This window comes from Gallinula chloropus (assembly GCF_964237585.1).
Source record: "Gallinula chloropus genome assembly, chromosome: 21".
NCBI lineage: Eukaryota > Metazoa > Chordata > Aves > Gruiformes > Rallidae > Gallinula > Gallinula chloropus.
The window spans coordinates 5,229,008-5,365,939 of NC_140106.1; the positions used below are offsets into that span (position 1 = coordinate 5,229,008).

Consider the following 136,932-nt stretch of genomic DNA (forward strand, 5'->3'; position numbering starts at 1 on the left):
GGTTTCCATTCATTCAAAGACTAGACGTTTCTGGACTGGTCTTGCAACACGTGGCTGGCTGTGCTGGATGTCCATTAAGGCCAGGGTGAATGTGGGTGGGGTGGGGGGGTCCTGCTCTGATGTTGGTTCCAGCTCTCAGCGGTGCCGGCTTCCATTGTCTGGCTGTCGAGCAGCGAGGTGTAGCTGCTGGTTTTGGACCGGCCAGCCTTGCGCCTGTGGAGACAGGAGGATTCTGAGGATGTGTCACAGCTGCTGTGTTTTTGGGGTACAGGGTGGGCTTCAATGCCATCCACATTGTGGGACACAGGCACTCAGCTGCATGTGGAGCTGTGGGCACACAGGGCTCTGTGCAGAAAACTGGGTGTCAGGAACCCTCTGGCTCATCTGGGGCTCTGCTCGCCTGCCGCTGGCTCGTCCCCTCTCAGAGACGAACGGGAGTTGGGGTGCAGCTGGGACAGCCTGGCTCCTCTCTTTCTCTGCCCAACCTCTAAGTGCTTCATGGCTAATAGCAGCCATGGCACACAGAGGTTTGGAGACCAACCGCCCCCCACCTGCTCCCCATCAACTCACTTTCGCCTCGTCCTCCATAGAGAGATGGCCCAACACAACAGCATCCCAAACAGGATGGAGCCCAGGATGGCTGCAGCGCCTTCTATACAGTATGTTTGGATATTTCCTGCACTCATTGCACGTGCACTTCTTCCTTCCACACCTGGAGGAACAATTTACAACGTGAGCATATCCAGTGCACCACAGATAATCTCCCAAGTGTCCAGGAAATGTTCTGACTTTTTTAGCCTCACTGAAGCAGTGAAAATGCTGGGGCTGCCATGTCCTCTCGGTTTCAGAAGCAGCAGAGGAAACGCTGCAAGCCTCCCCTTCTCCTCTCAGGTTTCCTTTAAGCTTAAGTTCCTTAAGCTCCACCACTTGAACGCCCCTGTTTTAGGACTTGCTTCCCTTATGGCTCCTGCAAGACAGCCCAGTACCTGGATTCAGTGGGAAACGTTCATCTCTGCCGGCACGCCAGGCTTCCCCAGGCTTGGGCAGCACTGCCAAGGGTCAGAGAAAGGTAAAGCCTCAGCGTGGCTCCGGCACAGAGGGTGCAGGGGGACGGGGCAGGTTCCCTCTGAGCCGTGCCCGCTCTGGCAGGGCATCCCTTTGGGCCTGAGTGCACGGGAGGGAGCCGCTCGCCTCTCTTGTGCCCGGGACTGCTCCTGGCAAGCTCTGGGATGCTCCTGGCTCCTTTCGGAACAGGCTCCCTGCACTCACAGGCTGGCTGATGACGCCGTGAGCAGCAGCGGCACCGGGGGAAGAGGCAGCACACACACAGGTCTTTGACTTGTGACTCTGGACGACCAAAGCACAGCAATTACCTGGCATGACGCCTGACTGACTTGTCCTCTTATTGTCCTCAGAGCCTGGCACTGGCTGGCTCTGTCCTTCCTGAACCACCTCCTTCTCCACAGCCCCACCGTCCATCTCTTTAGAAAGAAAGTGAGACAGTTGAATGAGATGTACCTGTTCCTAATGAGGAGCGTGGTCTCTTCAGGGCTTCAGGGCTTGTGCAGAAGAGCCTGCTGGCCCCTGAGAGCCTGCCCTGGTGCTGCCCCATCTGCTCCCCGGGGCTGTGTGCTGTTCCAGCCTGTCCCATGGGGACTGGGGTTCACTCAAGGAGAGCACAGCAGGGCTAGATGTGGAAGGCTGTTTTCCTGACAGGACATCTCCTGAGGACGGCCGTCTCTGAGGCTGAAAGCCAGCACTCAGCCGGGCAGCCTGAGAGCCATGGCCCTGGGCACGGGGCTGTGACAATCCCAGGGCTTGGAGAAGTGCTCCCCTGGGCTATTCCTGGCCCCTGCAGTGCCGCTCCAGCCCGGGCAGCCTGGAAAATGCCCGTGGCAGCAGCCACGAACCCTGTGCCACCCCATGGGGCGTCTGCCAACTCCTCCCTGCGGAGCTGATCACAGCTCACCCAGACCCACTCTTCACCCAGCCTGGCACAGCCCTTCCTCACCACGAGCTCAGCCCCACTGTCACCCAGAGGGGCAGAGGGTCCTGCTCCATGTTGCCATTGCTGGCCGCTGCCCTTGCCTACCGACTACCTAATTTCAAAGTTGGACGTGGAGCAGCTCCAACACCCTGGGGTTGCAGGGACACCAACAGAACGATAAGGAGGCAGGATGTTGCCATGGCCCTTCCTGCCTGAATAATGCTTGTAATGCTGCCGCTGCTTGCAGCTGCTGCTAGCACTACTGTTCCCAACTGCACAGCTCACCCTATCGTACTGTTCACCCAGCCTGGTCCAGCCCTTCCCCAGCACGAGCTCAGCCCCACTGCCAGCCAGAGGGGTAGAGGGTTCTGCTCCATGCTGCCATTGCTGGCCGCTGCCCTTGCCTATCGACTACCTAATTTCAAATTACCTACAAGCAGGAAACGTGAGGAGATCCAGTCGCCCTGAATCCTCCATCCTGACGCTCCGGTGGCTCTGCTCAGGGAACACAACTCACACAGGGAACAAGTTGAGACAGATGCGGATCTTTTGGGATGGTTACCGGCGGGTGCCGGGTGGAAACCATTGCATGAATTTGCCCTGTACAGTCAGCGTCAGTGACTCCTGTGTGTACAGAAATGCCATTACTAGCACTGCTGGATTTTCCTATCAACAAAGCACTCAGTCTGCCTATTGGTCTCCAGGCATCAGGGGGAACTTTGTTAACATCCCAGTTCAGGATGGTTACTGTGTCAGTGGTGGATACATCCATGCCGGCAGATCAGTTGGTCTTCCCTGGTTTCCATTCATTCAAAGGCTGGACGGTGCTGGACTGGTCTTGAAACACGTGGCTGGCTGTGCTGGATGGCCATAAAGGCCAGAGTGAATGTGGGTGGGGTGAGGGGGTCCTGCTCTGATGTTGGTTCCAGCTCTCAGCGGCGCTGGGGTCCGTTGTCTGGCTGTTGAGCAGCGAGGTGTAGCTGCTGGTTTTGGACCGGCCAGCCTTGCGCCTGTGGAGACAGGAGGATTCTGAGGATGTGTCCCAGCTGCGGTGTTGGGGGGTACAGGGTGGGCTGTGGACACAGAGGGCTCTGTGAAGAAAACGGAGTTCTCAGCACACTCTGGCTCATCTGGGGCTCTGCTCGCCTGCCACTGGCTCGTCCCCTCATGGAGACGAAGGGGAGTTGGGGTGCAGCTGGGACAGCCTGGCTCCTCTCTTTCTCTGCCCGACCTCTAAGTGCTTCATGGCTAATAGCAGCCATGGCACACAGAGGTTTGGAGACCAACCGCCCCCCACCTGCTCCCCATCAACTCACTTTCGCCTCGTCCTCCATAGAGAGATGGCCCAACACAATAGCATCCCAAACAGTATGGAGCCCAGGATGGCTTCAGCGCCTTCTATACAGTATGTTTGGATATTTCCTGCACTCATTGCACGTGCACTTCTTCCTTCCACACGTGGAGACACAATTCTGGACGTGAGCATGTCCTGTATGTGATAGATGAGCCTTGTAGAAAATCGGAATACCACCACCCATCCTGGCTGATTATTTTAATTATTGTATGTATCTGGGAGCAAGTAATTAGACCATGTCAAGAACCCTTGTTAGGTGGGAGGATTCAAAGGTCCTTAAAGTTAATGTTAACAGAAAAATCCCTAAGATCACGATCTGAGGTGGTGTTACAGAACAGGAGAGGTTTAGATCTCCTGTTTTTAAAACAAGGGGGACTTTGTGTAGCCTTAGGAGAAGAATGCTGTATTTATGCAGATCATACCGGCATTGTTAGAGATAGTGTGGGGAAACTTAGGGAAGGGTTGGAAAAGAGATGACGAGAAAGAGATTCTCAACAAGGCTGGTATGAACCATGGTTTAACTCTACCCTGCAGTGCCACTCCAGCCCGTGCAGCCTGGAATATGCCCGTGGCAGCAGCCACGACCCCTGTGCCACCCCATGGGGCGCCTGGGCCGGGAGCAGCTCCAACACCCTGGGGTTGCAGGGGCACCAAGAGAAGGATAAGGAGGCAGGAGGGAGCCATGGCCCTTCCTGCCTGAATAATGTTTTTAATGGTGGAAGATCCTATGCCCTGCACGTCGGCAGATCCCATGCCCAGGGTCCTGACTGCTGACCCCAAAATGTCTCTGGCTGTACTGGACGGGCCTTGAGGCCGGGCAGCTTTTCAAGCTACAAGTGGCAATGGCTGCTGCAGTTGCCTCGGCTCTCAAGAGGATCTGGGATCGGTTGTCCGTCTGTCCCGCTGCAAGGTGCAGCTGGCGGTGTGGGACCAGGCTCCTGAAGCTGCACCCAGGGGCCTGCAGAGACAGGAGGCTGCCGAGGCCCTGCCATGGCTGCAGTGCTGGGTGCTGCAGGATGTTCTTCCACACCGTCTGCAATGTGGGACACAGGCACTTGGCTGCATGTGGAGATGTGTCCCCTGTTTGGATAGCCACAGGTCCTTCTTGTCTGTCAAACCACCCCAGAGGGATGCAGGCTCTCACCCAGGGCCCTTCTGCAGGCCTCTCCCAAGGGCTGCTCTCTGCCCTCGTCACCCAGAAAGGCCCAGACCTGCTCTCATGGCCGCACGGCTGGTGATTGCCCAGCTCTCTGGTCTGACCAGGTCTCTCTTTGAGGTCTAAAAGACTCATTTTAGGGGTCCAAGGCCTCATGGAAAAGTTCCAAGCTGCACTTTTAAGGTGACAGGACTCCCCTCCTTAGGAGCCCAGACCATCCACTTGAAGGCCTCAAGCCTGCTTGAGAAGGCCCCCCCACTGCCTCCACGTGAGAGTACAGAGCCTCCTTCTCTGGCTCCAGAGTGTCGCTTTTAGGAACCATAGCCCAATTGTGGAGGTTCAGCACAGAGTTTTCTGTGCCCAAAGCCAGGTTTTAGCAGCCAAATTCCTCACGCAGGGAAAAAGGCCTCATTTGTCCAGGCGAGAGTCTGTGGCGAAGCTGGGAGTGTGGTTCACCTGCCAAAACAAGGAGCTAATTCACACCCCAGCTCCCTGAAAGTGCTGCCAGCAGCCAAGCACAGCCCCAGCCTGGCCCCAAATCCAGCCCCAGACCCAGCCCACCCTGCCCCACACTTTCCGATGATGTCGGCCAGACACAGAGGGAAAAGAGAATCAGCAAAGGGACAGCAGGGATCCTCCCCCAGAGCCGAGGAAAACCGGCGCACATGGAAACCAGCAGGCAGAATGGGAAGCTGGGCTGTAAAGTGGTGCCCTTGACCACCTGCTGAGGCACCAGATTATGTTCCAGCAGTGCAATTACGTGTCCAGTTACAGACACGGCCTCCCAGGTAGCCACGATCTCTGCAAAGCCAGGGAAAGAGGCATCAGACGCACAGCTCCTCGGCAAGCTCCTTACCCAGGGTGGCAAATGCCAGCAGCTAAACCAGTCCAGAAAATCACCATGGTCACAGTCATTGAGGAAACCACCAAAATACCGCCCCAGCATGCCAGTGCTCCTGAGGGGAGGGAGACTGAGGCCTCCCCATCCTGCCCCTCGCCTCATGGACCTTTTACTGGGCATCAGGGCTGGCTCTGCCCAGCACTGACAGCCACCAGCACAGCCAGGAGCAGCTCTCTTAAATGCCACTGCTGTGTCTCCTGGTGCAGGCAGGTTCTGAGGCACTGCAGAGAGGCCGGGCGCCACCGGCATGGGGAACGCTTGTCCTGAACCCTGGGGCTTCTCTTGGGAGCTGCTCTGGCGTGGGAGCATTGCAGCAGCAAAGGCTCCAAAGCCACCTTCTTTTTGCTGTCTAAAGGCTCTGTTTCAGTGGCAAAGTGTCATTTTCAAACTCCAGAGAGGCCTTCTTGGTGTCACAATCCTCATTTTGCAGCTCCACAATGTCACTTTGATTGCCCAGGACATCATTTCTACAGTCTCAACTGCATCTTGAGTTTCCAAACACACCTTTTTGTGGACCAAACTCTTGGGTTCAGGCTCCCTATTTATGGAGGCCGATCCCATGCCCTGCACATTGGCAGATCCCATGCCCAGGGTCCAGACTGCTGACCCCATGGGCATTCATGTCCCTGCGTGCCCCAAGATGCTGTTTGGCCCAGACCTGGGGATCTCCTGGGTTTGCTGCCGTCATGAGCCAGACAGCTGAGCTCTGATCTGCATTTATTGCTGAGCTGTTCTATGGAAATAAATGTTGAAGCCTCAGCTGTTGGTCAGGAGTCTGTCGTCACACCCCAAACCTGTCCCCTGTTTGGGCTGCCTCAGGCCCTTACAGGAGGACGGGGCGATGGGATTGGGGGTGGTCTCCCTTCATCTCAGGGCTGGATGGTGCTGGGCCAGTCCTGCAAAATGTCTCTGGCTGCATTAGATGGGCATTGGGGCTGGGCAGCTTTTCAAGGTTTATCGGCGGGAGTTGTGCCCCTGGTGTTCCGGGGCTGCCAGGCTGACTTTCCAGTTACAGTTCTGGACCAAAGCTTCATTTGGGCAAGGAGGGGCAAGAGGCTGCTGAGGGGACTGGAAGACAAATGTTGTGAGGGGCGTCTGAGGGAAGCCGGGCTGTTTAGTCTGGAGAAGAGGAGGAGGCTCAGGGGAGACCTAATGGCTCTCTACAACTCCCTGAAGGGAGACTGTAGAGAGGGGGGGTCGGTTGAACTTGTCTCCCTTGTGAGAAGCAATAGGACAAGAAGAGATGGCCTCAGTTGTGCCAGGGGAGGTGTAGCTTGGACGTGAGAAAGAATTTCTTCCAACAGAGGGTTTTCAGGCCTTGGAAGGGGCTGCCCCGGGAGGTGGTCGAGTCACCAGCCCTGGGGGTATTTAAAATACATGCAGAAGCAGTGCTTAGGGACATGGTTCTGCGATGGCTTTGGCAGGCCAGCTAGATGTTGGGACTTGATGCTGTGACAGGTCCCTGCTGCAAAGACAGCTGAAGGATTCTGTGATTCTATGATGCCTTGTGGCCATCGAGGAGGCAACAGGTTCCCCCCATTTACAGGGCCCAAAGCCTGGTTTCTAGCACCTGTGTCATGATGGGGGGGTCCCATGCCCATCTGCCTGCCTGGTGACCCTGTGAGCATGCGTGGCCCTGCGTGCCCCAAGGTGCAGTTTGGCCCAGGGAACTCCTGGGATTGCTGCTGTCACAATCAAGAAAGTTGTGCTCTGATCTGTATGTGTCTATACACATTTATTTGGGGTGGGGAGATGGTTTCCATTCATTCAAAGACTAGACGTTTCTGGACTGGTCTTGCAACACGTGGCTGGCTGTGCTGGATGTCCATTAAGGCCAGGGTGAATGTGGGTGGGGTGGGGGGGTCCTGCTCTGATGTTGGTTCCAGCTCTCAGCGGTGCTGGCTTCCATTGTCTGGCTGTCGAGCAGCGAGGTGTAGCTGCTGGTTTTGGACCGGCCAGCCTTGCGCCTGTGGAGACAGGAGGATTCTGAGGATGTGTCACAGCTGCGGTGTTTTTGGGGTACAGGGTGGGCTTCAATGCCATCCACATTGTGGGACACAGGCACTCAGCTGCATGTGGAGCTGTGGGCACACAGGGCTCTGTGCAGAAAACTGGGTGTCAGGAACCCTCTGGCTCATCTGGGGCTCTGCTCGCCTGCCGCTGGCTCGTCCCCTCTTAGAGACGAAGGGGAGTTGGGGTGCAGCTGGGACATCCTGGCTCCTCTCTTTCTCTGCCTGACCTCTAAGTGCTTCATGGCTAATAGCAGCCATGGCACACAGAGGTTTGGAGACCAACCGTCCCCACCTGCTGCCCATCAACTCACTTTCCCCTCGTCCTCCATAGAGAGATGGCCCAACACAACAGCATCCCAAACAGGATGGAGCCCAGGATGGCTGCAGCGCCTTCTATACAGTATGTTTGGATATTTCCTGCACTCATTGCACGTGCACTTCTTCCTTCCACACCTGGAGGAACAATTCACAACGTGAGCATGTCCTGTGCACCACAGATAACCTCCCAAGTGTCCAGGAAATGTTCTGACTTTTTTAGCCTCACTGAAGCAGTGAAAATGCTGGGGCTGCCATGTCCTCTCGGTTTCAGAAGCAGCAGAGGAAACGCTGCAAGCCTCCCCTTCTCCTCTCAGGTTTCCTTTAAGCTTAAGTTCCTTAAGCTCCACCACTTGAAAGTCCCTGTTTTAGGACTTACTTCCCTTATGGCCCCTGCAAGCAGCCCAGTACCTGGATTCAGTGGGAATTGTTAATCTCTTCGGGCACGTCAGGCTTCCCCGGGCTTGGGCAGCACTGCCAAGGGTCAGAGAAAGGTAAAGCCTCAGCGTGGCTCCGGCACAGAGGGTGCAGGGGGATGGGGCAGGTGCCCTCTGAGCCGTGCCCGCTCTGGCAGGGCATCCCTTTGGGCCTGAGTGCACGGGAGGGAGCCGCTCGCCTCTCTTGTGCCCAGGACTCCTCCCGGCAAGTTCTGGGATGCTCCTGGCTCCTTTCGGAACAGGCTCCCTGCACTCACAGGCTGGCTGATGACGCCGTGAGCAGCAGCGGCACCGGGGGAAGAGGCAGCACACTCAGAGGGCTTTGACTTATGACTCTGGATGACCAAAGCACAGCAATTACCGGGCATGACGCCTGACTGACTTGTCCTCTTATTGTCCTCAGAGCCTGGCACTGGCTGGCTCTGTCCTTCCTGAACCACCTCCTTCTCCACAGCCCCACCGTCCATCTCTTTAGAAAGAAAGTGAGACAGTTGAATGAGATGTACCTGTTCCTCCTGAGAAACGTGGTCTCTTCAGGGCTTCACGGATTGTGCAGAAGAGCCTGCTGGCCTCTGAGAGCCTGCCCTGGTGCTGCCCCATCTGCTCCCCGGGGCTGTGGGCTGTTCCAGCCTGTCCCATGGGGACTGGGGTTCACTCAAGGAGAGCACAGCAGGGCTAGATGTGGAAGGCTCCTGTTTTCCTGACAGGACATCTCCTGAGGACAGCCGTCTCTGAGGCTGAAAGGCAGCACTCAGCCGGGCAGCCTGAGAGCCATGGCCCTGTGCACGGGGCTGTGACAATCCCAGGGCTTGGAGAAGTGCTCCCCTGGGCTATTCCTGGCCCCTGCAGTGCCGCTCCAGCCCGGGCAGCCTGGAAAATGCCTGTGGCAGCAGCCACGAACCCTGTGCCACCCCATGGGGCGTCTGCGACCTCCTGTCTGCGGAGCTGATCACAGCTCACCCAGACCCACTGTTCACCCAGCCTGGCACAGCCCTTCCTCACCACGAGCTCAGCCCCACTGCCAGCCAGAGGGGCAGAGGATTCTGCTCCATGCTGCCATTGCTGGCGGCTGCCCTTGCCTACCGCCTACCTAATTTCAAAGTTGGACGTGGAGCAGCTCCAATACCCTGGGGTTGCAGGGACACCAACAGAAGGATAAGGAGGCAGGAGGGAGCCATGGCCCTTCCTGCCTGAATAATGCTTGTAATGCTGCTGCTGCTTGCAGCTGCTGCTAGCACTACTGTTCCCAACTGCACAGCTCACCCTATCCTACTGTTCACCCAGCCTGGTCCAGCCCTTCCCCAGCACGAGCTCAGCCCCACTGCCAGCCAGAGGGGTAGAGGGTTCTGCTCCATGCTGCCATTGCTGGCCGCTGCCCTTGCCTACCGACTACCTAATTTAAAATTACCTACAAGCAGGAAATGTGAGGAGATTCAGTCGCCCCGAATCCTCCATCCTGACGCTCCGGTGTCTCTGCTCAGGGAACACAACTCACACAGGGAACAAGTTGAGACAGATGCGGATCTTTTGGGATGATTACTGGCGGGTGCCGGGTGGAAACCATTGCATGAATTTGTCCTGTACAGTCAGCGTCAGTGACTCCTGTGTGTACAGAAATGCCATTACTAGCACTGCTGGATTTTCCTATCAACAAAGCACTCAGTCTGCCAATTGGTCTCCAGGCATCAGGGGGAACTTTGTTAACATCCCAGTTCAGGATGGTTACTGTATCGGTGGTGGATACATCCATGCCGGCAGATCAGCTGGTCTTCCCTGGTTTCCATTCATTCAAAGGCTGGACAGTGCTGGACTGGTCTTGAAACACGTGGCTGGCTGTGCTGGATGGCCATAAAGACCAGAGTGAATGTGGGTGGGGTGAGGGGGTCCTGCTCTGATGTTGGTTCCAGCTCTCAGCGGCGCCGGGATCCGTTGTCTGGCTGTCGAGCAGCGAGGTGTAGCTGCTGGTTTTGACCGGCCAGCCTTGCGCCTGTGGAGACAGAAGGATTCTGAGGACGTGTCCAAGCTGCGGTGTTGGGGGGGTACAGGGTGGGCTGTGGACACAGAGGGCTCTGTGCAGAAAACGGGGTTCTCAGCACACTCTGGCTCATCTGGGGCTCTGCTCGCCTGCCGCTGGCTCGTCCCCTCTCAGAGACGAAGGGGAGTTGGGGTGCAGCTGGGACAGCCTGGCTCCTCTCTTTCTCTGCCCGACCTCTAAGTTCTTCATGGCTAATAGCAGCCATGACACACAGAGGTTTGGAAACCAACTGTCCCCCACCTGCTCCCCATCAACTCACTTTCGCCTCGTCCTCCATAGAGAGATGGCCCAACACTATAGCATCCCAAACAGGATGGAGCCCAGGATGGCCGCAGCGCCTTCTATACAGTATGTTTGGATATTTCCTGCACTCATTGCATGTGCACTTCTTCCTTCCACACGTGGAGACACAATTCTGGACGTGAGCATGTCCTGTATGTGATAGATGAGCCTTGTAGAAAATCGGAATACCACCACCCATCCTGGCTGATTATTTTAATTATTGTATGTATCTGGGAGCAAGTAATTAGACCATGTCAAGGACCCGTGTTAGGTGGGAGGATTCAAAGGTCCTTAAAGTTAATGTTAACAGAAAAATCCCTAAGATCACGATCTGAGGTGGTGTTACAGAACAGGAGAGGTTTAGATCTCCTGTTTTTAAAACAAGGGGGACTTTGTGTAGCCTTCGGAGAAGAATGCTGTATTTATGCAGATCATACCGGCATTGTTAGAGATACTGTGGGGAAACCTAGGGAAGGGTTGGAAAAGAGATGACGAGAAAGAGAATCTCAACAAGGCTGGTATGAACCATGGTTTAACTCTTCCCTGCAGTGCCACTCCAGCCCGTGCAGCCTGGAAAAAGCCCGTGGCAGCACCCACGACCCCTGTGCCACCCCATGGGGCGCCTGGGCCTGGAGCAGCTCCAACACCCTGGGGTTGCAGGGCCACCAACAGAAGGATAAGGAGGCAGGAGAGAGCCATGGCCCTTCCTGCCTGAATAATGCTTGTAATGCTGCTGCTGCTTGCAGCTGCTGCTAGCACTACTGTGCTGTTACCCACTGCACAGCTCACAGAACCCCACTATTCACCCTGCCTGGCCCAGCCCTTCCCCACCACGAGCTCAGCCCCACTGCCAGCCAGAGGGGAAAAGGGTTCTGCTCCATGCTGCCATTGCTCGCTGCTGCCCTTGCCTACCGCCTACCTAATTTCAAAGATGGACTTGGAGCAGCTCCAACCCTCTGGGCATGCAGGGCCACCAACAGAAGGATAAGGAGGCAAGAGGTTGCGATGGCCCTTTCTGCCTGAATAATGCTTGTAATGCTGCTGCTGCTTGCTGCTGCTGATAGATGAAATGGGCTTGTGCAAAGATGGGGATCACTCAGGGACACAGTGAGGAAGACTATCAGCGACCCCCAAAGGACCCCACTCAACAGAACTACGCCTGTACAGGGGACATTTACATATGATAATCTTTTCCAAGAAATAACATGAATACGCTAATCATTACCCTCCCCTCTTTGTATTGAAAACACTAATCAGAGTTAAGCAATGATTTTTAAAGAATAAGAATATCGATAAAGTGAAGCAATCAAAAGCCAATCACTGCAAAGGTCACGCTAAGAAGCGAGCATTTTTGCACAATGATTTCACTAACAACTGTATAAATATGTTGTGCTTTGTACCTTTGGGGGAACACATCCTTGGTGGATCTATCCCCTGTGTTCCCCAGCACTGGAATAAAAGAAATGCCTGCTTATGTGCTTTGTCTAGATAAGTTCTTCGCGATTGCGACCACTAACACCTCCATTTCCCACACTACCCTACCTCTGAGTGCTTCATGGCTAATAGCAGCCACGGAATACAGAGGTTTGGACACCACCTGCCCCCCATCAACCCACTTGTGCCTCTACCTCCACAGACAGGTGGCAAAACACAAGGCCATCCCAAAACATACGGAGCCTGAGATGGCTGCAGCGCCTTCTATGCGGATTGAAATCTTTGGGATCCACAGGGTTTGTGTTTCTCCTGCCACCCGCACCCGGAGGAACAATTCTGTACATGAACGTCCAGAATTGAGGCCAGGGTGGAGGTGGGAGGGCTGGGCAGCCCCTGGTCTGGTGGGGACAGTTCTGACCCGGGTGCTCGGGGTTGCTGGGCCACTTTTCAATGTACTAGTGACAACGGCTGCCAGAGTCGGCTCCCTCTCTAGAGGAGGTCTCCCTCCTGAGGGGAGGGAGACTGAGGCTTCCCCGTTCTGCCCCTCGCCTCATGGACCTTTCCTGGGCATCAGGGCTGGCTCTGCCCAGCACTGAGAGCCACCAGCACAGCCAGGAGCAGCTCTCTCAAATGCCACTGCACTGTCTCCTTGTGCAGGCAGGTCCTGAGGCACTGCAGAGAGTCCGGGTGGCAATGACATGGGGAACGCTTGTCCTGAACCCTGGGGATTCTTTTGGGAGCTGCTCTGGCATGGGAGCATTGCAGCAGCAAAGGCTCCAAAGCCACCTTCTTTTTGCTGTCTAAAGGCTCTGTTTCAGTGGCAAAGTGTCATTTTCAAACTCCAGAGAGGCTTTCTTGGTGTCCCAATCCTCATTTTCTAGCTCCATAATGTCATTTTGGTTGCCCAGCGCATCATTTTTACAGTTTCAACTGCACCTTGAGTTTCCAATCCCACCTCTTTCTGGCCTAAACAGCATCTGTCCTTAGGAGGCCGATCCCATGCCCTGCACATCAACAGATCCCATGCCCAGGGTCCTGACTGCTGACCCCATGGGCATTCATGTCCCTGCGTGCCCCAAGATGCTGTTTGGCCCAGATCTGGGGAACTGCTGATCTTGGTGCCGTCATATTCCAGACAGTTGTGCTCTGATCTGCATTTATTGCTGAGCTGTTCTATGGAAATAAATGTTGAAGCCTGCAGCTGTTGGTCAGGAGTCTGTTGTCACACCCCAAACCTGTCCCCTGTTTGGGCTGCCTCAGGCCCTTGTGGGAGGATGGGGCGATGGGATTGGGGGTGGTCTCCCTTCATCTCAGGGCTGGATGGTGCTGGGCCAGTCCTGCAAAATGTCTCTGGCTGTACTGGACGGGCCTTGAGGCCGGGCAGCTTTTCAAGCTACAAGTGACAATAGCTGCTGCAGTTGCCTCGGCTCTCAAGAGGAGCTGGGATCGGTCGTCCGTCTGTCCCGCTGCAAGGTGCAGCTGGCGGTGTGGGACCAGGCTCCTGAAGCTGCACCCAGGGGCCTGCAGAGACAGGAGGCTGCCGAGGCCCTGCCATGGCTGCAGTGCTGGGTGCTGCAGGATGTTCTTCCACACCGTCTGCAATGTGGGACACAGGCACTTGGCTGCACGTGGAGTTGTGTCCCCTGTTTGGAGGGCCACAGGTCCTTCTTGCCTGTCAAACCACCCCAGAGGGATGCAGGCTCTCACCCAGGGCCCTTCTGCAGGCCTCTCCCAAGGGCTGCTCTCTGCCCTCGTCACCCAGAAAGGCCCAGCCTTGGACCTGCTCCCATGGCCACACGGCTGGTGATTGCCCAGCTCTCTGGTCTGACCAGGTCTCTCTTTGAGGTCTAACAGTCACTTTTGGGGATCAGATGCCTCATGGAAAAGTTCCAAGCTGCACTTTTAAGGTGACAGGACTCCCCTCCTTAGGAGCCTAGACCATCCCCTAGAAGGCCTCAAGCCTGCTTTTGAAGGCCCCCCCACTGCCTCCACGTGAGAATACAGAGCCTCCTTCTCTGGCTCCAGAGTGTCACTTTTAGGAACCATAGCCCAATTGTGAAGATTCAGCACAGAGTTTTGTGTGCCCAAAGCCTGGTTTTAGGGTGCAAACCTCTCACGCAGGGAAAAAGGCCTCATTTGTCCAGGCGAGAGTCTGTGGCGAAGCTGGGAGTGTGGTTCACCTGCCAAAACAAGGAGCTAATTCGCACCCCAGCTCCCTGAAAGTGCTGCCAGCAGCCAGGCACAGCCTCAGCCTGGCCCCAAATCCAGCCCCAGGTCCAGCCCACACTCCCCCACACTTTCCGATGATGTCGGCCAGACACAGAGAGGAAAGAGAGTCAGCAAAGGGACAGCAGGGATCCTCCCCCAGAGCCGAGGAAAACCGGCGCACATGGAAACCAGCAGGCAGAATGGGAAGCTGGGCTGTAAAGTGGTGCCCTTGACCACCTGCTGAGGGACCAGATTATGTTCCAGCAGTGCAATTATGTGTCCAGTTACAGACACGGCCTCCCAGGTAGCCACGATCTCTGCAAAGCCAGGGAAAGAGGCATCAGACGCACAGCTCCTCGGCAAGCTCCTTACCCAGGGTGGCAAATGCCAGCAGCTAAACCACTCCAGAAAATCACCACGGTCACAGTCATTGAGGAAACCACCAAAATACCGCCCCAGCATGCCAGTGCTCCTGAGGGGAGGGAGACTGAGGCATCCCCATCCTGCCCCTTGCCTCATGGACCTTTCCTGGGCATCAGGGCTGGCTCTGCCCAGCACTGAGAGTCACAGGCACAGCCAGGAGCAGCTCTCTTAAATGCCACTGCTGTGTCTCCTGGTGCAGGCAGGTTCTGAGGCACTGCAGAGAGGCCGGGCGCCACCGGCATGGGGAACGCTTGTCCTGAACCCTGGGGCTTCTCTTGGGAGCTGCTCTGGCGTGGGAGCATTGCAGCAGCAAAGGCTCCAAAGCCACCTTCTTTTTGCTGTCTAAAGGCTCTGTTTCAGTGGCAAAGTGTCATTTTCAAACTCCAGAGAGGCCTTCTTGGTGTCACAATCCTCATTTTGCAGCTCCACAATGTCACTTTGATTGCCCAGGACATCATTTCTACAGTCTCAACTGCATTTTGAGTTTCCAAACACACCTTTTTGTGGACCAAACTCTTGGGTTCAGGCTCCCTATTTATGGAGGCCGATCCCATGCCCTGCACATCAACAGATCCCAAGCTCAGGGTCCTGAATACTGACACTGTGGGCGTTCATGTCCCTGTGTGCCCCGAGATGCTGTTTGGCCCAGACCTGGGGATCTCCTGGGTTTGCTGCCGTCATGAGCCAGACAGCTGAGCTCTGATCTGCATTTATTGCTGAGCTGTTCTATGGAAATAAATGTTGAAGCCTCAGCTGTTGGTCAGGAGTCTGTCGTCACAACCCAAACCTGTCCCTTGTTTGGGCTGCCTCAGGCCCTTGCAGGAGGATGGGGCGATGGGATTGGGGGTGGTCTCCCTTCATCTCAGGGCTGGATGGTGCTGGGCCAGTCCTGCAAAATGTCTCTGGCTGCATTAGATGGGCATTGGGGCTGGGCAGCTTTTCAAGGGTTATTGGCGGGAGTTGTGCCCCTGGTGTTCCAGGGCTGCCAGGCTGACTTTCCAGTTACAGTTCTGGACCAAAGCTTCATTTGGGCAAGGAGGGGCAAGAGGCTGCTGAGGGGACTGGAAGACAAATGTTGTGAGGGGCGTCTGAGGGAAGCCAGGCTGTTTAGTCTGGAGAAGAGGAGGAGGCTCAGGGGAGACCTAATGGCTCTCTACAACTCCCTGAAGGGAGACTGTAGAGAGGGGGGGTCGGTTGACCTTGTCTCCCTAGTGAGAAGCAATAGGACAAGAGGAGATGGCCTCAGTTGTGCCAGGGGAGGTGTAGCTTGGATGTGAGAAAGAATTTCTTCCAATAGAAGGTTTTCAGGCCTTGGAAGGTGCTGACCCGGGAGGTGGTCGAGTCACCAGCCCTGGGGGTATTTAAAATACATGGAGAAGCAGTGCTTAGGGACATGGTTCTGCGATGGCTTTGGCAGGCCAGCTAGATGGTGGGACTTGATGCTGTGAGAGGTCCCTGCTGCAAAGACAGCTGAAGGATTCTGTGATTCTATGATGCCTTGTGGCCATCGAGGAAGCAACAGGTTCTCCCCATTTAAAGGGCCCAAAGCATGGTTTCTAGCACCTGTGTCATGATGGGGGGGTTCCATGCCCATGTGCCTGCCTGCTGACCCTGTGAGCATCCATGGCCCTGCGTGCCCCAAGGTGCAGTTTGGCCCAGGGAATTCCTGGGTTTGCTGCTGTCATGATCAAGAAAGTTGTGCTCTGATCTGTATTCCTCTCTACACATTTATTCGGGGAGGTGAGGTGGTTTCCATTCATTCAAAGGCTGGACGGTGCTGGACTGGTCTTGAAACACGTGGCTGGCTGTGCTGGATGGCCATTAAGGCCAGGGTGAATGAGGGTGGGGTGAGGGGGTCCTGGTCGGATGTTGGTTCCAGCTCTCAGCGGCGCCGGGATCCGTTGTCTGGCTGTCGAGCAGCGAGGTGTAGCTGCTGGTTTTGACCGGCCAGCCTTGCGCCTGTGGAGACAGGAGGATTCTGAGGACGTGTCCCAGCTGCGGTGTTGGGGGGTACAGGGTGGGCTGTGGACACAGAGGGCTCTGTGCAGAAAATGGGGTTCTCAGCACACTCCAGCTGATCTGGGGCTCTGCTCGCCTGCCGCTGGCTCGTCCCCTCGCAGAGACGAAGGGGAGTTGGGGTGCAGCTGGGACAGCCTGGCTCCTCTCTTTCTCTGCCTGACCTCTAAGTCCTTCATGGCTAATAGCAGCCATGGCACACAGAGGTTTGGAGACCAACCACCCCCCACCTGCTCCCCATCAACTCACTTTCTCCTCGTCCTCCATAGAGAGATGGCCCAACACAACAGCATCCCAAACAGGATGGAGCCCAGGATGGCCGCAGCACCTTCTATACAGTATATCTGTATATTTCCTGCACTCATTGCATGTGCACTTCTTCCTTCCACACCTGGAGGAACAAATCACAACGTGAGCATGTCCTGTGCACCACAGATAACCTCCCAAGTGTCCAGGAAATGTTCTGACTTTTTTAGCCTCACTGAAGCAGTGAAAATCCTGGGGCTGCAATGTCCTCAGTTTCAGAAGCAGCAGAGGAAACGCTGCAAGCCTCCCCTTCTCCTCTCAGGTTTCCTTTAAGCTTAAGTTCCTTAAGCTCCACCACTTGAACGCCCCTGTTTTAGGACTTGCTTCCCTTATGGCTCCTGCAAGACAGCCCAGTACCTGGATTCAGTGGGAAACGTTCATCTCTTCGGGCACGCCAGGCTTCCCCGGTCTTGGGCAGCACTGCCAAGGGTCAGAGAAAGGTAAAGCCTCAGCGTGGCTCCGGCACAGAGGGTGCAGGGGGACGGGGCAGGTTCCCTCTGAGCCGTGCCCGCTCTGGCAGGGCATCCCTTTGGGCCTGAGTGCACGGGAGGGAGCCGCTCGCCTCTCTTGTGCCCAGGACTCCTCCCGGCAAGTTCTGGGATGCTCCTGGCTCCTTTCGGAACAGGCTCCCTGCACTCACAGGCTGGCTGATGATGCGATGAGCAGCAGCGGCACAGGCGGAAGAGACGGCACACTCAGAGGGCTTTGACTTGTGACACTGAACGACCAAAGCACAGCAATTACCTGGCATGACGCCTGACTGACTTGTCCTCTTATTGTCCTCAGAGCCTGGCACTGGCTGGCTCTGTCCTTCCTGAACCACCTCCTCCTCCACAGCCCCACCGTCCATCTCTTTAGAAACAAAGTGAGACAGTTGAATGAGATGTCCGCGTTCCTCCTGAGGAGCGTGGTCTCTTCAGGGCTTCAGGGCTTGTGCAGAAGAGCCTGCTGGCCTCTGAGAGCCTGCCCTGGTGCTGCCCCATCTGCTCCCCGGGGCTGTGGGCTGTTCCAGCCTGTCCCATGGGGACTGGGGTTCACTCAAGGAGAGCACAGCAGGGCTAGATGTGGAAGGCTGTTTTCCTGACAGGACATCTCCTGAGGACAGCCGTCTCTGAGGCTGAAAGCCGGCACTGAGCCGTGCAGCCTGAGAGCCATGGCCCTGTGCACGGGGCTGTGACAATCCCAGGGCTTGGAGAAGTGCTCCCCTGGGCTATTCCTGGCCCCTGCAGTGCCGCTCCAGCCCGGGCAGCCTGGAAAATGCCCGTGGCAGCAGCCACGAACCCTGTGCCACCCCATGGGGCGCCTGGACCTGGAGCAGCTCCACACCCTGGGGTTGCAGGGCCACCAACAGAAGGATAAGGAGGCAGGAGGGAGCCATGGCCCTTCCTGCCTGAATAATACTTGTAATGCTGCTGCTGCTTGCAGCTGCTGCTAGCACTACTGTGCTGTTCCCCACTGCACAGCTCACCCAATCCCACTGTTCACCCAGCCTGGCACAGCCTTTCCCCACCACGAGCTCAGCCCCACTGTCAACCAGAGGGGCAAAGGGTTCTGCTCCATGCTGCCATTGCTGGCTGCTGCCCTTGCCTACCGCCTACCTAATTTCAAAGATGGACCTGGAGCAGCTCCAACACCCTGGGGTTGCAGGGCCACCAGCAGAAGGATAAGGAGGCAGGAGGTTGCCATGGCCCTTCCTGCCTGAATAATGCTTGTAATGCTGCCGATGCTTGCTGCTGCTACCACTACTGTTACATCAGCTATGAGAATATACAGCATGTTAAGGCTTTTAGGGACAAGATAGTGTGTGTCTTTATCACTATGGAAAGTCTCTGTGAACTCAGAATTAAAACAGTGGGTGCTGGTTATGGACCTTGAGGCAAAACAATAAGTATATGAGGAAACTGGCTGTGGATATGAAAGATCAGCCGAAGATGGAATGAGCTTGTGCAAAGATGGGGATCACTCAGGGACACAGTGAGGAAGACTATCAGCGATCCCCAAAGGACCCCACTCAACAGAACTACGCCTGTACAGGGGACATTTACATATGATAATCATTTCCAGGAAATAACATGAATATGCTAATCATTACCCTCCCCTCTTTGTATTGAAAACACTAATCAGAGTTAAGCAATGATTTTTAAAGAATAAGAATATCGATAAAGTGAAGCAATCAAAAGCCAATCACTGCAAAGGTCACGCTAAGAAGCGAGCATTTTTGCACAATGATTTCACTAACAACTGTATAAATATGTTGTGCTTTGTACCTTTGGGGGAACACATCCTTGGTGGATCTATCCCCTGTGTTCCCCAGCACTGGAATAAAAGAAATGCCTGCTTATGTGCTTTGTCTAGATAAGTTCTTCGCGATTGCAACCACTAACACCTCCATTTCCCACACTACCCTACCTCTGAGTGCTTCATGGCTAATAGCAGCCACGGAATACAGAGGTTTGGACACCACCTGCCCCCCATCAACCCACTTGTGCCTCTACCTCCACAGACAGGTGGCACAACACGAGGCCATCCCAAAACATACAGAGCCCAAGATGGCTGCAGCGCCTTCTATGCGGATTGAAATCTTTGGGATCCACAGGGTTTGTGTTGCTCCTGCCACCCGCACCCGGAGGAACACTTCTGTACATGAACGTCCAGAATTGAGGCCAGGGTGGAGGTGGGAGGGCTGGGCAGCCACTGGTCTGATGGGGACAGTTCTGCCCTGTGTGCTCGGGGTTGCCGGGCCACTTTTCAATGTACTAGTGATAACGGCTGCCGGAGTCGGCTTCATCTCTAGAGGAGCTGGGATCGGTTGTCTGTCTGTCTTGCTGCAAGGTGCAGCTGGCAGTGTGGGACCAGGCTCCTGAAGCTGCAGCCCGTTGCCTGTGGAGACAGGAGGCTGCCAAGGCCCTGCCAGGGCTGCAGTACTGGGCGCTGCAGGGTGCCGTTCAGCGCCGGCTGCACTGTGGGATGCAGGCTCTTGGCTGCACGTGGAGTTGTGTCCCCTGTTTGGAGAGCCACAGGTCCTTCTTGCCTGTCAAACCACCCCAAGAGGGATGCAGGCTCTCACCCAGGGCCCTTCTGCAGGCCTCTCCCAAGGGCTGCTCTCTGCCCTCGTCACCCAGAAAGGCCCAGCCTTGGACCTGCTCCCATGGCCGCACGGCTGGTGATTGCCCAGCTCTCTGGTCTGACCAGGTCTCTCTTTGAGGTCTAAAATTCTCTTTTGGGGATCAGATGCCTCATGGAAAAGTTCCAAGCTGCACTTTTAAGGTGACAGGACTCCCCTCCTTAGGGGCCCAGACCATTCCCTTGAAGGCCTCGAGCCTGCTTTTGAAGGCCCCCCCACTGCCTCCACGTGAGAGTACAGAGCCTCCTTCCCTGGCTCCAGAGTGTCGCTTTTAGGAACCATAGCCCAATTGTGAAGATTCAGCACAGAGTTTTGTGTGCCCAAAGCCTGGTTTTAGGGTGCAAACCCCTCACGCAGGGAAAAAGGCCTCATCTGTTTCATGCTCAAAGCCCTGTTTTCAGCCTCCAAAGGCCCAGTTTTAGGCAGCAACACATCGCCTGGGGGCACCAAACCCATTTCCAGGGTGGAAAGTTACATTTTCATTCCTACAGCTCCACTGTCAGCACCCAAAGTCCGGTTCTTTTTTTCGCCTTCTGCTTGGCTCCAGCCAGCCTGCACCTGGTCCTCACTTTCACCCTGTTCCCTGAGCTTGTTACAAAGTGAGCGATTTCTCTGTCTCAGGGGGAGGCAGGAATGTTGTCCAGGTCAAGTTTTTTTTCATCAGGGCCGGGTTGCTGGCAGACCTGCTGCATCCCCCGACAATTCCCCCTTTTTGTATTTCTGTCACAAAAAAGGCCTGTAGAGATTTCTGCAGCGCCCTTTGCAGAAAGCTCAACAAACACTCCAGTAGGAGTAAGACAACTACTACAATCATCAAAGCCAATAATTCCCCACTCACTAAACAAGCTGTCCAGTCCAACGAACCCGTTTTATTTTCGTATCTTTTGTGTTTGAGCTCTTAATTTTTTGAATGCTCGCATGAGTCGACTGAGAGTGGTCAGACAGGTTCATGCAGCACATGCCAGCAAAATCTTGACATCCATGCGCATGAGCCAGTAAGAGAAAGTCAATTGCTGCAAGGTGGTATGTCTTCCAGAATCCACATATGTAGCCAGGGCACTTAATACCTTTGTTGTTGCATTTGATTGCTTTGCCAACCAACAGGCTACCTTATTTAATTGAGTCCAACCCTTTGATGCAGCAGCTCTGGAAGAAACAAGCTGGCAGCAATTGTCTTTCCTCTAGTCAGGTAAAACTGGCTTCTCATTTCATGCAGGCACCCATTGTGGTCTTGCCCTGGCACCCCCAAAGTGGAAAATGCCTTTTGGAAGTGTCGATTAATATCCTTTCCAGTTTCCCCTGCGGGGGCTGTAGCTACGGGTGCATGAGGGTACGGATCCACAGTTACATGCACATATTTTAAGCACCCAAATACATTAACATGTGTAACACCCCATTGCCAAAGCTGCAACGCTTGCAGCCTCTGGGGGTTGGTCCCATGGAAAACTGGTTCGTGATTCACTGCTCATTCACTAAGTTTTGCAGGGCCTGCAATTTTTCCAGAGGTAGGGGCCACTGGTCCACACACACAGGTTTCTCAGTTAACCATGTCAAGGTTCAGGTGGGCTGTTTAAGGCCCTGCAACACAGTGGCCCCTGTCAAAAATCCCTTGTAAATTTTACTCCCCAGTGTGATAAACACTCTCTGCCCTAGAAGGTCAAGGGGGCATGTGTCACGTCTGGGCAGACCGTAGCTGTTTGGCCCTCCAAATTAGTGATGAGAATTGGCTTGGCTGACACCCTGCCTTGTGCTGCCCTCCCAAGCCAAGCACCCCGACCCCCGCACTGACAAGTGGCCATGGACTGGGACAGAGAAGGTGTGAGATAATAGTGACGTCTGCTCCAGTGTCCAAAAGGCCCTGGACTCGAAGGGACGATGGTGAGTGGTTTCTCTTGACAAGTGTGAAGGACAGCTGGGGCCGCTGATCCATCACCTGCTGCCAGCAGGAAACGTGAGGAGATCCAGTCGCCCCGAATCCTCCATCCTGACGCTCCGGTGGCTCTGCTCAGGGAACACAACTCACACAGGGAACAAGTTGAGACAGATGCGGATCTTTTGGGATGGTTACCGGCGGGTGCCGGGTGGAAACCATTGCATGACTTTGTCCTGTACAGTCAGCGTCAGTGACTCCTGTGGGTACAGAAATGCCATTACTAGCACTGCTGGATTTTGCTATCAACAAAGCACTCAGTCTGCCAATTGGTCTCCAGGCATCAGGGGGAACTTTGTTAACATCCCAGTTCAGGATGGTTACTGTGTCGGCGGTGGATACATCCATACCGGCAGATCAGCTGGTCTTCCCTGGTTTCCATTCATTCAAAGGCTGGACAGTGCTGGACTGGTCTTGAAACACGTGGCTGGCTGTGCTGGATGTCCATTAAGGCCAGGGTGAATGTGGGTGGGGTGAGGGGGTCCTGCTCTGATGTTGGTTCCAGCTCTCAGCGGCGCCGGGGTCCGTTGTCTGGCTGTCGAGCAGCGAGGTGTAGCTGCTGGTTTTGGACCGGCCAACCTTGTGCCTGTGGAGACAGGAGGATTCTGAGGACGTGTCCAAGCTGCGGTGTTGGGGGGTACAGGGTGGGCTGTGGACACAGAGGGGTCTGTGCAGAAAACGGGGTTCTCAGCACACTCTGGCTCATCTGGGCTCTGCTCGCCTGCCGCTGGCTCGTCCCCTCACGGAGACGAAGGGGAGTTGGGGTGCAGCTGGGACAGCCTGGCTCCTCTCTTTCTCTGCCCGACCTCTAAGTGCTTCATGGCTAATAGCAGCCATGACACACAGAGGTTTGGAAACCAACTGTCCCCCACCTGCTCCCCATCGACTCATGTTCGCCTTGTCCTCCATAGAGAGATGGCCCAACACAATAGCATCCCAAACAGGATGGAGCCCAGGATGGCCGCAGCACCTTCTATACAGTATGTTTGGATATTTCCTGCACTCATTGCACGTGCACTTCTTCCTTCCACACGTGGAGACACAATTCTGGACGTGAGCATGTCCTGTATGTGATAGATGAGCCTTGTAGGAAATCGGAATAACGCCACCCATCCTGGCTGATTATTTTAATTATTGTATGTATCTGGGAGCAATTAATTAGACCATGTCAAGGACCCCTGTTAGGTGTGAGGATTCAAAGGTCCTTAAAGTTAATGTTAACAGAAAAATCCCTAAGATCACGATCTGAGGTGGTGTTACAGAACAGGAGAGGTTTAGATCTCCTGTTTTTAAAACAAGGGGGACTTTGTGTAGCCTTAGGAGAAGAATGCTGTATTTATGCAGATCATACCGGCATTGTTAGAGATAGTGTGGGGAAACTTAGGGAAGGGTTGGAAAAGAGATGACGAGAAAGAGATTCTCAACAAGGCTGGTATGAACCATGGTTTAACTCTACCCTGCAGTGCCACTCCAGCCCGTGCAGCCTGGAATATGCCCGTGGCAGCAGCCACGAACCCTGTGCCACCCCATGGGGCGCCTGGGCCTGGAGCAGCTCCAACAACCTGGGGTTGCAGGGCCACCAAGAGAAGGATAAGGAGGCAAGAGGGAGCCATGGCCCTTCCTGCCTGAATAATGCTTTTAATAGTGGAAGATCCTATGCCCTGCACGTCGGCAGATCCCATACCCAGGGTCCTGACTGCTGACCTCATGGGCATTCATGTCCCTGCGTGCCCCAAGGTGCAGTTTGGCCAAGGAAACTCCTGGGTTTGCTGCTGTCACGATCAAGAAAGTTGTGCTCTGATCTGTATGTGTCAATACACATTTATTTGGGGTGGGGAGCTGGATTGCATTCATTCAAAGGCTAGACGGTGCTGGACTGGTCTTGCAACACGTGGCTGGCTGTGCTCGATGTCCATTAAGGCCAGGGTGAATGTGGGTGGGGTGAGGGGGTCCTGGTCGGATGTTGGTTCCAGCTCTCAGCGGCGCCGGGGTCCGTTGTCTGGCTGTCGAGCAGCGAGGTGTAGCTGCTGGTTTTGGACCGGCCAGCCTTGCGCCTGTGGAGACAGGAGGATTCTGAGGATGTGTCACAGCTGCGGTGTTGGGGGGTACAGGGTGGGCTTCAATGCCATCCACATTGCGGGACACAGGCACTCAGCTGCATGTGGAGCTGTGGGCACACAGGGCTCTGTGTAGAAAACGGGGTGTCAGGAACCCTCTGGCTCATCTGGGGTTCTGCTCGCCTGCCGCTGGCTCGTCTCCTCTCAGAGACGAAGGGGAGTTGGGGTGCAGCTGGGACAGCCTGGCTCCTCTCTTTCTCTGCCCAACCTCTAAGTGCTTCATGGCTAATAGCAGCCATGGCACACAGAGGTTTGGAGACCAACCGCCCCCCACCTGCTCCTCATCAACTCGTCCTTCAAAGAGAGATGGCCCAACACAACAGCATCCCAAACAGGATGGAGCACAGGATGGCTGCAGCGCCTTCTATACAGAATGTTTGGATATTTCCTGCACTCAATGCACGTGCACTTCTTCCTTCCACACCTGGAGGAACAAATCACAACGTGAGCATGTCCTGTGCACCACAGATAACCTCCCAAGTGTCCAGGAAATGTTCTGACTTTTTTAGCCTCACTGAAGCAGTGAAAATCCTGGGGCTGCCATGTTCCCTCAGTTTCAGAAGCAGCAGAGGAAACGCTGCAAGCCTCCCCTTCTCCTCTCAGGTTTCCTTTAAGCTTAAGTTCCTTAAGCTCCACCACTTGAACGCCCCTGTTTTAGGACTTGCTTCCCTTATGGCTCCTGCAAGACAGCCCAGTACCTGGATTCAGTGGGAAACGTTCATCTCCTCGGGCACGTCAGGCTTCCCCGGGCTTGGGCAGCACTGCCAAGGGTCAGAGAAAGGTAAAGCCTCAGCGTGGCTCCGGCACAGAGGGTGCAGGGGGATGGGGCAGGTGCCCTCTGAGCCGTGCCCGCTCTGGCAGGGCATCCCTTTGGGCCTGAGTGCACGGGAGGGAGCCGCTCGCCTCTCTTGTGCCCGGGACTGCTCCTGGCAAGCTCTGGGATGCTCCTGGCTCCTTTCGGAACAGGCTCCCTGCACTCACAGGCTGGCTGATGACGCCGTGAGCAGCAGCGGCACCGGGGGAAGAGGCAGCACACACACAGGTCTTTGATTTGTGACTCTGGACGACCAAAGCACAGCAATTACCTGGCATGACATCTGACAGACTTGTCCTCTTATTCTCCTCAGAGCCTGGCACTGGCTGGCTCTGTCCTTCCTGAACCACCTCCTTCTCCACAGCCCCACCGTCCATCTCTTTAGAAAGAAAGTGAGACAGTTGAATGAGATGTACCTGTTCCTAATGAGGAGCGTGGTCTCTTCAGGGCTTCAGGGCTTGTGCAGAAGAGCCTGCTGGCCCCTGAGAGCCTGCCCTGGTGCTGCCCCATCTGCTCCCCGGGGCTGTGTGCTGTTCCAGCCTGTCCCATGGGGACTGGGGTTCACTCAAGGAGAGCACAGCAGGGCTAGATGTGGAAGGCTGTTTTCCTGACAGGACATCTCCTGAGGACAGCCGTCTCTGAGGCTGAAAGCCAGCACTCAGCCGGGCAGCCTGAGAGCCATGGCCCTGGGCACGGGGCTGTGACAATCCCAGGGCTTGGAGAAGTGCTCCCCTGGGCTATTCCTGGCCCCTGCAGTGCCGCTCCAGCCCGGGCAGCCTGGAAAATGCCCGTGGCAGCAGCCACGAACCCTGTGCCACCCCATGGGGCGTCTGCCAACTCCTCCCTGCGGAGCTGATCACAGCTCACCCAGACCCACTCTTCACCCAGCCTGGCACAGCCCTTCCTCACCACGAGCTCAGCCCCACTGTCACCCAGAGGGGCAGAGGGTCCTGCTCCATGTTGCCATTCCTGGCCGCTGCCCTTGCCTACCGACTACCTAATTTCAAAGTTGGACGTGGAGCAGCTCCAACACCCTGGGGTTGCAGGGACACCAACAGAACGATAAGGAGGCAGGATGTTGCCATGGCCCTTCCTGCCTGAATAATGCTTGTAATGCTGCCGCTGCTTGCAGCTGCTGCTAGCACTACTGTTCCCAACTGCACAGCTCACCCTATCCTACTGTTCACCCAGCCTGGTCCAGCCCTTCCCCAGCACGAGCTCAGCCCCACTGCCAGCCAGAGGGGTAGAGGGTTCTGCTCCATGCTGCCATTGCTGGCTGCTGCCCTTGCCTATCGACTACCTAATTTAAAATTACCTACAAGCAGGAAACGTGAGGAGATCCAGTCGCCCTGAATCCTCCATCCTGACGCTCCGGTGGCTCTGCTCAGGGAACACAACTCACACAGGGAACAAGTTGAGACAGATGCGGATCTTTTGGGATGGTTACCGGCGGGTGCCGGGTGGAAACCATTGCATGAATTTGCCCTGTACAGTCAGCGTCAGTGACTCCTGTTTGTACAGAAATGCCATTACTAGCACTGCTGGATTTTCCTATCAACAAAGCACTCAGTCTGCCAATTGGTCTCCAGGCATCAGGGGGAACTTTGTTAACATCCCAGTTCAGGATGGTTACTGTGTCGGCGGTAGATACATCCATGCCGGCAGATCAGTTGGTCTTCCCTGGTTTCCATTCATTCAAAGGCTGGACAGTGCTGGACTGGTCTTGAAACACGTGGCTGGCTGTGCTGGATGGCCATAAAGGCCAGGGTGAATGTTGGTGGGGTGAGGGGGTCCTGCTCTGATGTTGGTTCCAGCTCTCAGCGGCGCCGGGGTCCGTTGTCTGGCTGTCGAGCAGCGAGGTGTAGCTGCTGGTTTTGGACCGGCCAGCCTTGCGCCTGTGGAGACAGGAGGATTCTGAGGATGTGTCCCAGCTGCGGTGTTGGGGGGTACAGGGTGGGCTGTGGACACAGAGGGCTCTGTGAAGAAAACGGAGTTCTCAGCACACTCTGGCTCATCTGGGGCTCTGCTCGCCTGCCACTGGCTCGTCCCCTCACGGAGACGAAGGGGAGTTGGGGTGCAGCTGGGACAGCCTGGCTCCTCTCTTTCTCTGCCCAACCTCTAAGTGCTTCATGGCTAATAGCAGCCATGGCACACAGAGGTTTGGAGACCAACCGCCCCCCACCTGCTCCCCATCAACTCACTTTCGCCTCGTCCTCCATAGAGAGATGGCCCAACACAATAGCATCCCAAACAGGATGGAGCCCAGGATGGCCGCAGCGCCTTCTATACAGTATGTTTGGATATTTCCTGCACTCATTGCATGTGCACTTCTTCCTTCCACACCTGGAGGAACAATTCTGGACGTGAGCATGTCCTGTATGTGATAGATGAGCCTTGTAGAAAATCGGAATACCACCACCCATCCTGGCTGATTATTTTAATTATTGTATGTATCTGGGAGCAATTAATTAGACCATGTCAAGGCCCCTTGTTAGGTGGGAGGATTCAAAGGTCCTTAAAGTTAATGTTAACAGAAAAATCCCTAAGATCACGATCTGAGGTGGTGTTACAGAACAGGAGAGGTTTAGATCTCCTGTTTTTAAAACAAGGGGGACTTTGTGTAGCCTTCGGAGAAGAATGCTGTATTTATGCAGATCATACCGGCATTGTTAGAGATAGTGTGGGGAAACTTAGGGAAGGGTTGGAAAAGAGATGACGAGAAAGAGATTCTCAACAAGGCTGGTATGAACCATGGTTTAACTCTTCCCTGCAGTGCCACTCCAGCCCGTGCAGCCTGGAATATGCCCGTGGCAGCACCCACGACCCCTGTGCCACCCCATGGGGCGCCTGGGCCTGGAGCAGCTCCAACACCCTGGGGTTGCAGGGCCACCAAGAGAAGGATAAGGAGGCAGGAGGGAGCCATGGCCCTTCCTGCCTGAATAATGTTTTTAATGGTGGAAGATCCTATGCCCTGCACGTCGGCAGATCCCATGCCCAGGGTCCTGACTGCTGACCCCAAAATGTCTCTGGCTGTACTGGACGGGCCTTGAGGCCGGGCAGCTTTTCAAGCTACAAGTGGCAATGGCTGCTGCAGTTGCCTCGGCTCTCAAGAGGATCTGGGATCGGTTGTCCATCTGTCCTGCTGCAAGGTGCAGCTGGCGGTGTGGGACCAGGCTCCTGAAGCTGCACCCAGGGGCCTGCAGAGACAGGAGGCTGCCAAGGCCCTGCCATGGCTGCAGTGCTGGGTGCTGCAGGATGTTCTTCCACACCGTCTGCAATGTGGGACACAGGCACTTGGCTGCACGTGGAGATGTGTCCCCTGTTTGGAGGGCCACAGGTCCTTCTTGTCTGTCAAACCACCCCAGAGGGATGCAGGCTCTCACCCAGGGCCCTTCTGCAGGCCTCTCCCAAGGGCTGCTCTCTGCCCTCGTCACCCAGAAAGGCCCAGACCTGCTCACATGGCCGCACGGCTGGTGATTGCCCAGCTCTCTGGTCTGACCAGGTCTCTCTTTGAGGTCTAAAAGACTCATTTTAGGGGTCCAAGGCCTCATGGAAAAGTTCCAAGCTGCACTTTTAAGGTGACAGGACTCCCCTCCTTAGGAGCCCAGACCATCCACTTGAAGGCCTCAAGCCTGCTTTTGAAGGCCCCCCCACTGCCTCCACGTGAGAATACAGAGCCTCCTTCTCTGGCTCCAGAGTGTCGCTTTTAGGAACCATAGCCCAATTGTGAAGGTTCAGCACAGAGTTTTGTGTGCCCAAAGTCAGGTTTTAGCAACCAAATTCCTCACGCAGGGAAAAAGGCGTCATTTGTCCAGGCGAGAGTCTGTGGCGAAGCTGGGAGTGTGGTTCACCTGCCAAAAGAAGGAGCTAATTCACACCCCAGCTCCCTGAAAGTGCTGCCAGCAGCCAAGCACAGCCCCAGCCTGGCCCCAAATCCAGCCCCAGACCCAGCCCACCCTGCCCCACACTTTCCGATGATGTCGGCCAGACACAGAGGGAAAAGAGAATCAGCAAAGGGACAGCAGGGATCCTCCCCCAGAGCCGAGGAAAACCGGCGCACATGGAAACCAGCAGGCAGAATGGGAAGCTGGGCTGTAAAGTGGTGCCCTTGACCACCTGCTGAGGCACCAGATTATGTTCCAGCAGTGCAATTATGTGTCCAGTTACAGACACGGCCTCCCAGGTAGCCACGATCTCTGCAAAGCCAGGGAAAGAGGCATCAGACGCACAGCTCCTCGGCAAGCTCCTTGCCCAGGGTGGCAAATGCCAGCAGCTAAACCAGTCCAGAAAATCACCATGGTCACAGTCATTGAGGAAACCACCAAAGCACCGCCCCAGCATGCCAGTGCTCCTGAGGGGAGGGAGACTGAGGCTTCCCCATCCTGCCCCTCGCCTCATGGACCTTTTACTGGGCATCAGGGCTGGCTCTGCCCAGCACTGAGAGCCACCAGCACAGCCAGGAGCAGCTCTCTTAAATGCCACTGCTGTGTCTCCTGGTGCAGGCAGGTTCTGAGGCACTGCAGAGAGGCCGGGCGCCACCGGCATGGGGAACGCTTGTCCTGAACCCTGGGGCTTCTCTTGGGAGCTGCTCTGGCGTGGGAGCATTGCAGCAGCAAAGGCTCCAAAGCCACCTTCTTTTTGCTGTCTAAAGGCTCTGTTTCAGTGGCAAAGTGTCATTTTCAAACTCCAGAGAGGCCTTCTTGGTGTCACAATCCTCATTTTGCAGCTCCACAATGTCACTTTGATTGCCCAGGACATCATTTCTACAGTCTCAACTGCATTTTGAGTTTCCAAACACACCTTTTTGTGGACCAAACTCTTGGGTTCAGGCTCCCTATTTATGGAGGCCGATCCCATGCCCTGCACATTGGCAGATCCCATGCCCAGGGTCCAGACTGCTGACCCCATGGGCATTCATGTCCCTGCGTGCCCCAAGATGCTGTTTGGCCCAGACCTGGGGATCTCCTGGGTTTGCTGCCGTCATGAGCCAGACAGCTGAGCTCTGATCTGCATTTATTGCTGAGCTGTTCTATGGAAATAAATGTTGAAGCCTCAGCTGTTGGTCAGGAGTCTGTCGTCACACCCCAAACCTGTCCCTTGTTTGGGCTGCCTCAGGCCCTTACAGGAGGACGGGGCAATGGGATTGGGGGTGGTCTCCCTTCATCTCAGGGCTGGATGGTGCTGGGCCAGTCCTGCAAAATGTCTCTGGCTGCATTAGATGGGCATTGGGGCTGGGCAGCTTTTCAAGGGTTATTGGCGGGAGTTGTGCCCCTGGTGTTCCAGGGCTGCCAGGCTGACTTTCCAGTTACAGTTCTGGACCAAAGCTTCATTTGGGCAAGGAGGGGCAAGAGGCTGCTGAGGGGACTGGAAGACAAATGTTGTGAGGGGCGTCTGAGGGAAGCCGGGCTGTTTAGTCTGGAGAAGAGGAGGAGGCTCAGGGGAGACCTAATGGCTCTCTACAACTCCCTGAAGGGAGAATGTAGAGAGGGGGTCGGTTGACCTTGTCTCCCTAGTGAGAAGCAATAGGACAAGAGGAGATGGCCTCAGTTGTGCCAGGGGAGGTGTAGCTTGGACGTGAGAGAGAATTTCTTCCAACAGAGGGTTTTCAGGCCTTGGAAGGGGCTGCCCCGGGAGGTGGTCGAGTCACGAGCCCTGGGGGTATTTAAAATACATGGAGAAGCAGTGCTTAGGGACATGGTTCTGCGATGGCTTTGGCAGGCTAGCTAGATGTTGGGACTTGACGCTGTGACAGGTCCCTGCTGCAAAGACAGCTGAAGGATTCTGTGATTCTATGATGCCTTGTGGCCATCGAGGAGGCAACAGGTTCCCCCCATTTACAGGGCCCAAAGCCTGGTTTCTAGCACCTGTGTCATGATGGGGGGGTCCCATGCCCATCTGCCTGCCTGCTGACCCTGTGAGCATGCGTGGCCCTGCGTGCCCCAAGGTGCAGTTTGGCCCAGGGAACTCCTGGGATTGCTGCTGTCACAATCAAGAAAGTTGTGCTCTGATCTGTATTCCTCTCTACACATTTATTTGGGGTGGGGAGGTGGTTTCCATTCATTCAAAGGCTGGACGGTGCTGGACTGGTCTTGCAACACGTGGCTGGCTGTGCTGGATGTCCATTAAGGCCAGGGTGAATGTGGGTGGGGTGGGGGGGTCCTGCTCTGATGTTGGTTCCAGCTCTCAGCGGTGCCGGCTTCCATTGTCTGGTTGTCCAGCAATGAGGTGTAGCTGCTGGTTTTGGACCGGCCAGCCTTGCGCCTGTGGAGACAGGAGGATTCTGAGGATGTGTCACAGCTGCGGTGTTTTTGGGGTACAGGGTGGGCTTCAATGCCATCCACATTGTGGGACACAGGCACTCAGCTGCATGTGGAGCTGTGGGCACACAGGGCTCTGTGCAGAAAACTGGGTGTCAGGAACCCTCTGGCTCATCTGGGGCTCTGCTCGCCTGCCGCTGGCTCGTCCCCTCTTAGAGACGAAGGGGAGTTGGGGTGCAGCTGGGATATCCTGGCTTCTCTCTTTCTCTGCCTGACCTCTAAGTGCTTCATGGCTAATAGCAGCCATGGCACACAGAGGTTTGGAGACCAACCGTCCCCACCTGCTGCCCATCAACTCACTTTCCCCTCGTCCTCCATAGAGAGATGGCCCAACACAACAGCATCCCAAACAGGATGGAGCCCAAGATGGCTGCAGCGCCTTCTATACAGTATGTTTGGATATTTCCTGCACTCATTGCACGTGCACTTCTTCCTTCCACACCTGGAGGAACAATTCACAACGTGAGCATGTCCTGTGCACCACAGATAACCTCCCAAGTGTCCAGGAAATGTTCTGACTTTTTTAGCCTCACTGAAGCAGTGAAAATCCTGGGGCTGCCATGTCCTCTCGGTTTCAGAAGCAGCAGAGGAAACGCTGCAAGCCTCCCCTTCTCCTCTCAGGTTTCCTTTAAGCTTAAGTTCCTTAAGCTCCACCACTTGAAAGTCCCTGTTTTAGGACTTGCTTCCCTTATGGCCCCTGCAAGCAGCCCAGTACCTGGATTCAGTGGGAATTGTTAATCTCTTCGGGCACGTCAGGCTTCCCCGGGCTTGGGCAGCACTGCCAAGGGTCAGAGAAAGGTAAAGCCTCAGCGTGGCTCCGGCACAGAGGGTGCAGGGGGACGGGGCAGGTTCCCTCTGAGCCGTGCCCGCTCTGGCAGGGCATCCCTTTGGGCCTGAGTGCACGGGAGGGAGCCGCTCGCCTCTCTTGTGCCCAGGACTCCTCCCGGCAAGTTCTGGGATGCTCCTGGCTCCTTTCGGAACAGGCTCCCTGCACTCACAGGCTGGCTGATGACGCCGTGAGCAGCAGCGGCACCGGGGGAAGAGGCGGCACACACACAGGGCTTTGACTTGTGACTCTGGACGACCAAAGCACAGCAATTACCTGGCATGACGCCTGACTGACTTGTCCTCTTATTGTCCTCAGAGCCTGGCACTGGCTGGCTCTGTCCTTCCTGAACCACCTCCTCCTCCACAGCCCCACCGTCCATCTCTTTAGAAACAAAGTGAGACAGTTGAATGAGATGTCCCCGTTCCTCCTGAGGAGCGTGGTCTCTTCAGGGCTTCAGGGCTTGTGCAGAAGAGCCTGCTGGCCCCTGAGAGCCTGCCCTGGTGCTGCCCCATCTGCTCCCCGGGGCTGTGGGCTGTTCCAGCCTGTCCCATGGGGACTGGGGTTCACTCAAGGAGAGCACAGCAGGGCTAGATGTGGAGGGCTCCTGTTTTCCTGACAGGACATCTCCTGAGGACAGCCGTCTCTGAGGCTGAAAGCCGGCACTGAGCCGTGCAGCCTGAGAGCCATGGCCCTGTGCACGGGGCTGTGACAATCCCAGGGCTTGGAGAAGTGCTCCCCTGGGCTATTCCTGGCCCCTGCAGTGCCGCTCCAGCCCGGGCAGCCTGGAAAATGCCCGTGGCAGCAGCCACGAACCCTGTGCCACCCCATGGGGCGCCTGGACCTGGAGCAGCTCCACACCCTGGGGTTGCAGGGCCACCAACAGAAGGATAAGGAGGCAGGAGGGAGCCATGGCCCTTCCTGCCTGAATAATACTTGTAATGCTGCTGCTGCTTGCAGCTGCTGCTAGCACTACTGTGCTGTTCCCCACTGCACAGCTCACCCAATCCCACTGTTCACCCAGCCTGGCACAGCCTTTCCCCACCACGAGCTCAGCCCCACTGTCAACCAGAGGGGCAAAGGGTTCTGCTCCATGCTGCCATTGCTGGCTGCTGCCCTTGCCTACCGCCTACCTAATTTCAAAGATGGACCTGGAGCAGCTCCAACACCCTGGGGTTGCAGGGCCACCAGCAGAAGGATAAGGAGGCAGGAGGTTGCCATGGCCCTTCCTGCCTGAATAATGCTTGTAATGCTGCCGATGCTTGCTGCTGCTACCACTACTGTTACATCAGCTATGAGAATATACAGCATGTTAAGGCTTTTAGGGACAAGATAGTGTGTGTCTTTATCACTATGGAAAGTCTCTGTGAACTCAGAATTAAAACAGTGGATGCTGGTTATGGACCTTGAGGCAAAACAATAAGTATATGAGGAAACTGGCTGTGGATATGAAAGATCAGCCGAAGATGGAATGAGCTTGTGCAAAGATGGGGATCACTCAGGGACACAGTGAGGAAGACTATCAGCGACCCCCAAAGGACCCCACTCAACAGAACTACGCCTGTACAGGGGACATTTACATATGATAATCATTTCCAGGAAATAACATGAATACGCTAATCATTACCCTCCCCTCTTTGTATTGAAAACACTAATCAGAGTTAAGCAATGATTTTTAAAGAATAAGAATATCGATAAAGTGAAGCAATCAAAAGCCAATCACTGCAAAGGTCACGCTAAGAAGCGAGCATTTTTGCACAATGATTTCACTAACAACTGTATAAATATGTTGTGCTTTGTACCTTTGGGGGAACACATCCTTGGTGGATCTATCCCCTGTGTTCCCCAGCACTGGAATAAAAGAAATGCCTGCTTATGTGCTTTGTCTAGATAAGTTCTTCGCGATTGCGACCACTAACACCTCCATTTCCCACACTACCCTACCTCTGAGTGCTTCATGGCTAATAGCAGCCACGGAATACAGAGGTTTGGACACCACCTGCCCCCCATCAACCCACTTGTGCCTCTACCTCCACAGACAGGTGGCACAACACGAGGCCATCCCAAAACATACAGAGCCCAAGATGGCTGCAGCGCCTTCTATGCGGATTGAAATCTTTGGTATCCACAGGGTTTGTGTTTCTCCTGCCACCCGCACCCGGAGGAACACTTCTGTACATGAACGTCCAGAATTGAGGCCAGGGTGGAGGTGGGAGGGCTGGGCAGCCACTGGTCTGATGGGGACAGTTCTGCCCTGTGTGCTCGGGGTTGCCGGGCCACTTTTCAATGTACTAGTGATAACGGCTGCCGGAGTCGGCTTCATCTCTAGAGGAGCTGGGATCGGTTGTCTGTCTGTCCCGCTGCAAGGTGCAGCTGGCAGTGTGGGACCAGGCTCCTGAAGCTGCAGCCCGTTGCCTGTGGAGACAGGAGGCTGCCAAGGCCCTGCCAGGGCTGCAGTACTGGGCGCTGCAGGGTGCCGTTCAGCGCCGGCTGCACTGTGGGATGCAGGCACTTAACTGCACGTGGAGTTGTGTCCCCTGTTTGGAGAGCCACAGGTCCTTCTTGCCTGTCAAACCACCCCAAGAGGGATGCAGGCTCTCACCCAGGGCCCTTCTGCAGGCCTCTCCCAAGGGCTGCTCTCTGCCCTCGTCACCCAGAAAGGCCCAGCCTTGGACCTGCTCCCATGGCCGCACGGCTGGTGATTGCCCAGCTCTCTGGTCTGACCAGGTCTCTCTTTGAGGTCTAAAAGCCTCATTTTGGGGGTCCAAGGCCTCATGGAAAAGTTCCAAGCCGCATGTTTAAGGTGACAGGACTCCCCTCCTTAGGAGCCCAGACCATCCCCTTGAAGGCCTCGAGCCTGCTTGAGAAGGCCCCCCCACCGCCTCCACGTGAGAGTACAGAGCCTCCTTCTATGGCTCCAGTGTGTCGCTTTTAGGAACCATAGCCCAATTTTGAAGATTCAGCACAGAGTTTTGTGTGCCCAAAGCCTGGTTTTAGGGTGCAAACCCCTCAAGCAGGGAAAAAGGCCTCATCTGTTTCATGCTCAAAGCCCTGTTTTCAGCCTCCAAAGGCCCAGTTTTAGGCAGCAACACATCGCCTGGGGGCACCAAACCCGTTTCCAGGGTGGAAAGTTACATTTTCATTCCTACAGCTCCACTGTCAGCACCCAAAGTCCGGTTCTTTTTTTCGCCTTCTGCTTGGCTCCAGCCAGCCTGCACCTGGTCCTCACTTTCACCCTGTTCCCTGAGCTTGTTACAAAGTGAGCGATTTCTCTGTCTCAGGGGGAGGCAGGAATGTTGTCCAGGTCAAGTTTTTTGTCATCAGGGCCAGGTTGCTGGCAGACCTGCTGCATCCCCCGACAATTCCCCCTTTTTGTATTTCTGTCACAAAAAAGGCCTGTAGAGATTTCTGCAGGCCCCTTTACAGAAAGCTCAACAAACACTCCAGTAGGAGTAAGACAACTACTACAATCATCAAAGCCAATAATCCCATTTGGACCATTGACAGCATCCATCCTGAAATTCCCCACTCACTAAACAAGCTGTCCAGTCCAACGAACCCGTTTTATTTTCGTATCTTTTGTGTTTGAGCTCTTAATTTTTTGAATGCTCGCATGAGTCGACTGAGAGTGGTCAGACAGGTTCATGCAGCACATGCCAGCAAAATCTTGACATCCATGCGCATGAGCCAGTAAGAGAAAGTCAATTGCTGCAAGGTGGTATGTCTTCCAGAATCCACATATGTAGCCAGGGCACTTAATACCTTTGTTGTTGCATTTGATTGCTTTGCCAACCAACAGGCTACCTTATTTAATTGAGTCCAACCCTTTGATGCAGCAGCTCTGGAAGAAACAAGCTGGCAGCAATTGTCTTTCCTCTAGTCAGGTAAAACTGGCTTCTCATTTCATGCAGGCACCCATTGTGGTCTTGCCCTGGCACCCCCAAAGTGGAAAATGCCTTTTGGAAGTGTCGATTAATATCCTTTCCAGTTTCCCCTGCGGGGGCTGTAGCTACGGGTGCATGAGGGTACGGATCCACAGTTACATGCACATATTTTAAGCACCCAAATACATTAACATGTGTAACACCCCATTGCCAAAGCTGCAACGCTTGCAGCCTCTGGGGGTTGGTCCCATGGAAAACTGGTTCGTGATTCACTGCTCATTCACTAAGTTTTGCAGGGCCTGCAATTTTTCCAGAGGTAGGGGCCACTGGTCCACACACACAGGTTTCTCAGTTAACCATGTCAAGGTTCAGGTGGGCTGTTTAAGGCCCTGCAACACAGTGGCCCCTGTCAAAAATCCCTTGTAAATTTTACTCCCCAGTGTGATAAACACTCTCTGCCCTAGAAGGTCAAGGGGGCATGTGTCACGTCTGGGCAGACCGTAGCTGTTTGGCCCTCCAAATTAGTGATGAGAATTGGCTTGGCTGACACCCTGCCTTGTGCTGCCCTCCCAAGCCAAGCACCCCGACCCCCGCACTGACAAGTGGCCATGGACTGGGACAGAGAAGGTGTGAGATAATAGTGACGTCTGCTCCAGTGTCCAAAAGGCCCTGGACTCGAAGGGACGATGGTGAGTGGTTTCTCTTGACAAGTGTGAAGGACAGCTGGGGCCGCTGATCCATCACCTGCTGCCAGCAGGAAACGTGAGGAGATCCAGTCGCCCCGAATCCTCCATCCTGACGCTCCGGTGGCTCTGCTCAGGGAACACAACTCACACAGGGAACAAGTTGAGACAGATGCGGATCTTTTGGGATGGTTACCGGCGGGTGCCGGGTGGAAACCATTGCATGAATTTGTCCTGTACAGTCAGCGTCAGTGACTCCTGTGGGTACAGAAATGCCATTACTAGCACTGCTGGATTTTGCTATCAACAAAGCACTCAGTCTGCCAATTGGTCTCCAGGCATCAGGGGGAACTTTGTTAACATCCCAGTTCAGGATGGTTACTGTGTCGGCGGTGGATACATCCATACCGGCAGATCAGCTGGTCTTCCCTGGTTTCCATTCATTCAAAGGCTGGACAGTGCTGGACTGGTCTTGAAACACGTGGCTGGCTGTGCTGGATGTCCATTAAGGCCAGGGTGAATGTGGGTGGGGTGAGGGGGTCCTGCTCTGATGTTGGTTCCAGCTCTCAGCAGCGCCGGGGTCCGTTGTCTGGCTGTCGAGCAGCGAGGTGTAGCTGCTGGTTTTGGACCGGCCAACCTTGTGCCTGTGGAGACAGGAGGATTCTGAGGACGTGTCCAAGCTGCGGTGTTGGGGGGTACAGGGTGGGCTGTGGACACAGAGGGGTCTGTGCAGAAAACGGGGTTCTCAGCACACTCTGGCTCATCTGGGCTCTGCTCGCCTGCCGCTGGCTCGTCCCCTCACGGAGACGAAGGGGAGTTGGGGTGCAGCTGGGACAGCCTGGCTCCTCTCTTTCTCTGCCCGACCTCTAAGTGCTTCATGGCTAATAGCAGCCATGACACACAGAGGTTTGGAAACCAACTGTCCCCCACCTGCTCCCCATCGACTCATGTTCGCCTTGTCCTCCATAGAGAGATGGCCCAACACAATAGCATCCCAAACAGGATGGAGCCCAGGATGGCCGCAGCACCTTCTATACAGTATGTTTGGATATTTCCTGCACTCATTGCACGTGCACTTCTTCCTTCCACACGTGGAGACACAATTCTGGACGTGAGCATGTCCTGTATGTGATAGATGAGCCTTGTAGGAAATCGGAATAACGCCACCCATCCTGGCTGATTATTTTAATTATTGTATGTATCTGGGAGCAATTAATTAGACCATGTCAAGGACCCCTGTTAGGTGTGAGGATTCAAAGGTCCTTAAAGTTAATGTTAACAGAAAAATCCCTAAGATCACGATCTGAGGTGGTGTTACAGAACAGGAGAGGTTTAGATCTCCTGTTTTTAAAACAAGGGGGACTTTGTGTAGCCTTAGGAGAAGAATGCTGTATTTATGCAGATCATACCGGCATTGTTAGAGATAGTGTGGGGAAACTTAGGGAAGGGTTGGAAAAGAGATGACGAGAAAGAGATTCTCAACAAGGCTGGTATGAACCATGGTTTAACTCTACCCTGCAGTGCCACTCCAGCCCGTGCAGCCTGGAATATGCCCGTGGCAGCAGCCACGAACCCTGTGCCACCCCATGGGGCGCCTGGGCCTGGAGCAGCTCCAACACCCTGGGGTTGCAGGGCCACCAAGAGAAGGATAAGGAGGCAAGAGGGAGCCATGGCCCTTCCTGCCTGAATAATGCTTTTAATGGTGGAAGATCCTATGCCCTGCACGTCGGCAGATCCCATACCCAGGGTCCTTACTGCTGACCCTGTGAGCATGCGTGGTCCTGCGTGCCCCAAGGTGCAGTTTGGCCAAGGAAACTCCTGGGTTTGCTGCTGTCACGATCAAGAAAGTTGTGCTCTGATCTGTATGTGTCTATACAAATTTATTTGGGGTGGGGAGCTGGATTGCATTCATTCAAAGGCTAGATGGTGCTGGACTGGTTTTGCAACACGTGGCTGGCTGTGCTCGATGTCCATTAAGGCCAGGGTGAATGTGGGTGGGGTGAGGGGGTCCTGCTCTGATGTTGGTTCCAGCTCTCAGCGGTGCCGGGGTCCGTTGTCTGGCTGTCGAGCAGCGAGGTGTAGCTGCTGGTTTTGGTCCGGCCAGCCTTGCGCCTGTAGAGACAGGAGGATTCTGAGGACATGTCCCAGCTGCGGTGTTGGGGGGTACAGGGTGGGCTTCAATGCCATCCACATTGCGGGACACAGGCACTCAGCTGCATGTGGAGCTGTGGGCACACAGGGCTCTGTGCAGAAAACGGGGTGTCAGGAACCCTCTGGCTCATCTGGGGCTCTGCTCGCCTGCCGCTGGCTCGTCTCCTCTCAGAGACGAAGGGGAGTTGGGGTGCAGCTGGGACAGCCTGGCTCCTCTCTTTCTCTGCCCAACCTCTAAGTGCTTCATGGCTAATAGCAGCCATGGCACACAGAGGTTTGGAGACCAACCGCCCCCCACCTGCTCCTCATCAACTCGTCCTTCAAAGAGAGATGGCCCAACACAACAGCATCCCAAACAGGATGGAGCACAGGATGGCTGCAGCGCCTTCTATACAGAATGTTTGGATATTTCCTGCACTCAATGCACGTGCACTTCTTCCTTCCACACCTGGAGGAACAAATCACAACGTGAGCATGTCCTGTGCACCACAGATAACCTCCCAAGTGTCCAGGAAATGTTCTGACTTTTTTAGCCTCACTGAAGCAGTGAAAATCCTGGGGCTGCCATGTTCCCTCAGTTTCAGAAGCAGCAGAGGAAACGCTGCAAGCCTCCCCTTCTCCTCTCAGGTTTCCTTTAAGCTTAAGTTCCTTAAGCTCCACCACTTGAACGCCCCTGTTTTAGGACTTGCTTCCCTTATGGCTCCTGCAAGACAGCCCAGTACCTGGATTCAGTGGGAAACGTTCATCTCCTCGGGCACGTCAGGCTTCCCCGGGCTTGGGCAGCACTGCCAAGGGTCAGAGAAAGGTAAAGCCTCAGCGTGGCTCCGGCACAGAGGGTGCAGGGGGATGGGGCAGGTGCCCTCTGAGCCGTGCCCGCTCTGGCAGGGCATCCCTTTGGGCCTGAGTGCACGGGAGGGAGCCGCTCGCCTCTCTTGTGCCCGGGACTGCTCCTGGCAAGCTCTGGGATGCTCCTGGCTCCTTTCGGAACAGGCTCCCTGCACTCACAGGCTGGCTGATGACGCCGTGAGCAGCAGCGGCACCGGGGGAAGAGGCAGCACACACACAGGTCTTTGATTTGTGACTCTGGACGACCAAAGCACAGCAATTACCTGGCATGACATCTGACAGACTTGTCCTCTTATTCTCCTCAGAGCCTGGCACTGGCTGGCTCTGTCCTTCCTGAACCACCTCCTTCTCCACAGCCCCACCGTCCATCTCTTTAGAAAGAAAGTGAGACAGTTGAATGAGATGTACCTGTTCCTAATGAGGAGCGTGGTCTCTTCAGGGCTTCAGGGCTTGTGCAGAAGAGCCTGCTGGCCCCTGAGAGCCTGCCCTGGTGCTGCCCCATCTGCTCCCCGGGGCTGTGTGCTGTTCCAGCCTGTCCCATGGGGACTGGGGTTCACTCAAGGAGAGCACAGCAGGGCTAGATGTGGAAGGCTCCTGTTTTCCTGACAGGACATCTCCTGAGGACGGCCGTCTCTGAGGCTGAAAGCCAGCACTCAGCCGGGCAGCCTGAGAGCCATGGCCCTGGGCACGGGGCTGTGACAATCCCAGGGCTTGGAGAAGTGCTCCCCTGGGCTATTCCTGGCCCCTGCAGTGCCGCTCCAGCCCGGGCAGCCTGGAAAATGCCCGTGGCAGCAGCCACGAACCCTGTGCCACCCCATGGGGCGTCTGCCAACTCCTCCCTGCGGAGCTGATCACAGCTCACCCAGACCCACTCTTCACCCAGCCTGGCACAGCCCTTCCTCACCACGAGCTCAGCCCCACTGTCACCCAGAGGGGCAGAGGGTCCTGCTCCATGTTGCCATTCCTGGCCGCTGCCCTTGCCTACCGACTACCTAATTTCAAAGTTGGACGTGGAGCAGCTCCAACACCCTGGGGTTGCAGGGACACCAACAGAACGATAAGGAGGCAGGATGTTGCCATGGCCCTTCCTGCCTGAATAATGCTTGTAATGCTGCCGCTGCTTGCAGCTGCTGCTAGCACTACTATTCCCAACTGCACAGCTCACCCTATCCTACTGTTCACCCAGCCTGGTCCAGCCCTTCCCCAGCACGAGCTCAGCCCCACTGCCAGCCAGAGGGGTAGAGGGTTCTGCTCCATGCTGCCATTGCTGGCCGCTGCCCTTGCCTATCGACTACCTAATTTCAAATTACCTACAAGCAGGAAACGTGAGGAGATCCAGTCGCCCTGAATCCTCCATCCTGACGCTCCGGTGGCTCTGCTCAGGGAACACAACTCACACAGGGAACAAGTTGAGACAGATGCGGATCTTTTGGGATGGTTACCGGCGGGTGCCGGGTGGAAACCATTGCATGAATTTGCCCTGTACAGTCAGCGTCAGTGACTCCTGTTTGTACAGAAATGCCATTACTAGCACTGCTGGATTTTCCTATCAACAAAGCACTCAGTCTGCCAATTGGTCTCCAGGCATCAGGGGGAACTTTGTTAACATCCCAGTTCAGGATGGTTACTGTGTCGGCGGTAGATACATCCATGCCAGCAGATCAGTTGGTCTTCCCTGGTTTCCATTCATTCAAAGTCTGGACAGTGCTGGACTGGTCTTGAAACACGTGGCTGGCTGTGCTGGATGGCCATAAAGGCCAGGGTGAATGTTGGTGGGGTGAGGGGGTCCTGCTCTGATGTTGGTTCCAGCTCTCAGCGGCGCCGGGGTCCGTTGTCTGGCTGTCGAGCAGCGAGGTGTAGCTGCTGGTTTTGGACCGGCCAGCCTTGCGCCTGTGGAGACAGGAGGATTCTGAGGATGTGTCCCAGCTGCGGTGTTGGGGGGTACAGGGTGGGCTGTGGACACAGAGGGCTCTGTGAAGAAAACGGAGTTCTCAGCACACTCTGGCTCATCTGGGGCTCTGCTCGCCTGCCACTGGCTCGTCCCCTCACGGAGACGAAGGGGAGTTGGGGTGCAGCTGGGACAGCCTGGCTCCTCTCTTTCTCTGCCCAACCTCTAAGTGCTTCATGGCTAATAGCAGCCATGGCACACAGAGGTTTGGAGACCAACCGCCCCCCACCTGCTCCCCATCAACTCACTTTCGCCTCGTCCTCCATAGAGAGATGGCCCAACACAATAGCATCCCAAACAGGATGGAGCCCAGGATGGCCGCAGCGCCTTCTATACAGTATGTTTGGATATTTCCTGCACTCATTGCACGTGCACTTCTTCCTTCCACACGTGGAGACACAATTCTGGACGTGAGCATGTCCTGTATGTGATAGATGAGCCTTGTAGAAAATCGGAATACCACCACCCATCCTGGCTGATTATTTTAATTATTGTATGTATCTGGGAGCAATTAATTAGACCATGTCAAGGCCCCTTGTTAGGTGGGAGGATTCAAAGGTCCTTAAAGTTCATGTTAACAGAAAAATCCCTAAGATCACAATCTGAGGTGGTGTTACAGAACAGGAGAGGTTTAGATCTCCTGTTTTTAAAACAAGGGGGACTTTGTGTAGCCTTAGGAGAAGAATGCTGTATTTATGCAGATCATACCGTCATTGTTAGAGATAGTGTGGGGAAACTTAGGGAAGGGTTGGAAAAGAGATGACGAGAAAGAGAATCTCAACAAGGCTGGTATGAACCATGGTTTAACTCTTCCCCCGGTTGACTAAACTCTTATACTAAGCCACTGAGAATTACAATGGTTTACTGAACAAAATGGTCATATCAAGAAAAAGGGGGGATTGTGATAGATGAGCCTTTGTTCAGTAAACCACATGTACCTTGAAACAGGTCGTAACGTTCTGATTTTGTAAGAATGATTGTGTAACGTATATGGTTAGTTGCTAACGAAGCATAGAATTGAGTTATAGGTAACTTAGAAGTGGAAACCATAGAAATTAAGTAGCCAATGAAAGAGCTTGCTGTTAAAGGTGACCAAATATGGGAGAGGGGTCAACTAAGGCACAAGTGAGGAAGAGGAGCAACTTCATCCCATCGACCACTAGGAGGTAGAAGACGACCCCCTAACAACAACTGGCGTATGTGCAGAATAAGCCTCAGTGAAACAATGGGGACCCGGAACTAAAGGACTATAAAAACCTGAATTTGGAAAGGGACGGTGCCGTTGGTAGAGCTGAGACGCTCTGGCCGCCCAGCGCTGTTTGCTTAATTGCCGCCTGCTAAATTAATAAAATTAAGTTTGTAACTGAATTAACTGGTTTCCGACTGGTGACTGGGAAACCCACGATAACAGTCCTGGGGCTGCACAGAGTTGTACTGCATGGGCTGGACCTTCACAAAGACAGACCCGAGTTCCAGCAAACTTGAAGCCCTAGTGATGCCCGAGAGACACCAAGCCACAGGCTGCTCCCGGCAGAGAATGACAGACTTGGGGCTGGAGCTGGGAGAAGATCTCAGTGGGAATCCCAACAGCCCTGGGACGGGACAGCCTGGTGCTTGCAAGGGCCTCCCAGCACAAGCTGTCAGCTCTCCCAACATCAGGAAGGGGAGTCAAACCTTGGAGCTCCCTTCCCTGGGAGACACCCATGGCCAGCCCAGCCCTGTTCCACCTTACAGCCTATGAGGGCCTCATGACCACCACTGCCAAGAGCAAGGTACCTTCTTGTTCCCTGTGATGCTGAGCCTCTTGGTGAGGAGGGTGGTGGGAGCTGTGGGCTTGGGATGGATCTGGGATCTGTCCCCAGCTGACACTCCGTGCAGGTGCTCTTTCCTCTCCGTTTTCTTCTTGCTGGTGAGAGCCTCCAGCTTTTCTTTTCTCAGTCGAATTTCCTCCATCTGCTGCCTGCCGGAGAGCAGGAGTCTCAGTCACCAGGTCAAGAGGAGCCGTAAGAACAAAAGGCGATTACGAGTCTGGACTGAACAGACCCGAAGAGAAGGGTGCAGGGAGATGGGCCAGGAGGACTTGGAAAAGAGACTCGCACGGCTGTGAGAAACCCCCTTGAATTCGGCCATGGCCGCCAGAAGGGTCGAGGATGCCTGTGCCACAGCACAGGCCCAGAAGTCAATGGAATAGGGCGTCTGCCTCTCCAGAGGACGCACTCCTGCAGACTCCTTCCCTTCCAGCGCTCACCAGCTTAGGTGCATCTGTTGAGCAGCAGAGCTGCTCCCAAGAAGAGCTCAGAAGCCAGGGGTCTCTGTGCCAGCCCTGTGAGGAGTGGGTTCTCCACAGGAGCAGCGTACCTGGCACACTCCTCCCTTGCTTTGGATGCGGCCGTTTCCCGGAAGAGGGAGATGCTCTGCTTGAAGAACGGCTCGTACTTCTCTGTCCCACACGCCGGGTAAATGCGCCGGAAACCGCCCAGGTGGGACTTCTCGTACTGCTCTGCCTGGGCCAGCCAGGCAGCCTGGTTGCTCTCCAGCTCCTGATGTCTGCAAACCGGGAGAAAGCACATGCAGGGCGGTGGGACAGGAGGCTCCAGGTGCTGCCACGGTGAGGGACAAGGGCCTGGCAAGCTTCTTTCCCCATCTGGTAGCCCCTTTTACGTGCAGGCAGGGAACCAGTGTGATCTGCGCTCCACCTATCCCCAGAGAGGGCTGGGGAAGCATTTCCAGCTCTCTCCCCTGCTGCCCAGGCTCTCGCCCTGCCCCTCAGCATTTTCCCCCAGCTAACCCAATGATAAGAGAATTCCTTTAAAAGCCCCTGCTTGAGCCGTTCCTGCCACCCCGCACACTGTCAGGAGCTTTCCTCGCATGCCAGCGGGGAGCTTGGAGCAGCTGAGGCTGCAGGGGCAGGCCGAGTATGGGGTTAACATGCTCAGCAGCTCCAGCCTGGAGTTCTCTTGGGTGTCATAATTGAAACAGGAGCTGGAGGGGTTCCTGCCAACCCACCATCCCCTTCACCCCGCAGCAGGAAAAGCCTGGGCAGTGGGCTCGATGGTGATGGACCTTGATGCACAGGACCCAGAGCACCCAGCGCCTCAAGTCTCCTCGTGCCCAGAGACAAGCCCTGGCGCTTCCTTGCAGGATGCCAATGGCTTGGGAGATTTCTCCTCTGAGGCCTTAGAGTGCCACAGCCTCCGTGAGCTTACGTTTGAAGCCGTGGGGAGATCTTTTCTCACTGGGACCTGTGGCACGATGGGGAAGAGCGGTACCTGGATGCACGGAGAGTCTGATGGCTGTGCAGGAGCCGTTCCTTTACGCGCTGCCTGTCTTCCTCCAGCACCTTCCTTCTGTCACAGGCATGCACGTTTATCAGGCTGAAGGTATCGCGGAGAAGTGCGTCCTTCACCTCGCAGTCCAGGCGAGAGTCTGTGGTGAAGCTGGGAGAGTGGTTCACCTGCCAAAACAAGGAGCTAATTCACACTCCCGCTCCCAGCAAGCACTGCCAGCAGCCAGCCCCAGCCCCAGCCGTACCACAGACTTTTCAATCCAGTCGGACGGCCGCTCAGACCCCACAGCCCGCAGGACTGGGGGTGTGGAGCAGCTGTTGGGATTCGGGATGCTCTTACAGGTCAAAGCGGCCTTGGGTTCAGGGCACTCCCTGCTCTTGGAGAGGGTGTCCAAGGAACGGACATGGACACACTCCAGTCCTGCTTAGGCTACAGCACCTCGCCTGGCTACTTGACTTCACAGCTCGTTGGTTTTGGTACACAAGTTGCCTTCTGAAGCAGGTCAGCTATGTTCAGCGGACTGCCTGCACATCGGCAGATTCAATCCCAGGGTCCTGACTGCTTACCCCGTGGGCATTCATGTCCCTGCATGCCCCAAGATGCTGTTTGCCACAGACCTGGGGAAGTCCTGCGTTTCCTGCAATCATCAGCCAGACAGTTGTGCTCTGATCTGCATTTATTGCTGAGCTGTTATATGGAAATAAATGTTGAAGCCTGCAGCTGTTGGTCAGGAGTCTGTTGTCACACCCCAAACCTGTCCCCTGTTTGGGCTGCCTCAGGCCCTTGCGGGAGGATGGGGCGGTGGGATTGGGGGTGGTCTCCCTTCATCTCAGGGCTGGATGGTCCTGGGCCAGTCCTGGATTGGATGGGCATTGAGGCTGGGCAGCTTTCCAAGGTACAAGTGACAATGGCTGCTGCAGTTGCTTCGGCTGTAAGAGGAGCTGGGATCAGTTGTCCATCTGTCCCGCTGCGAGGTGCAGCTGGCGCTGTGGGACCAGGCTCCTGAAGCTGCAGCCAGGTGCCTGTGGAGACAGGAGGCTGACGAGGCCCTGCCATGGCTGCGGTGCTGGGTGCTGCAGGATGTTGTTCCACACCGTCTGGACTGTGGGACGCAGGCACTTGGCTGCCCGTGGAGATGTGTCCCCTGTTTGGAGGGCCACAGGTCCTTCTTGCCTGTCAAACCACCCCAGAGGGATGCAGGCTCTCACCCAGGGCCCTTCTGCAGGCCTCTCCCAAGGGCTGCTCTCTGCCCTCGTCACCCAGAATGGCCCAGCCTTGGACCTGCTCCCATGGCCGCATGGCTGGTGATTGCCCAGCTCTCTGGTCTGACCAGGTCTCTCTTTGAGGTCTAAAAGACTCATTTTGGGGGTCCAAGGCCTCATGGAAAAGTTCCAAGCTGCACTTTTAAGGTGACAGGACTCCCCTCCTTAGGAGCCCAGACCATCCCTTTGAAGGCCTCAAGCCTGCTTTTGAAGGCCCCCCCACCGCCTCCACGTGAGAGTACAGAGCCTCCTTCTCTGGCTCCAGAGTGTCGCTTTTAGGAACCACAGCCCAAACCCGTTTTCAGGGTGGAAAGCCACATTTTCATTCCTACAGCTCCACTGTCAGCACCCAAAGTCCTGTTCTGAAGGCCAAACCCCTGCTTTTGAGGGTCCAGACTCTCCAGGCCACAGCCGGCTGCATTGTGGGATGGCCGTCATGTTGCCATCTGCAAACCCCTGCACTACGGGACCTTCCTGGGCAGCAGAGCTTGTGCCAGAATGGCAGCAGCTGCCTGGGGCAGTGCTTTTCTGAGTGCTGGAATGCACACTGCCAACACATTTTCATTACATGTTGCCAAGGCAATGCCATGGATCAATTCTTCTGTGAAGTTCCCCAGACCCTCAGGCTCTCCTGCTTGTACTCAGACTACCTCAGGGAAGTTGGGATATTTGTGGTTTGTGTCTTTGTGGAACTCAGGGGGTTTGTTTTCATCGTGGTATCCTATGTGCAGATCTTCAGGGTTGTGCTGAGGATCCCTTCTGAGCAGGGGCGGCCCAAGGCATTTTCCACGTGTCTCCCACACCTGGCTGTTGTCTCCCTGTACGTCAGCACTGCCATGTTTGCCTACTTGAAGCCCCCCTCGGCCTCCTCCAGTTCCTTGGATCTTGTGATGGCTGCTGTGTAGGCAGTGCTCCCTCCCACACTGAACCCCCTCATCTACAGCAGGTTGCAGGCAGGGTGGAGGCAGGGGTGCAGGCTTATGAATGCCTGTGGGGGGGCAGCTGTGCTGCACGTTGACACGCTCTGGGCCTGGCCCCAGCCACCATCCCCAGCCAGGAGCCATGGGTCGGCACCTGAGAGGTGCTGAGCTGGAGGGACCCTTGGCCACCTTCCCTACCAGTCACGCTGGCACAGTGCAAGGGATGCCTGTGCCACACACGGGTGGCAGAGGAGGTGGGGAGCTCCTGGACTGCAGCACAGTCTGGCAGATGGCTTCTTTTCTGGCTGTCCCCATGCTACGCTGGCTGCTGTTATGTCATATCTGAGATAAATCACTCGCAGTTGAATCACTTGGGCCTTCTGTGGAGAGACTCAGTATCCATGAAGCCCAAGAAAGTTTAACAGGCTAATTGTCCATGTCTTACACAGTTCTTTGGTGTTAGCAGCTGTCAGTAAGTCGTCTACATATTGCAATACCACTCCAATACCTTTAGGTGGTTCCTGACTAAAATGGGACTGGGTTTAAACCCTTGAGGCAACACAGTCCGAGTTAGTTCTGTCTTTCTTCCAGGATCTGGGATTTCCCGTTCAAATGTAAACAGAAGCTGGCTTTCTGGGCACAAGGTGAGGCAAAAGGTGGCATCTTTCAGGTCCAATACAGTAAACTATGCTAATTTAGGCATCAATTTAGTCAATAATGTATACGGAGTTGCCACAACTGGATGTAAATCTTCAGTTATTCTATTTATAGACTTGAGATCCTGTGCAGTCCGATAACTTCCATTTGGCTGCTTCTATTTTCTGATTTTAGGGGATAGTGTTTGATTTCTACTGGCTGTGCCCCTACTTTAGTTTAACTATTATTGGGGCTGCAGTTTTGCCTTTCCCAGGCGTACCTGATGCACAAACTCCAAATTTAACTTTATCTCCAATTCTTCCAATGAATCTTGTCCCAACAAAGATCCTGGGGAGTTGGGCATGGACAGAAATGGATGTGTTCCTCTCTGCTTTCCTAATTTAAAAGAAAGGGGTTTTAGAAAAGACACCTATTTGCTTCGGCCAGTAGCTCTCTGAACCATTACAAAATCATTGTCTATTGATGATAAGCGTGATTTAGAACCAAAAATGTTGCTCCAGTATCAATCCAAAATTCCACACCTTGTTGCTTTTTCCCTCGCCTGATTGCAACCAGTGGGTCTGCTGGGGTAGATTCCCCAGGTCCCCGTCAATCCCTTTTAACAGGGGCTTGCATTATTCCCCTCGCCTTTCCTTTCTGTCTTTCTGGACAGTCATTTTTCCAGTGTCCCCTTTTCTTACACCATGCACACTGGTGCCTTTAGAAGGTTCTTCCGGATCCTGTTTCCCTCTCCCTCCTGCCTTCCTGCAGAGCTGCCACCAATGCTCGTCTTTCTTGTCTTTGCCTTTCTTCCTCCCTGTTCCTAAACACTCTCCATGCCTCATCTAATAAAATTTCCAAACTCCTACTTTCTGCGGCCTTTGGCTTTTGCAATTCCCTTCCAATGTCACCTGAGGATGGTCCAGGAAGCAAAGAAACCAACTGCTGAATTCCCACTCCTGACCCTGGATCTAAAGGAGTGTTTTTTCTCACTGTATCTCTCAAGTTATCCAAAAATTCTGACGGGGTCTCTTTGGGTCCCCCTTTTACCTCATATAGGGCCGACCAATTGATTGCTTTAGGGATGGCTCTTTCCATTCTCTTTATTATCCATTCCCTGTACGTGTTTAATAGTTTCATGTGGACACTTTTATTAGGGTCCCAAGGTGGGTCTTGAAGAATCCTTTTTGTCTTCCCCCGCTCCATTCACCTGATCACTCGCTGAATCCTGGGCCGCTGTTAAAACTAATTGTTCCCCAGTTTCTGTTAAATGGTCTGACAAGAGTTGTACCTCATCCCAATCAGGGTTATGCTGCCTGATAAGAAATTGAAAATGCTTGGCCACCCCTGCCAGACTGTCCCGATAGTTCTTAGCCTTCCTTTCCCAGGTTTGGAAACCAAAAGAACGCGGAACTTTCTCCACAGCAGTCCCTCCATGAGGTCCCACAGCCTCCCTTCAGGGGCCTGTAGTGTAGTTTGTCCCTTCTTGCTCCTAATTCTTTTAGAGATGGGGCTATGGGGGGAAACTGCTTTCACCTTCCGAATCATCTTCTGAGGGTGCTTTTGGGGGTGGCCGATACAGATCAGGTGGGTCCTCTGGTTTATGCCTCTTTCCTGCTTTTCTGCCCCTCTGGCCCATACTACAAGCTGAACAGCACCTGCTCAGTTTCCCCCAATCTGTTTATTATTTTTGATCCCGTGGGGTCTCAAACCACAATCTTTTTGCATTCCAGGTGATTATGAAGGGTGAAACACATATTGGCATAGGAAGCCTCATCCCAGTTTTGTTCCCTTTTAAGAACAGCATCGATTGTCAAATAGTGTTCTCATTTAAAGATCCAGTATGAGGCCGTTTTTCCCCATCTTGTAATTCATACAGATGCCACCACTGATTGCAATATTTAATTAGGGTCTTTCCATCTTCTGTTCCCCCTGACCCTACAATATCTTTCCAGTGGGCCAAAATGCACCCCAGGGGGCTCTTTTGCAACATCCCTCCCCCCTGGTTTTGCCTATCAGCTTCAGCTGACTTGAGGTAAAAACGTTCTCCCACTCAGACCAGTTGTCAACAATCAGTCGGATATTTATTACACACAGTCACACATATACATAAGAATTCTGAGAAGAGGCTGGGTTATTCAAAGCAGTGCTGAGAAATCATCACCATCAGCCTCCTTGTTCTGGCGCAGGCACTCTGTTACGTGGTGATGGTCTTTTGGGGTCTTCTGGAGGAAGGCTCATAGTCTTCCTTGCAGTCTGTTCTTCACCTTTGGTGCAGATTGCTGAGTTACAGACACAGGGTCAGTTTAAACTGTTCCCTCCTTGAATAATTGCACCATTCTTTTGCTTACTTCTGGTGTCTGTCTCCTCTTTATCCTTGGTACCAGCAGAACCTACTATCTTGTTCCTGTTTCTTCTTGTTGCCTCCTCTATGTAACCTTCAGTTCTTTCTCAGACGTAAAACAACTGCTCATGATAAAACATGTGCTCAATGGTGACTATCTCTTCCCAGCTATTGTAACATTAGACATCTGGATATGTCAAACTAATAGTTGCCCACTAAACTAATTAACAACAGTATTGGAAGGCTGAGTGGGGGGGCCCCTTGGCCACCTTCCCTACTGATCACGCTGGCATCCTGTGAGGCCCTGGCACTGTGCAAGGGATGTCTGTGCCACACAGGTGGCAGAGGAGGTGGGGAGCTCCTGGACTGCAGAGAAGCTGGCAATGTTTTTACCTGAGGCCTTTCCTGTGCTGGCTGGGGATCCCAGGGGACAGCTGCCTGTGTGCAAGGACACACTGTGGGCTTCACCTGAAAGAGCACAGGCATTTGTTGAGGGGACAGGCAGAACCCTGCAGCACTCCTGCTCAACCCCTGGAACCTCCTCAATGGGGTTGCTCAGGGCCAGCAGCAGGGAGCGTGGTACTCACAGTCTGCAGCCTTGATTCCCCAGCCAGGGAGCCTCTGGCCTCTCGCCTGCTGCAATTTGCTGCGCTCATGGCAGGGGATGTGATGTCCCTGAATGGAGAGGGAGCCTGTGGCAGCAGGATCCAAGCCCGATGTGGCTGGCAGCTCAGCGTTGGCTCTGAGCTTGGGCACACGCTGCTTTGCTGAAGTCTGGATGTGAGCACGTGGGAGCAAGGGCAGGCTGAGTGTCAGCGCCTGGTGGGTGTTGTGACCCTTGAGCTCATCACACGGAAACTCCATCTGGGAGGAGAGAAAGCAGCAGCAGCTCAGTTCCACAGGCCTTGGCACGAGGCAGGAAGGAAAAGTCGTCTCTGGTCACCCACAGGTGCACACTAAAGCCTGGCCCTGCGCCTTCCCCTGGGTGCAAACCACAGTCAGCACCCTCCACTCAAATGGTCTGAGGGGGCACAGCAGCTGCCCGCCTCATCTGCCTGCAGCAGTGCTGACTGCCACCCTCTGCCCTCAGCACTGGGTGAGCCGGAGCAGGCTTTGTGGAGAGAAGTGCCAGGCTCAGCAAGGAAGGCTCTGACCCAGCCCCAGATAAACCTTCGCTCTGAAAAAAATCCCTTTGTTTGCCCAGGCTTCCCTTCAGTCCCCCAAAGTCCTGGAACTGGAACAAAACCCACAGACCCAGACACTACGTGGGATCTCGTTGACCTGGGCCGCGCCAGGGCTGCTCGATGCCTGCGCGTCATTGCCCACGACCCGCCCACGAATGGCTCTCCTGTGCCGGCCTCGCAGGGTCGGCCTTCCCTTACCTGGCCTTTGGGGTTAATGATGCTGAATCCCTGGCTGTCGGCTGGTCCCTTGGCTGTGGGGAGCAGCTGAGAGAGCTGATCCACGATGCCCCGGCGTTGGATAAGGTTCTCCCGCTGCAGAAGAGCCTCCCTTCTTTCCTTCTCCTTTTCCACAATGTCCTGGGGCTGCACAGAGTTGTACTGCATGGGCTGGACCTTTGGAAAGACAGACCCGAGTTCCAGCAAACTTGAAGCCCTAGTGATGCCCGAGACACACCAAGCCACAGGCTGCTCCCAGCCCTAAGGAGAATGACAGACTTGGGGCTGGAGCAGGGAGAAGATCTCAGTGGGAATCCCAACAGCCCTGGGACGGGACAGCCTGGTGCTTGCAAGGGCCTCCCAGCACAAGCTGTCAGCTCTCCCAACATCAGGAAGGGGAGTCAAACCTTGGAGCTCCCTTCCCTGGGAGACACCCATGGCCAGCCCAGCCCTGTTCCACCTTACAGCCTATGAGGGCCTCATGACCACCACTGCCAAGAGCAAGGTACCTTCCTGTTCCCTGCGATGCTGAGTCTCTTGGTGAGGAGGGTGGTGGGAGCTGTGGGTTTGGGATGGATCTGGGATTTGTCCCCAGCTGACACTCCGTGCAGGTGCTCTTTCCTCTCCGTTTTCTTCTTGCTGGTGAGAGCCTCCAGCTTTTCTTTTTTCAGTCGTATTTCTTCCAGCTGCTGCCTGCCGGAGAGCAGGAGTCTCAGTCACCAGGTCAAGAGGAGCCGTAAGAACAAAAGGCGATTACGAGTCTGGACTGAACAGACCCGAAGAGAAGGGTGCAGGGAGATGGGCCAGGAGGACTTGGAAAAGAGACTCGCACGGCTGTGAGAAACCCCCTTGAATTCGGCCATGGCCGCCAGAAGGGTCGAGGATGCCTGTGCCACAGCACAGGCCCAGAAGTCAATGGAATAGGGCGTCTGCCTCTCCAGAGGACGCACTCCTGCAGACTCCTTCCCTTCCAGCGCTCACCAGCTTAGGTGCATCTCTTGAGCAGCAGAGCTGCTCCCAAGAAGGGCTCAGAAGCCAGGGGTCTCTGTGCCAACCCTGTGAGGAGTGGGTTCTCCACAGGAGCAGCGTACCTGACACACTCCTCCCTTGCTTTGGATGAGGCCGTTTCCCGGAAGAGGGAGATGCTCTGCTTGAAGAACGGCTCGTACTTCTCTGTCCCACACGCCGGGTAAATGCGCCGGAAACCGCCCAGGTGGGACTTCTCGTACTGCTCTGCCTGGGCCAGCCAGGCAGCCTGGCTGCTCTCCAGCTCCTCACGTCTGTAAACCGGGAGAAAGCACAGGCAGGGAGTTGGGACAGGAGGCTCCAGGTGCTGCCACGGTGAGGGACAAGGGCCTGGCAAGCTTCTTTCCCCATCTGGTAGCCCCTTTTACGTGCAGGCAGGGAACCAGTGTGATCTGCGCTCCACCTATCCCCAGAGAGGGCTGGGGAAGCACTTCCAGCTCTCTCCCCTGCTGCCCAGGCTCTCGCCCTGCCCCTCAGCATTTTCCCCCAGCTAACCCAATGACAAGAGAATTCCTTTAAAAGCCCCTGCTCGAGGTGTTCCTGCCACCCCGTGCTGGGCTTCCTGCCAGTCACGTGCTGTGGGAAGCAACTGTGGTACTGGTGCTTCACAATGGGGTGAGCTGAAATCAGTGTCTTGATAACAAGATCTTCAATATCTTCCCAGAACGTGGCCGTGTTTAAGCTCTTTTCTCTTATTGAGGCAAACAGGGTGGACAGTTTCCTGTGTGCAGGACAGAAGACACTAAGAGCTGCCCTGAGATACCTTACGAAGCTTTGGGGCAGATGGCTGTCGGGGGATGCAGCAGGTAGACTGATGCTGCTGCAAAAGATATGGCCTGTGGAAGCACTGTGGATGGTCGGGGCAATTTGCAAAAGAGTGCAAGTCAGAACTTCATGTGAAGGGACAGTCCTTGCAGTGAATCGGAAGGAAGAGTGGTGAGGGCTGTGCCCAGACACAAGCACCCTCAACCAACGCCTTCCTGGGAACACAGAGCAGCACACCCTGTGCAAGCAGCTCTCAGGGAAGACCAGCTCCTCAGAATCCTCCTGTCTCCACAGGCACAAGGCTGGCCGGTCCAAAACCAGCAGCTACACCTCGCTGCTCGACAGCCAGACAACGGACCCCAGCGCTGCTGAGAGCTGGAACCAACATCAGAGCAGGACCCCCTCACCCCACCCACATTCACCCTGGCCTTTATGGCCATCCAGCACAGCCAGCCACTGTTTCAAGACCAGTCCAGCACTGTCCAGCCTTTGAATGAATGGAAACCAGGGAAGACCAGCTGATCTGCTGGCATGGATGTATCCACCGCCGACATAGTAACCATCCTGAACTGGGATGTTAACAAAGTTCCCCCTGATGCCTGGAGACCAATTGGCAGACTGAGTGCTTTGTTGATAGCAAAATCCAGCAGTACTAGTAATGGCATTTCTGTACCCACAGGAGTCACTGACGCTGACTGTACAGAACAAAGTCATGCAATGGTTTCCACCCGGCACCCGCCGGTAACCATCCCAAAAGATCCGCATCTGTCTCAACTTGTTCCCTGTGTGAGTTGTGTTCCCTGAGCAGAGCCACCGGAGCGTCAGGATGGAGGATTCAGGGCGACTGGATCTCCTCACGTTTCCTGCTGGCAGCAGGTGATGGATCAGCGGCCCCAGCTGTCCTTCACACTTGTCAAGAGAAACCACTCACCATCGTCCCTTCGAGTCCAGGGCCTTTTGGACACTGGAGCAGATGTCACTATTATCTCACACCTTCTCTGTCCCAGTCCATGGCCACTTGTCAGTGCGGGGGTCGGGGTGCTTGGCTTGGGAGGGCAGCACAAGGCAGGGTGTCAGCCAAGCCAATTCTCATCACTAATTTGGAGGGCCAAACAGCTACGGTCTGCCCAGACGTGACACATGCCCCCTTGACCTTCTAGGGCAGAGAGTGTTTATCACACTGGGGAGTAAAATTTACAAGGGATTTTTGACAGGAGCCACTGTGTTGCAGGGCCTTAAACAGCCCACCTGAACCTTGACATGGTTAACTGAGAAACCTGTGTGTGTGGATCAGTGGCCCCTGCCTCTGGAAAAATTGCAGGCCCTGCAAAACTTAGTGAATGAGCAGTGAATCACGAACCAGTTTTCCATGGGACCAACCCCCAGAGACTGCAAGCGTTGCAGCGTTGGCAATGGGGTGTTACACATGTTAATGTATTTGGGTGCTTAAAATATGTGCATGTAACTGTGGATACGGACTCTCATGCACCCGTAGATACAGCCCCCGCAGGGGAAACTGGAAAGGATATTAATCGACACTTCCAAAAGGCATTTTCCACTTTGGGGGTGCCAGGGCAAGACCACAATGGGTGCCTGCATGAAATGAGAAGCCAGTTTTACCTGACTAGAGGAAAGACAATTGCTGCCAGCTTGTTTCTTCTGGAGCTGCTGCATCAAAGGTTGGACTCAATTAAATAAGGTAGCCTGTTGGTTGGCAAAGCAATCAAATGCAACAACAAAGGTATTAAGTGCCCTGGCTACATATGTGGATTTTGGAAGACATACCACCTTGCAGCAATTGACTTTCTCTTACTGGCTCATGGGCATGGATGTCAAGATTTTGCTGGCATGTGCTGCATGAACCTGTCTGACCACTCTCAGTCGACTCATGCGAGCATTCAAAAAATTAAGAGCTCAAACACAAAAGATACAAAAAGAAAACGGGTTCATTGGACTGGACAGCTTGTTTAGTGAGTGGGGAATTATTGGCTTTGATGATTGTAGTAGTTGTCTTACTCCTACTGGAGTGTTTGTTGAGCTTTCTGCAAAGGGCCCTGCAGAAATCTCTACAGGCCTTTTTTGTGACAGAAATACAAAAAGGGGGAATTGTCGGGGGATGCAGCAGGTCTGCCAGCAACCCGGCCCTGATGACAAAAAACTTGACCTGGACAACATTCCTGCCTCCCCCTGAGACAGAGAAATCGCTCACTTTGTAACAAGCTCAGGGAACAGGGTGAAAGTGAGGAGCAGGTGCAGGCTGGCTGGAGCCAAGCAGAAGGCGAAAAAAAGAACCGGACTTTGGGTGCTGACAGTGGAGCTCTAGGAATGAAAATGTAACTTTCCACCCTGGAAACGGGTTTGGTGCCCCCAGGCGATGTGTTGCTGCCTAAAACTGGGCCTTTGGAAGCTGAAAACAGGGCAATGAGCATGAAACAGATGAGTCCTTTTTCCATGCTTGAGGGGTTTGCACCCTAAAACCAGGCTTTGGGCACACAAATCTCTGTGCTGAATCTTCACAATTGGGCTATGGTTCCTAAAAGCGACACTCTGGAGCCAGAGAAGGAGGCTCTGTACTCTCACGTGGAGGCGGTGGGGGGGCCTTCTCAAGCAGGCTCGAGGCCTTCAAGGGGATGGTCTGGGCTCCTAAGGAGGGGAGTCCTGTCACCTTAAACGTGCAGCTTGGAACTTTTCCATGAGGCCTTGGACCCCTAAAATGAGTCTTTTAGACCTCAAAGAGAGACCTGGTCAGACCAGAGAGCTGGGCAATCACCAGCCGTGCGGCCATGGGAGCAGGTCCAAGGCTGGGCCTTTCTGGGTGACGAGGGCAGAGAGCAGCCCTTTGGGAGAGGCCTGCAGAAGGGCCCTGGGTGAGAGCCTGCATCCCTCTGGGGTGGTTTGACAGGCAAGAAGGACCTGTGGCCCTCCAAACAGGTGACACAACTCCACGTGCAGCCAAGTGCCTGCGTCCCACAGTGCAGCCGTCGCTGAACGGCACCCTGCAGCACCCAGCACTGAAGCCATGGCAGGGCCTCGGCAGCCTCCTGTCACCTCAGGCCCCTGGCTGCAGCTTCAGGAGCCTGGTCCCACACCGCCAGCTGCTCCTTGCAGCGGGACAGACGGACAACCGATCCCAGATCATCTGAGAGCCGAGGCAACTGCAGCAGCCATTGTCACTTGTAGCTTGAAAAGCTGCCCGGCCTCAAGGCCCGTCCAGTACAGCCAGAGACATTTTGCAGGACTGGCCCAGCACCATCCAGCCCTGAGATGAAGGGAGACCACCCCCAATCCCATTGCCCCATCCTCCTGCAAGGGCCTGAGGCAGCCCAAACAGGGGACAGGTTTGGGGTGTGACAACAGACTCCTGACCAACAGCTGCAGGCTTCAACATTTATTTCCATATAACAGCTCAGCAATAAATGCAGATCAGAGCTCAGCTGTCTGGAATATGACGGCATCAAGATCAGCAGTTCCCCAGACCTGGGCCAAACAGCATCTTGGGGCACGCAGGGACATGAACGCCCACAGTGTCAGCAGTCAAGACCCTGGGCATGGGATCTGCCGATGTGCAGGGTATAGAATCGTCCTCCTAAGGACAAACGCTGTTTGTGCCAGAAAGAGGTGGTATTGGACAGTCAAGGTGCAGTTTAGACTGTAAAAATGATGTGCTGTGCAATCAAAGTGACATTGTGGAACTAGAAAATGAGGATTGGGACACCAAGAAAGCCTCTCTGGAGTTTGAAAATGACACTTTGCCATTGAAACAGAGCCTTTAGACAGCAAAATGAAGGTGGCTTTGGAGCCTTTGCTGCTGCAATGCTCCCACGCCAGAGCAGCTCCCAAGAGAAGCCCCAGGGTTCAGGACAAGCGTTCCCCATGCCGGTGGTGGCCGGCCTCTCTGCAGTGCCTCAGGACCTGCCTGCCCCAGGAGACACAGCAGTGGCATTTAAGAGAGCTGCTCCTGGCTGTGCTGGTGGCTCTCAGTGCTGGGCAGAGCCAGCCATGATGCCCAGTAAAAGGTCCATGAGGCGAGAGGCAGGATGGGGAAGCCTCAGTCTCCCTCCCCTCAGGAGCACTGGCATGCTGGGGCGGTGTTTTGGTGGTTTCCTCAATGCTGGTCACAGCGGTGACTTTCTGAAGTGGTTTAGCCGCTGGCATTTGCCACCCTGGGCAAGGAGCTTGCCATGGGATGGGCAAGCAGGGATGCTGTTCCTCCTCCATGCAGGTGATGTCAAAGTTGAGCTGCTTCAGGAATGGCCACTGGGCGTTGACATGGTGTTTGACAGAGTGGTGATGTCACAGAGCCCTGCCATGGTATATAGTGCTGTGCAGTGAGGACCAGCACAGTATTGCTAGCAGCAGCAGCAGCAGCAGCAGCAGCAGCAGCAGCAGCAGCAGCAGCAGCAGCAGCGGCGTTAGCATTACAAGCATTATTCAGGCAGGAAGGGCCATGGGTCCCTCCTGCCTCCTTATCTTTCTGTTGGTGGCCCTGCAACCCCAGGGGGTTGGGGCTGCTCGACGTCCACCTTTGAAATTAGGTATGTGGCAGGTGAGGGCTGCAGCCAGCCCTGGCAGCAGAACCCACTGCCCCTCTGGGTGACAGTGGGGCTGAGCTCGTGGTGGGGCAGGGCTGGGAGAGCCGTGGGGCTGTGCCAGGCTGGGTGAACAGTGGGGCTGGGTGGGCCGTGGTCAGCTCCGCAGGCAGGAGGTGGCAGACACCCCATGGGGTGGCACAGGGTTCGTGGCTGCTGCCACAGGCATTTTCCAGGCTGCCCGGGCTGGAGCGGCACTGCAGGGGCCAGGAATAGCAGCTCACTGGGAAGGAAGGAGATCACAAGGTCTAACGGCAACATGCTTGATTACAGATGTGCCTGTAGCCGATGGGCTCCCCAGCTCCCAGCCGGATCCAGGCCTGGAGCCTCAGGGCAATCCCGCCGGTACGTCACGCCAATGCGCCAGCGTTTAGGTTTTCGTGTGTCGCTCCGGGGAATTCACTGTGTTGTCTTGGCGTGTTCTCAGACACGCAGAAGAGCAGAGGGGGAATGGCTGAGGCTCAGGGATGTGCCCCAACGCTCACAAAGCCATCTCTCCCAGGCTTTCTGGGGCCTGCTGCAAAGCCAGCGGGCTTGTTGGGGCTGAGGTGAGAGTGGGTGTGGGCTGCAGGGAGTCCGTTCTGCCGACAGCTCTGTGCATGGTTGGCTCCGGGCAGCCAGGAACTGTCCGCACAACGCTGCTGTGTGGAAGGGAGAGACGAGCGCAGGGAGCAGTCCCACGTTTGGCCGGCACTCACTGCCGTTCCCATCTGAAGCCGTGTACGGCAAGATGTCATGGGAGCTTCTCTGGTCGCTTTGTTTACAGGCATGGAGGGAGGCGACGGGCGTCCAGCTTCCCAGCTGCCTTCCAGGACTGCACTGCAGGGAGGTGCCATGGGTACGTGGTGGCTTTTCACTTGCTTTGAGAGCTGCCAGCTCAAAGCCCCAGTGGGAGCGAGGCGTCTGTGGCAGGTGGGAGAATCCAGACCTGCCTCGTGTGTGCCGTGTCCTTCCTGACCCCTGTAGAGGTTCTGCTGTTCGGTTATCAGGGGGTATATCACAGTGTATGAGGGAAACTCCTCGTGACTCTTTGGTTGCAGATGTGGGTACAGGGAGAGCTTTCCCAGCCCCCAGTCCGGATCCTGCCCTGGAGCTCACCTGGCGTCGCAGGGGTGAGTGAGGAATCCGTCTCGACTGACGTCACAGCCTGAGCGCTTGCTGTCAGGATTTCAGTCGGGAGAAATGTCACTTTAAATGTTCCTTCAGGTCGTCGAAGACCATGGCCCAGAGCTGAAAGGGGCAAATCTCCCCAGCAGACATCAGAAGTCCTAAAGGCAATGGTGAGGGACTTGATGAAAGCAGCACAAGGTGGGTCTCCATCACTCTTAACCAGCTGGGGTTTGAGATGCACGTACGGACAAGCTGTGGCCTACACAGCAGGGGGAGGAAGGCAGGCAAACAAAAGATGGCATGCAATCTCCTAGTGTGTCAGCGGGTCAGGATTTGCTGCTCACTGGTAAACGGGAAAGTGTCTGGCACCTAAATGCTCCTCCATGAATGACACGGTGTGACGTGACCAGCAGATAAAAGCCCAGGCTTTGCTCCTAAGCACTATCCATGTCCTTGGAGAAGTATTGCCTCCTGAAGAGACCACGCTCCTCAGGGGGAACAGGTGCATCTCATTCAACTGTCTCACTTTCTTTCTAAAGAGATCGACAGTGGGGCTGTGGGCAAGGAGGTGGTTCCGGAAGGACACAGACATCCAGTGCCATTCTCTGCAGACAACAAGACCACAAGCCAGTCAGACGTCGTGCCAGGTAATTGCTGTGCTTTGGTCGTTCAGTGTCACAAATCAAACCCCTGTGTGTGTGCCGGCTCTTCCCCCGGTGTCGCTGCTGCTCATGGCTTCATCAGCCAGCCTGTGAGTGCAGGAAGCCTGTTCCGAAAGGAGCCAGGAGCATCCCAGAGCTTGCCGGGAGGAGTCCTGGGCACAAGAGAAGCGAGCGGCTCCCTCCCGTGCACTCAGGCCCAAGGGGATGCCCTGCCAGAGCGGGCACGGCTCAGAGGGCACCTGCCCCGTCCCCCTGCACCCTCTGTGCCGGAGCCACGCTGAGGCTTTACCTTTCTCTGACCCTTGGCAGTGCTGCCCAAGCCCGGGGAAGCCTGGCGTGCCAGCAGAGATGAACGTTTTCCATTGAATCCAGGTACTGGGCTGCTTGCAGGGGCCATAAGGGGAAGCAAGTCCTAAAACGGGGGCGTTCAAGCTGTGCCTATGCCATGGAAAAGGCAAAGCGGGAGAGGGCGATTCCGGTGCCTTCCCAAGGGGGCCTGACTGCATCCCCTGGGGGTGCGGGTGCTGGGCTGGTCAGGGGGAGCTGGGGGTGGCACTCCCAGGCCCAGGGATGGTCTCTGTCTGTCTCGCTCAATGAGACAATGGGTCAAACAGCTGCCCTCCTCCACGCGCTCCCCATGTGTCCTGAGCACTTCTCTTTGGGGGTACCACTTAGCCCAAAGGGTCAGACCGAGCCCCCAGGCAGCAGCACGTACCTGCCTCAGGCAGGGAAGGTGGGTGAGCCCAAAAGTAACTCAACTCGCTGAGACGGGGGAACAAAGCCAGGGCACTGGGAAAAGTGGATTAAAGCCATCCCAGAGCTTGCCAGGAGGAGTCCTGGGCACAAGAGAGGCGAGCGGCTCCCTCCCGTGCACTCAGGCCCAAAGGGATGCCCTGCCAGAGCGGGCACGGTTCAGAGGGAACCTGCCCCGTCCCCCTGCACCCTCTGTGCCGGAGCCACGCTGAGGCTTTACCATTCTCTGACACTTGGCAGTGCTGCCCAAGCCCGGGGAAGCCTGGAGTGGCCGAAGAGATGAACGTTTCCCACTGAATCCAGGTACTGGGCTGTCTTGCAGGGGCCATAAGGGGAAGCAAGTCCTAAAAAAGGAGCGTTCAAGTGGTGTGGCTTAAGGAACTTAAGCGTATAGGAAACCTGAGAGGAGAAGGGGAGGCTTGCAGCGTTTCCTCTGCTGCTTCTGAAACCGAGGGAACATGGCAGCCCCAGGATGTTCACTGCTTCAGAGAGGCTAGAAACGTCAGAAAGAACATTTCCTGGACACCTGGGAGATTATCTGTGGTGTACAGGACATGCTCACGTTGTGAATTGTTCCTCCAGGTGTGGAAGGAAGAAGTGCACGTGGAATGAGTGCAGGAAATATACAGATATACTGTATAGAAGGTGCTGCGGCCATCCTGGGCTCCATCCTGTTTGGGATGCTGTTGTGTTGGGCCATCTCTCTATGGAGGACGAGGAGAAAGTGAGTTGATGGGCAGCAGTTGGGGGCGGGTGGTCTCCAAACCTCTGTGTGCCATGGCTGCTATTAGCCGTGAAGTACTTAGAGGTTGGGCAGAGAAAGAGAGGAGCCAGGCTGTCCCAGCTGCACCCCAACTCCCGTTCGTCTCTGAGAGGAGACGAGCCAGCGGCAGGCGAGCAGAGCCCCAGATGAGCCAGAGTGTGCTGAGAACCCCGTTTTCTGCACAGAGCCCTGTGTGCCCACAGCCCACCCTGTACCCCCAACACCGCAGCTGGGCCACGTCCTCAGAATCCTCCTGTCTCCACAGGCGCAAGGCTGACCAGTCCAAAACCAGCAGCTACACCTCGCTGCTCGACAGCCAGACAATGGAAGCCGGCACCGCTGAGAGCTGGAACCAACATCAGAGCAGGACCCCCTCACCACATCCACATTCACCCTGGCCTGAATGGACATCCAGCACAGCCAGCCATGTGTTTCAAGACCAGCCCAACACCTACCAGCCCTCCAATGAATAGAATCCACCCCCCACCCCGAATAAATGTGTAGAGAGAAATACAGATCAGAGCACAACTGTCTGGGTCGTGACAGCAGAAAACCCAGGAGTTCCCTGGGCCAAACTGCACCTTGGGGCACGCAGGGCTAAGGATGCTCACAGGGTCACCAGGCAGGCAGATGGGCATGGGACCCCCCCATCATGACACAGGTGCTAGAAACCATGCTTTGGGCCCTGTAAATGGGGGGAACATGTTGCTTCCTCGATGGCCACAAGGCATCATAGAATCACAGAATCCTTCTGCTGTCTTTGCAGCAGGGACCTCTCACATCATCAAGTCCCACCATCTAGCTGGCCTGCCAAAGCCATCGCAGAACCATGTCCCTAAGCACTGCTTCTCCATGTATTTTAAATACCCCCAGGGCTGGTGACTCGACCACCTCCCGGGGCAGCCCCTTCCAAGGCCTGAAAACCCTCTATTGGATGAAATTCTTTCTCACATCCAAGCTACACCTCCCCTGGCACAACTGAGGCCATCTCATCTTGTCCTATTGCTTCTCACTAGGGCGACGAGCTCATCCGCCCCCCCACCTCTCTACATTCTCCCTTCTGGGAGTTTTAAAGAGCCATTAGGTCTCCCCTGAGCCTCCTCCTCTTCTCCAGACTAAGCAGCCCGGCTTCCCTCAGACGCCCCGCACAACATTTGTCTTCCAGTCCCCTCAGCAGCCTCTTGCCCCTCCTTGCCCAAATGAAGCTTTGGTCCAGAACTGTAACTGGAAAGTCAGCCTGACAGCCCTGGAACACCAGGGGCACAACCCTCGCCAATAACCCTTGAAAAGCTGCCCAGCCCCAATGCCCATCCAATGCAGCCAGAGACATTTTGCAGGACTGGCCCAGCACCATCCAGCCCTGAGATGAAGGGAGACCACCCCCAATCCCACCGCCCCATCCTCCCGCAAGGGCCTGTGGCAGCCCAAACAGGGGACAGGTTTGGGGTGTGACAACAGACTCCTGACCAACAGCTGCAGGCTTCAACATTTATTTCCATATAACAGCTCAGCAATAAATGCAGATCAGAGCTCAGCTGTCTGGATCATGACGGCAGCAAACCCAGGAGATCCCCAGGTCTGGGCCAAACAGCATCTTGGGGCACGCAGGGACATGAACGCCCACAGTGTCAGCAGTCAGGACCCTGGGCATGGGATCGGCCTCCTAAAGAGGGATGCTGTTTGGTCCACAAAAAGGTGTTTTTGGAAACTCAAGATGCAGTTGAGACTGTAGAAATGATGTCCTGGGCAATCAAAGTGACATTGTGGAGCTAGAAAATGTGGATTGGGACACCAAGAAAGCCTCTCTGGAGTTTGAAAATGACACTTTGCCACTGAAACAGAGCCTTTAGACAGCAAAAAGAAGGTGGCTTTGGAGCCTTTGCTGCTGCAATGCTCCCACGCCAGAGCAGCTCCCAGGAGAAGCCCCAGGGTTCAGGACAAGCGTTCCCCATGCCGGTGGTGGCCGGCCTCTCTGCAGTGCCTCAGGACCTGCCTGCCCCAGGAGACACAGCAGTGGCATTTAAGAGAGCTGCTCCTGGCTGTGCTGGCCGCCCCAGTGCTGGGCAGAGCCAGCCATGATGCCCAGTAAAAGGTCCATGAGGCGAGGGGCAGGATGGGGAAGCCTCAGTCTCCCTCCCCTCAGGAGCACTGGCATGCTGGGGTGGTGATTTGGTGGTTTCCTCAATGCTGGTCACAGCGGTGACTTTCTGAAGTGGTTTAGCCGCTGGCATTTGCCACCCTGGGCAAGGAGCTTGCCATGGGATGGGCAAGCAGGGATGCTGTTCCTCCTCCATGCAGGTGATGTCAAAGTTGAGCTGCTTCAGGAATGGCCACTGGGCGTTGACATGGTGTTTGACAGAGTGGTGATGTCACAGAGCCCTGCCATGGTATATAGTGCTGTGCAGTGAGGACCAGCACAGTATTGCTAGCAGCAGCAGCAGCAGCAGCAGCAGCAGCAGCAGCAGCAGCAGCAGCAGTAGCAGCAGCGGCGTTAGCATTACAAGCATTATTCAGGCAGGAAGGGCCATGGGTCCCTCCTGCCTCCTTATCTTTCTGTTGGTGGCCCTGCAACCCCAGGGGGTTGGGGCTGCTCGACGTCCACCTTTGAAATTAGGTATGTGGCAGGTGAGGGCTGCAGCCAGCCCTGGCAGCAGAACCCACTGCCCCTCTGGGTGACAGTGGGGCTGAGCTCATGGTGGGGCAGGGCTGGGAGAGCCGTGGGGCTGTGCCAGGCTGGGTGAACAGTGGGGCTGGGTGGGCCGTGGTCAGCTCCGCAGGCAGGAGGTGGCAGACGCCCCGTGGGGAGGCACAGGGTTCGTGGCTGCTGCCACGGGCATTTTCCAGGCTGCCCGGGCTGGAGCGGCACTGCAGGGGCCAGGAATAGCCCAGGGGATCACATCTCCAAGCCCTGGGCTTGTCACAGCCCCGTGCCCAGGGCCGTGGCTCTGAGGCTGCCCACCTGAGTGCTGCCTTTCAGCCTCAGAGACGGCCGTGCTCAGGAGATGTCCTGTCAGGAAAACAGGAGCCTTCCACATCTAGCCCTGCTGTGCTCTCCTTGGGTGAACCCCAGTCCCCCAGGGACAGGCTGGAACACCCCACAGCCCCGGGGAGCAGATGGGGCAGCACCAGGGCAGGCTCTCAGTGGCCAGCAGGCTCTTCTGCACAAGCCCTGTGGATGATGGGATTGTTCCTCCAGGGCTTTCATCTGGGCTGCTTCTGTGCACAGAACCATAGCATGTGTCAGGTTGGAAGGGTCACTTCTGAGAGCTGCCAGCCGCAGCCAACAGGTCGCCCAGGCCCCCCTGTGGCTTTGGAAATCCCCGCCCACGACCGGTCCCACACCAGTACCAGACTCCCCTCCAGTCACCGCAGCTCACTGGGAAGGAAGGAGATCACAAGGTCTAATGGCAACATGCTTGATTACAGATGTGCCTGCAGCCGATGGGCTCCCCAGCTCCCAGCCGGATCCAGGCCTGGAGCCTCAGGGCAATCCCGCCGGTACGTCACGCCAATGCGCCAGCGTTTAGGTTTTCGTGTGTCGCTCCGGGGAATTCACTGTGTTGTCTTGGCGTGTTCTCAGACACGCAGAAGAGCAGAGGGGGAATGGCTGAGGCTCAGGGATGTGCCCCAACGCTCACAAAGCCATCTCTCCCAGGCTTTCTGGGGCCTGCTGCAAAGCCAGCGGGCTTGTTGGGGCTGAGGTGAGAGTGGGTGTGGGCTGCAGGGAGTCCGTTCTGCCGACAGCTCTGTGCATGGTTGGCTCCGGGCAGCCAGGAACTGTCCGCACAACGCTGCTGTGTGGAAGGCAGAGACGAGCGCAGGGAGCAATCCCGCGTTTGGCCGGCACTCACTGCCGTTCCCATCTGAAGCCGTGTACGGCAAGATGTCATGGGAGCTTCTCTGGTCGCTTTGTTTACAGGCATGGAGGGAGGCGACGGGCGTCCAGCTTCCCAGCTGCCTTCCAGGACTGCACTGCAGGGAGGTGCCATGGGTACGTGGTGGCTTTTCACTTGCTTTGAGAGCTGCCAGCTCAAAGCCCCAGTGGGAGCGAGGCGTCTGTGGCAGGTGGGAGAATCCAGACCTGCCTCGTGTGTGCCGTGTCCTTCCTGATCCCTGTCCAGGTTCTGCTGTTCGGTTATCAGGGGGTATATCACAGTGTATGAGGGAAACTCCTCGTGACTCTTTGGTTGCAGATGTGGGTACAGGGAGAGCTTTCCCAGCCCCCAGTCCGGATCCTGCCCTGGAGCTCACAAGGCGTCCCAAGGGTGAGTGAGGAATCCGTCTCGACTGACGTCACAGCCTGAGCGCTCGCTGTCAGGATTTCAGTCGGGAGAAATGTCACTTTAAATGTTCCTTCAGGTCGTCGAAGACCATGGCCCAGAGCTGAAAGGGGCAAATCTCCCCAGCAGACATCAGAAGTCCTAAAGGCAATGGTGAGGGACTTGATGAAAGTAGCACAAGGTGGGTCTCCATCACTCTTAACCAGCTGGGGTTTGAGATGCACGTACGGACAAGCTGTGGCCTACACAGCAGGGGGAGGAAGGCAGGCAAACAAAAGATGGCATGCAATCTCCTAGTGTGTCAGCGGGTCAGGATTTGCTGCTCACTGGTAAACGGGAAAGTGTCTGGCACCTAAATGCTCCTCCATGAATGACACGGTGTGACGTGACCAGCAGATAAAAGCCCAGGCTTTGCTCCTAATCACTATCCATGTCCTTGGAGAAGTATTGCCTCCTGAAGAGACCACGCTCCTCAGGAGGAACAGGTGCATCTCATTCAACTGTCTCACTTTCTTTCTAAAGAGATCGACAGTGGGGCTGTGCAGAAGAAGGTGGTTCCGGAAGCACAGAGCCTGCCAGTGCCAGGCTCTGAGGACAACAAGAGGACAAGCCAGTCAGATGTTGTGCCAGGTAATTGCTGTGCTTTGGTCGTTCAGTGTCACAAATGAAAGCCCTGTGTGTGTGCCGGCTCTTCCCCCGGTGTCGCTGCTGCTCACGGCGTCATCAGCCAGCCTGTGAGTGCAGGGAGCCTGTTCCAAAAGGAGCCAGGAGCATCCCAGAGCTTGCCGGGAGGAGTCCTGGGCACAAGAGAGGCGAGCGGCTCCCTCCCATGCACTCAGGCCCAAGGGGATGCCCTGCCAGAGCGGGCACGGCTCAGAGGGCACCTGCCCCGTCCCCCTGCACCCTCTGTGCCGGAGCCACGCTGAGGCTGGTGACTCAACCACCTCCCGGGCCAGCTCTTCCAAGGCCAAAAACCCTCTATTGGAAGAAATTCTTCCTCACATCCAAGCTAAACCTTCCCCCGACAGAATGGAGGCCATCTCCTCTTGTCCTATTGTTTGTCACTAGGGATAAGATGTCAGCCCCCCCACCACTCTACAGCCTCCCTTCAGGGAGTTGTAGAGAGCCATTAGCTCTCCCCTGAGCTTCCCCCTCTTCTCCAGACTAAACAGCCCGGCTTCCCTCAGACGCCCCGCACAACATTTGTCTTCCAGTCCCCTCAGCAGCCTCTTGCCCCTCCTTGCCCAAATGAAGCTTTGGTCCATATTAGAGGGCCTGGGGATCTACAAGGAGGCTTAGAGCTGGAAAAGAGGGCATTGGGCCCCACACAGGAGAGTCTGGACCCTCAAAAGCAGGGCTTTGGCCTTCAGAACAGGACTTTGGGTGCTGACAGTGGAGCCTTAGGAATGAATATGTGGCTTTCCATACAGAAACAGGGTTTGGAGTCCTCAGGTGATGCTTTGCAGACTAAAAATGGGAGTTTGGAGTCTGAAAACAGGGCTTTGAGCATGAAACAGATGAGGCCTTTTTCCCTGTGTAAGGAGTTTGCCCCCTAAAACCAAACTTTGGGCACAGAAAACTCGGGGCTGAATCTTCTAAATTGGGCTATGGTTCCTAAAAGCGACACTCTGGAGCCAGAGAAGGAGGCTCTGTACTCTCACGTGGAGGCAGTGGGGGGGCCTTCAAAAGCAGGCTTGAGGCCTTCAAAGAGATGGTCTAGGCTCCTAAGTAGGGGAGTCCTGTCACCTTAAAAGTGCAGCTTGGAACTTTTCCATGAGGCCTTGGACCCCCAAAATGAGGCTTTTAGACCTCAAAGAGAGACCTGGTCAGACCAGAGAGCTGGGCAATCACCAGCCGTGCGGCCATGGGAGCAGGTCCAAGGCTGGGCCTTTCTGGGTGACGAGGGCAGAGAGCCGCCCTTGGGAGAGGCCTGCAGAAGGGCCCTGGGTGAGAGCCTGCATCCCTCTGGGGTGGTTTGACAGGCAAGAAGGACCTTTGGCCCTCTATATAGGGGACACAACTCCATGTGCAGCCAAGTGCCTGCGTCCCACAGTGCAGCTGGTGTGGAACAACATCCTGCAGCACCCAGCACCACAGCCATGGCAGGGCCTCGGCAGCCTCCTGTCTCCACAGGCACCTGGCTGCAGCTTCAGGAGCCTGGTCCCACACTGCCAGCTGCACCTGCAGCGGGACAGATGGACAACCGATCCCAGCTCCTCTGAGAGCCGAGGCAACTGCAGCAGCCATTGCCACTTGTTCCTTGAAAAGCTGCTCAGCCCCAATGCCCATCCAATGCAGCCAGAGACATTTTGCAGGACTGGCCCAGTAGTATCCAGCCGTGAGATGAAGGGAGACCACCCCCAATCCCACGGCCCCATCCTCCCACAAGGGCCTGAGGCAGCCCAAACAGGGGACGGGTTTGGGGTGTGACAACAGACTCCTGACCAACAGCTGCAGGCTTCAACATTTATTTCCATATAACAGCTCAGCAATAAATGCAGATCAGAGCACAGCTCTCTGGCTCATGATGGCAGCAAACCCAGGAGATCCCCAGGTCTGGGCCAAACAGCATCTTGGGGCACGCAGGGACATGAATGCCCACGGGGTCAGCAGCCAGGACCCTGGGCATGGGATCTGCCAATGTGCAGGGCATGGGATCAGCCTCCTAAAGAGGGACGCTGTTTTGGCCAGGAATAGGTGGAATTTGACAGTCAAGATGCAGTTTAGACTGTAAAAATGATGTGCTGGGCAACCAAAATGACATTATGGAGCTAGAAAATGAGGATTGGGACACCAAGAAAGCCTCTCTGGGCTTAGAAATTGACACTTTGCCACTGAAACTGAGCCTTTAGACAGCAAAAAAAGGCGGCTTTAGAGTCTTTGCTGCTGCAATGCTCCCACGCCAGAGCAGCTCCCAAGAGAAGCCCCACACTGCAGGACAATCGTTCCCCATACCACTGCCTCCTGGCCTCTCTGCAGTGCCTCAGGACCTGCCTGCCCCAGGAGACACAGCAGTGGCATTTAAGAGAGCTGCTCCTGGCTGTGCTGGTGGCTCTCAGTGCTAGGCAGAGCCAGCCCTGATGCCCAGGAAAGGTCCATGAGGCAAGGGGCAGGATGGGGAAGCCTCAGTCTCCCTCCCCTCAGGAGCACTGGCATGCTGGGGCGGTGCTTGTTTGGTTTCCTCAATGATGGTGACAGCGGTGACTTTCTGAAGTGGTTTAGCTGCTGGCATTTGCCACCCTGGGCAAGGAGCTTGCCTTGGGATGGGCAAGCAGGGATGCTGTTGGTCCTCCATGCAAATGATGTCAAGGTCGAGCTGATTCAGGAGGGGCCATTGGTCATTGCCATGGTGTGGGACACCGTGGTGCTTTTTGTGGCTGCTGCCACGGGTATTTTCCTGGCAACTGATGGGGCTGGGAGCAGTGAGAAGCCTTTGTCCCTAGAGCTGTCCCTGTGTCCCCCTGCCCTGGGGCAGCTTCCTTCAGGCCTGTGTGACTGGGCTGGAGCGGCACTGCAGGGACCAGGAATAACCCAGGGAACACTTCTCCAAGCCATGGACTTCTCACAGGCTCATGCCCAGGTTGACAGTGAGGGCTGAGCTCGTGGGGCTGAGCTCGTGGTGGGGCAGGTCTGGGAGAGCCGTGGGGCTGGGCCAGGCTGGGTGAACAGTGGGGCTGGGTGGGCCGTGGTCAGCTCCGCAGACAGGAGGTGGCAGACGCCCCGTGGGGAGGCACAGGGTTCGTGGCTGCTGCCACGGGCATTTTCCAGGCTGCCCGGGCTGGAGCGGCACTGCAGGGGCCAGGAATAGCCCAGGGGATCACATCTCCAAGCCCTGGGCTTCTCACAGCCCCGTGCCCAGGGCTGTGGTTCTGAGGCTGCCCACCTGAGTGCTGCCTTTCAGCCTCAGAGACGGCCGTGCTCAGGAGATGTCCTGTCAGGAAAACAGGAGCCTTCCACATCTAGCCCTGCTGTGCTCTCCTTGGGTGAACCCCAGTCCCCCAGGGACAGGCTGGAACACCCCACAGCCCCGGGGAGCAGATGGGGCAGCACCAGGGCAGGCTCTCAGTGGCCAGCAGGCTCTTCTGCACAAGCCCTGTGGATGATGGGATTGTTCCTCCAGGGCTTTCATCTGGGCTGCTTCTGTGCACAGAACCATAGCATGTGTCAGGTTGGAAGGGTCACTTCTGAGAGCTGCCAGCCGCAGCCAACAGGTCGCCCAGGCCCCCCTGTGGCTTTGGAAATCCCCGCCCACGACCGGTCCCACACCAGTACCAGACTCCCCTCCAGTCACCGCAGCTCACTGGGAAGGAAGGAGATCACAAGGTCTAATGGCAACATGCTTGATTACAGATGTGCCTGCAGCCGATGGGCTCCCCAGCTCCCAGCCGGATCCAGGCCTGGAGCCTCAGGGCAATCCCGCCGGTACGTCACGCCAATGCGCCAGCGTTTAGGTTTTCGTGTGTCGCTCCGGGGAATTCACTGTGTTGTCTTGGCGTGTTCTCAGACACGCAGAAGAGCAGAGGGGGAATGGCTGAGGCTCAGGGATGTGCCCCAACGCTCACAAAGCCATCTCTCCCAGGCTTTCTGGGGCCTGCTGCAAAGCCAGCGGGCTTGTTGGGGCTGAGGTGAGAGTGGGTGTGGGCTGCAGGGAGTCCGTTCTGCCGACAGCTCTGTGCATGGTTGGCTCCGGGCAGCCAGGAACTGTCCGCACAACGCTGCTGTGTGGAAGGGAGAGACGAGCGCAGGGAGCAATCCCGCGTTTGGCCGGCACTCACTGCCATTCCCATCTGAAGCCGTGGACGGCAAGATGTCATGGGAGCTTCTCTGGTCGCTTTGTTTACAGGCATGGAGGGAGGCGACGGGCGTCCAGCTTCCCAGCTGCCTTCCAGGACTGCACTGCAGGGAGGTGCCATGGGTACGTGGTGGCTTTTCACTTGCTTTGAGAGCTGCCAGCTCAAAGCCCCAGTGGGAGCGAGGCGTCTGTGGCAGGTGGGAGAATCCAGACCTGCCTCGTGTGTGCCGTGTCCTTCCTGATCCCTGTCCAGGTTCTGCTGTTCGGTTATCACGGGGTGTATCACAGTGTATGAGGGAAACTCCTTGTGACTCTTTGGTTGCAGATGTGGGTACAGGGAGAGCTTTCCCAGCCCCCAGTCCGGATCCTGCCCTGGAGCTCACCTGGCGTCCCAAGGGTGAGTGAGGAATCCGTCTCGACTGGCGTCACAGCCTGAGCGCTCGCTGTCAGGATTTCAGTCGGGAGAAATGTAACTTTAAATGTTCCTTCAGGTCGTCGAAGACCATGGCCCAGAGCTGAAAGGGGCAAATCTCCCCAGCAGACATCAGAAGTCCTAGAGGCCATAATGAGGGACATAGAGAAAGCAGCACGAGGTGGGTCTCCATCACTCTTCACCAGGAGACGTGGGCAGCTGTGGTTTGAGATGCACATACGGACAAGCTGTGGCTTACACAGCAGGGGCAGGAACGCAGGCAAACAAAAGATGGCATGCAATCTCCTAGTGTGTCAGCGGGTCAGGATTTGCTGCTCACTGGTAAACGGGAAAGTGTCTGGCACCTAAATGCTCCTCCATGAATGACACGGTGTGACGTGACCAGCAGATAAAAGGCCAGGCTTTGCTCCTAATCACTATCCATGTCCTTGGAGAAGTATTGCCTCCTGAAGAGACCACGCTCCTCAGGGGGAACAGGTGCATCTCATTCAACTGTCTCACTTTCTTTCTAAAGAGATGGACGGTGGGGATGTGCAGAAGGAGGTGGTTCCGGAAGCACAGAGCCAGCCAGTGCCAGTCTCTGAGGACAACAAGAGGACAAGCCAGTCAGATGTTGTGCCAGGTAATTGCTGTGCTTTGGTCGTCCAGAGTCACAAATCAAACGCCTGTGTGTATGCCGGCTCTTCCCCCAGTGCTGCTGCTGCTCACGGCGTCATCAGCCAGCCTGTGAGTGCAGGGAGCCTGTTCCAAAAGGAGCCAGGAGCATCCCAGAGCTTGCCGGGAGGAGTCCTGGGCACAAGAGAGGCGAGCGGCTCCCTCCCGTGCACTCAGGCCCAAGGGGATGCACTGCCAGAGCGGGCACGGCTCAGAGGGCACCTGCCCCGTCCCCCTTCACCATCTGTGCCGGAGCCACGCTGAGGCTTTACCTTTCTCTGACCCTTGGCAGTGCTGCCCAAGCTCGGGGAAGTCTGGCGTGCCCGAAGAAGAGAGGAACGTTTCCCACTGAATCCAGGTACTGGGCTGTCTTGCAAGGGCCATAAGGGGAAGCAAGTCTTAAAACAGGGACGTTCAAACTGTGCCCATGCCAGAGAAAAAGTAAAGTGGGAGAGGGAGGTTCCGGTGCCTTCCCAAGGGGGCCTGACTGCATCCCCTGGGGGTGCGGGTGCTGGGCTGGTCAGGTGGTGCTGGGGGTGGTACTCCCAGGCCCAGGGATAGTCTCTGTCTGTCTCGCTCAAAGGGACAATGGGTCAAACAGCTGCCCTCCCCCACGCGCTCCCCATCTGTCCTCAGCACTTTTGTTTGGGGGTACCACTTAGCCCAAAGGGTCAGACCGAGCCCCCAGGCAGCAGCACGTACCTGCCTCAGGCAGGGAAGGTGGGTGAGCCCAAAAGAAACTCTGTGTAAGTGGTACAACTGGCAGAGAAGGGTGAACAAAGCCAGGGCACTGGGAAAAGTGGATTAAAGCCATCCCAGAGCTTGCCGGGAGGAGTCCTGGGCACAAGAGAGGCGAGCAGCTCCCTCCCGTGCACTCAGGCCCAAAGGGATGCCCTGCCAGAGCGGGCACGGCTCAGGGGGCACCTGCCCCGTCCCCCTGCACCCTCTGTGCCGGAGCCACGCTGAGGCTTTACTTTCTCTGACCCTTGGCAGTGCCGTCCAATCCCTGGGAAGCCTGGCGTGCCAGCAGAGATGAACGTTTCCCACTGAATCCAGGTACTGGGCTGCTTGCAGGGGCCATAAGGGGAAGCAAGTCCTAAAACGGGGGTTTTCAAGATGTGCCCATGCCATGGAAAAGGCAAAGCGGGTGAGGGCTGTTCCGGTGCCTTCCCAAGGGGGCCTGACTGCATCCCCTGGGGGTGCGGGTGCTGGGCTGGGCAGGGGGAGCTGGGGGTGGCACTCCCAGGCCCAGGGATGGTCTCTGTCTTTCTCGCTCAAAGGGACAATGGGTCAAACAGCTGCCCTCCCCCACGTGCTCCCCATCTGTCCCCAGCACTTTTGTTTGGGGGTACCACTTAGCCCAAAGGGTCAGACCAAGCCCCCAGGCAGCAGCACGTACCTGCCTCAGGCAGGGAAGGTGGGTGAGCCCAAAAGAAACTCAACTCACTGAGACGGGGGAACAAAGCCAAGTCACTGGGAAAAGTGGATTAAGGCCATCCCAGAGTTTAAGGAAACCTGAGAGGAGAAGGGGAGGCTTGCAGCGTTTCCTCTGCTGCTTCTGAAACCAAGGGAACATGGCAGCCCCAGGATGTTCACTGCTTCAGAGAGGCTAGAAACGTCAGAAAGAACATTTCCTGGACACCTGGGAGATTATCTGTGGTGCACAGGACATGCTCACGTCCAGAATTGTTCCTCCAGGTGCGGAAGGAAGAAGTGCACGTGGAATGAGTGCAGGAAACATCCAAACATTATGTATAGAAGGCGCTGCGGCCATCCTGGGCTCCATCATCTTTGGCATGCTATTGTGTTGGGCCATCTCTCTCTGGAGGACGAGGCGGAAGTGAGTTGATGGGGAGCAGGTGGGGGGCGGGTGGTCTCCAAATGTCTGTATTCCATGGCTGCTATTAGCCATATAGCCATTAGAGGTCGGGCAGAGAAAGAGAGGAGCCAGGCTGTCCCAGCTGCACCCCAACTCCCGTTGGTCTCTGAGAGGAGATGAGCCAGCGGCAGGCGAGCAGAGCCCCAGATGAGCCAGAGGGTGCCGAGCACCCCGTTTTCTGCCCAGAGCCCTCTGTGCCCACAGCTCCACATGCAGCTGAGTGCCTGTGCCCCACAATGCGAATGGCATTGAAGCCCAACCTGTACCCCCCCAACACCGCAGCTGGGACACATCCTCAGAATCCTCCTGTCTCCACAGGCGCAAGGCTGGCCAGTCCAGAACCAGCAGCTACACCTCATTGCTGGACAACCAGACAACAGACCCCACCACCGCTGAGACCTGGAACCAACAACAGACCAGGACCCCGTCACCCCACCCACATTCACCCTGGCCTTAATGGACACCCAGAACAGCCAGACACGTTTCAAGACCAGTCCTCACCCTAAATAAACCTGTAGAGCAAAACACTGATCAGAGCACAAATTTCTTGATCGTGACAGCAGCAAACCCAGGAGTTCCCTGGGCCAAACTGCACCTTGGGCCACGCAGGGCCACGCATGCTCACAGGGTCAGCAGGCAGGCAGGTGGGCATGGGAACCCCCCATCATGACACAGGGGCTATAAACCACACTTTGGGCCCTGTAAATGGGGGGAACCTGTTGCTTCCTCGATGACCACAAGGCATCATAGAATCACAGAATCCTTCAGCTGTCTTTGCAGCAGGGACCTCTCACATCATCCAGTCCCACCATCTAGCTCGCCTGCGAGAGCCATCGCAGAACCATGTCCCTAAGCACTGCTTCTGCATGTATTTTAAAAACTCCCAGGGCTGGCAACTCTACCACCTCCTCGGGCAGCCCCTTCCATGGCCTAAAAACCCACTTTTGGAAAAAATTCTTCCTCACATCCAAGCTAAACCTGCCCTGGCACACTGAGGCCATCTCCTTTTGTCCTGTTGCTGCTCACTAGGGACAAGAGGTCAGCCCCCCCCCCCCTTTCTACATTCTCCCTTCAGGGAGTTGTAGAGAGCCATTAGCTCTCCCCTGAGCCTCCTCCTCTTCTCCAGACATAACAGCCTGGCTTTGAGCATGAAACAGATGAGGCCTTTTTCCCTGCGTGAGGAGTTTGGCCCCTAAAACCAGGCTTTGGGTCCCCACAACTCTGGGCTGAATCTTCACAATTTGGCTATGGTTCCTAAAAGCGACACTCTGGAGCCAGAGAAGGAGGCTCTGTACTCTCACGTGGAGGTGCTGGGTGGGCCTTGAAAAGCAGGCTTGAGGCCTTCAAAGGGCTGGTCTGGGCTCCTAAGGAGGGGAGTCCTGTCACCTTAAAAGTGCAGCTTGGAACTTTTCCATGAGGCCTCGGACCCCCAAAATGAGGCTTTTAGACCTCAAAGAGAGACCTGGTCAGACCAGAGAGCTGGGCAATCACCAGCCATGCAGCCATGGGAGCAGGTCTGGGCCTTTCTGGGTGACGAGGGCAGAGAGCAGCCCTTGGGAGAGGCCTGCAGAAGGGCCCTGGGTGAGAGCCTGCATCCCTCTGGGGTGGTTTGACAGGCAGTAAGGACCTTTGGCCCTCTATATAGGGGACACAACTCCATGTGCAGCCAAGTGCCTGCGTCCCACAGTGCAGCCGGTGTGGAACAACATCCTGCAGCACCCAGCACCGCAGCCATGGCAGGGCCTCGGCAGCCTCCTGTCTCCACAGGCACCTGGCTGCAGCTTCAGGAGCCTGGTCCCACAGCGCCAGCTGCTCCTTGCAGCGGGACAGATGGACAACCGATCCCAGCTCCTCTGAGAGCTGAGGTAACTGCAGCTGCCATTGTCACTTGTACCTTGAAAAGCTGCCTGGTCTTAATGCCCGTCCAATGCAGCCAGAGACATTTTGCAGGACTGGCCCAGCACCATCCAGCCGTGAGATGAAGGGAGACCACCCCCAATCCCACCGCCCCATCCTCCCACAAGGGCCTGAGGCATCCCAAACAGGGGACAGGTTTGGGGTGTGACAACAGACTCTTGACCACAGCTCTGTGGCTCATCATGGCAGCAAACCCAGGAGGTCCCCTGGTCTGGGCCAAACGGCATCTTGGGGCACGCAGGGACATGAATGCCCACGGGGTCAGCAGTCAGGACCCTGGGCATGGGATCTGCCGATGTGCAGGGCATGGGATCGGCCTCCTAAAGGTGGGACGCTGTTTCGGCCAGGAAGAGGTGGAATTTGACAGTCAAGATGCAGTTGAGACTAAAAAAATGCTGTGCGGGGCAACCAAAGTGACATTATGGAGCTAGAAAACGAGGATTGGGACACCAAGAAAGCCTCTCTGGGATTTGAAAATGAGACGTTGCTACTGAAACTGAGCCTTTAGATAGCAAAAAGTAGGCGGCTTTAGAGCCTTTGCTGCTGCAATGCTCCCACGCCAGAGCAGCTCCCAAGAGAAGCCCCAGGGTTCAGGACAAGCAATCCCCAGGCTGGTGCCTCCCGGCCTCTCTGCAGTGCCTCAGCACCTGCCTGCCCCAGGAGACAGAGCTGTGGCATTTCAGAGAGCTGCTCCTGGCTGTGCTGGTGGCTCTCAGTGCTGGGCAGAGCCAGCCCTGATGCCCAGGAAAGGTCCATGAGGCGAGGGGCAGGATGGGGAAGCCTCAGTCTCCCTCCCCTCGGGAGCACTGGCATGCTGGGGCGGTGCTTGTGTGGTTTCCTCAATGATGGTGACAGCGGTGACTTTCTGAAGTGGTTTAGCTGCTGGCATTTGCCACCCTGGGCAAGGAGCTTGCCTTGGGATGGGCAAGCAGGGATGCTGTTGGTCCTCCATGCAAATGATATCAAGGTCGAGCTGCTTCAGGAGGGGCCGTTGGTCATTGTCATGGTGTGGGACACCGTGGTGCTTTTTGTGGCTGCTGCCACGGGTATTTTCCAGGCAACTGATGGGGCTGGGAGCAGTGAGAAGCCTTTGTCCCTAGAGCTGTCCCTGTGTCCCCCTGCCCTGGGGCAGCTTCCTTCAGGCCTGTGTGACTGGGCTGGAGCGGCACTGCAGGGACCAGGAATAACCCAGGGGAGCACTTCTCCAAGCCATGGACTTCTCACAGGCTCATGCCCAGGTTGACAGTGAGGGCTGAGCTCGTGGGGCTGAGCTCGTGGTGGGGCAGGTCTGGGAGAGCCGTGGGGCTGGGCCAGGCTGGGTGAACAGTGGGGCTGGGTGGGCCGTGGTCAGCTCCGCAGACAGGAGGTGGCAGACGCCCCGTGGGGAGGCACAGGGTTCGTGGCTGCTGCCACGGGCATTTTCCAGGCTGCCCGGGCTGGAGCGGCACTGCAGGGACCAGGAATAGCCCAGGGGATCACATCTCCAAGCCCTGGGCTTCTCACAGCCCCGTGCCCAGGGCTGTGGTTCTGAGGCTGCCCACCTGAGTGCTGCCTTTCAGCCTCAGAGACGGCCGTGCTCAGGAGATGTCCTGTCAGGAAAACAGGAGCCTTCCACATCTAGCCCTGCTGTGCTCTCCTTGGGTGAACCCCAGTCCCCCAGGGACAGGCTGGAACACCCCACAGCCCCGGGGAGCAGATGGGGCAGCACCAGGGCAGGCTCTCAGTGGCCAGCAGGCTCTTCTGCACAAGCCCTGTGGATGATGGGATTGTTCCTCCAGGGCTTTCATCTGGGCTGCTTCTGTGCACAGAACCATAGCATGTGTCAGGTTGGAAGGGTCACTTCTGAGAGCTGCCAGCCGCAGCCAACAGGTCGCCCAGGCCCCCCTGTGGCTTTGGAAATCCCCGCCCACGACCGGTCCCACACCAGTACCAGACCTGCCCTCCAGTCACCGCAGCTCACTGGGAAGGAAGGAGATCACAAGGTCTAATGGCAACATGCTTGATTACAGATGTGCCTGCAGCCGATGGGCTCCCCAGCTCCCAGCCGGATCCAGGCCTGGAGCCTCAGGGCAATCCCGCCGGTACGTCACGCCAATGCGCCAGCGTTTAGGTTTTCGTGTGTCGCTCCGGGGAATTCACTGTGTTGTCTTGGCGTGTTCTCAGACACGCAGAAGAGCAGAGGGGGAATGGCTGAGGCTCAGGGATGTGCCCCAACGCTCACAAAGCCATCTCTCCCAGGCTTTCTGGGGCCTGCTGCAAAGCCAGCGGGCTTGTTGGGGCTGAGGAGAGAGTGGGTGTGGGCTGCAGGGAGTCCGTTCTGCCGACAGCTCTGTGCATGGTTGGCTCCGGGCAGCCAGGAACTGTCCGCACAACGCTGCTGTGTGGAAGGGAGAGACGAGCGCAGGGAGCAATCCCGCGTTTGGCCGGCACTCACTGCCGTTCCCATCTGAAGCCGTGTACGGCAAGATGTCATGGGAGCTTCTCTGGTCGCTTTGTTTACAGGCATGGAGGGAGGCGACGGGCGTCCAGCTTCCCAGCTGCCTTCCAGGACTGCACTGCAGGGAGGTGCCATGGGTACGTGGTGGCTTTTCACTTGCTTTGAGAGCTGCCAGCTCAAAGCCCCAGTGGGAGCGAGGCGTCTGTGGCAGGTGGGAGAATCCAGACCTGCCTCGTGTGTGCCGTGTCCTTCCTGATCCCTGTCCAGGTTCTGCTGTTCGGTTATCAGGGGGTATATCACAGTGTATGAGGGAAACTCCTCGTGACTCTTTGGTTGCAGATGTGGGTACAGGGAGAGCTTTCCCAGCCCCCAGTCCGGATCCTGCCCTGGAGCTCACCTGGCGTCGCAGGGGTGAGTGAGGAATCCGTCTCGACTGGCGTCACAGCCTGAGCGCTCGCTGTCAGGATTTCAGTCGGGAGAAATGTCACTTTAAATGTTCCTTCAGGTCGTCGAAGACCATGGCCCAGAGCTGAAAGGGGCAAATCTCCCCAGCAGACATCAGAAGTCCTAAAGGCAATGGTGAGGGACTTGATGAAAGCAGCACAAGGTGGGTCTCCATCACTCTTAACCAGCTGGGGTTTGAGATGCACGTACGGACAAGCTGTGGCCTACACAGCAGGGGGAGGAAGGCAGGCAAACAAAAGATGGCATGCAATCTCCTAGTGTGTCAGCGGGTCAGGATTTGCTGCTCACTGGTAAACGGGAAAGTGTCTGGCACCTAAATGCTCCTCCATGAATGACACGGAGTGATGTGACCAGCAGATAAAAGGCCAGGCTTTGCTCCTAAGCACTATCCATGTCCTTGGAGAAGTATTGCCTCCTGAAGAGACCACGCTCCTCAGGAGGAACAGGTGCATCTCATTCAACTGTCTCACTTTCTTTCTAAAGAGATCGACGGTGGGGCTGTGGGCAAGGAGGTGGTTCCGGAAGGACACAGACATCCAGTGCCATTCTCTGCAGACAACAAGACCACAAGCCAGTCAGACGTCGTGCCAGGTAATTGCTGTGCTTTGGTCGTCCAGAGTCACAAATCAAACCCCTGTGTGTGTGCCGGCTCTTCCCCCGGTGTCGCTGCTGCTCACGGCATCATCAGCCAGCCTGTGAGTGCAGGGAGCCTGTTCCAAAAGGAGCCAGGAGCATCCCAGAGCTTGCCGGGAGGAGTCCTGGGCACAAGAGAGGCGAGCGGCTCCCTCCCGTGCACTCAGGCCCAAAGGGATGCCCTGCCAGAGCGGGCACGGCTCAGAGGGAACCTGCCCATCCCCCTGCACCCTCTGTGCCGGAGCCACGCTGAGGCTTTACCTTTCTCTGACCTTTGGCAGTGCTGCCCAATCCCGGAGAAGCCTGGCGTGCCGGCAGAGATGAACGTTTCCCACTGAATCCAGGTACTGGGCTGTCTTGCATGGGCCATAAGGGAAGCAAGTCCTAAAACAGGGGCTTTCAAGTGGTGTGGCTTAAGGAACTTAAGATTATAGGAAACCTGAGAGGAGAAGGGGAGGCTTGCAGCGTTTCCTCTGCTGCTTCTGAAACCGAGGGAACATGGCAGTCCCAGGATGTTCACTGCTTCAGAGAGGCTAGAAACGTCAGAAAGAACATTTCCTGGACACCTGGGAGATTATCTGTGGTGCACAGGACATGCTCACGTCCAGAATTGTTCCTCCAGGTGTGGAAGGAAGAAGTAAACATGCAATGAGTGCAGGAAACATCCAAACATTATGTATAGAAGGCGCTGCGGCCATCCTGGGCTCCATCATCTTTGGCATGCTATTGTGTTGGGCCATCTCTCTCTGGAGGACGAGGCGGAAGTGAGTTGATGGGGGGCGGGTGGTCTCCAAATGTCTGTATTCCATGGCTGCTATTAGCCATATAGCCATTAGAGGTCGGGCAGAGAAAGAGAGGAGCCAGGCTGTCCCAGCTGCACCCCAACTCCCGTTGGTCTCTGAGAGGAGACGAGCCAGCGGCAGGCGAGCAGAGCCCCAGATGAGCCAGAGGGTGCCGAGCACCCCGTTTTCTGCCCAGAGCCCTCTGTGCCCACAGCTCCACATGCAGCTGAGTGCCTGTGTCCCACAATGTGGATGGCATTGAAGCTCACCCTGTACCCCCGAAGACCGCAGCTGGGACACATCCTCAGAATCCTCCTGTCTCCACAGGCGCAAGGCTGGCCAGTCCAGAACCAGCAGCTACACCTCATTGCTGGACAACCAGACAACAGACCCCACCACCGCTTAGACCTGGAACCAACAACAGACCAGGACCCCGTCACCCCACCCACATTCACCCTGGCCTTAATGGACACCCAGAACAGCCAGACACGTTTCAAGACCAGTCCTCACCCTAAATAAACCTGTAGAGCAAAACACTGATCAGAGCACAAATTTCTTGATCGTGACAGCAGCAAACCCAGGAGTTCCCTGGGCCAAACTGCACCTTGGGGCACGCAGGGCCACAGATGCTCACAGGGTCAGCAGGCAGGCAGGTGGGCATGGGACCCGCCCATCATGACACAGGGGCTATAAACCACACTTTGGGTCCTGTAAATGGGGGGAACCTGTTGCTTCCTCGATGGCCACAAGGCATCATAGAATCACAGAATCCCTCAGCTGTCTTTGCAGCAGGGACCTTTCACATCAACGAGTCCCACCATCTAGCTGGCTTGCCAAAGCCATCGCAGAACCATGTCCCTAAGCACTGCTTCTCCATGTATTTTAAATACCCCCAGGGCTGGTGACTCCACCACCTCCCGGGGTAGCCCCTTCCAAGGCCTAAAAACTTTCTATTGGAAGAAATTCTTCCTCACATCCAAGCTAAACCTTCCCTCGGCACAATTGAGTCCATCTCCTCTTGTCCTATTGCTTGTCACTAGGGAGAAGATGTCAGCCCCCCACCTCTCTACATCCTCCCTTCAGGGAGTTGTAGAGAGCCATTAGCTCTCCCCTGAGCCTCCTCCTCTTCTCCAGACTAAACAGCCCGGCTTCCCTCAGACGCCCCTCACAACATTTGTCTTCCAGTCCCCTCAGCAGCCTCTTGCCCCTCCTTGCCCAAATGAAGCTTTGGTCCATATTAGAGGGCCTGGGGATCTACAAGGAGGCTTAGAGCTGGAAAAGAGGGCATTGGGCCCCACACAGGAGAGTCTGGACCCTCAAAAGCAGGGCTTTGGCCTTCAGAACAGGACTTTGGGTGCTGACTATGGAGCCTTAGGTATTGATACGCGGAAAACACACTTTACAACTTAAAAAGTTATAAAGAAGGTATGTTTAATCGCCGGCGGACGCACGGGGGATAGTTCCTCCAAAGACGTGCGCCACTCGTACAGTAACGCACTCATATTTATACAGCCAATCGTACAAAACTCATAAGATTGCCCCACACGCCTGTACATATGCATGGCCTGTCCCGCTTCGTAGTAAGATGAGCATTTCCATAGTCTCCTCCTAGTGGCGCAGGCGCAGTGTCTTTTGAGGGTGGTCGTCGGGGGTCCCAAGATGAAGGCTCAAAGTCATCCTCAGATATAAACTTTTCACCTCTCTTCTTGACGCAGGCGTACTAGGCAAGCTGGGCTCTTATCTGAGCAGGGGGTAAAACCAGGCCCACCAGTCTTCCTAGTCCATATCTCTCTGGTCGTTTACGTATCTTAAGCAGGCCATCCATGGAATAACGAGTGTGACATTCCTACTGGCCAGACCCTCAACCATTTAATCCTATAACAAACAAACATTCCTCGTTTCAGTAGGAATATGTGGTTTTTACATAGAGAAACAGGGTTTGGCGCCCTCAGGTGATGCTTTGCAGCTTAAAAATGGGAGTTTGGAGTCTGAAAACAGGGCTTTGAGCATGAAACAGATGAGGCCTTTTTCCCTGCGTGAGGAGTTTGAGCCGGGGGTCGCTGCCGCCGCCGGCGCGGCCGCCTCGGGCTACCAGGCAGCTACCCAGCGCCGCCATGACACCCCGAGGCAGCACCACTCGCGCCCTGCGCGTTCCCGCCTTCTCCAGCGGCTCCTGGGTCCCGCCTGCCGCGCAGGCGCAGAATGCGGGAGCCGTCCCGGGGCTGCTCCGTTCCTCCCCGCGCAGGCGCAGAGGCGGCGGCCGCTCTCGGCCGGTCCTGAGGCGCCGCCGCGGGCGCCGGCCCCGCTCCGGCCTCAATCCGCTCCGGGTCGGCCCCATGAAGAAGAAGAAGCGGCGGCGGCGGCGGAGCGGCGGCGATGGGCTCGCTGAGCAGCCGGATGCTGAGGCGGCGGGTTGGCCTCCCGCTCGGCGAGGGGGCTGGCGGCGGGCGGAGCGGCAAGAGGAAGCGCGCTGGGGCCGAGGGGCCCGGGGACAGCGACAGCGACAGCGACGGGGAGGCCGATCGGGAGGAGCGGCTCCTGGAGACCCCCCGCAGGTGCGGCCTGCGCCGCGCTCGGCCCCGGGGACGCGGCGGTTCCGCCTCTGCGAGGCCCCTGCAGGCCTCGGCTGTGGCTGCCTCAGGGTGCTGGGGAGGGGCTGCGGTGCTGACGGTGGTCGCGGAGGCCCCTGGGCTGGCGAAGCGAAGGGCCGGGGGAGGGGGGGGGGGAGGTGCGGCTTCTGGGGATATCGGAGCAGCCAGCCCGGTGTTCAGGGGCCTGTAATGCGGGAAGGAGGTGGGGGGAGCTGGAGGGAAGAGGGTTGTGCTGGAGCTTGGCCGTGGGGCTGGGGCTTGTTTGCTTTGGGAAGGTCCCAGCAGGAAAGGAAAGGCGGGAAGGGAGGTGGCAGGGCCGGGGCTGGGGGGTGTCAGGCCCTTCTGGGGAGGGAACCCCCCCCCCTTGTTCACTCCTTGATGTCTGGGGCTGCTTCTGGAAGGGAAACAATGGGAGGACTGTACCTCTGTTTGCCTCTTGGTGTAGGAAAAAGTTGAAAAGCACTTCCAAGTATATCTATCAGACTCTGTTTTTGAACGGGGAGAACAGTGATATCAAAATTTGTGCTCTGGGAGAGGAGTGGAACCTGCATAAGATCTACTTGTGTCAGGTAAGAGGCTTTTCTTACTCGTGTAAAACAATATCTGGTCAGTGTGAAGTGTCAGACCGAGCCCAGAGGGTGGTGTTCAGTGGAGCAGAGTCTGACTGGAGGCCTGTTACTACTAGTGGTGTTCCCCAGGGCTTGGTGTTGGGTCCAGTCCTGTTTAATATCTTCATTGACAACCTTGATGAGGGAACAGCATCCACCCTCAGCAAGTACCTGATGATACAGAGCTGGGAGGAGTGGCTGACACGCAGGACAGAGAGACCTGGACCAGCTGGAGAGCTGGGCAGGGAGAAACCAGATGAAGTTCAACAAAAGCAAGTGCAGAGTCTGGCACCTGGGAAGGAACAACCATTTGTATCAGTACAGGCTGGGGGTGACCTGCTGGAGAAGAGCTCAGTGGAGAAGGACCTGTGGGTCCTGGTGGGTGACAGGGTGGCCATGAGCCAGCAGTGTGCCCTGGGGGCTGAGAGAGACAAGGGGATCCTGGGGGCATCAGGAGGAGTGTGGCCAGCAGGTCACAGGAGGGGATCCTCCCCCTCTGCTCTGCTCTGCTCAGGCCCCACCTGGAGTGTTGTGTCCAGTTCTGGGCTCCTTGATACAAAAAGGACAGGGATCTCCTGTGTCAGAACCTGAATTGCATCTTCCTCTGGTGTGGTCTGGAAAAGCTGCTGAGTGTCCTGCTCTCAGGGGGGTGGCTGGTGGGAGTGGACAGCAGGATTCTCTGAGCTTCCAGGCACCGTGGAGTGAAGAAGCCTTTAGACAGCAAAAAGAAGGTGGCTTTGGAGCCTTTGCTGCTGCAATGCTCCCACGCCAGAGCAGCTCCCAGGAGAAGCCCCAGGGTTCAGGACAAGCGTTCCCCATGCCGGTGGTGGCCGGCCTCTCTGCAGTGCCTCAGGACCTGCCTGCCCCAGGAGACACAGCAGTGGCATTTAAGAGAGCTGCTCCTGGCTGTGCTGGCCACCCCAGTGCTGGGCAGAGCCAGCCATGATGCCCAGTAAAAGGTCCATGAGGCGAGAGGCAGGATGGGGAAGCCTCAGTCTCCCTCCCCTCAGGAGCACTGGCATGCTGGGGTGGTGATTTGGTGGTTTCCTCAATGACTGTGACCATGGTGATTTTCTGGAGTGGTTTAGCCGCTGGCATTTGCCACCCTGGGCAAGGAGCTTGCCATGGGATGGGCAAGCAGGGATGCTGTTCCTCCTCCATGCAGATGATGTCAAAGTTGAGCTACTTCAGGAGGGGCCATTGGGCGTTGCCATGGTGTTTGACAGAGTGGTGATGTCACAGAGCCCTGCCATGGTATATAGTGCAGTGCAGTGAGGACCAGCACAGTATTGCTAGCAGCAGCAGCAGCAGCAGCAGCAGCAGCAGCAGCAGCAGCAGCAGTAGCAGCAGCGGCGTTAGCATTACAAGCATTATTCAGGCAGGAAGGGCCATGGGTCCCTCCTGCCTCCTTGTCCTTCTGTTGGTGGCCCTGCAACCCCAGGGGGTTGGGGCTGCTCGACGTCCACCTTTGAAATTAGGTATGTGGCAGGTGAGGGCTGCAGCCAGCCCTGGCAGCAGAACCCACTGCCCCTCTGGGTGACAGTGGGGCTGAGCTCGTGGTGGGGCAGGGCTGGGAGAGCCGTGGGGCTGTGCCAGGCTGGGTGAACAGTGGGGCTGGGTGGGCCGTGGTCAGCTCCGCAGGCAGGAGGTGGCAGACACCCCATGGGGTGGCACAGGGTTCGTGGCTGCTGCCACGGGCATTTTCCAGGCTGCCCGGGCTGGAGCGGCACTGCAGGGGCCAGGAATAGCAGCTCACTGGGAAGGAAGGAGATCACAAGGTCTAACGGCAACATGCTTGATTACAGATGTGCCTGCAGCCGATGGGCTCCCCAGCTCCCAGCCGGATCCAGGCCTGGAGCCTCAGGGCAATCCCGCCGGTACGTCACGCCAATGCGCCAGCGTTTAGGTTTTCGTGTGTCGCTCCGGGGAATTCACTGTGTTGTCTTGGCGTGTTCTCAGACACGCAGAAGAGCAGAGGGGGAATGGCTCAGGCTCAGGGATGTGCCCCAACGCTCACAAAGCCATCTCTCCCAGGCTTTCTGGGGCCTGCTGCAAAGCCAGCGGGCTTGTTGGGGCTGAGGTGAGAGTGGGTGTGGGCTGCAGGGAGTCCGTTCTGCCGACAGCTCTGTGCATGGTTGGCTCCGGGCAGCCAGGAACTGTCCGCACAACGCTGCTGTGTGGAAGGGAGAGACGAGCGCAGGGAGCAATCCCGCGTTTGGCCGGCACTCACTGCCGTTCCCATCTGAAGCCGTGGACGGCAAGATGTCATGGGAGCTTCTCTGGTCGCTTTGTTTACAGGCATGGAGGGAGGCGACGGGCGTCCAGCTTCCCAGCTGCCTTCCAGGACTGCACTGCAGGGAGGTGCCATGGGTACGTGGTGGCTTTTCACTTGCTTTGAGAGCTGCCAGCTCAAAGCCCCAGTGGGAGCGAGGCGTCTGTGGCAGGTGGGAGAATCCAGACCTGCCTCGTGTGTGCCGTGTCCTTCCTGACCCCTGTAGAGGTTCTGCTGTTCGGTTATCAGGGGGTATATCACAGTGTATGAGGGAAACTCCTCGTGACTCTTTGGTTGCAGATGTGGGTACAGGGAGAGCTTTCCCAGCCCCCAGTCCGGATCCTGCCCTGGAGCTCACCTGGCGTCGCAGGGGTGAGTGAGGAATCCGTCTCGACTGACGTCACAGCCTGAGCGCTCGCTGTCAGGATTTCAGTCGGGAGAAATGTCACTTTAAATGTTCCTTCAGGTCGTCGAAGACCATGGCCCAGAGCTGAAAGGGGCAAATCTCCCCAGCAGACATCAGAAGTCCTAAAGGCAATGGTGAGGGACTTGATGAAAGCAGCACAAGGTGGGTCTCCATCACTCTTAACCAGCTGGGGTTTGAGATGCACGTACGGACAAGCTGTGGCCTACACAGCAGGGGGAGGAAGGCAGGCAAACAAAAGATGGCATGCAATCTCCTAGTGTGTCAGCGGGTCAGGATTTGCTGCTCACTGGTAAACGGGAAAGTGTCTGGCACTTAATGCTCCTCCATGAATGACACGGTGTGACGTGACCAGCAGATAAAAGCCCAGGCTTTGCTTCTAAGCGCTATCCATGTCCTTGGAGAAGTATTGCCTCCTGAAGAGACCACGCTCCTCAGGGGGAACAGGTGCATCTCATTCAACTGTCTCACTTTCTTTCTAAAGAGATCGACAGTGGGGCTGTGGGCAAGGAGGTGGTTCCGGAAGGACACAGACATCCAGTGCCATTCTCTGCAGACAACAAGACCACAAGCCAGTCAGACGTCGTGCCAGGTAATTGCTGTGCTTTGGTCGTTCAGTGTCACAAATCAAACCCCTGTGTGTGTGCCGGCTCTTCCCCCGGTGTCGCTGCTGCTCATGGCTTCATCAGCCAGCCTGTGAGTGCAGGGAGCCTGTTCCAAAAGGAGCCAGGAGCATCCCAGAGCTTGCCGGGAGGAGTCCTGGGCACAAGAGAGGCGAGCGGCTCCCTCCCGTTCACTCAGGCCCAAAGGGATGCCCTGCCAGAGCGGGCACGGCTCAGAGGGCACCTGCCCCGTCCCCCTGCACCCTCTGTGCCGGAGCCACGCTGAGGCTTTACCTTTCTCTGACCCTTGGCAGTGCTGCCCAAGCCCGGGGAAGCCTGGAGTGGCCGAAGAGATGAACGTTTCCCACTGAATCCAGGTACTGGGCTGTCTTGCAGGGGCCATAAGGGGAAGCAAGTCCTAAGAAAGGAGCGTTCAAGTGGTGTGGCTTAAGGAACTTAAGCGTATAGGAAACCTGAGAGGAGAAGGGGAGGCTTGCAGCGTTTCCTCTGCTGCTTCTGAAACCGAGGGAACATGGCAGCCCCAGGATGCTCACTGCTTCAGAGAGGCTAGAAACGTCAGAAAGAACATTTCCTGGATACCTGGGAGATTATCTGTGGTGTACAGGACATGCTCACGTCCAGAATTATTCCTCCAGGTGTGGAAGGAAGAAGTGCACGTGGAATGAGTGCAGGAAATATACAGATATACTGTATAGAAGGCGCTGCGGCCATCCTGGGCTCCATCCTGTTTGGGATGCTGTTGTGTTGGGCCATCTCTCTATGGAGGACGAGGAGAAAGTGAGTTGATGGGGAGCAGGTGGGGGGCGGGTGGTCTCCAAACCTCTGTGTGCCTTGGCTGCTATTAGCCATGAAGCACTTAGAGGTCGGGCAGAGAAAGAGAGGAGCCAGGCTGTCCCAGCTGCACCCCAACTCCCCTTCGTCTCTGCGAGGGGACGAGCCAGCGGCAGGTGAGCAGAGCCCCAGATGAGCCAGAGGGTGCTGAGAACCCCGTTTTCTGCACAGAGCCCTGTGTGCCCACAGCCCACCCTGTACCCCCAACACCGCAGCTGGGACACGTCCTCAGAATCCTCCTGTCTCCACAGGCGCAAGGCTGGCCAGTCCAAAGCCAGCAGCTACACCTCGCTGCTCGACAGCCAGACAATGGAAGCCGGCACCGCTGAGAGCTGGAACCAACATCAGAGCAGGACCCCCTCACCACATCCACATTCACCCTGGCCTGAATGGACATCCAGCACAGCCAGCCATGTGTTTCAAGACCAGCCCAACACCTACCAGCCCTCCAATGAATAGAATCCACCCCCCACCCCGAATAAACGTGTAGAGAGAAATACAGATCAGAGCACAACTGTCTGGGTCGTGACAGCAGAAAACCCAGGAGTTCCCTGGGCCAAACTGCACCTTGGGGCACGCAGGGCTAAGGATGCTCACAGGGTCAGCAGGCAGGCAGATGGGCATGGGACCCCCTCATCATGACACAGGTGCTAGAAACCAGGCTTTGGGCCCTGTAAATGGGGGGAACATGTTGCTTCCTCGATGGCCACAAGGCATCATAGAATCACAGAATCCTTCTGCTGTCTTTGCAGCAGGGACCTGTCACATCATCAAGTCCCACCATCCAGCTGGCCTGCCAAAGCCATCACAGAACCATGTCCCTAAGCACTGCTTCTCCATGTATTTTAAATACCCCCAGGGCTGGTGACTCGACCACCTCCCGGGGCAGCCCCTTCCAAAGCCTGAAAACCCTCTATTGGATGAAATTCTTTCTCACATCCAAGCTACACCTCCCCTGGCACAACTGAGGCCATCTCATCTTGTCCTATTGCTTCTCACTAGGGAGACGAGCTCATCCGCCCCCCCCCCCCCTCTCTACATTCTCCCTTCTGGGAGTTTTAAAGAGCCATTAGGTCTCCCCTGAGCCTCCTCCTCTTCTCCAGACTAAGCAGCCCGGCTTCCCTCAGACGCCCCTCACAACATTTGTCTTCCAGTCCCCTCAGCAGCCTCTTGCCCCTCCTTGCCCAAATGAAGCTTTGGTCCAGAACTGTAACTGGAAAGTCAGCCTGGCAGCCCTGGAACACCAGGGGCACAACCCTCTCCAATAACCCTTGAAAAGCTGCCCAGCCCCAATGCCCATCCAATGCAGCCAGAGACATTTTGCAGGACTGGCCCAGCACCATCCAGCCCTGAGATGAAGGGAGACCACCCCCAATCCCACTGCCCCATCCTCCCGCAAGGGCCTGTGGCAGCCCAAACAGGGGACAGGTTTGGGGTGTGACAACAGACTCCTGACCAACAGCTGAGGCTTCAACATTTATTTCCATGTAACAGCTCAGCAATAAATGCAGATCAGAGCTCAGCTGTCTGGATCATGACGGCAGCAAACCCAGGAGATCCCCAGGTCTGGGCCAAACAGCATCTTGGGGCACGCAGGGACATGAACGCCCACAGTGTCAGCAGTCAGGACCCTGGGCATGGGATCGGCCTCCTAAAGAGGGATGCTGTTTGGTCCACAAAAAGGTGTTTTTGGAAACTCAAGATGCAGTTGAGACTGTAGAAATGATGTCCTGGGCAATCAAAGTGACATTGTGGAGCTAGAAAATGTGGATTGGGACACCAAGAAGGCCTCTCTGGAGTTTGAAAATGACACTTTGCCACTGAAACAGAGCCTTTAGACAGCAAAAAGAAGGTGGCTTTGGAGCCTTTGCTGCTGCAATGCTCCCACGCCAGAGCAGCTCCCAGGAGAAGCCCCAGGGTTCAGGACAAGCGTTCCCCATGCCGGTGGTGGCCGGCCTCTCTGCAGTGCCTCAGGACCTGCCTGCCCCAGGAGACACAGCAGTGGCATTTAAGAGAGCTGCTCCTGGCTGTGCTGGCCGCCCCAGTGCTGGGCAGAGCCAGCCATGATGCCCAGTAAAAGGTCCATGAGGCGAGAGGCAGGATGGGGAAGCCTCAGTCTCCCTCCCCTCAGGAGCACTGGCATGCTGGGGTGGTGATTTGGTGGTTTCCTCAATGACTGTGACCATGGTGATTTTCTGGAGTGGTTTAGCCGCTGGCATTTGCCACCCTGGGCAAGGAGCTTGCCATGGGATGGGCAAGCAGGGATGCTGTTCCTCCTCCATGCAGATGATGTCAAAGTTGAGCTGCTTCAGGAGGGGCCATTGGGCGTTGCCATGGTGTTTGACAGAGTGGTGATGTCACAGAGCCCTGCCATGGTATATAGTGCAGTGCAGTGAGGACCAGCACAGTATTGCTAGCAGCAGCAGCAGCAGCAGCAGCAGCAGCAGCAGCAGCAGCAGCAGCAGCAGTAGCAGCAGCGGCGTTAGCATTACAAGCATTATTCAGGCAGGAAGGGCCATGGGTCCCTCCTGCCTCCTTGTCCTTCTGTTGGTGGCCCTGCAACCCCAGGGGGTTGGGGCTGCTCGACGTCCACCTTTGAAATTAGGTATGTGGCAGGTGAGGGCTGCAGCCAGCCCTGGCAGCAGAACCCACTGCCCCTCTGGGTGACAGTGGGGCTGAGCTCGTGGTGGGGCAGGGCTGGGAGAGCCGTGGGGCAGTGTCAGGCTGGGTGAACAGTGGGGCTGTGTGGGCCGTGGTCAGCTCCGCAGGCAGGAGGTGGCAGACACCCCATGGGGTGGCACAGGGTTCGTGGCTGCTGCCACGGGCATTTTCCAGGCTGCCCGGGCTGGAGCGGCACTGCAGGGGCCAGGAATAGCAGCTCACTGGGAAGGAAGGAGATCACAAGGTCTAACGGCAACATGCTTGATTACAGATGTGCCTGCAGCCGATGGGCTCCCCAGCTCCCAGCCGGATCCAGGCCTGGAGCCTCAGGGCAATCCCGCCGGTACGTCACGCCAATGCGCCAGCGTTTAGGTTTTCGTGTGTCGCTCCGGGGAATTCACTGTGTTGTCTTGGCGTGTTCTCAGACACGCAGAAGAGCAGAGGGGGAATGGCTCAGGCTCAGGGATGTGCCCCAACGCTCACAAAGCCATCTCTCCCAGGCTTTCTGGGGCCTGCTGCAAAGCCAGCGGGCTTGTTGGGGCTGAGGTGAGAGTGGGTGTGGGCTGCAGGGAGTCCGTTCTGCCGACAGCTCTGTGCATGGTTGGCTCCGGGCAGCCAGGAACTGTCCGCACAACGCTGCTGTGTGGAAGGGAGAGACGAGCGCAGGGAGCAATCCCGCGTTTGGCCGGCACTCACTGCCGTTCCCATCTGAAGCCGTGTACGGCAAGATGTCATGGGAGCTTCTCTGGTCGCTTTGTTTACAGGCATGGAGGGAGGCGACGGGCGTCCAGCTTCCCAGCTGCCTTCCAGGACTGCACTGCAGGGAGGTGCCATGGGTACGTGGTGGCTTTTCACTTGCTTTGAGAGCTGCCAGCTCAAAGCCCCAGTGGGAGCGAGGCGTCTGTGGCAGGTGGGAGAATCCAGACCTGCCTCGTGTGTGCCGTGTCCTTCCTGACCCCTGTAGAGGTTCTGCTGTTCGGTTATCAGGGGGTATATCACAGTGTATGAGGGAAACTCCTCGTGACTCTTTGGTTGCAGATGTGGGTACAGGGAGAGCTTTCCCAGCCCCCAGTCCGGATCCTGCCCTGGAGCTCACCTGGCGTCGCAGGGGTGAGTGAGGAATCCGTCTCGACTGACGTCACAGCCTGAGCGCTCGCTGTCAGGATTTCAGTCGGGAGAAATGTCACTTTAAATGTTCCTTCAGGTCGTCGAAGACCATGGCCCAGAGCTGAAAGGGGCAAATCTCCCCAGCAGACATCAGAAGTCCTAATGGCAATTGCGAGGGACATGATGAAAGCAGCACAAGGTGGGTCTCCATCACTCTTAACCAGCTGGGGTTTGAGATGCACGTACGGACAAGCTGTGGCCTACACAGCAGGGGGAGGAAGGCAGGCAAACAAAAGATGGCATGCAATCTCCTAGTGTGTCAGCGGGTCAGGATTTGCTGCTCACTGGTAAACGGGAAAGTGTCTGGCACCTAAATGCTCCTCCATGAATGACACGGAGTGACGTGACCAGCAGATAAAAGGCCAGGCTTTGCTCCTAAGCGCTATCCATGTCCTTGGAGAAGTATTGCCTCCTGAAGAGACCACGCTCCTCAGGGGGAACAGGTGCATCTCATTCAACTGTCTCACTTTCTTTCTAAAGAGATCGACGGTGGGGCTGTGGGCAAGGAGGTGGTTCCGGAAGGACACAGACATCCAGTGCCATTCTCTGCAGACAACAAGACCACAAGTCAGTCAGACGTCGTGCCAGGTAATTGCTGTGCTTTGGTCGTCCAGAGTCACAAATCAAACCCCTGTGTGTGTGCCGGCTCTTCCCCCGGTGTCGCTGCTGCTCACGGCATCATCAGCCAGCCTGTGAGTGCAGGGAGCCTGTTCCGAAAGGAGCCAGGAGCATCCCAGAGCTTGCCGGGAGGAGTCCTGGGCACAAGAGAGGCGAGCGGCTCCCTCCCGTGCACTCAGGCCCAAAGGGATGCCCTGCCAGAGCGGGCACGGCTCAGAGGGAACCTGCCCATCCCCCTGCACCCTCTGTGCCGGAGCCACGCTGAGGCTTTACCTTTCTCTGACCTTTGGCAGTGCTGCCCAATCCCGGAGAAGCCTGGCGTGCCGGCAGAGATGAACGTTTCCCACTGAATCCAGGTACTGGGCTGTCTTGCATGGGCCATAAGGGAAGCAAGTCCTAAAACAGGGGCTTTCAAGTGGTGGAGCTTAAGGAACTTAAGATTATAGGAAACCTGAGAGGAGAAGGGGAGGCTTGCAGCGTTTCCTCTGCTGCTTCTGAAACCGAGGGAACATGGCAGCCCCAGGATGTTCACTGCTTCAGAGAGGCTAGAAACGTCAGAAAGAACATTTCCTGGACACCTGGGAGATTATCTGTGGTGCACAGGACATGCTCACGTCCAGAATTGTTCCTCCAGGTGCGGAAGGAAGAAGTAAACATGCAATGAGTGCAGGAAACATCCAAACATTATGTATAGAAGGCGCTGCGGCCATCCTGGGCTCCATCATCTTTGGCATGCTATTGTGTTGGGCCATCTCTCTCTGGAGGACGAGGCGGAAGTGAGTTGATGGGGAGCAGGTGGGGGGCGGGTGGTCTCCAAATGTCTGTATTCCATGGCTGCTATTAGCCATATAGCCATTAGAGGTCGGGCAGAGAAAGAGAGGAGCCAGGCTGTCCCAGCTGCACCCCAACTCCCGTTGGTCTCTGAGAGGAGACGAGCCAGCGGCAGGCGAGCAGAGCCCCAGATGAGCCAGAGGGTGCCGAGCACCCCGTTTTCTGCCCAGAGCCCTCTGTGCCCACAGCTCCACATGCAGCTGAGTGCCTGTGTCCCACAATGTGGATGGCATTGAAGCCCACCCTGTACCCCCGAAGACCGCAGCTGGGACACATCCTCAGAATCCTCCTGTCTCCACAGGCGCAAGGCTGGCCAGTCCAGAACCAGCAGCTACACCTCATTGCTGGACAACCAGACAACAGACCCCACCACCGCTTAGACCTGGAACCAACAACAGACCAGGACCCCGTCACCCCACCCACATTCACCCTGGCCTTAATGGACACCCAGAACAGCCAGACACGTTTCAAGACCAGTCCTCACCCTAAATAAACCTGTAGAGCGAAACACTGATCAGAGCACAAATTTCTTGATCGTGACAGCAGCAAACCCAGGAGTTCCCTGGGCCAAACTGCACCTTGGGCCACGCAGGGCCACAGATGCTCACAGGGTCAGCAGGCAGGCAGGTGGGCATGGGAACCCCCCATCATGACACAGGGGCTATAAACCACACTTTGGGTCCTGTAAATGGGGGGAACCTGTTGCTTCCTCGATGGCCACAAGGCATCATAGAATCACAGAATCCCTCAGCTGTCTTTGCAGCAGGGACCTTTCACATCAACGAGTCCCACCATCTAGCTGGCTTGCCAAAGCCATCGCAGAACCATGTCCCTAAGCACTGCTTCTCCATGTATTTTAAATACCCCCAGGGCTGGTGACTCCACCACCTCCCGGGGTAGCCCCTTCCAAGGCCTAAAAACTTTCTATTGGAAGAAATTCTTCCTCACATCCAAGCTAAACCTTCCCTCGGCACAATTGAGTCCATCTCCTCTTGTCCTATTGCTTGTCACTAGGGAGAAGATGTCACCCCCCCACCTCTCTACATCCTCCCTTCAGGGAGTTGTAGAGAGCCATTAGCTCTCCCCTGAGCCTCCTCCTCTTCTCCAGACTAAACAGCCCGGCTTCCCTCAGACGCCCCTCACAACATTTGTCTTCCAGTCCCCTCAGCAGCCTCTTGCCCCTCCTTGCCCAAATGAAGCTTTGGTCCATATTAGAGGGCCTGGGGATCTACAAGGAGGCTTAGAGCTGGAAAAGAGGGCATTGGGCCCCACACAGGAGAGTCTGGACCCTCAAAAGCAGGGCTTTGGCCTTCAGAACAGGACTTTGGGTGCTGACAGTGGAGCCTTAGGAATGAATATGTGGCTTTCCATACAGAAACAGGGTTTGGAGTCCTCAGGTGATGCTTTGCAGACTAAAAATGGGAGTTTGGAGTCTGAAAACAGGGCTTTGAGCATGAAACAGATGAGGCCTTTTTCCCTGTGTAAGGAGTTTGCACCCTAAAACCAAACTTTGGGCACAGAAAACTCGGGGCTGAATCTTCTAAATTGGGCTATGGTTCCTAAAAGCGACACTCTGGAGCCAGAGAAGGAGGCTCTGTACTCTCACGTGGAGGCAGTGGGGGGGCCTTCAAAAGCAGGCTTGAGGCCTTCAAAGAGATGGTCTAGGCTCCTAAGTAGGGGAGTCCTGTCACCTTAAAAGTGCAGCTTGGTACTTTTCCATGAGGCCTTAGACCCCCAAAATGAGGCTTTTAGACCTCAAAGAGAGACCTGGTCAGACCAGAGAGCTGGGCAATCACCAGCCGTGCGGCCATGGGAGCAGGTCCAAGGCTGGGCCTTTCTGGGTGACGAGGGCAGAGAGCAGCCCTTGGGAGAGGCCTGCAGAAGGGCCCTGGGTGAGAGCCTGCATCCCTCTGGGGTGGTTTGACAGGCAGTAAGGACCTGTGGCCCTCTATATAGGGGACACAACTCCATGTGCAGCCAAGTGCCTGCGTCCCACAGTGCAGCTGGTGTGGAACAACATCCTGCAGCACCCAGCACCACAGCCATGGCAGGGCCTTGGCAGCCTCCTGTCTCCACAGGCACCTGGCTGCAGCTTCAGGAGCCTGGTCCCACACTGCCAGCTGCACCTGCAGCGGGACAGATGGACAACCGATCCCAGCTCCTCTGAGAGCCGAGGCAACTGCAGCAGCCATTGCCACTTGTTCCTTGAAAAGCTGCTCGGCCCCAATGCCCATCCAATGCAGCCAGAGACATTTTGCAGGACTGGCCCAGCACCATCCAGCCGTGAGATGAAGGGAGACCACCCCCAATCCCACCGCCCCATCCTCCCAAAAGGGCCGGAGGCAGCCCAAACAGGGGACGGGTTTGGGGTGTGACAACAGACTCCTGACCAACAGCTGCAGGCTTCAACATTTATTTCCATATAACAGCTCAGCAATAAATGCAGATCAGAGCACAGCTCTCTGGCTCATGATGGCAGCAAACCCAGGAGATCCCCAGGTCTGGGCCAAACAGCATCTTGGGGCACGCAGGGACATGAATGCCCACGGGGTCAGCAGCCAGGACCCTGGGCATGGGATCTGCCAATGTGCAGGGCATGGGATCAGCCTCCTAAAGAGGGACGCTGTTTTGGCCAGGAATAGGTGGAATTTGACAGTCAAGATGCAGTTTAGACTGTAAAAATGATGTGCTGGGCAACCAAAATGACATTATGGAGCTAGAAAATGAGGATTGGGACACCAAGAAAGCCTCTCTGGGCTTAGAAATTGACACTTTGCCACTGAAACTGAGCCTTTAGACAGCAAAAAAAGGCGGCTTTAGAGTCTTTGCTGCTGCAATGCTCCCACGCCAGAGCAGCTCCCAAGAGAAGCCCCACACTGCAGGACAAGCGTTCCCCATACCAGTGCCTCCCAGCCTCTCTGCAGTGCCTCAGGACCTGCCTGCCCCAGGAGACACAGCAGTGGCATTTAAGAGAGCTGCTCCTGGCTGTGCCTGTGACTCTCAGTGCTAGGCAGAGCCAGCCCTGATGCCCAGGAAAGGTCCATGAGGCAAGGGGCAGGATGGGGATGCCTCAGTCTCCCTCCCCTCAGGAGCACTGGCATGCTGGGGCGGTGCTTGTGTGGTTTCCTCAATGATGGTGACAGCGGTGACTTTCTGAAGTGGTTTAGCTGCTGGCATTTGCCACCCTGGGCAAGGAGCTTGCCTTGGGATGGGCAAGCAGGGATGCTGTTGGTCCTCCATGCAAATGATATCAAGGTCGAGCTGCTTCAGGAGGGGCTGTTGGTCATTGCCATGGTGTGGGACACCGTGGTGCTTTTTGTGGCTGCTGCCACGGGTATTTTCCAGGCAACTGATGGGGCTGGGAGCAGTGAGAAGCCTTTGTCCCTAGAGCTGTCCCTGTGTCCCCCTGCCCTGGGGCAGCTTCCTTCAGGCCTGTGTGACTGGGCTGGAGCGGCACTGCAGGGACCAGGAATAGCCCAGGGGATCACATCTCCAAGCCCTGGACTTCTCACAGCCCCGTGCCCAGGGCCGTGGCTCTGAGGCTGCCCACCTGAGTGCTGCCTTTCAGCCTCAGAGACGGCCGTGCTCAGGAGATGTCCTGTCAGGAAAACAGGAGCCTTCCACATCTAGCCCTGCTGTGCTCTCCTTGGGTGAACCCCAGTCCCCCAGGGACAGGCTGGAACACCCCACAGCCCCGGGGAGCAGATGGGGCAGCACCAGGGCAGGCTCTCAGTGGCCAGCAGGCTCTTCTGCACAAGCCCTGTGGATGATGGGATTGTTCCTCCAGGGCTTTCATCTGGGCTGCTTCTGTGCACAGAACCATAGCATGTGTCAGGTTGGAAGGGTCACTTCTGAGAGCTGCCAGCCGCAGCCAACAGGTCGCCCAGGCCCCCCTGTGGCTTTGGAAATCCCCGCCCACGACCGGTCCCACACCAGTACCAGACCTGCCCTCCAGTCACCGCAGCTCACTGGGAAGGAAGGATATCACAAGGTCTAATGGCAACATGCTTGATTACAGATGTGCCTGCAGCCGATGGGCTCCCCAGCTCCCAGCCGGATCCAGGCCTGGAGCCTCAGGGCAATCCCGCCGGTACGTCACGCCAATGCGCCAGCGTTTAGGTTTTCGTGTGTCGCTCCGGGGAATTCACTGTGTTGTCTTGGCGTGTTCTCAGACACGCAGAAGAGCAGAGGGGGAATGGCTGAGGCTCAGGGATGTGCCCCAACGCTCACAAAGCCATCTCTCCCAGGCTTTCTGGGGCCTGCTGCAAAGCCAGCGGGCTTGTTGGGGCTGAGGTGAGAGTGGGTGTGGGCTGCAGGGAGTCCGTTCTGCCGACAGCTCTGTGCATGGTTGGCTCCGGGCAGCCAGGAACTGTCCGCACAACGCTGCTGTGTGGAAGGCAGAGACGAGCGCAGGGAGCAATCCCGCGTTTGGCCGGCACTCACTGCCGTTCCCATCTGAAGCCGTGTACGGCAAGATGTCATGGGAGCTTCTCTGGTCGCTTTGTTTACAGGCATGGAGGGAGGCGACGGGCGTCCAGCTTCCCAGCTGCCTTCCAGGACTGCACTGCAGGGAGGTGCCATGGGTACGTGGTGGCTTTTCACTTGCTTTGAGAGCTGCCAGCTCAAAGCCCCAGTGGGAGCGAGGCGTCTGTGGCAGGTGGGAGAATCCAGACCTGCCTCGTGTGTGCCGTGTCCTTCCTGATCCCTGTCCAGGTTCTGCTGTTCGGTTATCAGGGGGTGTATCACAGTGTATGAGGGAAACTCCTTGTGACTCTTTGGTTGCAGATGTGGGTACAGGGAGAGCTTTCCCAGCCCCCAGTCCGGATCCTGCCCTGGAGCTCACCTGGCGTCCCAAGGGTGAGTGAGGAATCCATCTCGACTGGCGTCACAGCCTGAGCGCTCGCTGTCAGGATTTCAGTCGGGAGAAATGTCACTTTAAATGTTCCTTCAGGTCGTCAAAGACCATGGCCCAGAGCTGAAAGGGACAAATCTCCCCAGCAGACATCAGAAGTCCTAAAGGCAATGGTGAGGGACTTGGTGAAAGCAGCACGAGGTGGGTCTCCATCACTCTTAACCAGCTGGGGTTTGAGATGCACGTACGGACAAGCTGTGGCCTACACAGCAGGGGGAGGAAGGCAGGCAAACAAAAGATGGCATGATGCAATCTCCTAGTGTGTCAGCGGGTCAGGATTTGCTGCTCACTGGTAAACGGGAAAGTGTCTGGCACCTAAATGCTCCTCCATGAATGACACGGTGTGACGTGACCAGCAGATAAAAGCCCAGGCTTTGCTCCTAAGCACTATCCATGTCCTTGGAGAAGTATTGCCTCCTGAAGAGACCACGCTCCTCAGGGGGAACAGGTGCATCTCATTCAACTGTCTCTCTCTCTTTCTAAAGAGATCGACGGTGGGGCTGTGGGCAAGGAGGTGGTTCCGGAAGGACACAGACATCCAGTGCCATTCTCTGCAGACAACAAGACCACAAGCCAGTCAGACGTCGTGCCAGGTAATTGCTGTGCTTTGGTCGTCCAGAGTCACAAATCAAAGCCCTGTGTGTGTGCCGGCTCTTCCCCCGGTGCCGCTGCTGCTCACGGCATCATCAGCCAGCCTGTGAGTGCAGGGAGCCTGTTCCGAAAGGAGCCAGGAGCATCCCAGAGCTTGCCGGGAGGAGGCCCGGGCACAAGAGAGGCGAGCGGCTCCCTCCCGTGCACTCAGGCCCAAAGGGATGCCCTGCCAGAGCGGGCACGGCTCAGAGGGAACCTGCCCATCCCCCTGCACCCTCTGTGCCGGAGCCACGCTGAGGCTTTACCTTTCTCTGACCTTTGCCAGTGCTGCCCAATCCCGGAGAAGCCTGGCGTGCCGGCAGAGATGAACGTTTCCCACTGAATCCAGGTACTGGGCTGTCTTGCATGGGCCATAAGGGAAGCAAGTCCTAAAACAGGGGCTTTCAAGTGGTGGAGCTTAAGGAACTTAAGATTATAGGAAACCTGAGAGGAGAAGGGGAGGCTTGCAGCGTTTCCTCTGCTGCTTCTGAAACCGAGGGAACATGGCAGCCCCAGGATGTTCACTGCTTCAGAGAGGCTAGAAACGTCAGAAAGAACATTTCCTGGACACCTGGGAGATTATCTGTGGTGCACAGGACATGCTCACGTCCAGAATTGTTCCTCCAGGTGCGGAAGGAAGAAGTAAACATGCAATGAGTGCAGGAAACATCCAAACATTATGTATAGAAGGCGCTGCGGCCATCCTGGGCTCCATCATCTTTGGCATGCTATTGTGTTGGGCCATCTCTCTCTGGAGGACGAGGCGGAAGTGAGTTGATGGGGAGCAGGTGGGGGGCGGGTGGTCTCCAAATGTCTGTATTCCATGGCTGCTATTAGCCATATAGCCATTAGAGGTCGGGCAGAGAAAGAGAGGAGCCAGGCTGTCCCAGCTGCACCCCAACTCCCGTTGGTCTCTGAGAGGAGACGAGCCAGCGGCAGGCGAGCAGAGCCCCAGATGAGCCAGAGGGTGCCGAGCACCCCGTTTTCTGCCCAGAGCCCTGTGTGCCCACAGCTCCACATGCAGCTGAGTGCCTGTGTCCCACAATGTGGATGGCATTGAAGCTTACCCTGTACCCCCGAAGACCGCAGCTGGGACACATCCTCAGAATCCTCCTGTCTCCACAGGCGCAAGGCTGGCCAGTCCAGAACCAGCAGCTACACCTCATTGCTGGACAACCAGACAACAGACCCCACCACCGCTTAGACCTGGAACCAACAACAGACCAGGACCCCGTCACCCCACCCACATTCACCCTGGCCTTAATGGACACCCAGAACAGCCAGACACGTTTCAAGACCAGTCCTCACCCTAAATAAACCTGTAGAGCAAAACACTGATCAGAGCACAAATTTCTTGATCGTGACAGCAGCAAACCCAGGAGTTCCCTGGGCCAAACTGCACCTTGGGGCACGCAGGGCCACAGATGCTCACAGGGTCAGCAGGCAGGCAGGTGGGCATGGGAACCCCCCATCATGACACAGGGGCTATAAACCACACTTTGGGTCCTGTAAATGGGGGGAACCTGTTGCTTCCTCGATGGCCACAAGGCATCATAGAATCACAGAATCCCTCAGCTGTCTTTGCAGCAGGGACCTTTCACATCAACGAGTCCCACCATCTAGCTGGCTTGCCAAAGCCATCGCAGAACCATGTCCCTAAGCACTGCTTCTCCATGTATTTTAAATACCCCCAGGGCTGGTGACTCCACCACCTCCCGGGGTAGCCCCTTCCAAGGCCTAAAAACTTTCTATTGGAAGAAATTCTTCCTCACATCCAAGCTAAACCTTCCCTCGGCACAATTGAGTCCATCTCCTCTTGTCCTATTGCTTGTCACTAGGGAGAAGATGTCAGCCCCCCACCTCTCTACATCCTCCCTTCAGGGAGTTGTAGAGAGCCATTAGCTCTCCCCTGAGCCTCCTCCTCTTCTCCAGACTAAACAGCCCGGCTTCCCTCAGACGCCCCTCACAACATTTGTCTTCCAGTCCCCTCAGCAGCCTCTTGCCCCTCCTTGCCCAAATGAAGCTTTGGTCCATATTAGAGGGCCTGGGGATCTACAAGGAGGCTTAGAGCTGGAAAAGAGGGCATTGGGCCCCACACAGGAGAGTCTGGACCCTCAAAAGCAGGGCTTTGGCCTTCAGAACAGGACTTTGGGTGCTGACTATGGAGCCTTAGGTATTGATACGCGGAAAACATACTTTACAACTTAAAAAGTTATAAAGAAGGTATGTTTAATCGCCGGCGGACGCACGGGGGATAGTTCCTCCAAAGACGTGCGCCACTCGTACAGTAACGCACTCATATTTATACAGCCAATCGTACAAAACTCATAAGATTGCCCCACACGCCTGTACATATGCATGGCCTGTCCCGCTTCGTAGTAAGATGAGCATTTCCATAGTCTCCTCCTAGTGGCGCAGGCGCAGTGTCTTTTGAGGGTGGTCGTCGGGGGTCCCAAGATGAAGGCTCAAAGTCATCCTCAGATATAAACTTTTCACCTCTCTTCTTGACGCAGGCGTACTAGGCAAGCTGGGCTCTTATCTGAGCAGGGGGTAAAACCAGGCCCACCAGTCTTCCTAGTCCATATCTCTCTGGTCGTTTACGTATCTTAAGCAGGCCATCCATGGAATAAAGAGTGTGACATTCCTACTGGCCAGACCCTCAACCATTTAATCCTATAACAAACAAACATTCCTCGTTTCAGTAGGAATATGTGGTTTTTACATAGAGAAACAGGGTTTGGCGCCCTCAGGTGATGCTTTGCAGCTTAAAAATGGGAGTTTGGAGTCTGAAAACAGGGCTTTGAGCATGAAACAGATGAGGCCTTTTTCCCTGCGTGAGGAGTTTGAGCCGGGGGTCGCTGCCGCCGCCGGCGCGGCCGCCTCGGGCTACCAGGCAGCTACCCAGCGCCGCCATGACACCCCGAGGCAGCACCACTCGCGCCCTGCGCGTTCCCGCCTTCTCCAGCGGCTCCTGGGTCCCGCCTGCCGCGCAGGCGCAGAATGCGGGAGCCGTCCCGGGGCTGCTCCGTTCCTCCCCGCGCAGGCGCAGAGGCGGCGGCCGCTCTCGGCCGGTCCTGAGGCGCCGCCGCGGGCGCCGGCCCCGCTCCGGCCTCAATCCGCTCCGGGTCGGCCCCATGAAGAAGAAGAAGCGGCGGCGGCGGCGGAGCGGCGGCGATGGGCTCGCTGAGCAGCCGGATGCTGAGGCGGCGGGTTGGCCTCCCGCTCGGCGAGGGGGCTGGCGGCGGGCGGAGCGGCAAGAGGAAGCGCGCTGGGGCCGAGGGGCCCGGGGACAGCGACAGCGACAGCGACGGGGAGGCCGATCGGGAGGAGCGGCTCCTGGAGACCCCCCGCAGGTGCGGCCTGCGCCGCGCTCGGCCCCGGGGACGCGGCGGTTCCGCCTCTGCGAGGCCCCTGCAGGCCTCGGCTGTGGCTGCCTCAGGGTGCTGGGGAGGGGCTGCGGTGCTGACGGTGGTCGCGGAGGCCCCTGGGCTGGCGAAGCGAAGGGCCGGGGGAGGGGGGGGGGGAGGTGCGGCTTCTGGGGATATCGGAGCAGCCAGCCCGGTGTTCAGGGGCCTGTAATGCGGGAAGGAGGTGGGGGGAGCTGGAGGGAAGAGGGTTGTGCTGGAGCTTGGCCGTGGGGCTGGGGCTTGTTTGCTTTGGGAAGGTCCCAGCAGGAAAGGAAAGGCGGGAAGGGAGGTGGCAGGGCCGGGGCTGGGGGGTGTCAGGCCCTTCTGGGGAGGGAACCCCCCCCCCTTGTTCACTCCTTGATGTCTGGGGCTGCTTCTGGAAGGGAAACAATGGGAGGACTGTACCTCTGTTTGCCTCTTGGTGTAGGAAAAAGTTGAAAAGCACTTCCAAGTATATCTATCAGACTCTGTTTTTGAACGGGGAGAACAGTGATATCAAAATTTGTGCTCTGGGAGAGGAGTGGAACCTGCATAAGATCTACTTGTGTCAGGTAAGAGGCTTTTCTTACTCGTGTAAAACAATATCTGGTCAGTGTGAAGTGTCAGACCGAGCCCAGAGGGTGGTGTTCAGTGGAGCAGAGTCTGACTGGAGGCCTGTTACTACTAGTGGTGTTCCCCAGGGCTTGGTGTTGGGTCCAGTCCTGTTTAATATCTTCATTGACAACCTTGATGAGGGAACAGCATCCACCCTCAGCAAGTACCTGATGATACAGAGCTGGGAGGAGTGGCTGACACGCAGGACAGAGAGACCTGGACCAGCTGGAGAGCTGGGCAGGGAGAAACCAGATGAAGTTCAACAAAAGCAAGTGCAGAGTCTGGCACCTGGGAAGGAACAACCATTTGTATCAGTACAGGCTGGGGGTGACCTGCTGGAGAAGAGCTCAGTGGAGAAGGACCTGTGGGTCCTGGTGGGTGACAGGGTGGCCATGAGCCAGCAGTGTGCCCTGGGGGCTGAGAGAGACAAGGGGATCCTGGGGGCATCAGGAGGAGTGTGGCCAGCAGGTCACAGGAGGGGATCCTCCCCCTCTGCTCTGCTCTGCTCAGGCCCCACCTGGAGTGTTGTGTCCAGTTCTGGGCTCCTTGATACAAAAAGGACAGGGATCTCCTGTGTCAGAACCTGAATTGCATCTTCCTCTGGTGTGGTCTGGAAAAGCTGCTGAGTGTCCTGCTCTCAGGGGGGTGGCTGGTGGGAGTGGACAGCAGGATTCTCTGAGCTTCCAGGCACCGTGGAGTGAAGAAGCCTTTAGACAGCAAAAAGAAGGTGGCTTTGGAGCCTTTGCTGCTGCAATGCTCCCACGCCAGAGCAGCTCCCAGGAGAAGCCCCAGGGTTCAGGACAAGCGTTCCCCATGCCGGTGGTGGCCGGCCTCTCTGCAGTGCCTCAGGACCTGCCTGCCCCAGGAGACACAGCAGTGGCATTTAAGAGAGCTGCTCCTGGCTGTGCTGGCCACCCCAGTGCTGGGCAGAGCCAGCCATGATGCCCAGTAAAAGGTCCATGAGGCGAGAGGCAGGATGGGGAAGCCTCAGTCTCCCTCCCCTCAGGAGCACTGGCATGCTGGGGTGGTGATTTGGTGGTTTCCTCAATGCTGGTGACAGCGGTGATTTTCTGGAGTGGTTTAGCCGCTGGCATTTGCCACCCTGGGCAAGGAGCTTGCCATGGGATGGGCAAGCAGGGATGCTGTTCCTCCTCCATGCAGATGATGTCAAAGTTGAGCTACTTCAGGAGGGGCCATTGGGCGTTGCCATGGTGTTTGACAGAGTGGTGATGTCACAGAGCCCTGCCATGGTATATAGTGCAGTGCAGTGAGGACCAGCACAGTATTGCTAGCAGCAGCAGCAGCAGCAGCAGCAGCAGCAGCAGCAGCAGCAGCAGTAGCAGCAGCGGCGTTAGCATTACAAGCATTATTCAGGCAGGAAGGGCCATGGGTCCCTCCTGCCTCCTTGTCCTTCTGTTGGTGGCCCTGCAACCCCAGGGGGTTGGGGCTGCTCGACGTCCACCTTTGAAATTAGGTATGTGGCAGGTGAGGGCTGCAGCCAGCCCTGGCAGCAGAACCCACTGCCCCTCTGGGTGACAGTGGGGCTGAGCTCGTGGTGGGGCAGGGCTGGGAGAGCCGTGGGGCTGTGCCAGGCTGGGTGAACAGTGGGGCTGGGTGGGCCGTGGTCAGCTCCGCAGGCAGGAGGTGGCAGACACCCCATGGGGTGGCACAGGGTTCGTGGCTGCTGCCACGGGCATTTTCCAGGCTGCCCGGGCTGGAGCGGCACTGCAGGGGCCAGGAATAGCAGCTCACTGGGAAGGAAGGAGATCACAAGGTCTAATGGCAACATGCTTGATTACAGATGTGCCTGCAGCCGATGGGCTCCCCAGCTCCCAGCCGGATCCAGGCCTGGAGCCTCAGGGCAATCCCGCCGGTACGTCACGCCAATGCGCCAGCGTTTAGGTTTTCGTGTGTCGCTCCGGGGAATTCACTGTGTTGTCTTGGCGTGTTCTCAGACACGCAGAAGAGCAGAGGGGGAATGGCTCAGGCTCAGGGATGTGCCCCAACGCTCACAAAGCCATCTCTCCCAGGCTTTCTGGGGCCTGCTGCAAAGCCAGCGGGCTTGTTGGGGCTGAGGTGAGAGTGGGTGTGGGCTGCAGGGAGTCCGTTCTGCCGACAGCTCTGTGCATGGTTGGCTCCGGGCAGCCAGGAACTGTCCGCACAACGCTGCTGTGTGGAAGGGAGAGACGAGCGCAGGGAGCAATCCCGCGTTTGGCCGGCACTCACTGCCGTTCCCATCTGAAGCCGTGTACGGCAAGATGTCATGGGAGCTTCTCTGGTCGCTTTGTTTACAGGCATGGAGGGAGGCGACGGGCGTCCAGCTTCCCAGCTGCCTTCCAGGACTGCACTGCAGGGAGGTGCCATGGGTACGTGGTGGCTTTTCACTTGCTTTGAGAGCTGCCAGCTCAAAGCCCCAGTGGGAGCGAGGCGTCTGTGGCAGGTGGGAGAATCCAGACCTGCCTCGTGTGTGCCGTGTCCTTCCTGACCCCTGTAGAGGTTCTGCTGTTCGGTTATCAGGGGGTATATCACAGTGTATGAGGGAAACTCCTCGTGACTCTTTGGTTGCAGATGTGGGTACAGGGAGAGCTTTCCCAGCCCCCAGTCCGGATCCTGCCCTGGAGCTCACCTGGCGTCGCAGGGGTGAGTGAGGAATCCGTCTCGACTGGCGTCACAGCCTGAGCGCTCGCTGTCAGGATTTCAGTCGGGAGAAATGTCACTTTAAATGTTCCTTCAGGTCGTCGAAGACCATGGCCCAGAGCTGAAAGGGGCAAATCTCCCCAGCAGACATCAGAAGTCCTAAAGGCAATGGTGAGGGACTTGATGAAAGCAGCACAAGGTGGGTCTCCATCACTCTTAACCAGCTGGGGTTTGAGATGCACGTACGGACAAGCTGTGGCCTACACAGCAGGGGGAGGAAGGCAGGCAAACAAAAGATGGCATGCAATCTCCTAGTGTGTCAGCGGGTCAGGATTTGCTGCTCACTGGTAAACGGGAAAGTGTCTGGCACTTAATGCTCCTCCATGAATGACACGGTGTGACGTGACCAGCAGATAAAAGCCCAGGCTTTGCTTCTAAGCGCTATCCATGTCCTTGGAGAAGTATTGCCTCCTGAAGAGACCACGCTCCTCAGGGGGAACAGGTGCATCTCATTCAACTGTCTCACTTTCTTTCTAAAGAGATCGACGGTGGGGCTGTGGGCAAGGAGGTGGTTCCGGAAGGACACAGACATCCAGTGCCATTCTCTGCAGACAACAAGACCACAAGCCAGTCAGACGTCGTGCCAGGTAATTGCTGTGCTTTGGTCGTTCAGTGTCACAAATCAAACCCCTGTGTGTGTGCCGGCTCTTCCCCCGGTGTCGCTGCTGCTCATGGCTTCATCAGCCAGCCTGTGAGTGCAGGGAGCCTGTTCCAAAAGGAGCCAGGAGCATCCCAGAGCTTGCCGGGAGGAGTCCTGGGCACAAGAGAAGCGAGCGGCTCCCTCCCGTGCACTCAGGCCCAAAGGGATGCCCTGCCAGAGCGGGCACGGCTCAGAGGGCACCTGCCCCGTCCCCCTGCACCCTCTGTGCCGGAGCCATGCTGAGGCTTTACTTTCTCTGACCCTTGGCAGTGCTGCCCAAGCCCGGGGAAGCCTGGCGTGCCGGCAGAGATGAACGTTTTCCATTGAATCCAGGTACTGGGCTGCTTGCAGGGGCCATAAGGGGAAGCAAGTCCTAAAACGGGGGCGTTCAAGCTGTGCCTATGCCATGGAAAAGGCAAAGCGGGAGAGGGCGGTTCCGGTGCCTTCCCAAGGGGGCCTGACTGCATCCCCTGGGGGTGCGGGCGCTGGGCTGGTCAGGGGGAGCTGGGGGTGGCACTCCCAGGCCCAGGGATGGTCTCTGTCTGTCTCGCTCAATGAGACAATGGGTCAAACAGCTGCCCTCCCCCACGTGCTCCCCATGTGTCCTGAGCACTTCTCTTTGGGGGTACCACTTAGCCCAAAGGGTCAGACCGAGCCCCCAGGCAGCAGCACGTACCTGCCTCAGGCAGGGAAGGTGGGTGAGCCCAAAAGAAACTCAACTCGCTGAGACGGGGGAACAAAGCCAGGGCACTGGGAAAAGTGGATTAAAGCCATCCCAGAGCTTGCCGGGAGGAGTCCTGGGCACAAGAGAGGCGAGCGGCTCCCTCCCGTTCACTCAGGCCCAAAGGGATGCCCTGCCAGAGCGGGCACGGCTCAGAGGGAACCTGCCCCGTCCCCCTGCACCCTCTGTGCCGGAGCCACGCTGAGGCTTTACCTTTCTCTGACCCTTGGCAGTGCTGCCCAAGCCCGGGGAAGCCTGGAGTGGCCGAAGAGATGAACGTTTCCCACTGAATCCAGGTACTGGGCTGTCTTGCAGGGGCCATAAGGGGAAGCAAGTCCTAAGAAAGGAGCGTTCAAGTGGTGTGGCTTAAGGAACTTAAGCGTATAGGAAACCTGAGAGGAGAAGGGGAGGCTTGCAGCGTTTCCTCTGCTGCTTCTGAAACCGAGGGAACATGGCAGCCCCAGGATGCTCACTGCTTCAGAGAGGCTAGAAACGTCAGAAAGAACATTTCCTGGATACCTGGGAGATTATCTGTGGTGTACAGGACATGCTCACGTCCAGAATTATTCCTCCAGGTGTGGAAGGAAGAAGTGCACGTGGAATGAGTGCAGGAAATATACAGATATACTGTATAGAAGGCGCTGCGGCCATCCTGGGCTCCATCCTGTTTGGGATGCTGTTGTGTTGGGCCATCTCTCTATGGAGGACGAGGAGAAAGTGAGTTGATGGGGAGCAGGTGGGGGGCGGGTGGTCTCCAAACCTCTGTGTGCCTTGGCTGCTATTAGCCATGAAGCACTTAGAGGTCGGGCAGAGAAAGAGAGGAGCCAGGCTGTCCCAGCTGCACCCCAACTCCCCTTCGTCTCTGCGAGGGGACGAGCCAGCGGCAGGTGAGCAGAGCCCCAGATGAGCCAGAGGGTGCTGAGAACCCCGTTTTCTGCCCAGAGCCCTGTGTGCCCACAGCCCACCCTGTACCCCCAACACCGCAGCTGGGACACGTCCTCAGAATCCTCCTGTCTCCACAGGCGCAAGGCTGGCCAGTCCAAAGCCAGCAGCTACACCTCGCTGCTCGACAGCCAGACAATGGAAGCCGGCACCGCTGAGAGCTGGAACCAACATCAGAGCAGGACCCCCTCACCACATCCACATTCACCCTGGCCTGAATGGACATCCAGCACAGCCAGCCATGTGTTTCAAGACCAGCCCAACACCTACCAGCCCTCCAATGAATAGAATCCACCCCCCACCCCGAATAAACGTGTAGAGAGAAATACAGATCAGAGCACAACTGTCTGGGTCGTGACAGCAGAAAACCCAGGAGTTCCCTGGGCCAAACTGCACCTTGGGGCACGCAGGGCTAAGGATGCTCACAGGGTCACCAGGCAGGCAGATGGGCATGGGACCCCCTCATCATGACACAGGTGCTAGAAACCAGGCTTTGGGCCCTGTAAATGGGGGGAACCTGTTGCTTCCTCGATGGCCAGAAGGCATCATAGAATCACAGAATCCTTCTGCTGTCTTTGCAGCAGGGACCTGTCACATCATCAAGTCCCACCATCCAGCTGGCCTGCCAAAGCCATCACAGAACCATGTCCCTAAGCACTGCTTCTCCATGTATTTTAAATACCCCCAGGGCTGGTGACTCGACCACCTCCCGGGGCAGCCCCTTCCAAAGCCTGAAAACCCTCTATTGGATGAAATTCTTTCTCACATCCAAGCTACACCTCCCCTGGCACAACTGAGGCCATCTCATCTTGTCCTATTGCTTCTCACTAGGGAGACGAGCTCATCCGCCCCCCCCCCCCCTCTCTACATTCTCCCTTCTGGGAGTTTTAAAGAGCCATTAGGTCTCCCCTGAGCCTCCTCCTCTTCTCCAGACTAAGCAGCCCGGCTTCCCTCAGACGCCCCTCACAACATTTGTCTTCCAGTCCCCTCAGCAGCCTCTTGCCCCTCCTTGCCCAAATGAAGCTTTGGTCCAGAACTGTAACTGGAAAGTCAGCCTGGCAGCCCTGGAACACCAGGGGCACAACCCTCGCCAATAACCCTTGAAAAGCTGCCCAGCCCCAATGCCCATCCAATGCAGCCAGAGACATTTTGCAGGACTGGCCCAGCACCATCCAGCCCTGAGATGAAGGGAGACCACCCCCAATCCCACCGCCCCATCCTCCCGCAAGGGCCTGTGGCAGCCCAAACGGGACAGGTTTGGGGTGTGACAACAGACTCCTGACCAACAGCTGCAGGCTTCAACATTTATTTCCATATAACAGCTCAGCAATAAATGCAGATCAGAGCTCAGCTGTCTGGATCATGACGGCAGCAAACCCAGGAGATCCCCAGGTCTGGGCCAAACAGCATCTTGGGGCACGCAGGGACATGAACGCCCACAGTGTCAGCAGTCAGGACCCTGGGCATGGGATCGGCCTCCTAAAGAGGGATGCTGTTTGGTCCACAAAAAGGTGTTTTTGGAAACTCAAGATGCAGTTGAGACTGTAGAAATGATGTCCTGGGCAATCAAAGTGACATTGTGGAGCTAGAAAATGTGGATTGGGACACCAAGAAGGCCTCTCTGGAGTTTGAAAATGACACTTTGCCACTGAAACAGAGCCTTTAGACAGCAAAAAGAAGGTGGCTTTGGAGCCTTTGCTGCTGCAATGCTCCCACGCCAGAGCAGCTCCCAGGAGAAGCCCCAGGGTTCAGGACAAGCGTTCCCCATGCCGGTGGTGGCCGGCCTCTCTGCAGTGCCTCAGGACCTGCCTGCCCCAGGAGACACAGCAGTGGCATTTAAGAGAGCTGCTCCTGGTTGTGCTGGTGGCTCTCAGTGCTGGGCAGAGCCAGCCATGATGCCCAGTAAAAGGTCCATGAGGCGAGAGGCAGGATGGGGAAGCCTCAGTCTCCCTCCCCTCAGGAGCACTGGCATGCTGGGGTGGTGATTTGGTGGTTTCCTCAATGACTGTGACCATGGTGATTTTCTGGAGTGGTTTAGCCGCTGGCATTTGCCACCCTGGGCAAGGAGCTTGCCATGGGATGGGCAAGCAGGGATGCTGTTCCTCCTCCATGCAGATGATGTCAAAGTTGAGCTGCTTCAGGAGGGGCCATTGGGCGTTGCCATGGTGTTTGACAGAGTGGTGATGTCACAGAGCCCTGCCATGGTATATAGTGCAGTGCAGTGAGGACCAGCACAGTATTGCTAGCAGCAGCAGCAGCAGCAGCAGCAGCAGCAGCAGCAGCAGCAGCAGCAGTAGCAGCAGCGGCGTTAGCATTACAAGCATTATTCAGGCAGGAAGGGCCATGGGTCCCTCCTGCCTCCTTGTCCTTCTGTTGGTGGCCCTGCAACCCCAGGGGGTTGGGGCTGCTCGACGTCCACCTTTGAAATTAGGTATGTGGCAGGTGAGGGCTGCAGCCAGCCCTGGCAGCAGAACCCACTGCCCCTCTGGGTGACAGTGGGGCTGAGCTCGTGGTGGGGCAGGGCTGGGAGAGCCGTGGGGCAGTGCCAGGCTGGGTGAACAGTGGGGCTGGGTGGGCCGTGGTCAGCTCCGCAGGCAGGAGGTGGCAGACACCCCATGGGGTGGCACAGGGTTCGTGGCTGCTGCCACGGGCATTTTCCAGGCTGCCCGGGCTGGAGCGGCACTGCAGGGGCCAGGAATAGCAGCTCACTGGGAAGGAAGGAGATCACAAGGTCTAACGGCAACATGCTTGATTACAGATGTGCCTGTAGCCGATGGGCTCCCCAGCTCCCAGCCGGATCCAGGCCTGGAGCCTCAGGGCAATCCCGCCGGTACGTCACGCCAATGCGCCAGCGTTTAGGTTTTCGTGTGTCGCTCCGGGGAATTCACTGTGTTGTCTTGGCGTGTTCTCAGACACGCAGAAGAGCAGAGGGGGAATGGCTCAGGCTCAGGGATGTGCCCCAACGCTCACAAAGCCATCTCTCCCAGGCTTTCTGGGGCCTGCTGCAAAGCCAGCGGGCTTGTTGGGGCTGAGGTGAGAGTGGGTGTGGGCTGCAGGGAGTCCGTTCTGCCGACAGCTCTGTGCATGGTTGGCTCCGGGCAGCCAGGAACTGTCCGCACAACGCTGCTGTGTGGAAGGGAGAGACGAGCGCAGGGAGCAATCCCGCGTTTGGCCGGCACTCACTGCCGTTCCCATCTGAAGCCGTGTACGGCAAGATGTCATGGGAGCTTCTCTGGTCGCTTTGTTTACAGGCATGGAGGGAGGCGACGGGCGTCCAGCTTCCCAGCTGCCTTCCAGGACTGCACTGCAGGGAGGTGCCATGGGTACGTGGTGGCTTTTCACTTGCTTTGAGAGCTGCCAGCTCAAAGCCCCAGTGGGAGCGAGGCGTCTGTGGCAGGTGGGAGAATCCAGACCTGCCTCGTGTGTGCCGTGTCCTTCCTGACCCCTGTAGAGGTTCTGCTGTTCGGTTATCAGGGGGTATATCACAGTGTATGAGGGAAACTCCTCGTGACTCTTTGGTTGCAGATGTGGGTACAGGGAGAGCTTTCCCAGCCCCCAGTCCGGATCCTGCCCTGGAGCTCACCTGGCGTCGCAGGGGTGAGTGAGGAATCCGTCTCGACTGGCGTCACAGCCTGAGCGCTCGCTGTCAGGATTTCAGTCGGGAGAAATGTCACTTTAAATGTTCCTTCAGGTCGTCGAAGACCATGGCCCAGAGCTGAAAGGGGCAAATCTCCCCAGCAGACATCAGAAGTCCTAAAGGCAATGGTGAGGGACTTGATGAAAGCAGCACAAGGTGGGTCTCCATCACTCTTAACCAGCTGGGGTTTGAGATGCACGTACGGACAAGCTGTGGCCTACACAGCAGGGGGAGGAAGGCAGGCAAACAAAAGATGGCATGCAATCTCCTAGTGTGTCAGCGGGTCAGGATTTGCTGCTCACTGGTAAACGGGAAAGTGTCTGGCACTTAATGCTCCTCCATGAATGACACGGAGTGACGTGACCAGCAGATAAAAGCCCAGGCTTTGCTTCTAAGCGCTATCCATGTCCTTGGAGAAGTATTGCCTCCTGAAGAGACCACGCTCCTCAGGGGGAACAGGTACATCTCATTCAACTGTCTCACTTTCTTTCTAAAGAGATCGACAGTGGGGCTGTGGGCAAGGAGGTGGTTCCGGAAGGACACAGACATCCAGTGCCATTCTCTGCAGACAACAAGACCACAAGCCAGTCAGACGTCGTGCCAGGTAATTGCTGTGCTTTGGTCGTTCAGTGTCACAAATCAAACCCCTGTGTGTGTGCCGGCTCTTCCCCCGGTGTCGCTGCTGCTCATGGCTTCATCAGCCAGCCTGTGAGTGCAGGGAGCCTGTTCCAAAAGGAGCCAGGAGCATCCCAGAGCTTGCCGGGAGGAGTCCTGGGCACAAGAGAAGCGAGCGGCTCCCTCCCGTGCACTCAGGCCCAAAGGGATGCCCTGCCAGAGCGGGCACGGCTCAGAGGGCACCTGCCCCGTCCCCCTGCACCCTCTGTGCCGGAGCCATGCTGAGGCTTTACTTTCTCTGACCCTTGGCAGTGCTGCCCAAGCCCGGGGAAGCCTGGCGTGCCGGCAGAGATGAACGTTTTCCATTGAATCCAGGTACTGGGCTGCTTGCAGGGGCCATAAGGGGAAGCAAGTCCTAAAACGGGGGCGTTCAAGCTGTGCCTATGCCATGGAAAAGGCAAAGCGGGAGAGGGCGGTTCCGGTGCCTTCCCAAGGGGGCCTGACTGCATCCCCTGGGGGTGCGGGCGCTGGGCTGGTCAGGGGGAGCTGGGGGTGGCACTCCCAGGCCCAGGGATGGTCTCTGTCTGTCTCGCTCAATGAGACAATGGGTCAAACAGCTGCCCTCCCCCACGTGCTCCCCATGTGTCCTGAGCACTTCTCTTTGGGGGTACCACTTAGCCCAAAGGGTCAGACCGAGCCCCCAGGCAGCAGCACGTACCTGCCTCAGGCAGGGAAGGTGGGTGAGCCCAAAAGAAACTCAACTCGCTGAGACGGGGGAACAAAGCCAGGGCACTGGGAAAAGTGGATTAAAGCCATCCCAGAGCTTGCCGGGAGGAGTCCTGGGCACAAGAGAGGCGAGCGGCTCCCTCCCGTTCACTCAGGCCCAAAGGGATGCCCTGCCAGAGCGGGCACGGCTCAGAGGGAACCTGCCCCGTCCCCCTGCACCCTCTGTGCCGGAGCCACGCTGAGGCTTTACCTTTCTCTGACCCTTGGCAGTGCTGCCCAAGCCCGGGGAAGCCTGGAGTGGCCGAAGAGATGAACGTTTCCCACTGAATCCAGGTACTGGGCTGTCTTGCAGGGGCCATAAGGGGAAGCAAGTCCTAAGAAAGGAGCGTTCAAGTGGTGTGGCTTAAGGAACTTAAGCGTATAGGAAACCTGAGAGGAGAAGGGGAGGCTTGCAGCGTTTCCTCTGCTGCTTCTGAAACCGAGGGAACATGGCAGCCCCAGGATGCTCACTGCTTCAGAGAGGCTAGAAACGTCAGAAAGAACATTTCCTGGATACCTGGGAGATTATCTGTGGTGTACAGGACATGCTCACGTCCAGAATTATTCCTCCAGGTGTGGAAGGAAGAAGTGCACGTGGAATGAGTGCAGGAAATATACAGATATACTGTATAGAAGGCGCTGCGGCCATCCTGGGCTCCATCCTGTTTGGGATGCTGTTGTGTTGGGCCATCTCTCTATGGAGGACGAGGAGAAAGTGAGTTGATGGGGAGCAGGTGGGGGGCGGGTGGTCTCCAAACCTCTGTGTGCCTTGGCTGCTATTAGCCATGAAGCACTTAGAGGTCGGGCAGAGAAAGAGAGGAGCCAGGCTGTCCCAGCTGCACCCCAACTCCCCTTCGTCTCTGCGAGGGGACGAGCCAGCGGCAGGTGAGCAGAGCCCCAGATGAGCCAGAGGGTGCTGAGAACCCCGTTTTCTGCCCAGAGCCCTGTGTGCCCACAGCCCACCCTGTACCCCCAACACCGCAGCTGGGACACGTCCTCAGAATCCTCCTGTCTCCACAGGCGCAAGGCTGGCCAGTCCAAAGCCAGCAGCTACACCTCGCTGCTCGACAGCCAGACAATGGAAGCCGGCACCGCTGAGAGCTGGAACCAACATCAGAGCAGGACCCCCTCACCACATCCACATTCACCCTGGCCTGAATGGACATCCAGCACAGCCAGCCATGTGTTTCAAGACCAGCCCAACACCTACCAGCCCTCCAATGAATAGAATCCACCCCCCACCCCGAATAAACGTGTAGAGAGAAATACAGATCAGAGCACAACTGTCTGGGTCGTGACAGCAGAAAACCCAGGAGTTCCCTGGGCCAAACTGCACCTTGGGGCACGCAGGGCTAAGGATGCTCACAGGGTCACCAGGCAGGCAGATGGGCATGGGACCCCCTCATCATGACACAGGTGCTAGAAACCAGGCTTTGGGCCCTGTAAATGGGGGGAACATGTTGCTTCCTCGATGGCCAGAAGGCATCATAGAATCACAGAATCCTTCTGCTGTCTTTGCAGCAGGGACCTGTCACATCATCAAGTCCCACCATCCAGCTGGCCTGCCAAAGCCATCACAGAACCATGTCCCTAAGCACTGCTTCTCCATGTATTTTAAATACCCCCAGGGCTGGTGACTCGACCACCTCCCGGGGCAGCCCCTTCCAAAGCCTGAAAACCCTCTATTGGATGAAATTCTTTCTCACATCCAAGCTACACCTCCCCTGGCACAACTGAGGCCATCTCATCTTGTCCTATTGCTTCTCACTAGGGAGACGAGCTCATCCGCCCCCCCCCCCCCTCTCTACATTCTCCCTTCTGGGAGTTTTAAAGAGCCATTAGCTCTCCCCTGAGCCTCCTCCTCTTCTCCAGACTAAACAGCCCGGCTTCCCTCAGACGCCCCTCACAACATTTGTCTTCCAGTCCCCTCAGCAGCCTCTTGCCCCTCCTTGCCCAAATGAAGCTTTGGTCCAGAACTGTAACTGGAAAGTCAGCCTGGCAGCCCTGGAACACCAGGGGCACAACCCTCACCAATAACCCTTGAAAAGCTGCCCAGCCCCAATGCCCATCCAATGCAGCCAGAGACATTTTGCAGGACTGGCCCAGCACCATCCAGCCCTGAGATGAAGGGAGACCACCCCCAATCCCACCGCCCCATCCTCCCGCAAGGGCCTGTGGCAGCCCAAACAGGGGACAGGTTTGGGGTGTGACAACAGACTCCTGACCAACAGCTGAGGCTTCAACATTTATTTCCATGTAACAGCTCAGCAATAAATGCAGATCAGAGCTCAGCTGTCTGGATCATGACGGCAGCAAACCCAGGAGATCCCCAGGTCTGGGCCAAACAGCATCTTGGGGCACGCAGGGACATGAACGCCCACAGTGTCAGCAGTCAGGACCCTGGGCATGGGATCGGCCTCCTAAAGAGGGATGCTGTTTGGTCCACAAAAAGGTGTTTTTGGAAACTCAAGATGCAGTTGAGACTGTAGAAATGATGTCCTGGGCAATCAAAGTGACATTGTGGAGCTAGAAAATGTGGATTGGGACACCAAGAAGGCCTCTCTGGAGTTTGAAAATGACACTTTGCCACTGAAACAGAGCCTTTAGACAGCAAAAAGAAGGTGGCTTTGGAGCCTTTGCTGCTGCAATGCTCCCACGCCAGAGCAGCTCCCAGGAGAAGCCCCAGGGTTCAGGACAAGCGTTCCCCATGCCGGTGGTGGCCGGCCTCTCTGCAGTGCCTCAGGACCTGCCTGCCCCAGGAGACACAGCAGTGGCATTTAAGAGAGCTGCTCCTGGCTGTGCTGGCCGCCCCAGTGCTGGGCAGAGCCAGCCATGATGCCCAGTAAAAGGTCCATGAGGCGAGAGGCAGGATGGGGAAGCCTCAGTCTCCCTCCCCTCAGGAGCACTGGCATGCTGGGGTGGTGATTTGGTGGTTTCCTCAATGACTGTGACCATGGTGATTTTCTGGAGTGGTTTAGCCGCTGGCATTTGCCACCCTGGGCAAGGAGCTTGCCATGGGATGGGCAAGCAGGGATGCTGTTCCTCCTCCATGCAGATGATGTCAAAGTTGAGCTGCTTCAGGAGGGGCCATTGGGCGTTGCCATGGTGTTTGACAGAGTGGTGATGTCACAGAGCCCTGCCATGGTATATAGTGCAGTGCAGTGAGGACCAGCACAGTATTGCTAGCAGCAGCAGCAGCAGCAGCAGCAGCAGCAGCAGCAGCAGCAGTAGCAGCAGCGGCGTTAGCATTACAAGCATTATTCAGGCAGGAAGGGCCATGGGTCCCTCCTGCCTCCTTGTCCTTCTGTTGGTGGCCCTGCAACCCCAGGGGGTTGGGGCTGCTCGACGTCCACCTTTGAAATTAGGTATGTGGCAGGTGAGGGCTGCAGCCAGCCCTGGCAGCAGAACCCACTGCCCCTCTGGGTGACAGTGGGGCTGAGCTCGTGGTGGGGCAGGGCTGGGAGAGCCGTGGGGCAGTGCCAGGCTGGGTGAACAGTGGGGCTGTGTGGGCCGTGGTCAGCTCCGCAGGCAGGAGGTGGCAGACACCCCATGGGGTGGCACAGGGTTCGTGGCTGCTGCCACGGGCATTTTCCAGGCTGCCCGGGCTGGAGCGGCACTGCAGGGGCCAGGAATAGCAGCTCACTGGGAAGGAAGGAGATCACAAGGTCTAATGGCAACATGCTTGATTACAGATGTGCCTGCAGCCGATGGGCTCCCCAGCTCCCAGCCGGATCCAGGCCTGGAGCCTCAGGGCAATCCCGCCGGTACGTCACGCCAATGCGCCAGCGTTTAGGTTTTCGTGTGTCGCTCCGGGGAATTCACTGTGTTGTCTCGGCGTGTTCTCAGACACGCAGAAGAGCAGAGGGGGAATGGCTGAGGCTCAGGGATGTGCCCCAACGCTCACAAAGCCATCTCTCCCAGGCTTTCTGGGGCCTGCTGCAAAGCCAGCGGGCTTGTTGGGGCTGAGGTGAGAGTGGGTGTGGGCTGCAGGGAGTCCGTTCTGCCGACAGCTCTGTGCATGGTTGGCTCCGGGCAGCCAGGAACTGTCCGCACAACGCTGCTGTGTGGAAGGGAGAGACGAGCGCAGGGAGCAATCCCGCGTTTGGCCGGCACTCACTGCCGTTCCCATCTGAAGCCGTGTACGGCAAGATGTCATGGGAGCTTCTCTGGTCGCTTTGTTTACAGGCATGGAGGGAGGCGACGGGCGTCCAGCTTCCCAGCTGCCTTCCAGGACTGCACTGCAGGGAGGTGCCATGGGTACGTGGTGGCTTTTCACTTGCTTTGAGAGCTGCCAGCTCAAAGCCCCAGTGGGAGCGAGGCGTCTGTGGCAGGTGGGAGAATCCAGACCTGCCTCGTGTGTGCCGTGTCCTTCCTGACCCCTGTAGAGGTTCTGCTGTTCGGTTATCAGGGGGTATATCACAGTGTATGAGGGAAACTCCTCGTGACTCTTTGGTTGCAGATGTGGGTACAGGGAGAGCTTTCCCAGCCCCCAGTCCGGATCCTGCCCTGGAGCTCACCTGGCGTCGCAGGGGTGAGTGAGGAATCCGTCTCGACTGACGTCACAGCCTGAGCGCTCGCTGTCAGGATTTCAGTCGGGAGAAATGTAACTTTAAATGTTCCTTCAGGTCGTCGAAGACCATGGCCCAGAGCTGAAAGGGGCAAATCTCCCCAGCAGACATCAGAAGTCCTAATGGCAATTGCGAGGGACATGATGAAAGCAGCACAAGGTGGGTCTCCATCACTCTTAACCAGCTGGGGTTTGAGATGCACGTACGGACAAGCTGTGGCCTACACAGCAGGGGGAGGAAGGCAGGCAAACAAAAGATGGCATGCAATCTCCTAGTGTGTCAGCGGGTCAGGATTTGCTGCTCACTGGTAAACGGGAAAGTGTCTGGCACCTAAATGCTCCTCCATGAATGACACGGAGTGACGTGACCAGCAGATAAAAGGCCAGGCTTTGCTCCTAAGCGCTATCCATGTCCTTGGAGAAGTATTGCCTCCTGAAGAGACCACGCTCCTCAGGGGGAACAGGTGCATCTCATTCAACTGTCTCACTTTCTTTCTAAAGAGATCGACGGTGGGGCTGTGGGCAAGGAGGTGGTTCCGGAAGGACACAGACATCCAGTGCCATTCTCTGCAGACAACAAGACCACAAGCCAGTCAGACGTCGTGCCAGGTAATTGCTGTGCTTTGGTCGTCCAGAGTCACAAATCAAACCCCTGTGTGTGTGCCGGCTCTTCCCCCGGTGTCGCTGCTGCTCACGGCATCATCAGCCAGCCTGTGAGTGCAGGGAGCCTGTTCCGAAAGGAGCCAGGAGCATCCCAGAGCTTGCCGGGAGGAGTCCTGGGCACAAGAGAGGCGAGCGGCTCCCTCCCGTGCACTCAGGCCCAAAGGGATGCCCTGCCAGAGCGGGCATGGCTCAGAGGGCACCTGCCCCGTCCCCCTGCACCCTCTGTGCCGGAGCCATGCTGAGGCTTTACCTTTCTCTGACCTTTGGCAGTGCTGCCCAATCCCGGAGAAGCCTGGCGTGCCGGCAGAGATGAACGTTTCCCACTGAATCCAGGTACTGGGCTGTCTTGCATGGGCCATAAGGGAAGCAAGTCCTAAAACAGGGGCTTTCAAGTGGTGGAGCTTAAGGAACTTAAGATTATAGGAAACCTGAGAGGAGAAGGGGAGGCTTGCAGCGTTTCCTCTGCTGCTTCTGAAACCGAGGGAACATGGCAGCCCCAGGATGTTCACTGCTTCAGAGAGGCTAGAAACGTCAGAAAGAACATTTCCTGGACACCTGGGAGATTATCTGTGGTGCACAGGACATGCTCACGTCCAGAATTGTTCCTCCAGGTGCGGAAGGAAGAAGTAAACATGCAATGAGTGCAGGAAACATCCAAACATTATGTATAGAAGGCGCTGCGGCCATCCTGGGCTCCATCATCTTTGGCATGCTATTGTGTTGGGCCATCTCTCTCTGGAGGACGAGGCGGAAGTGAGTTGATGGGGAGCAGGTGGGGGGCGGGTGGTCTCCAAATGTCTGTATTCCATGGCTGCTATTAGCCATATAGCCATTAGAGGTCGGGCAGAGAAAGAGAGGAGCCAGGCTGTCCCAGCTGCACCCCAACTCCTGTTGGTCTCTGAGAGGAGACGAGCCAGCGGCAGGCGAGCAGAGCCCCAGATGAGCCAGAGGGGGCCGAGCACCCCGCTTTCTGCACAGAGCCCTCTGTGCCCACAGCTCCACATGCAGCTGAGTGCCTGTGTCCCACAATGTGGATGGCATTGAAGCCCACCCTGTACCCCCGAAGACCGCAGCTGGGACACATCCTCAGAATCCTCCTGTCTCCACAGGCGCAAGGCTGGCCAGTCCAGAACCAGCAGCTACACCTCATTGCTGGACAACCAGACAACAGACCCCACCACCGCTTAGACCTGGAACCAACAACAGACCAGGACCCCGTCACCCCACCCACATTCACCCTGGCCTTAATGGACACCCAGAACAGCCAGACACGTTTCAAGACCAGTCCTCACCCTAAATAAACCTGTAGAGCAAAACACTGATCAGAGCACAAATTTCTTGATCGTGACAGCAGCAAACCCAGGAGTTCCCTGGGCCAAACTGCACCTTGGGGCACGCAGGGCCACAGATGCTCACAGGGTCAGCAGGCAGGCAGGTGGGCATGGGAACCCCCCATCATGACACAGGGGCTATAAACCACACTTTGGGTCCTGTAAATGGGGGGAACCTGTTGCTTCCTCGATGGCCACAAGGCATCATAGAATCACAGAATCCCTCAGCTGTCTTTGCAGCAGGGACCTTTCACATCAACGAGTCCCACCATCTAGCTGGCTTGCCAAAGCCATCGCAGAACCATGTCCCTAAGCACTGCTTCTCCATGTATTTTAAATACCCCCAGGGCTGGTGACTCGACCACCTCCCGGGGTAGCCCCTTCCAAGGCCTAAAAACTTTCTATTGGAAGAAATTCTTCCTCACATCCAAGCTAAACCTTCCCCCGACAGAATGGAGGCCATCTCCTCTTGTCCTATTGTTTGTCACTAGGGATAAGATGTCAGCCCCCCCACCACTCTACAGCCTCCCTTCAGGGAGTTGTAGAGAGCCATTAGCTCTCCCCTGAGCTTCCCCCTCTTCTCCAGACTAAACAGCCCAGCTTCCCTCAGACGCCCCTCACAACATTTGTCTTCCAGTCCCCTCAGCAGCCTCTTGCCCCTCCTTGCCCAAATGAAGCTTTGGTCCATATTAGAGGGCCTGGGGATCTACAAGGAGGCTTAGAGCTGGAAAAGAGGGCATTGGGCCCCACACAGGAGAGTCTGGACCCTCAAAAGCAGGGCTTTGGCCTTCAGAACAGGACTTTGGGTGCTGACTATGGAGCCTTAGGTATTGATACGCGGAAAACACACTTTACAACTTAAAAAGTTATAAAGAAGGTATGTTTAATCGCCGGCGGACGCACGGGGGATAGTTCCTCCAAAGACGTGCGCCACTCGTACAGTAACGCACTCATATTTATACAGCCAATCGTACAAAACTCATAAGATTGCCCCACACGCCTGTACATATGCATGGCCTGTCCCGCTTCGTAGTAAGATGAGCATTTCCATAGTCTCCTCCTAGTGGCGCAGGCGCAGTGTCTTTTGAGGGTGGTCGTCGGGGGTCCCAAGATGAAGGCTCAAAGTCATCCTCAGATATAAACTTTTCACCTCTCTTCTTGACGCAGGCGTACTAGGCAAGCTGGGCTCTTATCTGAGCAGGGGGTAAAACCAGGCCCACCAGTCTTCCTAGTCCATATCTCTCTGGTCGTTTACGTATCTTAAGCAGGCCATCCATGGAATAACGAGTGTGACATTCCTACTGGCCAGACCCTCAACCATTTAATCCTATAACAAACAAACATTCCTCGTTTCAGTAGGAATATGTGGTTTTTACATAGAGAAACAGGGTTTGGCGCCCTCAGGTGATGCTTTGCAGCTTAAAAATGGGAGTTTGGAGTCTGAAAACAGGGCTTTGAGCATGAAACAGATGAGGCCTTTTTCCCTGCGTGAGGAGTTTGAGCCGGGGGTCGCTGCCGCCGCCGGCGCGGCCGCCTCGGGCTACCAGGCAGCTACCCAGCGCCGCCATGACACCCCGAGGCAGCACCACTCGCGCCCTGCGCGTTCCCGCCTTCTCCAGCGGCTCCTGGGTCCCGCCTGCCGCGCAGGCGCAGAATGCGGGAGCCGTCCCGGGGCTGCTCCGTTCCTCCCCGCGCAGAGGCGGCGGCCGCTCTCGGCCGGTCCTGAGGCGCCGCCGCGGGCGCCGGCCCCGCTCCGGCCTCAATCCGCTCCGGGTCGGCCCCATGAAGAAGAAGAAGCGGCGGCGGCGGCGGAGCGGCGGCGATGGGCTCGCTGAGCAGCCGGATGCTGAGGCGGCGGGTTGGCCTCCCGCGCGGCGAGGGGGCTGGCGGCGGGCGGAGCGGCAAGAGGAAGCGCGCTGGGGCCGAGGGGCCCGGGGACAGCGACAGCGACGGGGAGGCCGATCGGGAGGAGCGGCTCCTGGAGACCCCCCGCAGGTGCGGCCTGCGCCGCGCTCGGCCCCGGGGACGCGGCGGTTCCGCCTCTGCGAGGCCCCTGCAGGCCTCGGCTGTGGCTGCCTCAGGGTGCTGGGGAGGGGCTGCGGTGCTGACGGTGGTCGCGGAGGCCCCTGGGCTGGCGAAGCGAAGGGCCGGGGGAGGGGGGGGGGGAGGTGCGGCTTCTGGGGATATCGGAGCAGCCAGCCCGGTGTTCAGGGGCCTGTAATGCGGGAAGGAGGTGGGGGGAGCTGGAGGGAAGAGGGTTGTGCTGGAGCTTGGCCGTGGGGCTGGGGCTTGTTTGCTTTGGGAAGGTCCCAGCAGGAAAGGAAAGGCGGGAAGGGAGGTGGCAGGGCCGGGGCTGGGGGGTGTCAGGCCCTTCTGGGGAGGGAACCCCCCCCCCTTGTTCACTCCTTGATGTCTGGGGCTGCTTCTGGAAGGGAAACAATGGGAGGACTGTACCTCTGTTTGCCTCTTGGTGTAGGAAAAAGTTGAAAAGCACTTCCAAGTATATCTATCAGACTCTGTTTTTGAACGGGGAGAACAGTGATATCAAAATTTGTGCTCTGGGAGAGGAGTGGAACCTGCATAAGATCTACTTGTGTCAGGTAAGAGGCTTTTCTTACTCGTGTAAAACAATATCTGGTCAGTGTGAAGTGTCAGACCGAGCCCAGAGGGTGGTGTTCAGTGGAGCAGAGTCTGACTGGAGGCCTGTTACTACTAGTGGTGTTCCCCAGGGCTTGGTGTTGGGTCCAGTCCTGTTTAATATCTTCATTGACAACCTTGATGAGGGAACAGCATCCACCCTCAGCAAGTACCTGATGATACAGAGCTGGGAGGAGTGGCTGACACGCAGGACAGAGAGACCTGGACCAGCTGGAGAGCTGGGCAGGGAGAAACCAGATGAAGTTCAACAAAAGCAAGTGCAGAGTCTGGCACCTGGGAAGGAACAACCATTTGTATCAGTACAGGCTGGGGGTGACCTGCTGGAGAAGAGCTCAGTGGAGAAGGACCTGTGGGTCCTGGTGGGTGACAGGGTGGCCATGAGCCAGCAGTGTGCCCTGGGGGCTGAGAGAGACAAGGGGATCCTGGGGGCATCAGGAGGAGTGTGGCCAGCAGGTCACAGGAGGGGATCCTCCCCCTCTGCTCTGCTCTGCTCAGGCCCCACCTGGAGTGTTGTGTCCAGTTCTGGGCTCCTTGATACAAAAAGGACAGGGATCTCCTGTGTCAGAACCTGAATTGCATCTTCCTCTGGTGTGGTCTGGAAAAGCTGCTGAGTGTCCTGCTCTCAGGGGGGTGGCTGGTGGGAGTGGACAGCAGGATTCTCTGAGCTTCCAGGCACCGTGGAGTGAAGAAGCCTTTAGACAGCAAAAAGAAGGTGGCTTTGGAGCCTTTGCTGCTGCAATGCTCCCACGCCAGAGCAGCTCCCAGGAGAAGCCCCAGGGTTCAGGACAAGCGTTCCCCATGCCGGTGGTGGCCGGCCTCTCTGCAGTGCCTCAGGACCTGCCTGCCCCAGGAGACACAGCAGTGGCATTTAAGAGAGCTGCTCCTGGCTGTGCTGGCCGCCCCAGTGCTGGGCAGAGCCAGCCATGATGCCCAGTAAAAGGTCCATGAGGCGAGAGGCAGGATGGGGAAGCCTCAGTCTCCCTCCCCTCAGGAGCACTGGCATGCTGGGGTGGTGATTTGGTGGTTTCCTCAATGCTGGTGACAGCGGTGATTTTCTGAAGTGGTTTAGCCGCTGGCATTTGCCACCCTGGGCAAGGAGCTTGCCATGGGATGGGCAAGCAGGGATGCTGTTCCTCCTCCATGCAGATGATGTCAAAGTTGAGCTACTTCAGGAGGGGCCATTGGGCGTTGCCATGGTGTTTGACAGAGTGGTGATGTCACAGAGCCCTGCCATGGTATATAGTGCAGTGCAGTGAGGACCAGCACAGTATTGCTAGCAGCAGCAGCAGCAGCAGCAGCAGCAGCAGCAGCAGCAGTAGCAGCAGCGGCGTTAGCATTACAAGCATTATTCAGGCAGGAAGGGCCATGGGTCCCTCCTGCCTCCTTGTCCTTCTGTTGGTGGCCCTGCAACCCCAGGGGGTTGGGGCTGCTCGACGTCCACCTTTGAAATTAGGTATGTGGCAGGTGAGGGCTGCAGCCAGCCCTGGCAGCAGAACCCACTGCCCCTCTGGGTGACAGTGGGGCTGAGCTCGTGGTGGGGCAGGTCTGGGAGAGCCGTGGGGCTGTGCCAGGCTGGGTGAACAGTGGGGCTGGGTGGGCCGTGGTCAGCTCCGCAGGCAGGAGGTGGCAGACACCCCATGGGGTGGCACAGGGTTCGTGGCTGCTGCCACGGGCATTTTCCAGGCTGCCCGGGCTGGAGCGGCACTGCAGGGGCCAGGAATAGCAGCTCACTGGGAAGGAAGGAGATCACAAGGTCTAACGGCAACATGCTTGATTACAGATGTGCCTGCAGCCGATGGGCTCCCCAGCTCCCAGCCGGATCCAGGCCTGGAGCCTCAGGGCAATCCCGCCGGTACGTCACGCCAATGCGCCAGCGTTTAGGTTTTCGTGTGTCGCTCCGGGGAATTCACTGTGTTGTCTTGGCGTGTTCTCAGACACGCAGAAGAGCAGAGGGGGAATGGCTGAGGCTCAGGGATGTGCCCCAACGCTCACAAAGCCATCTCTCCCAGGCTTTCTGGGGCCTGCTGCAAAGCCAGCGGGCTTGTTGGGGCTGAGGTGAGAGTGGGTGTGGGCTGCAGGGAGTCCGTTCTGCCGACAGCTCTGTGCATGGTTGGCTCCGGGCAGCCAGGAACTGTCCGCACAACGCTGCTGTGTGGAAGGCAGAGACGAGCGCAGGGAGCAATCCCGCGTTTGGCCGGCACTCACTGCCGTTCCCATCTGAAGCCGTGGACGGCAAGATGTCATGGGAGCTTCTCTGGTCGCTTTGTTTACAGGCATGGAGGGAGGCGACGGGCGTCCAGCTTCCCAGCTGCCTTCCAGGACTGCACTGCAGGGAGGTGCCATGGGTACGTGGTGGCTTTTCACTTGCTTTGAGAGCTGCCAGCTCAAAGCCCCAGTGGGAGCGAGGCGTCTGTGGCAGGTGGGAGAATCCAGACCTGCCTCGTGTGTGCCGTGTCCTTCCTGATCCCTGTCCAGGTTCTGCTGTTCGGTTATCAGGGGGTATATCACAGTGTATGAGGGAAACTCCTCATGACTCTTTGGTTGCAGATGTGGGTACAGGGAGAGCTTTCCCAACCCCCAGTCCGGATCCTGCCCTGGAGCTCACCTGGCGTCGCAGGGGTGAGTGAGGAATCCGTCTCGACTGACGTCACAGCCTGAGCGCTCGCTGTCAGGATTTCAGTCGGGAGAAATGTCACTTTAAATGTTCCTTCAGGTCGTCGAAGACCATGGCCCAGAGCTGAAAGGGGCAAATCTCCCCAGCAGACATCAGAAGTCCTAAAGGCAATGGTGAGGGACTTGATGAAAGCAGCACAAGGTGGGTCTCCATCACTCTTAACCAGCTGGGGTTTCAGATGCACGTACGGACAAGCTGTGGCCTACACAGCAGGGGCAGGAAGGCAGGCAAACAAAAGATGGCATGCAATCTCCTAGTGTGTCAGCGGGTCAGGATTTGCTGCTCACTGGTAAACGGGAAAGTGTCTGGCACCTAAATGCTCCTCCATGAATGACACGGTGTGACGTGACCAGCAGATAAAAGCCCAGGCTTTGCTCCTAAGTGCTATCCATGTCCTTGGAGAAGTATTGCCTCCTGAAGAGACCACGCTCCTCAGGAGGAACAGGTGCATCTCATTCAACTGTCTCACTTTCTTTCTAAAGAGATCGACAGTGGGGCTGTGGGCAAGGAGGTGGTTCCGGAAGGACACAGACATCCAGTGCCATTCTCTGCAGACAACAAGACCACAAGCCAGTCAGACGTCGTGCCAGGTAATTGCTGTGCTTTGGTCGTTCAGTGTCACAAATGAAAGCCCTGTGTGTGTGCCGGCTCTTCCCCCGGTGTCGCTGCTGCTCATGGCTTCATCAGCCAGCCTGTGAGTGCAGGGAGCCTGTTCCAAAAGGAGCCAGGAGCATCCCAGAGCTTGCCGGGAGGAGTCCTGGGCACAAGAGAAGCGAGCGGCTCCCTCCCGTGCACTCAGGCCCAAAGGGATGCCCTGCCAGAGCGGGCACGGCTCAGAGGGCACCTGCCCCGTCCCCCTGCACCCTCTGTGCCGGAGCCATGCTGAGGCTTTACTTTCTCTGACCCTTGGCAGTGCTGCCCAAGCCCGGGGAAGCCTGGCGTGCCGGCAGAGATGAACGTTTTCCATTGAATCCAGGTACTGGGCTGCTTGCAGGGGCCATAAGGGGAAGCAAGTCCTAAAACGGGGGCGTTCAAGCTGTGCCTATGCCATGGAAAAGGCAAAGCGGGAGAGGGCGGTTCCGGTGCCTTCCCAAGGGGGCCTGACTGCATCCCCTGGGGGTGCGGGCGCTGGGCTGGTCAGGGGGAGCTGGGGGTGGCACTCCCAGGCCCAGGGATGGTCTCTGTCTGTCTCGCTCAATGAGACAATGGGTCAAACAGCTGCCCTCCCCCACGTGCTCCCCATGTGTCCTGAGCACTTCTCTTTGGGGGTACCACTTAGCCCAAAGGGTCAGACCGAGCCCCCAGGCAGCAGCACGTACCTGCCTCAGGCAGGGAAGGTGGGTGAGCCCAAAAGAAACTCAACTCGCTGAGACGGGGGAACAAAGCCAGGGCACTGGGAAAAGTGGATTAAAGCCATCCCAGAGCTTGCCGGGAGGAGTCCTGGGCACAAGAGAGGCGAGCGGCTCCCTCCCGTTCACTCAGGCCCAAAGGGATGCCCTGCCAGAGCGGGCACGGCTCAGAGGGAACCTGCCCCGTCCCCCTGCACCCTCTGTGCCGGAGCCACGCTGAGGCTTTACCTTTCTCTGACCCTTGGCAGTGCTGCCCAAGCCCGGGGAAGCCTGGAGTGGCCGAAGAGATGAACGTTTCCCACTGAATCCAGGTACTGGGCTGTCTTGCAGGGGCCATAAGGGGAAGCAAGTCCTAAGAAAGGAGCGTTCAAGTGGTGTGGCTTAAGGAACTTAAGCGTATAGGAAACCTGAGAGGAGAAGGGGAGGCTTGCAGCGTTTCCTCTGCTGCTTCTGAAACCGAGAGGACATGGCAGCCCCAGGATGTTCACTGCTTCAGAGAGGCTAGAAACGTCAGAAAGAACATTTCCTGGATACCTGGGAGATTATCTGTGGTGTACAGGACATGCTCACGTCCAGAATTATTCCTCCAGGTGTGGAAGGAAGAAGTGCACGTGGAATGAGTGCAGGAAATATACAGATATACTGTATAGAAGGCGCTGCGGCCATCCTGGGCTCCATCCTGTTTGGGATGCTGTTGTGTTGGGCCATCTCTCTATGGAGGACGAGGAGAAAGTGAGTTGATGGGGAGCAGGTGGGGGGCGGGTGGTCTCCAAACCTCTGTGTGCCTTGGCTGCTATTAGCCATGAAGCACTTAGAGGTCGGGCAGAGAAAGAGAGGAGCCAGGCTGTCCCAGCTGCACCCCAACTCCCCTTCGTCTCTGCGAGGGGACGAGCCAGCGGCAGGTGAGCAGAGCCCCAGATGAGCCAGAGTGTGCTGAGAACCCCGTTTTCTGCACAGAGCCCTGTGTGCCCACAGCCCACCCTGTACCCCCAACACCGCAGCTGGGACACGTCCTCAGAATCCTCCTGTCTCCACAGGCGCAAGGCTGGCCAGTCCAAAGCCAGCAGCTACACCTCGCTGCTCGACAGCCAGACAATGGAAGCCGGCACCGCTGAGAGCTGGAACCAACATCAGAGCAGGACCCCCTCACCACATCCACATTCACCCTGGCCTGAATGGACATCCAGCACAGCCAGCCATGTGTTTCAAGACCAGCCCAACACCTACCAGCCCTCCAATGAATAGAATCCACCCCCCACCCCGAATAAACGTGTAGAGAGAAATACAGATCAGAGCACAACTGTCTGGGTCGTGACAGCAGAAAACCCAGGAGTTCCCTGGGCCAAACTGCACCTTGGGGCACGCAGGGCTAAGGATGCTCACAGGGTCACCAGGCAGGCAGATGGGCATGGGACCCCCTCATCATGACACAGGTGCTAGAAACCAGGCTTTGGGCCCTGTAAATGGGGGGAACATGTTGCTTCCTCGATGGCCACAAGGCATCATAGAATCACAGAATCCTTCTGCTGTCTTTGCAGCAGGGACCTGTCACATCATCAAGTCCCACCATCCAGCTGGCCTGCCAAAGCCATCGCAGAACCATGTCCCTAAGCACTGCTTCTCCATGTATTTTAAATACCCCCAGGGCTGGTGACTCGACCACCTCCCGGGGCAGCCCCTTCCAAAGCCTGAAAACCCTCTATTGGATGAAATTCTTTCTCACATCCAAGCTAAACCTCCCCTGGCACAACTGAGGCCATCTCATCTTGTCCTATTGCTTCTCACTAGGGAGACGAGCTCATCCGCCCCCCCCCCCCTCTCTACATTCTCCCTTCTGGGAGTTTTAAAGAGCCATTAGGTCTCCCCTGAGCCTCCTCCTCTTCTCCAGACTAAACAGCCCGGCTTCCCTCAGACGCCCCTCACAACATTTGTCTTCCAGTCCCCTCAGCAGCCTCTTGCCCCTCCTTGCCCAAATGAAGCTTTGGTCCAGAACTGTAACTGGAAAGTCAGCCTGGCAGCCCTGGAACACCAGGGGCACAACCCTCTCCAATAACCCTTGAAAAGCTGCCCAGCCCCAATGCCCATCCAATGCAGCCAGAGACATTTTGCAGGACTGGCCCAGCACCATCCAGCCCTGAGATGAAGGGAGACCACCCCCAATCCCACCGCCCCATCCTCCCGCAAGGGCCTGTGGCAGCCCAAACAGGGGACAGGTTTGGGGTGTGACAACAGACTCCTGACCAACAGCTGCAGGCTTCAACATTTATTTCCATATAACAGCTCAGCAATAAATGCAGATCAGAGCTCAGCTGTCTGGATCATGACGGCAGCAAACCCAGGAGATCCCCAGGTCTGGGCCAAACAGCATCTTGGGGCACGCAGGGACATGAACGCCCACAGTGTCAGCAGTCAGGACCCTGGGCATGGGATCGGCCTCCTAAAGAGGGATGCTGTTTGGTCCACAAAAAGGTGTTTTTGGAAACTCAAGATGCAGTTGAGACTGTAGAAATGATGTCCTGGGCAATCAAAGTGACATTGTGGAGCTAGAAAATGTGGATTGGGACACCAAGAAGGCCTCTCTGGAGTTTGAAAATGACACTTTGCCACTGAAACAGAGCCTTTAGACAGCAAAAAGAAGGTGGCTTTGGAGCCTTTGCTGCTGCAATGCTCCCACGCCAGAGCAGCTCCCAGGAGAAGCCCCAGGGTTCAGGACAAGCGTTCCCCATGCCGGTGGTGGCCGGCCTCTCTGCAGTGCCTCAGGACCTGCCTGCCCCAGGAGACACAGCAGTGGCATTTAAGAGAGCTGCTCCTGGCTGTGCTGGCCGCCCCAGTGCTGGGCAGAGCCAGCCATGATGCCCAGTAAAAGGTCCATGAGGCGAGAGGCAGGATGGGGAAGCCTCAGTCTCCCTCCCCTCAGGAGCACTGGCATGCTGGGGTGGTGATTTGGTGGTTTCCTCAATGACTGTGACCATGGTGATTTTCTGGAGTGGTTTAGCCGCTGGCATTTGCCACCCTGGGCAAGGAGCTTGCCATGGGATGGGCAAGCAGGGATGCTGTTCCTCCTCCATGCAGATGATGTCAAAGTTGAGCTGCTTCAGGAGGGGCCATTGGGCGTTGCCATGGTGTTTGACAGAGTGGTGATGTCACAGAGCCCTGCCATGGTATATAGTGCAGTGCAGTGAGGACCAGCACAGTATTGCTAGCAGCAGCAGCAGCAGCAGCAGCAGCAGCAGTAGCAGCAGCGGCGTTAGCATTACAAGCATTATTCAGGCAGGAAGGGCCATGGGTCCCTCCTGCCTCCTTGTCCTTCTGTTGGTGGCCCTGCAACCCCAGGGGGTTGGGGCTGCTCGACGTCCACCTTTGAAATTAGGTATGTGGCAGGTGAGGGCTGCAGCCAGCCCTGGCAGCAGAACCCACTGCCCCTCTGGGTGACAGTGGGGCTGAGCTCGTGGTGGGGCAGGGCTGGGAGAGCCGTGGGGCAGTGCCAGGCTGGGTGAACAGTGGGGCTGGGTGGGCCGTGGTCAGCTCCGCAGGCAGGAGGTGGCAGACACCCCATGGGGTGGCACAGGGTTCGTGGCTGCTGCCACGGGCATTTTCCAGGCTGCCCGGGCTGGAGCGGCACTGCAGGGGCCAGGAATAGCAGCTCACTGGGAAGGAAGGAGATCACAAGGTCTAATGGCAACATGCTTGATTACAGATGTGCCTGCAGCCGATGGGCTCCCCAGCTCCCAGCCGGATCCAGGCCTGGAGCCTCAGGGCAATCCCGCCGGTACGTCACGCCAATGCGCCAGCGTTTAGGTTTTCGTGTGTCGCTCCGGGGAATTCACTGTGTTGTCTTGGCGTGTTCTCAGACACGCAGAAGAGCAGAGGGGGAATGGCTGAGGCTCAGGGATGTGCCCCAACGCTCACAAAGCCATCTCTCCCAGGCTTTCTGGGGCCTGCTGCAAAGCCAGCGGGCTTGTTGGGGCTGAGGTGAGAGTGGGTGTGGGCTGCAGGGAGTCCGTTCTGCCGACAGCTCTGTGCATGGTTGGCTCCGGGCAGCCAGGAACTGTCCGCACAACGCTGCTGTGTGGAAGGCAGAGACGAGCGCAGGGAGCAATCCCGCGTTTGGCCGGCACTCACTGCCGTTCCCATCTGACGCCGTGGACGGCAAGATGTCATGGGAGCTTCTCTGGTCGCTTTGTTTACAGGCATGGAGGGAGGCGACGGGCGTCCAGCTTCCCAGCTGCCTTCCAGGACTGCACTGCAGGGAGGTGCCATGGGTACGTGGTGGCTTTTCACTTGCTTTGAGAGCTGCCAGCTCAAAGCCCCAGTGGGAGCGAGGCGTCTGTGGCAGGTGGGAGAATCCAGACCTGCCTCGTGTGTGCCGTGTCCTTCCTGACCCCTGTAGAGGTTCTGCTGTTCGGTTATCAGGGGGTGTATCACAGTGTATGAGGGAAACTCCTCATGACTCTTTGGTTGCAGATGTGGGTACAGGGAGAGCTTTCCCAACCCCCAGTCCGGATCCTGCCCTGGAGCTCACCTGGCGTCGCAGGGGTGAGTGAGGAATCCGTCTCGACTGACGTCACAGCCTGAGCGCTCGCTGTCAGGATTTCAGTCGGGAGAAATGTCACTTTAAATGTTCCTTCAGGTCGTCGAAGACCATGGCCCAGAGCTGAAAGGGGCAAATCTCCCCAGCAGACATCAGAAGTCCTAAAGGCAATGGTGAGGGACTTGATGAAAGCAGCACAAGGTGGGTCTCCATCACTCTTAACCAGCTGGGGTTTGAGATGCACGTACGGACAAGCTGTGGCCTACACAGCAGGGGCAGGAAGGCAGGCAAACAAAAGATGGCATGCAATCTCCTAGTGTGTCAGCGGGTCAGGATTTGCTGCTCACTGGTAAACGGGAAAGTGTCTGGCACCTAAATGCTCCTCCATGAATGACACGGTGTGACGTGACCAGCAGATAAAAGCCCAGGCTTTGCTCCTAAGCGCTATCCATGTCCTTGGAGAAGTATTGCCTCCTGAAGAGACCACGCTCCTCAGGAGGAACAGGTGCATCTCATTCAACTGTCTCACTTTCTTTCTAAAGAGATCGACAGTGGGGCTGTGGGCAAGGAGGTGGTTCCGGAAGGACACAGACATCCAGTGCCATTCTCTGCAGACAACAAGACCACAAGCCAGTCAGACGTCGTGCCAGGTAATTGCTGTGCTTTGGTCGTTCAGTGTCACAAATGAAAGCCCTGTGTGTGTGCCGGCTCTTCCCCCGGTGTCGCTGCTGCTCATGGCTTCATCAGCCAGCCTGTGAGTGCAGGGAGCCTGTTCCAAAAGGAGCCAGGAGCATCCCAGAGCTTGCCGGGAGGAGTCCTGGGCACAAGAGAAGCGAGCGGCTCCCTCCCGTGCACTCAGGCCCAAGGGGATGCCCTGCCAGAGCGGGCACGGCTCAGAGGGCACCTGCCCCGTCCCCCTGCACCCTCTGTGCCGGAGCCACGCTGAGGCTTTACTTTCTCTGACCCTTGGCAGTGCTGCCCAAGCCCGGGGAAGCCTGGCGTGCCGGCAGAGATGAACGTTTTCCATTGAATCCAGGTACTGGGCTGCTTGCAGGGGCCATAAGGGGAAGCAAGTCCTAAAACGGGGGCGTTCAAGCTGTGCCTATGCCATGGAAAAGGCAAAGCGGGAGAGGGCGGTTCCGGTGCCTTCCCAAGGGGGCCTGACTGCATCCCCTGGGGGTGCGGGCGCTGGGCTGGTCAGGGGGAGCTGGGGGTGGCACTCCCAGGCCCAGGGATGGTCTCTGTCTGTCTCGCTCAATGAGACAATGGGTCAAACAGCTGCCCTCCCCCACGTGCTCCCCATGTGTCCTGAGCACTTCTCTTTGGGGGTACCACTTAGCCCAAAGGGTCAGACCGAGCCCCCAGGCAGCAGCACGTACCTGCCTCAGGCAGGGAAGGTGGGTGAGCCCAAAAGAAACTCAACTCGCTGAGACGGGGGAACAAAGCCAGGGCACTGGGAAAAGTGGATTAAAGCCATCCCAGAGCTTGCCGGGAGGAGTCCTGGGCACAAGAGAGGCGAGCGGCTCCCTCCCGTTCACTCAGGCCCAAAGGGATGCCCTGCCAGAGCGGGCACGGCTCAGAGGGAACCTGCCCCGTCCCCCTGCACCCTCTGTGCCGGAGCCACGCTGAGGCTTTACCTTTCTCTGACCCTTGGCAGTGCTGCCCAAGCCCGGGGAAGCCTGGAGTGGCCGAAGAGATGAACGTTTCCCACTGAATCCAGGTACTGGGCTGTCTTGCAGGGGCCATAAGGGGAAGCAAGTCCTAAGAAAGGAGCGTTCAAGTGGTGTGGCTTAAGGAACTTAAGCGTATAGGAAACCTGAGAGGAGAAGGGGAGGCTTGCAGCGTTTCCTCTGCTGCTTCTGAAACCGAGAGGACATGGCAGCCCCAGGATGTTCACTGCTTCAGAGAGGCTAGAAACGTCAGAAAGAACATTTCCTGGATACCTGGGAGATTATCTGTGGTGTACAGGACATGCTCACGTCCAGAATTATTCCTCCAGGTGTGGAAGGAAGAAGTGCACGTGGAATGAGTGCAGGAAATATACAGATATACTGTATAGAAGGCGCTGCGGCCATCCTGGGCTCCATCCTGTTTGGGATGCTGTTGTGTTGGGCCATCTCTCTATGGAGGACGAGGAGAAAGTGAGTTGATGGGGAGCAGGTGGGGGGCGGGTGGTCTCCAAACCTCTGTGTGCCTTGGCTGCTATTAGCCATGAAGCACTTAGAGGTCGGGCAGAGATTGAGAGGAGCCAGGCTGTCCCAGCTGCACCCCAACTCCCCTTCGTCTCTGCGAGGGGACGAGCCAGCGGCAGGTGAGCAGAGCCCCAGATGAGCCAGAGTGTGCTGAGAACCCCGTTTTCTGCACAGAGCCCTGTGTGCCCACAGCCCACCCTGTACCCCCAACACCGCAGCTGGGACACGTCCTCAGAATCCTCCTGTCTCCACAGGCGCAAGGCTGGCCAGTCCAAAGCCAGCAGCTACACCTCGCTGCTCGACAGCCAGACAATGGAAGCCGGCACCGCTGAGAGCTGGAACCAACATCAGAGCAGGACCCCCTCACCACATCCACATTCACCCTGGCCTGAATGGACATCCAGCACAGCCAGCCATGTGTTTCAAGACCAGCCCAACACCTACCAGCCCTCCAATGAATAGAATCCACCCCCCACCCCGAATAAACGTGTAGAGAGAAATACAGATCAGAGCACAACTGTCTGGGTCGTGACAGCAGAAAACCCAGGAGTTCCCTGGGCCAAACTGCACCTTGGGGCACGCAGGGCTAAGGATGCTCACAGGGTCACCAGGCAGGCAGATGGGCATGGGACCCCCTCATCATGACACAGGTGCTAGAAACCAGGCTTTGGGCCCTGTAAATGGGGGGAACATGTTGCTTCCTCGATGGCCACAAGGCATCATAGAATCACAGAATCCCTCAGCTGTCTTTGCAGCAGGGACCTGTCACATCATCAAGTCCCACCATCCAGCTGGCCTGCCAAAGCCATCGCAGAACCATGTCCCTAAGCACTGCTTCTCCATGTATTTTAAACCCTCTATTGGATGAAATTCTTTCTCACATCCAAGCTAAACCTCCCCTGGCACAACTGAGGCCATCTCATCTTGTCCTATTGCTTCTCACTAGGGAGACGAGCTCATCCGCTCCCCCCCCCCCCTCTCTACATTCTCCCTTCTGGGAGTTTTAAAGAGCCATTAGGTCTCCCCTGAGCCTCCTCCTCTTCTCCAGACTAAACAGCCCGGCTTCCCTCAGACGCCCCTCACAACATTTGTCTTCCAGTCCCCTCAGCAGCCTCTTGCCCCTCCTTGCCCAAATGAAGCTTTGGTCCAGAACTGTAACTGGAAAGTCAGCCTGGCAGCCCTGGAACACCAGGGGCACAACCCTCGCCAATAACCCTTGAAAAGCTGCCCAGCCCCAATGCCCATCTAATGCAGCCAGAGACATTTTGCAGGACTGGCCCAGCACCATCCAGCCCTGAGATGAAGGGAGACCACCCCCAATCCCACCGCCCCATCCTCCCGCAAGGGCCTGTGGCAGCCCAAACAGGGGACAGGTTTGGGGTGTGACAACAGACTCCTGACCAACAGCTGCAGGCTTCAACATTTATTTCCATATAACAGCTCAGCAATAAATGCAGATCAGAGCTCAGCTGTCTGGCTCATGACGGCAGCAAACCCAGGAGATCCCCAGGTCTGGGCCAAACAGCATCTTGGGGCACGCAGGGACATGAACGCCCACAGTGTCAGCAGTCAGGACCCTGGGCATGGGATCGGCCTCCTAAAGAGGGATGCTGTTTGGTCCACAAAAAGGTGTTTTTGGAAACTCAAGATGCAGTTGAGACTGTAGAAATGATGTCCTGGGCAATCAAAGTGACATTGTGGAGCTAGAAAATGTGGATTGGGACACCAAGAAGGCCTCTCTGGAGTTTGAAAATGACACTTTGCCACTGAAACAGAGCCTTTAGACAGCAAAAAGAAGGTGGCTTTGGAGCCTTTGCTGCTGCAATGCTCCCACGCCAGAGCAGCTCCCAGGAGAAGCCCCAGGGTTCAGGACAAGCGTTCCCCATGCCGGTGGTGGCTGGCCTCTCTGCAGTGCCTCAGGACCTGCCTGCCCCAGGAGACACAGCAATGGCATTTAAGAGAGCTGCTCCTGGCTGTGCTGGCCGCCCCAGTGCTGGGCAGAGCCAGCCATGATGCCCAGTAAAAGGTCCATGAGGCGAGAGGCAGGATGGGGAAGCCTCAGTCTCCCTCCCCTCAGGAGCACTGGCATGCTGGGGTGGTGATTTGGTGGTTTCCTCAATGACTGTGACCATGGTGATTTTCTGGAGTGGTTTAGCCGCTGGCATTTGCCACCCTGGGCAAGGAGCTTGCCATGGGATGGGCAAGCAGGGATGCTGTTCCTCCTCCATGCAGATGATGTCAAAGTTGAGCTGCTTCAGGAGGGGCCATTGGGCGTTGCCATGGTGTTTGACAGAGTGGTGATGTCACAGAGCCCTGCCATGGTATATAGTGCAGTGCAGTGAGGACCAGCACAGTATTGCTAGCAGCAGCAGCAGCAGCAGCAGCAGCAGCAGCAGCAGCAGCAGCAGCAGCAGCAGCAGTAGCAGCAGCAGCGTTAGCATTACAAGCATTATTCAGGCAGGAAGGGCCATGGGTCCCTCCTGCCTCCTTGTCCTTCTGTTGGTGGCCCTGCAACCCCAGGGGGTTGGGGCTGCTCGACGTCCACCTTTGAAATTAGGTATGTGGCAGGTGAGGGCTGCAGCCAGCCCTGGCAGCAGAACCCACTGCCCCTCTGGGTGACAGTGGGGCTGAGCTCGTGGTGGGGCAGGTCTGGGAGAGCCGTGGGGCTGTGCCAGGCTGGGTGAACAGTGGGGCTGGGTGGGCCGTGGTCAGCTCCGCAGGCAGGAGGTGGCAGACACCCCATGGGGTGGCACAGGGTTCGTGGCTGCTGCCACGGGCATTTTCCAGGCTGCCCGGGCTGGAGCGGCACTGCAGGGGCCAGGAATAGCAGCTCACTGGGAAGGAAGGAGATCACAAGGTCTAACGGCAACATGCTTGATTACAGATGTGCCTGTAGCCGATGGGCTCCCCAGCTCCCAGCCGGATCCAGGCCTGGAGCCTCAGGGCAATCCCGCCGGTACGTCACGCCAATGCGCCAGCGTTTAGGTTTTCGTGTGTCGCTCCGGGGAATTCACTGTGTTGTCTTGGCGTGTTCTCAGACACGCAGAAGAGCAGAGGGGGAATGGCTGAGGCTCAGGGATGTGCCCCAACGCTCACAAAGCCATCTCTCCCAGGCTTTCTGGGGCCTGCTGCAAAGCCAGCGGGCTTGTTGGGGCTGAGGTGAGAGTGGGTGTGGGCTGCAGGGAGTCCGTTCTGCCGACAGCTCTGTGCATGGTTGGCTCCGGGCAGCCAGGAACTGTCCGCACAACGCTGCTGTGTGGAAGGCAGAGACGAGCGCAGGGAGCAATCCCGCGTTTGGCCGGCACTCACTGCCGTTCCCATCTGAAGCCGTGGACGGCAAGATGTCATGGGAGCTTCTCTGGTCGCTTTGTTTACAGGCATGGAGGGAGGCGACGGGCGTCCAGCTTCCCAGCTGCCTTCCAGGACTGCACTGCAGGGAGGTGCCATGGGTACGTGGTGGCTTTTCACTTGCTTTGAGAGCTGCCAGCTCAAAGCCCCAGTGGGAGCGAGGCGTCTGTGGCAGGTGGGAGAATCCAGACCTGCCTCGTGTGTGCCGTGTCCTTCCTGACCCCTGTCCAGGTTCTGCTGTTCGGTTATCAGGGGGTGTATCACAGTGTATGAGGGAAACTCCTCGTGACTCTTTGGTTGCAGATGTGGGTACAGGGAGAGCTTTCCCAGCCCCCAGTCCGGATCCTGCCCTGGAGCTCACCTGGCGTCGCAGGGGTGAGTGAGGAATCCGTCTCGACTGACGTCACAGCCTGAGCGCTCGCTGTCAGGATTTCAGTCGGGAGAAATGTCACTTTAAATGTTCCTTCAGGTCGTCGAAGACCATGGCCCAGAGCTGAAAGGGGCAAATCTCCCCAGCAGACATCAGAAGTCCTAAAGGCAATTGCGAGGGACATGATGAAAGCAGCACAAGGTGGGTCTCCATCACTCTTAACCAGCTGGGGTTTGAGATGCACGTACGGACAAGCTGTGGCCTACACAGCAGGGGGAGGAAGGCAGGCAAACAAAAGATGGCATGCAATCTCCTAGTGTGTCAGCGGGTCAGGATTTGCTGCTCACTGGTAAACGGGAAAGTGTCTGGCACCTAAATGCTCCTCCATGAATGACACGGAGTGACGTGACCAGCAGATAAAAGGCCAGGCTTTGCTCCTAAGCACTATCCATGTCCTTGGAGAAGTATTGCCTCCTGAAGAGACCACGCTCCACAGGGGGAACAGGTGCATCTCATTCAACTGTCTCACTTTCTTTCTAAAGAGATCGACAGTGGGGCTGTGGGCAAGGAGGTGGTTCCGGAAGGACACAGACATCCAGTGCCATTCTCTGCAGACAACAAGACCACAAGCCAGTCAGACGTCGTGCCAGGTAATTGCTGTGCTTTGGTCGTCCAGAGTCACAAATCAAACCCCTGTGTGTGTGCCGGCTCTTCCCCCGGTGCCGCTGCTGCTCACGGCATCATCAGCCAGCCTGTGAGTGCAGGGAGCCTGTTCCGAAAGGAGCCAGGAGCATCCCAGAGCTTGCCGGGAGGAGTCCTGGGCACAAGAGAGGCGAGCGGCTCCCTCCCGTGCACTCAGGCCCAAAGGGATGCCCTGCCAGAGCGGGCACGGCTCAGAGGGAACCTGCCCATCCCCCTGCACCCTCTGTGCCGGAGCCACGCTGAGGCTTTACCTTTCTCTGACCTTTGCCAGTGCTGCCCAATCCCGGAGAAGCCTGGCGTGCCGGCAGAGATGAACGTTTCCCACTGAATCCAGGTACTGGGCTGTCTTGCATGGGCCATAAGGGAAGCAAGTCCTAAAACAGGGGCTTTCAAGTGGTGGAGCTTAAGGAACTTAAGATTATAGGAAACCTGAGAGGAGAAGGGGAGGCTTGCAGCGTTTCCTCTGCTGCTTCTGAAACCGAGAGGACATGGCAGCCCCAGGATGTTCACTGCTTCAGAGAGGCTAGAAACGTCAGAAAGAACATTTCCTGGACACCTGGGAGATTATCTGTGGTGCACAGGACATGCTCACGTCCAGAATTGTTCCTCCAGGTGCGGAAGGAAGAAGTAAACATGCAATGAGTGCAGGAAACATCCAAACATTATGTATAGAAGGCGCTGCGGCCATCCTGGGCTCCATCATCTTTGGCATGCTATTGTGTTGGGCCATCTCTCTCTGGAGGACGAGGCGGAAGTGAGTTGATGGGGAGCAGGTGGGGGGCGGGTGGTCTCCAAATGTCTGTATTCCATGGCTGCTATTAGCCATATAGACATTAGAGGTCGGGCAGAGAAAGAGAGGAGCCAGGCTGTCCCAGCTGCACCCCAACTCCCGTTGGTCTCTGAGAGGAGACGAGCCAGCGGCAGGCGAGCAGAGCCCCAGATGAGCCAGAGGGTGCCGAGCACCCCGTTTTCTGCCCAGAGCCCTCTGTGCCCACAGCTCCACATGCAGCTGAGTGCCTGTGTCCCACAATGTGGATGGCATTGAAGCCCACCCTGTACCCCCGAA

General features: G+C 56.7%; 6 protein-coding genes and 6 long non-coding RNA genes across 18 annotated transcripts in view; all 12 read left to right on the forward strand.

Moving 5' to 3' along the window:
• Positions 1–58,914: 58,914 nt before the first annotated feature.
• Positions 58,915–92,433, forward strand: LOC311199913 (uncharacterized protein). 4 transcript variants are annotated; one of them, XM_084274056.1, is made up of 5 exons: positions 58,915–59,043; positions 59,385–59,492; positions 72,176–72,238; positions 91,725–91,866; positions 92,223–92,433. In XM_084274056.1, the coding sequence occupies exons 1-5, from the start codon at positions 59,013–59,015 to the stop codon at positions 92,299–92,301; spliced, it is 423 nt and encodes a 140-aa protein (XP_084130182.1). In that variant the 5' UTR covers positions 58,915–59,012; the 3' UTR covers positions 92,302–92,433. The 4 variants fall into 4 exon arrangements, 3 of the variants coding, with proteins under 3 accessions (XP_084130182.1, XP_084130183.1, XP_084130181.1); XM_084274057.1 differs by lacking the exons at positions 91,725–91,866; positions 92,223–92,433 and adding exons at positions 79,136–79,277; positions 79,623–79,819; XM_084274055.1 differs by lacking the exons at positions 91,725–91,866; positions 92,223–92,433 and adding exons at positions 72,881–73,022; positions 73,380–73,556.
• On the forward strand, positions 81,571–85,177 carry LOC311199717 (uncharacterized protein; the record flags this gene model as incomplete). The annotated part of the gene is made up of 4 exons (XM_084273852.1): positions 81,571–81,850; positions 82,332–82,455; positions 84,300–84,371; positions 85,067–85,177. Exons 1-4 carry the CDS (start codon positions 81,672–81,674, stop codon positions 85,175–85,177), a joined length of 486 nt encoding a protein of 161 aa, XP_084129978.1. The 5' UTR covers positions 81,571–81,671.
• LOC311199830 lies at positions 85,639–87,145 on the forward strand. Of its 2 annotated transcripts, none has more exons than XR_014617779.1 (3): positions 85,639–85,782; positions 86,107–86,760; positions 86,896–87,145. It is a non-coding gene; the product is annotated as an uncharacterized lncRNA (long non-coding RNA). The 2 variants fall into 2 exon arrangements; XR_014617780.1 differs by having other exon boundaries at positions 86,107–86,590.
• Positions 92,434–97,358: 4,925 nt separating the features above from the next.
• On the forward strand, positions 97,359–98,785 carry LOC311199855. The gene is made up of 4 exons (XR_014617782.1): positions 97,359–97,426; positions 97,750–97,812; positions 98,091–98,232; positions 98,589–98,785. It is a non-coding gene; the product is annotated as an uncharacterized lncRNA (long non-coding RNA).
• Positions 98,786–100,557: 1,772 nt separating this feature from the next.
• LOC311199754 (uncharacterized protein) lies at positions 100,558–105,128 on the forward strand (the record flags this gene model as incomplete). Its single annotated transcript, XM_084273885.1, has 6 exons — positions 100,558–100,816; positions 101,298–101,421; positions 103,266–103,337; positions 104,033–104,104; positions 104,641–104,748; positions 105,072–105,128. The coding sequence occupies exons 1-6, from the start codon at positions 100,638–100,640 to the stop codon at positions 105,126–105,128; spliced, it is 612 nt and encodes a 203-aa protein (XP_084130011.1). The 5' UTR covers positions 100,558–100,637.
• A 607-nt stretch (positions 105,129–105,735) lies between these two features.
• On the forward strand, positions 105,736–106,794 carry LOC311199914. Of its 2 annotated transcripts, none has more exons than XR_014617790.1 (2): positions 105,736–106,409; positions 106,545–106,794. It is a non-coding gene; the product is annotated as an uncharacterized lncRNA (long non-coding RNA). The 2 variants fall into 2 exon arrangements; XR_014617791.1 differs by having other exon boundaries at positions 105,736–106,239.
• Positions 106,795–109,237: 2,443 nt separating this feature from the next.
• On the forward strand, positions 109,238–118,017 carry LOC311199755 (uncharacterized protein; the record flags this gene model as incomplete). The annotated part of the gene is made up of 7 exons (XM_084273886.1): positions 109,238–109,294; positions 109,567–109,669; positions 109,990–110,061; positions 110,598–110,705; positions 111,029–111,091; positions 117,323–117,464; positions 117,821–118,017. The coding sequence occupies 7 exons, from the start codon at positions 109,238–109,240 to the stop codon at positions 117,897–117,899; spliced, it is 624 nt and encodes a 207-aa protein (XP_084130012.1). The 3' UTR covers positions 117,900–118,017.
• Positions 111,693–112,751, forward strand: LOC311199915. 2 transcript variants are annotated; one of them, XR_014617792.1, is made up of 2 exons: positions 111,693–112,366; positions 112,502–112,751. It is a non-coding gene; the product is annotated as an uncharacterized lncRNA (long non-coding RNA). The 2 variants fall into 2 exon arrangements; XR_014617793.1 differs by having other exon boundaries at positions 111,693–112,196.
• Positions 118,018–119,771: 1,754 nt separating the features above from the next.
• LOC311199757 (uncharacterized protein) lies at positions 119,772–125,028 on the forward strand (the record flags this gene model as incomplete). Its single annotated transcript, XM_084273888.1, has 6 exons — positions 119,772–120,037; positions 120,519–120,642; positions 122,481–122,552; positions 123,248–123,319; positions 123,857–123,964; positions 124,972–125,028. Exons 1-6 carry the CDS (start codon positions 119,865–119,867, stop codon positions 125,026–125,028), a joined length of 606 nt encoding a protein of 201 aa, XP_084130014.1. The 5' UTR covers positions 119,772–119,864.
• A 24-nt stretch (positions 125,029–125,052) lies between these two features.
• LOC311199872 lies at positions 125,053–126,010 on the forward strand. The gene is made up of 2 exons (XR_014617787.1): positions 125,053–125,455; positions 125,761–126,010. It is a non-coding gene; the product is annotated as an uncharacterized lncRNA (long non-coding RNA).
• A 5,135-nt stretch (positions 126,011–131,145) lies between these two features.
• On the forward strand, positions 131,146–131,950 carry LOC311199856. The gene is made up of 2 exons (XR_014617783.1): positions 131,146–131,395; positions 131,701–131,950. It is a non-coding gene; the product is annotated as an uncharacterized lncRNA (long non-coding RNA).
• A 3,386-nt stretch (positions 131,951–135,336) lies between these two features.
• Positions 135,337–136,932, forward strand: part of LOC311199702 (uncharacterized protein) — a 1,851-nt gene continuing 255 nt past the window's right edge. Inside the window, exons 1-4 of the mRNA XM_084273841.1 lie at positions 135,337–135,365; positions 135,707–135,814; positions 136,138–136,200; positions 136,479–136,620. Coding sequence (XP_084129967.1) covers positions 135,347–135,365; positions 135,707–135,814; positions 136,138–136,200; positions 136,479–136,620 — 332 coding nt within the window. The 5' untranslated portion in view covers positions 135,337–135,346. The remainder of the gene's footprint in view (positions 135,366–135,706; positions 135,815–136,137; positions 136,201–136,478; positions 136,621–136,932) is intronic.

Bases quoted from the DNA above. Each gene is read 5' to 3' on its own strand.
- LOC311199913 (XM_084274055.1), top strand. From the start codon at position 59,013: ATGGTGAGGGACTTGATGAAAGCAGCACAAG. The intron at 59,044-59,384 runs GTGGGTCTCCAT...TTCTTTCTAAAG, and splicing joins CTTGATGAAAGCAGCACAAG to AGATCGACAGTGGGGCTGTG. The intron at 59,493-72,175 runs GTAATTGCTGTG...GACCCTTGGCAG, and splicing joins CCAGTCAGACGTCGTGCCAG to TGCCGTCCAATCCCTGGGAA.